General features: G+C 44.3%; 13 protein-coding genes and 1 long non-coding RNA gene across 18 annotated transcripts; 5 read left to right on the forward strand and 9 right to left on the reverse strand.

Moving 5' to 3' along the window:
• Window positions 8,711-13,041, forward strand: LOC8081895 (FRIGIDA-like protein 1). 2 transcript variants are annotated; one of them, XM_002465663.2, is made up of 3 exons: window positions 8,711-9,455; window positions 11,804-11,976; window positions 12,072-13,041. In XM_002465663.2, the coding sequence occupies exons 1-3, from the start codon at window positions 8,792-8,794 to the stop codon at window positions 12,774-12,776; spliced, it is 1,542 nt and encodes a 513-aa protein (XP_002465708.1). In that variant the 5' UTR covers window positions 8,711-8,791; the 3' UTR covers window positions 12,777-13,041. The 2 variants fall into 2 exon arrangements, with proteins under 2 accessions (XP_002465708.1, XP_021306973.1); XM_021451298.1 differs by having other exon boundaries at window positions 11,930-11,976.
• On the reverse strand, window positions 15,053-17,738 carry LOC8081896. Its single transcript, XM_002468302.2, has 5 exons — window positions 16,738-17,738; window positions 16,423-16,579; window positions 16,126-16,289; window positions 15,747-16,017; window positions 15,053-15,602 (listed from the first exon to the last, which is right to left on the reverse strand). The coding sequence occupies exons 1-5, from the start codon at window positions 17,736-17,738 to the stop codon at window positions 15,462-15,464; spliced, it is 1,734 nt and encodes a 577-aa protein (XP_002468347.1). The 3' UTR covers window positions 15,053-15,461.
• LOC110431905 lies at window positions 18,651-20,885 on the reverse strand. The gene is made up of 5 exons (XM_021451696.1): window positions 20,397-20,885; window positions 19,957-20,122; window positions 19,650-19,828; window positions 19,243-19,531; window positions 18,651-19,143 (listed from the first exon to the last, which is right to left on the reverse strand). The coding sequence occupies exons 1-5, from the start codon at window positions 20,849-20,851 to the stop codon at window positions 19,027-19,029; spliced, it is 1,206 nt and encodes a 401-aa protein (XP_021307371.1). The 5' UTR covers window positions 20,852-20,885; the 3' UTR covers window positions 18,651-19,026.
• Window positions 27,406-29,245, reverse strand: LOC8054262. Its single transcript, XM_002468303.2, has 5 exons — window positions 29,070-29,245; window positions 28,591-28,756; window positions 28,330-28,499; window positions 27,926-28,211; window positions 27,406-27,812 (listed from the first exon to the last, which is right to left on the reverse strand). Exons 1-5 carry the CDS (start codon window positions 29,228-29,230, stop codon window positions 27,675-27,677), a joined length of 921 nt encoding a protein of 306 aa, XP_002468348.2. The 5' UTR covers window positions 29,231-29,245; the 3' UTR covers window positions 27,406-27,674.
• LOC8054263 (putative yippee-like protein Os10g0369500) lies at window positions 31,391-34,632 on the reverse strand. The gene is made up of 3 exons (XM_002468304.2): window positions 33,840-34,632; window positions 32,555-32,663; window positions 31,391-31,708 (listed from the first exon to the last, which is right to left on the reverse strand). Exons 1-3 carry the CDS (start codon window positions 33,980-33,982, stop codon window positions 31,628-31,630), a joined length of 333 nt encoding a protein of 110 aa, XP_002468349.1. The 5' UTR covers window positions 33,983-34,632; the 3' UTR covers window positions 31,391-31,627.
• LOC8054264 (scarecrow-like protein 21) lies at window positions 34,794-43,094 on the reverse strand. Of its 2 annotated transcripts, XM_021451107.1 has the most exons (4): window positions 42,806-42,940; window positions 38,987-39,119; window positions 35,832-37,574; window positions 34,794-35,265 (listed from the first exon to the last, which is right to left on the reverse strand). In XM_021451107.1, exon 3 carries the CDS (start codon window positions 37,473-37,475, stop codon window positions 35,865-35,867), a length of 1,611 nt encoding a protein of 536 aa, XP_021306782.1. In that variant the 5' UTR covers window positions 37,476-37,574; window positions 38,987-39,119; window positions 42,806-42,940; the 3' UTR covers window positions 34,794-35,265; window positions 35,832-35,864. The 2 variants fall into 2 exon arrangements, with proteins under 2 accessions (XP_021306782.1, XP_002468350.1); XM_002468305.2 differs by lacking the exon at window positions 38,987-39,119 and having other exon boundaries at window positions 42,806-43,094.
• Window positions 46,092-50,164, reverse strand: LOC110436977. Of its 3 annotated transcripts, XR_002455008.1 has the most exons (4): window positions 49,871-50,078; window positions 47,035-47,083; window positions 46,770-46,948; window positions 46,092-46,405 (listed from the first exon to the last, which is right to left on the reverse strand). XR_002455008.1 is itself a non-coding variant. In XM_021464921.1 (3 exons), the coding sequence occupies exons 1-3, from the start codon at window positions 50,116-50,118 to the stop codon at window positions 46,883-46,885; spliced, it is 363 nt and encodes a 120-aa protein (XP_021320596.1). In that variant the 5' UTR covers window positions 50,119-50,133; the 3' UTR covers window positions 46,651-46,882. The 3 variants fall into 3 exon arrangements, 2 of the variants coding, with proteins under 2 accessions (XP_021320596.1, XP_021320559.1); XM_021464921.1 differs by lacking the exon at window positions 46,092-46,405 and having other exon boundaries at window positions 46,651-46,948; window positions 49,871-50,133; XM_021464884.1 differs by lacking the exons at window positions 46,092-46,405; window positions 46,770-46,948; window positions 47,035-47,083 and adding an exon at window positions 47,283-47,633 and having other exon boundaries at window positions 49,871-50,164.
• LOC110433341 lies at window positions 51,852-52,330 on the forward strand. Its single transcript, XR_002450735.1, has 2 exons — window positions 51,852-52,074; window positions 52,150-52,330. It is a non-coding gene; the product is annotated as an uncharacterized LOC110433341 (long non-coding RNA).
• On the forward strand, window positions 58,210-62,414 carry LOC110432775 (inositol-3-phosphate synthase). Its single transcript, XM_021453593.1, has 10 exons — window positions 58,210-58,770; window positions 59,324-59,392; window positions 59,542-59,677; window positions 60,107-60,354; window positions 60,804-61,030; window positions 61,114-61,229; window positions 61,331-61,507; window positions 61,603-61,791; window positions 61,879-61,941; window positions 62,027-62,414. The coding sequence occupies exons 1-10, from the start codon at window positions 58,583-58,585 to the stop codon at window positions 62,144-62,146; spliced, it is 1,533 nt and encodes a 510-aa protein (XP_021309268.1). The 5' UTR covers window positions 58,210-58,582; the 3' UTR covers window positions 62,147-62,414.
• On the reverse strand, window positions 68,606-74,350 carry LOC8054265 (probable pre-mRNA-splicing factor ATP-dependent RNA helicase DEAH5). Its single transcript, XM_002468306.2, has 2 exons — window positions 70,921-74,350; window positions 68,606-69,247 (listed from the first exon to the last, which is right to left on the reverse strand). Exons 1-2 carry the CDS (start codon window positions 74,253-74,255, stop codon window positions 68,854-68,856), a joined length of 3,729 nt encoding a protein of 1,242 aa, XP_002468351.1. The 5' UTR covers window positions 74,256-74,350; the 3' UTR covers window positions 68,606-68,853.
• On the forward strand, window positions 82,851-84,342 carry LOC8081897 (non-specific lipid-transfer protein-like protein At2g13820). The gene is made up of 3 exons (XM_002465665.2): window positions 82,851-83,646; window positions 83,735-83,767; window positions 83,921-84,342. Exons 1-3 carry the CDS (start codon window positions 83,268-83,270, stop codon window positions 84,145-84,147), a joined length of 639 nt encoding a protein of 212 aa, XP_002465710.1. The 5' UTR covers window positions 82,851-83,267; the 3' UTR covers window positions 84,148-84,342.
• On the reverse strand, window positions 84,311-89,938 carry LOC110436857 (probable protein phosphatase 2C BIPP2C1). The gene is made up of 9 exons (XM_021464456.1): window positions 89,480-89,938; window positions 88,377-89,224; window positions 87,560-87,621; window positions 87,275-87,344; window positions 86,974-87,061; window positions 85,409-85,578; window positions 85,141-85,284; window positions 84,924-85,052; window positions 84,311-84,790 (listed from the first exon to the last, which is right to left on the reverse strand). Exons 1-9 carry the CDS (start codon window positions 89,586-89,588, stop codon window positions 84,623-84,625), a joined length of 1,788 nt encoding a protein of 595 aa, XP_021320131.1. The 5' UTR covers window positions 89,589-89,938; the 3' UTR covers window positions 84,311-84,622.
• Window positions 95,031-99,108, forward strand: LOC8081898 (NADH dehydrogenase [ubiquinone] 1 alpha subcomplex subunit 13-B). The gene is made up of 3 exons (XM_002465666.2): window positions 95,031-95,439; window positions 98,475-98,546; window positions 98,636-99,108. Exons 1-3 carry the CDS (start codon window positions 95,225-95,227, stop codon window positions 98,778-98,780), a joined length of 432 nt encoding a protein of 143 aa, XP_002465711.1. The 5' UTR covers window positions 95,031-95,224; the 3' UTR covers window positions 98,781-99,108.
• On the reverse strand, window positions 99,893-100,425 carry LOC8081899 (L10-interacting MYB domain-containing protein). The gene is made up of 2 exons (XM_021453359.1): window positions 100,126-100,425; window positions 99,893-100,030 (listed from the first exon to the last, which is right to left on the reverse strand). The coding sequence occupies exons 1-2, from the start codon at window positions 100,423-100,425 to the stop codon at window positions 99,893-99,895; spliced, it is 438 nt and encodes a 145-aa protein (XP_021309034.1).

Raw genomic sequence — 110,042 nt, forward strand, 5'->3', positions numbered from 1 at the left:
AACAAACCCATGGTGCACACCAAATCGCAACATTCAAACTTTAGTCCCCTTTTAACACAAAGTATTTTTAAGATTAGATTTTAATATCTTAGAAACACAATTTTGCAAAATACTTTGATTTGAAAAGGTTGTTGGGTATTTAGATTAAAAAGTGTAGTGTCTAAAATTGTTGTTATCATAAAAATTGTAACCATTTTAAAGTTTTATAACCTCAACTCACGACCTATATTTTTTTTTCTAAACCATGGCTTTTATGTATTTTTGGTTTGTAAAATCACATATTTCTAAAAGCATATTATGGAAAAAGATCATTAAATGAGCAGGATGGTTTTAGTTCACCACATATTAGTGCCTTAGTGGTCGTGGTTCTCAAACACGACAAGACGGTGGAGATCAGTTCAGTATACGACAAGTACTAGTTGTTCATTTCACTAAAATAGCCAGTATTGCTTATTTATTTATTGCGAGAGAAAAACTCTATACCATGCTGATAAGTTCAAGTGGGTTACTATCAGATGTACATATATATATATGCTTTGTTAGGTTTTTCAATAAAGCACACTATTTGCACAAGAGCATCGGTTGTATAGGTGACATGTCGATAATGAGACATGCACTTTGTGGCTTTAATCTTAAAGATATGTTGACCAAATTGGCTATATGTGCATGAGTTCCTATATGTATCGACTTGGGTGATTGATCAGATTGACAAGAGGCACATAGCTTTCCTCTAGGGCGGCTCAAACTCCACGAGTAGTCCAAAGTGTACGGACGCCTACCCATTGCTTGCTCTCTGAAAGAGCTTGGTGAACTAGGGATTCTAGACCTTAAGATCATGGGCTTTGCGCTACGACTGTGCTGGGAGTGGCTACAGGGAACCGATGCCAATGCCATGTGGGTTGTGCTACCTTCCAATGGCGAACCTATGGTCCAAACCATGTTTCATGCTTCTATCATCATTCGGATTGGTGATGGATCCACGACTGTTTTTCTGGACTAACCCATGGCTTCCTCAGGGACCTATCAGATCCTTTCCCTTGTACTTGTTCCAAGCTATTTGGCGATGGCGGTGTCAGGTGATAGTGACAGACACCATGGTTAATTGGTGATGGGTTAGGGACATCATCGATGCCCCTAGAGTCATGGTACTCTATGACTATGTCCACCTTTAGGAGATCCTGAAAACATTTAGCTCAATCCCATTGAGTCGAATCAATTCATTTGGCTGGTCTATAGACAGACGCTACTTGGCACCATCGGCCTACCGCTCCTTCTTTATTGGGAGGACCCTAGTGCGAGGGGGGCAAACAGGTGTGGAGGGCATTCGTCCCTCCCAAAGTGAGTTTCTTGTTTTGGCTTGCACTCCATGGCTGGATCTAGGCAGCTAAATGACGTCGGCATCATAGCCTTCAAAGCGATGCCTCCTGCGTGCTCTGTGACCAGGAGGATGAAACCAACAACCACTTACTTGTCGGTTGCATCTTCAGCCACGATATCTGGTACTGTGTGCTTCTTTTGGACGGCCTACAATAGCTAACTCCGATTCTAGACACAACCCTAGTGGATTGATGGCTCCATCTGCAGATTCTGCAGACCTCTCGCCGTGAATTCAACTCAATTGTTCTTCTTGTCAGTTGGGAACTGTGGAAGGAACGTAATCACTACACCTTCCACGCGGTATCCATGAATCCACCGACGCTAGGGCCAACACATGGATGGGAGCGAACTTTGGATCAATGTCAATCTTCTTGGCGCTAGGGAACTAGTTGGCCTCTACTCCCTCCATACCCATAAGGAAAGTCATTTTGAACAAGATTTGGGTCAAACATTGAGAATATAAATCACGAATAACTTTTAAGTTGTTGATTTTGGAAATGTGAAAATCATATGGATAGATTTGTCTTCAAAAATACTTTCATAAAAATATATATACCACTTTTCGATAAATATTTTTATAAAAAACATGGAGTCAAAGTTAGATTTTGGAGACCGTGTCGTTGTCCTAAATAACTTTCTTTATGGGTATAGAGGGAGTACTTCACATGTCGCTAAATTTTGCTTAGTATAATGGCCTATTGTGTTGTCGGTTCGAGACTTGCAGTGTGGCATCTCGCCATGGGGTACCAGCCGCCTTATATTTTCTAAACCTCTATTTAATGAAATACATGCAAAGCATGTTCTCGAAAAAAGTTCCTACATGTATATATATCGGGCCCTATTTAGAATATTAGATTTTTTATCCATGTTTTTCTATAAAATTCCACTACAAATTCTTGAAAATTTTGTGTTCTATAAAAAGACCCTTAGTGTTTGTATTTGTATTGTGTAGCAAAACAGTAACTAGCGAGTACTATACGTTCCATGGCATCATGCTAAAGGAGGAGGTTAACGCACCACGGGTCGCCTCATCTATCTCGCGCCCAACGTTCTCCCCCACCCCTTATCCCTCCTTGTGCCCCTCCTCCTCTCCTCCTCCCTCGCCATCGTCCTTGACCCCTCCCTCCTCCTTGTCCTTGCCCTCGCTGTCGGCCACCATCCTGCTACAGGCCACCGCCTCACTGTGGGCGCTTTCTTCCCTTCTCCCCTCTCGCCAAAGCTCAGCCATGGCCATGGCGCCCTACCCCCAACTTGGCCCGGCTGCCACAATCACCGTCGATGCCCTAAACCACCTAGGCCTCCTTCCCACCGACTTGCCGACCTGCATCCCCTCAACTGGTCCTTCTATAACCCGTCTGATTTGGGGAAGAAGGGATGGGGTGTGGCTGGCTAAACCCTAGCGTCGTTGTATTCTTTGTCTCTAGCACTGACAAATCTAGGAGGAGAAGGCCTACCTCATCAGAGCCGAAGAGGCAGCTCGTCGGAACCTGCCTAGCTATGTCGGATCGGAGAGAGGGAGGAGCTCAACGGTGCGGGTGGGTCGCAGGGAGGAGCTCGATGAGGGAGGAGGATGAGCTCGGGTGTCCTCGCGAGCATGAGTGCGGGCACGTAGGAGAGGGAAAGGGAGAATGTGAGGGTGAGGGTCGCGCCATCACGGAGAGTGCAAGGGGCTGCGTAGCAAAGATTCCGCATGCTAAACCACAATAGAAATCGTTACCTTAATGTTAACGAGCAATCAGGCATGGAGTCGTTGCATACTAAACTTTACTCACTCAATTCCTTTCAAATTATGGTCTATAATATAGCTTTTTCTAAATTAAATTTCTGTAATCAATATCTATAATTTCAACTTAGCCCTCTTAGATTTTTCATAAAATGTGTTTTGACAGTGTATGTATTTAACTTAAATATATATTTTTTCTAAAAAATTAATCACACTTAGAGAAATTTAATTAAGATTAAAGTGAATTATAGGGACTACCACCTACTCTTTTGCATCATATTTAATATTCGTCGATAGTCAATTAATTCCCTTTTCCCAGCTTGATCTCATATCTCGGTCGGGAAGGATAATTACGGGGCACACGCGTTGCATGATTTTTGGCCCTCTGTACGTCATAAATTATGACTCATAATATCTTTGACAATGTAGTATAAACCTACTTTGATACGCTTGTCTGCAATGATTCCATTAACACTAACTATCTGTGGACATGGTTAGCGGAGCTGCGGGTGAAGTGTGCGGCGCCACGTCGTCGCGTTCCATATCCTACTCCTACTCCTATATGGCTGGGACCGGGATCGGGACCGGTTGGTACAGTATGCATCGTGCATGCTGTCGTGTTTCACGGCCCCGGCGCTGTCAACTTTAACGCACTGTCGATGAAATGCCGCCGTCCCCTACTGTATGTACATTTGTTGGGCCAGCGGAGCCTACACTGGGCAATGTGTAAAGTGTGATGCTTCGCACGGTCATTGTCGCAGAATTGTTTTCCTGGTTGTTGGGGGGTAGCTGGGGCACACGGTGCATGCAAAATTGCAAATAACATGATCTCGTCTGAAAAAAAAAGAGAGCGAGAGAGAGAGGTTCCAGACGACTCAAATAAACACGTGTCAAATTGAAACGTGTAATATCTCATCCACCATACCCATCCTAAGATAAACCAAATTTCTAGGATAAGACTTCTGCCCCCTAAAAAATCCATTTCTAGTCTAGACCAAGGCGATCCTTACTGTCCTCAAAATTAATGATGCGAAGCATTTAGCTCCTTGCGCTGCTCCCTAGCTCTGATCAGTATCAAAATAAATCAACTTAGGCCTTGTTTAGTTGTGAAAATTTTTTGGATTTTACTACCGTAGCACTTTTGTTTTTATATGACAAACATTGTTCAATCATGGAGTAACTAGGCTTAAAAGATTTGTCTCGTGATTTACAGGTAAACTATGCAATTAGTTTTTGTTTTCATCTATATTTAATGCTCCATGCATGTACTTAAGATTTGATGTGACAGAGAATCTTGAAAAATTTTTAGTTTTTGGTGGAAACTAAACAAGACCTTAATTCTAGAGTTTTCCCTAGTAAAAATATTTTTAATTCTAACAAACGTGTATAGGATATAGTACTTAACATCCATGAAACTGACTAAATACATTATGAAATTACCATATTGCACTAATGATATATTATATATTTTGTTATCATGAATATTGGTGTTTTCTTCTAAGAATTGCATGATTTTAAATAGCAGGCCATAGCGGCTTAGCTGATACAGAGAGGCCCACTAAGCTATTGTCATTTTTGTCGCTATGTCAGCTATGACGCGATAATGCGCTTTAGCAGCGTTAAATTGCCGAGTTGTAGCTTTGAACTAGTGCTTTTTAATTTTAGCTATAATAATGACAATCTATAAGAGCAACTTCAAGATACTATCTATATCCTACTTAATTATTGGAAATATGGATATTGATGGAAAAATTCCATCCAACTTCTTTAAGTGGCTATCCAAATATAATCATCTTCTATTCTGGATTTCTCGCTAGTCAAAGATAGATAGCTAAAATGGTTACGTAAATGTCTATAAGATATAGAATAGTTCTTGGAGAGTGAAAAGATATATAAAGCGATTTTTATATGATGGCTCTCCAATTGATGATTTGTAGAGTGAGGTTTAGAAAGACTTTTGGAGGTGCTCTTATATTTTATTTCAAAGTTGGTCTTTTGGAAACTTGAACAATTGAGTTCTATGAATCATGTTGTAATACCATATTTAATTAAGTTTCCTACACTCCTAGAACCTTGGAAACATATTTATGCTTGATTAATTTCATGATTGTCACTCATACTTTTCATGGTTTTCTTGTAACGCACTATCTGTCATAGCTTCATTATAGCTTTATAGCTCCTGGGAAAAGATAATGTTGTTTGCTATAACCCGCAGTTTTTAACAATAAATTCGGCTAAATTTTAATGATACCTCAGACAATTCTATAAGTTGATTTATTTGAGCTAGGTAATATTTATGTTGGGTAGGATTGGGTGGCCAGCTACTAGTTGCAAGCATCGGTTTGGGGGGGGGGGGGGGGCAACAATTAACAGCACCTTTGGGCACTAAACGGTGTGAATTTGGAAAGAGTGTATGATATATGGAGGCCAATGCCATTTTTTAGTCAATATATGCTAGTGTCTGAAATTAAACTTCCTATAAACTAACTTATTTTTGGACGGAGGGGAATGATTTTGTGAGAAGGTGAACGTCACATGAGTGATCTTTATATATTGAAATGGTGTTACAAACCTATAGGGTCTGTCTTAAGATTTTGATGACTTGGGACTCCGGAGAAAACTAAGAACATATAGACCCTCAATATAAACACCAAGAGCAACCCATCAATATATATTAATAATCATCCATATTGATGTCAACGTTATTGTCGTATACAGTGTCCTAGTCTACTAGTTTGTTCCTTTACATCAACAGTTGTTTAGTCACTTGGATTACTATTAGAAAAGTTTGTCAGATTATGTAACACATCTATTGTGACTAACTGACTACATACCTTTGTTATATATTCAAGCATAATGTTTATGTAGGTGTGTAACAAAAACTATGCAACTAATTAAAAGCCCCAACGACTTAAACAATTTGGAACACAGTGAGTACTTGTTTTCTCTTTTTGCTTTTCACTACCTGTTGCATACTTTCTAGAAGATATGTGCTGAAAACACAAGGGAAAAGGAGAAGTTATAACTGGAAATTAGCTCAAAACTGTAAATGAAGCTACCTGATCAACTCCATAAAATCTTAACGACCATCATCTGGAAAATTTAATGATATCTACCTAGACAGTGTGCGATCAATTGGTAGTCACAACTGCAATCAGCAATATAGCTAAATCCGAGGTGAATATAAGGATCTATTTGTCACAGCTCACAACAACTTCATAAACTGTTGTAAGTTTTTTTTATCAAACATTCTTTTCTAAAACAACTTTATAGGTGAAGTTATTTCTTTTTCTCTCACAAAGACATGAGTAATGATGAAGCTGAAAAAAGTAGTTTATCCTAGCTCTCTCTTTCATTTCTTTCTTTTATTTATGCATGAAGTTGTTGGTAAAGTTGTTTTGCTAAGCTACTTTTTAAAAATAGCTCAGTTTTACTTACAAAGTTGCTCATAAAAAAAATTCACTAGTGAAGGTCAGCTGTACCAAATAGAACCTAAATGTGTACAGATATAAGTATACACTAGCATTCATATAATCTGATTTCTCACAGTTGGATGTATTCTAGTCCAGACCTCAAATGGTAGCAACGTAAATTATAAGTCATTTCAAGAATCCTGTAGAGCCAAACTATTCTAAATTGACCAAATTTATATGATAAAACAATAATTATTACGATACCAATTAAATCTTATTAGATTCTTTTTTAATTATATTTTGATAGTATACTCACTTTAGGTTACAAATCGTAGTATTTTTCTATAATTTTGGTCAAATAAAAATATTTTGACTCTTCAAAATCCTTAGAATAACTTATAATTTGGAATGGATGGAGTACCGCCTATATATATATAGCGCCACTGCTGCCACGAGAAAAAATTAACAGCAGTGACAAATTATATTGCTACAGGACTTTTCTTATAAAAAATAAATAAAGGCTACGGGACAAGTGGGGCTTACAGGGCGCCAGCGGATTGGCATGCTGCACGTCTGTCGGCCACGAACACCTGGTGAAGTCCCTGTGAAGGAACATACTACACGGCCGTGCGTGGCGCTTGTTGGCGAGACGCGAGGCTGGTGAGGAATCGACGTCGACGAATCTTTGGCGTCCAGTCCAGTTCAGGAGGTGAAATCGCCGGTTCGCCGCAGACAGGGGCGGCAAGCGTACGTGTGGCCGGCTGGCCGCTCGCAGTCTCGCACTCTAGCGTCGCGCGGGCGCACATGCTTTGCCCCCGGCGCTCCTTCACACTTTGGACCTTGTTTATTTTCTAAAATTTTACAAAAATTTTCAAGATTTTTTATCACATTGAATATTACGCATATGCATAAAATATTAAATATAGATAAAAATAATAATTAATTATTACTTGTAATTTGTGAGACGAATTTTTTGAGTTTAATTAGTCTATGATTGGACAATATTTGTCGAATACAAACAAAAATATTATGATGTTTATTTTACATTTTTTTTATAACTAAACAAAACCTTGGACCAAGAGAAGGTACAGGAGGCTGAAGCCAAACAGTCTATTGCTGGGTCCAATAATAATAGTGGGTCAATTTGCTTGTAGGCACAGAACGGGCCTCTTCCATTTATCAGTCCGGCTCTACGCACATGTCTAGAGTAATGCTAGGTAGAGACACGTGGCATTATCGCGAAGCTTATACCGAGATGAAGTAGAATTGTGAAGAATATGTAGCTATCAAATACACAGATCTTAAGTTAGAATCATTTTATTCCTAAGTTAAATGGTTCAACCAAAATATTTAAGGATGTATTGAGGATGTGTAATAACTCTATAAATAAGATAGAGGTTATCACCAACCAGCTATCTCTTCGGTTTTCATTTCTAGTATCACTCTCTAGTTTAGCCCCAACCATTGGATCATGTGACGTACGTAACGTGACACTGGTCTCCTGCATTGAAAAATTGGTTGTGGGAAACTAGAGCAAATTGAAGTGTGTTAGTGTTTTTCAATGGTTTTGGTATATGAGCTTAGTTCCTATGTAATATCATGTTGTAATTATATTCTAAAATATTCTAAGAATGTTCATACTCTAGATATTTTAATACTATGAACTGTGCACCCTGAAATGCTCTACTGAGCATCTCCAAAGGCTTTGGCAAATTGACTTGACATTTGTTGTTGTTTACAAACTCCTATAACAAAATGCAAAGAATAAAAATAGGTCATCTCCAAAGAAATTGGTATTTGGACTTGGCAAAAGATCAAAATAGGAGGTCTCCAGGCGTGCGCGCTTTCCTCGCGCGTGACTTTGCTCACGCGATCGAGTTTGCAAAGCCATCCACAGCTTGACATTTTTGCCAAGTTTGCTCCCTCATTTGCCAAGTTGCCCAAATTGCAAACTCCAAATATAAAACCGTTGGATACATCTTTTGAAGTTTTTTAGCAAATTACTCAAATGTAAACCTCAATGCAAAACCCTTGGAGATGCTTTTATGTTGTTACTAATAATGAAATGCTTGGATTGGATAGAAAGTGGCCTGCCTAAATGGGCCTCCACAATTGTTGGTTGAAAGAAATTGGCCCGAGATTGAACGAGCTGGAACGTTACTCATCAATTTCGGGCCTTTCCTGCCTGCCTCCTCCACTTTTTTTAGGAGGAAGGGGAAAAGGAACTGAACCGGTGGATCACGCACCACGGACAGGTAGGGTTTCGGCCACCGCAGCCATGGCCGACGCCACGCCGTCCATCCCGAGCGCCATCGCCTCCCTCCAGGCCTACTCCACGGCCCTCTCCGCCTTCACCGCCGCATGGCGTGCCGTCGAGACCCACGCCTCCAGCCTCGACTCCACCCTCGCCGCCCGCCTAGCCGGCTACACCGAGCTCGAGCTGATCTGCTCGGCGATGGACGGCGCCGGCCTCCTCGCGTACCTCACCGAGCACAGGGACGAGCTCAAGGAGCCAGCGCGCGCCCTCGACGCCGCCCTCCAGGTGGCGCCCGACCCGGGGCTTCTGGTCCTCTCTGCGGCCGCGACTTTCTGCCGCACGCCGCCGGAGAAGGCCAAGAACGACGGTAGCGTCAAGGCGTCCTGCCGCCTGCTCATGGCCTTGCTCGACCGGCTGCGCGCGATTGGGTTCAAGCCGTCGCCTGAGGCACGCGACGAGGCCAGAGCTGTCGCGGCGGACTGGAAGCGAGGCAAGCGGATCGGGACGGAGGTGATGTTTAAGCAGGAGACGTTCGCCTTCTTGCATCTCGTGGGAGTGTTTGGGCTCGTGGAGGATGTGGGCGGTGCCGGCGAGGTGCTTGATCTAGTCGTGTCGATCTCTGGTCGTGAGCGCGCTGTTGAGGCCTTCCTCGTCCTTGGCCTGGACCTCGACCAGCATATGCCAAGTAAGCCACATTTCACTCAGTTTACAACAATCCTAGAATTGAGAAACTTGTTAAGCATATGGACGCTGCATTTTCGTTTGGCTGACTGTTGGCTGATTTATTGCGAAAGAAAAACATTTGCTGAATGGCTGGCAGATTCGGCTGATAAGCCAATTTCTGTTTTTTACAGGAAATATAATATTCTAGAATTGAGTCAAATCAAAACGTGGCACTGTAAAAGATTGCATCTAAATCAAACAAATTGACATCATTGGGTTCAGAAGTTCAATTAAGTAGCGGTGTAATAATGTCTAGCATAGCATTGTTCAAAGGATAGATGTATGCTTTCATGCAAATCATATAGAATTGTTGTATGGATAAGTGAGTACTGACAGAAGGTCACCAAATCTCCTAACCATTGGGTGGACCTTTATACATATTGACCAATAGGCTGAACAGGCTAATCATGCCCGAACAGGTTAATCGTGGAGTACATTCAAAATTGAACTAGGTGGAACAAGGAGGGGAAAGGAAGGGTTGAGCAGGGATGAGTGGCAGGACCTCATGGTACTAGCTGGCCATAGCAACAGCAGGAAAAGGAAGTTCTATCTGTGTGATGGTTCATGTAAGATTCTAATTCCTTGGTCCAATAGGATGACTAGTCACAAGAAGAAGATTGTCTAAACCACGCTTCCCAGATCCCTTTACCAACTCTTACAGCAGACCAGCACGCTATTGCATGAAACTCTCTCTGCCTCCTGCTGCCACCCAAGGCCTTTCCTTATATCTCCCTCCCTCATCGTGTACTGCTTACCTCTCCCTCCCTGAAGACACTGGTGAACCGGACCTTTAGGTTCTTGTACAAGGACGGTGTGTGGAAATTTGCAAAAATGGGCTCAATTGCTACCTTGTGTGCAGTATCCTGTATAAATGATCTTTAATAGACTGGAATCATGGCTCTTGGTAGTCAATGTAGACAATAATTGGACAAATGAATTTAGTACATGCAAAACTTCTCCCTTTCTTGTACAAAGAGGATGGCGGCAAATGTCTTGTTTAGCCAGACGGGTGTTTCTCAGGATGCATATGACATATGAGTGATAGGTTAAGGGATGAATTCTGTGTGTTGACCTTGTGAGGGTTCTATTGCTTAAAAATGGTCAATTCATTTGTCAGGATGGGTAGTGTCCTTTAGTTAACACTCAATTATCCATTGAATAATTCTGTATGATTCCTAATTTAGCACTCATTCATGCTGCAATCAATTCAATATCAGACTTCATTTCACTTGTTTATTATTCTGAGTTATTATTCCTATATGCATATTTGCCTCATTCAGGTGCAGATGTACTTTCCTGTTCTATCACACTCAACTCGACTTGGCCTTGAGATATCTTTTTTTGAGCGAAAACCGTGGGGCAAAGCCCCCCGGCAATGGCCTTGAGATATTTGTTAAATGAAATCAGATATTGGCATACAAATAAAGGGAAAATAAAAAATTGTTACAATCACGGTATCAGGATCTATTTGCTTGGATTCCTTTCTTTCATGGTTTGGGAGCTAAGTTGCCAGACATGCCGTTAGGCCTGCTTCCTAGCTCTGACGTTGTTATCTTATAAATATGTTCTACAATTGTGTGACTTCTGTTTTTTTTTTTCTTTCGGGCTGAGCCCTGTGTGCTCAGTGTGGATGACAAGGGATGGGTTTCGTTGTCTAAATTTTGAAGTACTTGAAACTCTTGTAATTTTTGTTGCTTATCAGTAATGAAATTTGGTTCGACTGTAGTGGAAAAAATTTGTGTAAATTCTGTAGTTCTATTATCAAATAACGTATTGTGGAAGGAAGAGAATAGTTGTACAGAACCCCTCAGGAAAAAAATAAGGTGAGGGGCACAAAATGTGCACTTTATTTGCCTAATCAGTTAATCATAGCTTCCTCAACGTGTTCTGTAACCTGTCTTGCCCAGTTCTTTTTTGAATCCTTCTGGGGCATGGCTGTCTTAACATCGTGTGCTTCTTTTAGCTCTCTCTGTTGTTTCTTACATCAATTTTCCTCTTTCAGAAATTGAATATTTTTATTTGTAGTTTAGGCTGGTTTTGGGTGTTTTTTAGGAGGCAGTGAATATCTTCTACTGCCCTGCTTTACATCAAAATGTGCAGGAGTGTTTTTATAGAATGCCACATTAGCTTCATTATAATGTTGTGTTTGTTACATTTCTCATGTCACGCATTTATTCCCAATATCTAGTCTATTCTTCAGCCGACCAGGGTCACCTCTGCATCTGCTGTTTCATAAATTCATGGCAATTTTTAATGTTCTTATAATTGATAAACAACTGACATTTATATGAAATAATTTCTTTGCACCAGTCCTCATTCAGAAAATGGTAAACAAAAGCAAACAGCTAGAGGCAGTCAAATTCATTCAAGCTCTTAATATAGTGCACAAATACCCTTTGTTGCCTATTATGAGGTCGTACATTGATCATGCTGCAGTTGCTGGTAAGATGATCCGCATCAGGGGAGATGATCTTGCTACTCAGGTGCATCTCTGCTGCAGTATTGTTTACTATAAACATTATACAATCAAAGGTTATAGGCAGTTTTTGATTCCTAAATTCTCTTAACACTTTGGCAGAATGCAGCTGATGCAAAAGAGCGCACACTTCTTGGAACATTGCAGAAGTTCATTAAGGAACAGAAGCTAGAAGAACTGCCTATTTTTGAAGAAGCTAACAAGCGAATGGCACATTTGGATCAGCAAAGTGCTGAGAGAAAAAGAACTGCTGCAGCAGCGGCTGCGGCTGCCCAAAAGGTTAGTAAGAACATTGAGGAGCAGCAGAAAAAGATACAGGAGCTGATGCAGCCTGCTAAGAGACCAAGGCCCGAGAATGTGGTGCAAGGTTCATTAGGCCAGAATGTTAACCCAGCTAGAACCTCTACTCAACAATTTAAGCCACAGCATAGCATTCATAAAGCTGGAGTGTCAAATCAGTATCAAGCTGCTTTAACTCAGAATGTACTGCCAGCAATCAATCAGATTTCGCAGCTAGTTGCTGGGAGCCATCGTCCAGTTGGCATCCAAAATCAGGCCATTGCTGTTCCGCCTCAATATGGTAGTGGTAGCTTGGCAAGTTATTATGGAGTGACGTCCACCACGCCATACAGGTCCAGCACTCTAGCTCCTGGACCTGGTGCTTTGAATGGTCCAAGTGCGCAGGCATCATCAAGATCAAAGCTCTATTCTGGAGATCCCCTCGCGGCTGTCTCCCGATCATCAGATAAGAAGGGATCATCTTACAAATATTCTTTGTCTAGTATGTCAACTTATGATCATAAATGAAGATTTGTTTTGTCTGCCTCTGGACGAACCTGACAAACCTTGAAAGTTTGGGTTTCAGACCGAGCTCTGGTCCCCTTTGTAAATGCCAAGTCATTGTAGCTAACAAAGGTCCTTTTACAATATAAAGGATGTGGGTTTTTATCTAGAAGAGATTCTCCTATGGAGTCCGATAAATATTGTAGGAATTCTAACATATCTTCCGTCCATATGGGCACATTCTCTTTTATTCAATCTGAATCTGATTCATATGCCTTTTCTTGTGGTATACGGGAATGGTTGTTTCAGTCTCTGCAGTTTACGTTTTGAGGTTCTTCCCCTGCACTTGTATGCAGAAGGTCATATAATTTTTTTCCTGGTTATTCCCAAGAAAGTCAAGAGTGTTGGTCCTTCGATTTGCGGAGACACCCTGCAAGCATCTGATTGCGTTTGATTTTGTTAACAGAATATGTATATATATATAGCCCTTTGTTACTCTGCTGCTACGTTCTACATCTCAAATTCTGTGTACCTCTTTCCATTGCCATGGCATTTTAAGCTTAAGGGCGAGTTCAATCATTATTATTTCTGTAGTTCTTTCTTTGTTAACAAAGTATAATGTTGGTACTGCAGCACCTATGAATTTCTCTTTATAAAAAAATAAATTGTTTGTTTCAATTTTAGTTGTGCTGTTTATGTGTCAACTCAGGAGGATTATATCGAATTTCTCACCGTAGGATTCATTTAGAGATTTGTGCCACCTCCTACGAGCTCTCCTTGTCAACTGAACTGACAGCCAAATTCAGTACACTCGGTTTGGTTCAGGGGGTTGGGGAGATACCAGGATGGCAAGGCAACGGGGGCGCGGCGGTGGTTTTCTTTAGCGTGTTAGAGCAAGTATTAATACAGCCAACTGCTGGGCTGTAAGATTTTTTTTAGTTTTTTTTAGCCCGTTCATATAATGGTTAGCTCATCACTATTAATACATAGCCCACTTGTCTGTCTCACAGATTTTTTTTGATTTTTGTGTCTAAGCCGACTGTAAACTTATAGCCCGCTTTTACTCTCTTTCCTCTTCTTTTTCCTCCACCTCAGCATTTAGCTGGTTTACAGCCTGCTATAATACTTGCTCTTAGCGAGGGAACGGTCATTGGTAGATTTCGAGGATAAAATCTGTCATAAGATAGGTAGGATTTGCGTTTGGTTTTTCAAAGTATAACTGAATACTAATCCCGAATGCACAAACAACTTACAACCAAATCTGAACTGCCTAGAAAAATACTGTTAAAGACTAGATGCTAGGCGTCAGAGGCAGCTCAATTTCCACGTGTACTGCCCTCAGCTCCGCATGACCTTAACCGTCTGCTTAGTGTGCCCCTGATGACCTTTATCATATGTCGTGTGTGCCTCCATCGCTGTTAGGATTTTTTTTCAAATGAAATTAAAAAATCTAAAAACTAAAAATATGTTTCAGCCCCTGCCGACTTGTTAAACTTTGCTTAGATATAAAATATTTGTAAATGTTTTTAAAATGTTTCCCAAATATTCGATGGCAAAAAAATAGATGTTAAAATCACAAGGTGGGAAAACTGCACTTTTTTTTACATGAATGAACTACTGACTCCTCTAAATAGAATAGGGGTAAATTTGCATGTTTTAAAGTTAAGGTAAAAAATCACAAAATTAAATAAATAAGAACAAAATCATAATTAAGCTTTGAGACAACGGTAGGAGGACGAGCCCCTAAAAAAGTATTAGGCGGAAACTAGTGTGATGCTCAAACAGTTCATAACAATATAAGGTCCTCTTTTGATGATGTGATCTCATGATTTAAAGTTTAGCCACTAGACTTTAGACTATTTTAACTCTTGATGAAGCTCCAAATATGAGCTCTAAAGTGTTGTCTATAGCTTAGCCATTCTCATAATACTTTAGACCAATGGTGAAGCTAGAGCAAATTAGAGGAAGGTGCACCTAGTTTGTGGGTGCATAGACATCTTCCGTGAGAGTTATATGGTAAAATTTTAGACCCAATCATTGCTTCTATAATTTTTAGAGGGCGCATTTGCACCCCCTAATGACAATGTAGCTTCTCCCATGCTTTAGACTATATAAGTAACGAGCTAAAATAATCTGAAGTTTTAGTTCTTAATTTAGTTAACTAACTTTAGACCTCAGGCCCAAACTTTGTAGCTCACCACCTTTTCATTTAAAGCTTTGGTGCAGAAATGACACATACACAATAGTATCAATTTACTTCGACACCAACATAGCTTAACAGTGATGAAAAGTACGACAGAGACGCTAAACATTTTACCTTACAAATCAATCCGAACAAAAGTTGTTACCACATACTACTAGCTTTTGTATGGGAAACACAGAACCATAAAAAGTGCAACAGAGACGCTAAAACATTGGGTCTTACAAATCAATCCGAACAAAAGTAGTTACCACCACATTACCACATACTTCTAGTTTAAATTGGACGGGGAAAACAGAACCCATGGTAGCTAAGCTAGCATGATAGTACGTACACACAACCCTACAGACAGTGCAGACGAGCATGTACACACACAGCAATGACAGACAAAGGCCGTCCGCTTTGCGGCACGGCCTGGGAGGCTGGGACACCCTTCCCCTTGGCCAATTCATGTTGGACTACATGACAATGACATGCTTCTAAGACAACTACAGAACATCATCTCTCGGCTAGTAAAGCCTGGTTGCCTCTGGCCTGTGAATCAGCTTCCTGACGACCGCCATCACCCCTCGCGCGTGCATCTCGCGGTGGACCGCCGTCGGAAGCTTCTCGATCCGCCGCGCCAGCTCCCTCGCCTGCGCCGCCATGTGCTGCATTTGCACGCATGTAGACCACCAAATTAACAGCAATCCAGTCGTTGTCAGATAATAATCATCCAACTCCAAGTTTATGTATCAATCAAAAGTTCAGAACCAAAGCAATTAATGGGACAGCAACGACGACGATCGACTTACGTCCTTGGCCACGAGGAGCAGCTTGCTGACGACGTAGTTGGAGAAGCCGCCCCGCACGAGCCCGGCGAGGTCGTCGTCGCCCAGGGCGAGGAACGCGGTGAGCACGAGCTGCAGCGGCGCCAGCGAGCGCATATGGAGGAAGCACGACTCCACCACGTAGCTCCCGAACTGGTCCGACGACAGGCTCACCACGTCCGCCGCGACGCGCTCGGCGATGGCCACCTGGAGACGCTCGCCGCCGCACTCGATGACTCGCTGCAAGAAATAGTTGCTGCATGCGCGCCCCAGCGCATACACATGTTGTTTTTTTGTTATTAGTTGCATTCGATCGTGGGAAAGAACGAAGGTTCATTAATAGATTGATCACCGGACGTAATACCCGTATTGGCCGGTGGCGAGCACGGCGGTGTAGTCCAGGATGATCCTCTCGAGAGGCTCAACCTCCTTGTCTCTCGCATACACGAAGCATTGCGACAGGCATCTCGACCCAGAGGACGAGGAGAGCAGCTCGGCATAGTGCACGATGGCGAACCGGATCAGAATCTGACAGAAATCAAGTTAATCGGATAAAAAACAAACAAACTCGGTCAATTTTAACGCAAATAACAAGTACTCCGTACAGATTATGGCATAATATGCGCACTCCATATTCCATAACTATTGGTGTGAGCCGTACCTTGCTATATTCGTAAGGCATCGTGATGAAGCAGTGCTCAAGCAGCTCCGGGCATTTATAGAACTGGGGTTCACGGAGGAGCCAATCCACGATCGGCCTGATGAGCAGCTGGGGATGAGACACCACTGCCCTGATCAGCTCCTTCAGAGCTGCCAACCTGAGGCACCAATTAAGATTAGTTTGTGTTTGGATTCAGAATTTATTAGTTTCTATTTAGATCTACTACTACTACTATGCAGGCGAATCGAACAAACAAACTGGTGAATTGATCTTTAATTTCTCTTTCGAATATGATGATGATTGTATGCAACGTACCCGCGATTGTGTTGAACGACGCCCGAAAGAAAGCCATTGGTGTGGTACACGGCGATGACAATGTCCAGGAGCTCGTCGTCCCGCCACATGCAGGCGCGAACCAGCGCGAGGAGGACGGCCTGCCTCTGGGCGCTGCTCTCCATGAAGCAGCGCACGTCGCGCTTGAACGTGGCGAGAACGCTCCGGCGCACTTGCTCGTCGCCGTCGTCGAGCAGGCGGGCCACGTGGGCCGAGGCCACCGGGGACTCCAGAAGTCCAGTCTCCATCGGGCGGCGGAGCAGGCGCGAGCGGACCTGCGCCAGCGTCGGGGACGGGTACCAGTGAGGCGCCGCCGCGGGGACCCACGACCCGTAGCCCGCCGGGTTAGCGAACAGCGTGCTCTGGAAGGCGGAGGCGTACGGGTTGAAGACGGAGTCGTGATCGTCCCAGTATGCGGCGAGATTGGGGTCCGCCATGGGGATAGAAGGCTCGAAGAGGTCGGCGCTGGCGCTCAGCGTCGACGAAGATCGCGGGCGCGGCGCAGATGGGTTGGGCCGCGGGGCGATGGGGTTAGGGTTGGGGTTCAACTGCCTAGCATTGGTGCCTGGTAGCTTCGGCGTGGTGGGCGCGGCGGGGGCGGCGTTGTGGCGCGGGCTGTGCTTGCCGAAGTGCGAGCCGTAGATGCTGCTGGAGGCATAAGGAGGGACGTACCCGACGAAAGTGGAGCTCTCGCCCATGCCATAGTTCTGCACGGCGCCGGCGAACGTGAAGCTCTCGCCCATGCCATAGCTCTGCGGCCGCGTCTGTGGATGATGGTACTGCTCTGCCGGCGCCGCCGGAGGTACCAGTTTCCTCAACAAGTCGGCCCCCGTGATCGGCTGGAGCGGGGGTTGGGCCTGGGGCTGCGGCTGCGGCGAGGAGGGGTCGCCGACGAGCCGCATCTTGCGGAACCTGGCGTTGAGGTCGGCGGCGGCGGCGGCGGCGGCGGGATCGGTCGAGGCGGGGTGCTTGGTGGTGTCCATCGCGAATATTGTTAGAAGTTGGATTATTTGTCGTATCTGCCGTTGAAGATTTTGCGGGCGCCTAGAGTATGGTATATATACAGGGACTGGGATCTCGCGATCCTGTGCTGGGCAACGCACGAGTCGGACTCGAAAGCGGGCCGTGGCCGTGGGGCTGGCGGACCCTGCTAAACGCCTGCTGGGCTCTCTACAACGCGGACGCGGCGCCCGGGTCGGACTCGATCACCGACTCAAAGAAGAATATGCGGCCGATCCAGGCAACAGGCATCCCAGCTTGTCAAGAGTCAAGACTAGGCCTTGTTTAGTTCCAAAAAATTTGGCAAAACAGGCACTGTAGTACTTTAGTTTGTATTTGACAAATATTGTCCAATCATAGACTAACTAGGCTCAAAAGATTCGTCTCGTCAATTCCGACCAAATTATGCAATTAGTTTTTATTTTCGTCTATATTTAATACTTCATGCATACGTCTAAAGATTCGATGTGACGGAGAATCTGAAAAATTTTGCAAAATTTTTTGGGAACTAAACAAGGCCTATCTTTATTCTGTAAGGAAATACCTAATTCTTAGATACTACTCAATCTATCCTAAATTATAAGACGTTTGATTTTTTACACCAAATTTGACCCTTCGTCTTATTCAAAAATTTGTATAAAATTTTACCTTTTTTTTATCATGGCTTGGTTTATAATAAAAGTTCTACAAGAATGACTTAAAATTGGCTCGGCTTGCACAATTTTCTGAATAAGACGAGTGATCAAATTTAAGATCAAAAAATCAAACGTCTTATAATTTAGAATGGAGAGGTTATTAAAGTTTCTTTTCGAGCCGAGGTCATTTCCCATTTTCAATAAAAATAAAGGATTGTTTATACTTAGCTAAAAAGCTAGAAAGTATTATTTGCTGATTTATTTTAAGAGAAAAATACTATTGAATTATTGATAGATTTGACTGGTAATCTCAAGCAAAAAGAGACCTAGAAAACGCTAAACTAGTCAGTATAACCGCCAAAGCACCACAGAACATTACACGGGGTTATCATAGACCCTCCACCCCCCACCTTTCATGAAATCTCTAGTTTCTCTGGTAATCTCAAGCATAGACTGTACGAAATCTCTAGTTTCCTTTCATGAAATCAATCAAGCTGACAGCAACGGCGTAGCATTGTACAGAGAAACCAGAGACATTTGACAGTGTACGTCAGCAAGCAATGCCAATCAAACACACAATTCTCAGTGCAGCTTTAGCAGAACGGCCTGGCACAAAGCATCGTGGGCGCGCTCTGACTCAGCGGCGCAAAATAGCTATGGCTTGCGCTCGTGGATCACCTCGAGTCCACCAGCCCTGGCCAACTCCCAAGATCTGCTCTGCCAGCCGCATCGCCTCCGCCGCCGCCGCATTTTGCTGCAGTACACGTTCCGCGCAGGTCAAACACCAGTCGTCTCAGGTAACGATCGAGCGCCCGGAGCGGGCAATGGCGTGACAGGATAGACGAATACTTACGGTCATGCTGGTCTGGAGCAGCCGGTGGAGGACGTGGCGGGCGTTGTTGTTCTGCACCAACTGCGCGAGCTGCACGCCGTGCAGGCGCGAGAACGCTTGGAGCCCGCACTGCAGCAGAATCGCCGAAAACAAAGGCGGCCTATTGCTGGGGATGAAGCACGCCAGAACCACGTTGTTCCCGTATTGGTGCATGGACAACTCCATGAGATTGGCCATGACGCGCTGCCTGATGCGTTCCTTGAGATGATTGTTGCGGCCTGTCTCGAAGATGGTCCGCAAGAGTAGGAAGCTGCGGGCGGCACGCAGGAAGGAGGTTTCCCGTTAGTTCCACACAGATTGTAGTAAAAAACTGACGACAAAAGAACCACGCGGTGTATGAATGTAGTAATGGCATGCTCAGCTCTCACCCGTATATGTTCCTGGCGATCGCGACGGAGTGGTACACGAAGGTGACGTGGAGATCAGTACCTTGGTCAGTGTAGTATCCCGTATTGTCGAGGCACACCATCATGCTCATACGCGCATGCAAGGACCTGGACATGACCATTTCCCAGAAGCGGGGGATGGCGAGCTCGTCGATGAAAATCTACGCAAGTCCATCAGAAAAACGCGAGCAATTTATGTTCCAAGAAAAAAAAAACGAGCAATAGCAATACGTATGTCCTCCACTATCCATTGCGGCCAATTAACCGATGGGCTGTGGGTAGTGCATACCGAGCAATGGACGTAATCAAGCGTGGTGAAGAAATGCTGAAGCATTTCCGGTCCGGTTCTCTGTTCCATTATCCATCCATCGATTAGGCACCTGAATAGCCGCTGCAATGCTCCGGAGGCCCTGTGCCGCAGCGTGGCCCTGACGAGCTCCACCAGAGCTGTCTCCCTGCAACCGTGCAAAACAACAGCAAGGCAAAACACAGGAGGGCAACACCCAGATCATCCACAGTTTTTTAAGTTCACATGTACAGCAGAATCAAATGAATCGCAGGAAATGCTCTGACATTTCAACGGAAGTAGCAGTTAAGTTTGAATCGATTGACAGCCAAACGAAACACATGTGATCAAAAACCGTGAGAAATTCGATTCAAACTTCAAACCCCCAACCAGCTTTCGCAAATCGAAGGAGCCATGGAAGAGGAATTGATCCCAGAACGTACCCGTCCCTAGTTTCGGCGAGTTCCATCAGGGGGACCCGGACCCCGTTGTCTTGGTCCCATATCACCCCATTGATGATGCCTTCGACGAAGTCGGGCGTGCGAGCACGCTGGACGGCGCGCAGCAGTTCGTTCGCCCGGGAATTCAGAAGCGCCGGACGGGATCGGTTTGGAACGCCAGCCACTGGGGCGCGACTCGCACCCTGGTTAGCGTAAGCGGGCGCCACGACCATACCGGCGGAGGTGTACGGGTTGTTGTTGGCGGTGCCGGCCTGAGCGTAGAGCGGTGCCCCGGGCTGATTGACGAAGGCGTGCGGGTTGCTGTTGTGCCCGGGCGCGTTGAAGACGGTGGAGGAGCTGGGCTGCTGAGCGTAGACCGCCGCCTCGGGCGCGGGGAAGACGGCGGCGGAGTCAGGATGAGGCTGGTACTGGTTCTGGCTGCCGGTGGCGTTCGGCATCGATGGCCCGGGCGCCACCTCCGAGTAGTGGTAGCCGGCGGGGACGGGCATGGGGGCGGCCAAGGGAGCGAAATCGTTGCCGCCGGTAGGGATGTCGACGTTGAAGGACCTCGGGTAGGAACCCTTCGGCTGAAAGTCGGGATACGAGGTCAACAGTCGCAGCGGCAGCCACCGCGTCGACGACGACGAAGGGTCGTAGTCGTCGGGGTCGCCGCCCTGCTGCCATGGATTCATGGCGGTGTGGACGGGTGGAGGCGCCGCCGAGGTTGGTAGCGCTCGCTTGGATTTCGTTGCGGCGTCTGAAACACGAGGACCGTTGCGGGGAATGCGGGCGTGGTGGCTGCGGTGGTGGCGCTAGCTTATATAGAGGCAGCGGCGCTCGGTACGCTTGGACCACACGACGACGGCAAGGCAAAGTGGGTGCCCGCTGCCCTGCCCGGCTCAAGAGGGGTGGGGACGCTCGGCTGGATTTGCCAACTGCCTGTACGGAACGTAAAGATGTGCAACGGGCCGGCACGGCCCGACACGGCACGGGCCCGCATGGCCCGCGTGCCGCCGTGCCGTGCCGACACAGGACACCGTGCCTAGCTAACGGCCCAGGCACGGTACGTGGGCCGTTTTACGTGCCGTGCCAGCCCGTTTGGCACGCGGCCCAGCAGGCCTTCGGGTCAGCCCGCAGCCCACACCACTAATTTGACAAAGCAGCTTGAATGTCAAATTTTAAAATACCAGATTTGATCACAGTCACAAATAGAGCAAATAAACAAGATGTATCCAAAATAATCTCCATGAGCTGTCTGCAATGCCGCATCATTAAAAACCTTTCTAGGTAAAACTCACACCTCGTGAGATAAAACCCTAGAAAGGAAAAGAGTACGGCCAGCTCATGGAAATATTCAATCATCAAGTATCAAAGTTATTACAAGCCAACATTCAAATGTTTTTAATGTCTCTCATCTCACTGCCTAAATCATCTTAAGTCTTTGAAGCCTCTGTTACTTCGGCATCTTCATCAAGGAACTGGTTCTTCATGTAGTCTTCTAACTCTTTGTCCACCACAGTGTGCTGTCCATGCTTCTCGCCAAGCTCCCAGTCCTTGGTGCAGATCAGCATCTCCACAGTGTCGGCGCCCAATCGCCGTCGTCGCTCCTCAATCACCCTGCCAGAGAGACTAAAAGTAGACTCCGAAGAAGTAGTTGATACAGGAACAGTCATAATGTCTTTAGCCAATAGACAGAGAACTGGAAAGGTCAGTTTATGCTCATGCCACCAGTTGAGAACATCAAAATCATCATCATAGGCAACAACATTGTCACTGTCAAGGTAAGCAGTGAGCTCAGATATGCCAGCAGATGAAATAGATGAAAATGATGAACCATTTGGAATAGATGTTCCAGAAGAAACTGATCCTCCAAAAATCCTGCCCCATGCCTGTTTCCTCTTCCCTGTCAGGCCAGATGGATGTGTAGTCCTAGCTGGCCTAGCTGCACCAAATCTAGATTCATACTTGTCATACAGTGCATGCAACTCAAATTTAACCTCCGCAAGATAAGCAATGTAACTGATATTATTACACTGAGAAAGCAAGTCAAGCACATTTTGCAAACCTCTGATCTTAGCCCTTGGATCCAGAACAAATGCAAAAGAATATAACAAGGGTATTTTTTTTCCAGTACTTAAGAAATTTAGTTTTCATTGGCACAACAACATCACCAAGCTGGTTGTCATTTTCATAATTTCCCAGGTGGGTAGCAATCTCAAGAATGTGATGCAGTACTAGTGGACTAGTGGGGTAGTACACACCAGAAAGTGCAACAGTTGAATCATAGAATAATTCAAGAAACTCCAATACCTTTTCAGCAATGTACCAGTGTTGTTCATTCAAGAGTGCATATCCAGATTGAGAGTTGATGAAAGCAGAAAAGACAAATCTATATGGCATCAGATGTTTAAGCATAAGATAGGTGGAGTTCCATCTAACATCCATGTCCAAACAAAATTTACGAGGCCTGATATCCTTAGCAAGACAGTAGTTCTTGAATTGAGCAACACGATGATTAGATGAATTTAGAAAATTAATTGCAGTTCTAAAAACTTCTATGTAAATTTTAAGTCTTTTCAAGCCAGATTTGACAATCAAATTAATTATGTGGCAAGCACAGCGCTGATGCACAACATGATATATTTTTTTAGCAGGATCCCTAGGATCAACATCATAGCCCAAGTAACCATCAAGCATAGGTGTCAAACCACTCATAGCAGTTGTATTAGCAGAAGCATTATCAAGGCTAACAGCAAACACTTTGTCAATTAGGCCCCAATCTCTAAGCACAGAAGAGATAACTTCAGCAATGTTAATACCACTATGAATCACTTCAATCAATTTAAAGCCAATGACAGATTTTTTAAGTTCCCAATCATTAGTTATATAGTGTGCAACAACAGTTATGTAATCTTCCTTAGAATTTCTAGACCAGATATCAGATGTCAGACAAACAGAGCTCACATTAGGAAATACTTCATTTTTAAGGTGCATCATTTTCTCATTAAAAATCTTAGACAGGTCTCTAGAAGTGGTATATCTTGACACTCTCTTATATCTAGGATTGTGAGCACGCTGGATATACTCATCCCAAGCATTATTATCAGCAACAGAAATAGGCAGATCTAGTCTAGCTATCAAACGACAAAGCTCAATCCTAGCAACTTCAGGTGAATACTCCCAATTTCTATAAGAACCATCAGGGTTTAAAGCAAGCCTAGTTTGAATCATACTAGCATGATCAGATTTCTTTTGGCATGATGTATGATGGCGTTTTAAGTGACCAGTGCCATTAGCAGAAGTAGCAGACAAACGAGACTTACAGAGTTTGCAAACAGCAAAACAACGATCCTCACCATCAACAGTATCATGAACTTCATCGTAGTGTTCCCAGACAGGAGATCTACGCTTACTGTTGCTGGCCGATGATGCAAGAGAAGCAGCGTCGCTAAGAGAAGGGGCATTAGAAGCAGGAGCACTAGGCGCTGCCACTGCAGGAGCGCCGGGCGCTGCACCTGCAGGAGCGCCGGGCGCTGCCACTGCAGGAGCACCACGGCCTCGGCCAGCAGCACCAGCACCAGCCGCATTGCCACGGCCACGGCCACGGCCACGGCCGCGGCCACGTCCAGCACCAGTCGCAGCAGAAGCACGACCCGCACTAGAGGTAGCCGATGGCACTGCACCGAATAAAAGGTCAGCGACATCGGACATGTCGTCCTCGTTTTCTCCGGGCATCCCACAATCCCTGAGCTCATCGGCCAAGGTTGGCAAGTACGAGTAGCCGTCCTCACCATCGTTGTTCGCCATGGCCACCACTCGGCACCGTTCCTCAACGCCTCCGGCGGCACCAGCTTCAGGCCGACGACCTGCGAACAAAGAAAAGAAGTAGGGTTAGCTGGATGGATCTAGGGTTTAGTCGAAGAAGGGTAAGAAGAAGGCGAGCGGTCGTGCTTACCTGCTCGGAGACGGAGCCCGGCACCGAAGAAATGGAGAAGAAGAGCGGCGGATAGACGGGGAAGAGTTGAGACAGAGCCCGGCGACGAAGAAATGGAGCAGACGAGCGGCAGAGACAGAGAAGAGTGCAAGACGAACGAGGATCTTGTAGATCCGGCGGTGGAGAACTCGCCGGAGTGCAGGAAGACGACCGGTGGCCGGTGGGGAGCGGCGGCGTAGGCGGAGATTAGGGTTTGGAGCAGGGGGCGGAGAAGCGGCGCGGGTGAGGAGGGGGAGCGGCGCCGAATGAAATTAGGGTTAGGGCGTCCCCTCCCCCGGCTCGGCGCTCGGCTTATATACGGCACGGGCCACTAACGGGCCGGCCGTTGTTTTACGGGCCGTGCCGTGCCGAGGCATCGGCCCAGGCACGGCCTGCTACGTGCCGCGGGCCGGCACGCGCCCGTTTCCAACCGTGCCGGACCGTGCTCGGACCAGGCCGAATTGCCGTGCCACGGGCCGTGCCTCGGGCCCACGGGCTGCATGCACATCTTTAACGGAACGGCCTGCGGGGCATGCAGCGGGTGGGACCAGGGTCAGACGATCAGAGACCGAATGCGTGACTGCGCCTCTGTGCACAATTGTTTCTATTTGATTGATGTTCAGAATTTTGCAACTAATAAAAAACAAATTACATAGCTCATGTGGAAACTAAAAGACAAATCTATTAAGCATAATTAATCTGTTATTAGCATGTGTGGGTTACTGTAGCACTTAAGGCTAATCATGGACTAACTAGGCTTAAAAGATTCGTCTCGCAATTTTCAACCAAACTGTGTAATTAGTTTATTATTTTATCTATATTTAATGTTTTATGTATGTGTCTAAAGATTCGACAGGATAGATGAGAATTTTTTGGGTGGGAAACTAAACAAGGCCTCAAGCAAACTCTCCAAGCGGTTCAGCCTGAATCTGAATTCATGAGCTGTAGATTATATATGCAGGGACTACCAATGCAATGCTGATGTCGTAACTGAGCGGCAAGTAGTAGTATTTATCGGCTGATTAGTAAATGAGGAATTTGTATTCTGGACATCAGATAACATCATTGGCAACAACAGAAACATGGGTAAACGTGACCACCAAGTTTCAGTGTTTGTCAGTTCATTACACAATTCAAAGGTCTGATTCCGCTTGCGGTAGCTCAGATTTCAACTATTCCACCGACTTTTGCTCCTACTGTGTTTTCAACTGATCCAATAATTGATCCTAAAAAAATGACCCAACAATTAATCTCGAGTTACAGCAATAGCGGCCGTGCGACGTTCGCCGCTTTCGGCACTTGCACTCGAGGCATCTGCGGCGGCGTCCTCATGTCGGGCGCTGGGCTCGGCACGAGCACGTGCTGCGGGCTCAGCGGCGGCGAGGAGGAGGGATCGCCGAGCCGCATGGCGTCGAGGTCGGCGGTGGGGTTGGACAAGACGGCGCCACCCTGCTTGTTCGGCTCCATGGCGATCGAACCGTGCTGGATCGCGTTGCTGATTGAGCAGTGTGCGGGTGCGTTGTCCCCCCCCCCCCCCCCCCCCCCCCCCCTTTTCCCTCCAATAAAATTCCGGCATAACTTTTTCCGCCTTTCCAAAAAATGTGCGGGTGCACGCTGATATAATGAAGCGGGTTCTTGAGATGCACGTGGCTCTTAGTTATTATAATGGCATATACGTTCATTTTAACCAACACAATGACAGATGTTGAATTTTCTTTTTTTAAAAAAATATTCATGGTTATTTTGTTTTATGTAAAAATAGATTGTGAAAGATTAAACTACCACTATTGAAAGGTCATATTATTTATTCAAAATGTATACAATTTACTAAATTGGAAAATTACAAAAATTATTTCATAAAGTTTAATTAAATTTAAATGAATTTGTCAATGTCATTAGTACGTGTTTTGTTAAGGAAATATTTTATTTAGACTTGATAGATATGGTGACACCTAGTATTTTATGTTTACTTTGAATTTTATAGAGGTAGAACTTGGTTTGTGATTGTGCTTGTGCACATGTGTTTCTAAGGTGCTTGTGAGCCTAGGCCTTGTTTAGTTCACCCTGAAAACCAAAAAGTTTTCAAGATTCCCCATCACATCGAATCTTGTGGCACATGCATGAAACATTAAATATAGACAAAAAGAAAAACTAATTACACAGTTTAGCTGTAAATCACGAGACGAATCTTTTGATCCTAGTTAGTCCATGATTGGATAATATTTGTCACAAACAAACGAAAGTGCTATAGTACCGAAAACTTTTCACTTTTCGGAACTAAATAAGGCCAGATTAATTTCGGTGAACCATCCGTGAGATCAGACGGACCGTCAGTTTGGACGTATCTACATTGACCTAGAACTTGTGCTGGTGGATCGTCATAGGAGTGCCGCGCACCATCCATCACAGAACAGCCATAAAAGTTCTAGCTAAGGCTAACTAATTTTACAAGAACGAACTTTAGAAGATGATTACGCAAATATGATACTTATATGATTATTAAGATGCCATGTTGGGTCATGACAATACGTATCGGTATCCTGATAATCTTGCTTAGGCCCTGTTTAGTTTGCCACCAAAATTTTTTCATCCATCTCATCGAATCTTTGGACACATGCATGGAACATTAAATGTACATAAAAAATAAACTAATTACACAGTTTGGTTGAAAATCGCGAGACGAATCTTTTAAGCCTAGTTACTCCATGATTAGCCTTAAGTGCTACAGTAACCCACATGTGCTAATGACAGACTAATTACCACATGTGCTAATGACAGATTAATTATGCTTAATAGATTTGTCTTGCAGATTCTTAAGAAGTTATGTAATTTGTTTTTTTATTAGTTTCTAAAAACCTCTCACATTCGATGTGACACCCAAATTTTTTTTCATCAGCTATCTAAACAAACAGGGCCTTACGTGCCATCTGTGCGGTGTCAGAGCGCGAGCGGTGAACCTTTACGGTACCAGTACAGACATAACATTGGCAACATGGATACAAACAGAAATGGTGCCTACCGATTACTACTGCACAAGCATAGACTGTACGAAATCTTTAGTTTTCTTTCTTGAAATCAATCGAGCGGTACAGCAACGGCGTAGCATTGTACAGAGAAACCACCAGAGACATTTGACAGTGTACCTCAGCAAGCAATGCCAGTCAAACACACAATTCGTAGGAGTACAGCTTTAGCAGAACGGCCTGGCACATGCATCGACAGGCAGACAGGCAGAAACGGCCTGTCGCAATTCGCAGTAACAGTCTAGGCATCGTGGCGCGCTCTGACTCAGCGGAGCAAATCATCGACTAGTGCAAAATAGCTACGGCTTGCCCTCGTGGATCACCCGCCGGACGAGGGAGTTCAGCATCAGTCTCGTCTCCGGCAGCCCCAACTCCCAGGATCCGCTCTGCCAGCTGCATCGCTTCCTCCTCCGCCATATTGCGCTGCAATGACACGTTCCGGGCAGATCAAACACCAGTCTCAGGTAACGATCGAGCGCCCGGCCGGCGCGGGCATTGCCATTGAAACTTGAAAGGAAGGATAGACGAATACTTACCTCTACGCTGGTTTGGAGTAGCCGGCGGAGGACGTAGCCGGCCCAGTGGTTCTGCACCAACTCCCGGAGCTGCTCGTCGGGCAGGCGCAAGAACGCGTCGAGCCCGCGCTGCAGCAGAGGCACCGAAGGCACCTTTTCTTTACTAGGGACGAAGCACTCTTGTACCACATCGTTCCCGTATCGGCCCATGGACAACTCCACGAGATTGCCCACGACGCGCTCCCTGATGCGTTCCTCGAGCTGAGCGTTGCGGCCTCTCTCGATGACGGCCCGCAAGAAGAAGGAGCTGCGGCACGCAGGAAGGAGGTTTCCCGTCAGTTTCACTCAGTTTCAAGCTTGACAAGGTTAAAACTGACGACAAGCGGTTGTATGAATGTAGTAGTAGTGGCATGCTCAGCACTCACCCGAATTTCTCGTTGGCCATCTGGACGGTGTGGGTCACGATGGTGTTCTGGAGAGTAGCACCTTGCTCAGTGTATCCCGCATTCTCCAGGCACACGATCATGCTCATATACCCGATCCTGGACGTGACCATGTCCCAGAAGCGAGGGACGGCGAGCTCGTCGATGAAAATCTAAAAACAAGTTCATCAGAAAAACGCGAGCAATAGCATAGCAATACGTATGTGCTCCATTGCGGGCAACCAGTGGGCTGTGGGTCCATACCGAGCAATGGTCGAAATGCAACGTGGTGAAGAAATGCTGAAGCAGTTCCATGCCATTGCTCTGTTCCATTTTCCATCCATTGATTAGGCACCTGAATAGCCGCTGCAATACAGAGGGGCGAAAGTGCAGCGCCGCCAACCTGACGAACTCCTTCAGAACTATCTCCCTGCAACCGTGCAAAACAACAGCAAGGCAAACACAGCAGTCAGCAGGGCAACACCCAGATCATCCACAGTTTTTAAGTTCACGGCAGAATCAAATCTCAGGAACTGCTCTGACATTTGAACGAAAGCAGCAGTTAGGATTTTAGTTTAGGCCTCGATTTTATACTAATCGATTGACAGGCAAGCGAAACAAATGTGGACGTTGAATCACTTGTGATCGAACCGTGAGAAAGATGGGAAGGTTCGATTCAAACTTCAAATTCCGAGCCAGCTTTCGCAAAAGTCGATGGAGGAGGAATTGATCCCAGAACGTACCCGGAACTAACGTTGACGACTTCCATCAGGGAGGCCCCGTTGTATCGGTACGATACCGCACCATTGATGATGGCTTCGATGGCGATGATCATGTTCGCACGCTCGACGGCGCCCAGCAGGGCGAGGAGCACGGCATGGCCCGTGTGGCTGCCCATCACCATACGCACGTCTTCCAGGACCCATCGTGTCACCAAAACTCTGACCTCGTGATTGTCCTGTTCGAGCATGAAGATCAACTCACCCGAGGTCTCCGGGTTCGTCGCAAGGTCCCCCACGTTCGCCTGGACATTCTTCTGCGCCAGAGGGTCTGGAACGCCAGCCACTGGGCCGCCACTCGCAGTCGCACCCTGGTTAGAGTTAGCGGGCGGTGCGATCAAACCGGCGGAGGTGTTGGCGTTGCCGTCCCGCGCGGAGAAGTCGGTGGCGGCACCGGGCTGAGCGTAGAGCGGTGCCCCGAGCAGATTGACGGAGGCGTGCGGGATGAGGTTGTTGTTGTGCCCCGGCGCGGAGAAGGCGGTGGCGAAGCCGGGCTGCTGAGCGTAGACCGCCGCCCAGGGAGGATAGATGGGGGCGTGCGGGATGCTGCTGCTGTCGTAGTTGTACCCGGGCGCGAAGAAGAAGGTGGAGGAGCTGGGCTGCTGCGCGTAGACCGCCGGCACGGGCAGATAGACGGGGTTGTACCTGGGCGCGGGGAAGACGGCGGCGGAGCTAGGATGAGGCTGGTTTGCCCAAGGCTGGTACTGGTTCTGGCGGGCGATGGCGTTCGGCAGCGGTGGCCAGGGTGCCCCCGACTCCGAGTAGAGGTAGCCGGGTACGGGGACGGGGGCGACCAAGCGCCTCAAATCGCTGCCCGACATGTTGCCGACGCTAGGGATGCCGACGCCCGAGGAGCTCTGGTTCACGACGTAGTAGCCATAGCCACCCTGCGGCTGGAACTGGGGCGACGAGGTCAACAGCTGCAGCGGCGTGGCCTCCGGCAGCGGCAATCGCCGCGAGGACGACGAGGGGTGGTCATGACGCTGCGCTGGGTCGTCGTTGTCGGGGTCGCCGCCGCCCTGCCCTGGATTCATGGCGGTGGACGGGTGGAGGCGCCGAGGTTGGTAGCGCTCGCTTGGATTTCGTTGCGGCGTCTGAAACACGAGGGCCGTTGCGGGCGTGGCGTGGCCGCGGTGGTGGCGCTTATATAGAGGCAGCGGCGCTCGGTACGCCTGGACCACGCGACGACGGCAAGGCAAGTGGGTGCCCGCTGCCTGCCCGCCTCAAGAGGAAGAGGGGTGGGGACGCTCGGCGGGATTTGCCAACTGCCTGTACTGTACGGAACGGCCTGCGGGGCATGCAGCGGGTGGGACCAGGGTCAGACGATCAGAGACCGAATGCGTGACTGCGCCTCTGTGGGCAATTGTTTCTATTTGATTGATGTTCAGGTAAGGTAATTTTTGCACTTTGTGTGCTCGTATGGTGACAGATATTAGTAGATCATATTGATGGGATAGAAAGAGTAACTTTGATAATGTGGAAGCACAGCTCGCAGTAAATCTGCAGTTTTAATTTATGGATTCATCTGTGGTGCAAAGATATCAGTAAGATGGTACAGTAAAATGTGCCTTTCGTTTCTTACCCATCTGGAGGGGCCGGGCCCCTTAGGCTCTTGCTAAATTTTAGCTAGCTAAAGTTCCAAACACATTGACTAAAAAGAGCTAAAATAGTTTAGTTCCATTAGTCACTCAAGAGTAGCTAAAATAATTTTAGCTAGCTAAAATTTAGCAACGGGAACCAAACATACCCTAATTCATTAAGACTCCTACCGTGCTTTCAACTGATCCAACGATTGATCCTAAAATTTGATCCCACAATTAATCTTGAGTTACAGCAATAGCGGCCGTGCGACGTTTGCCGCTGTCGGCACGAGCACTCGAGGCGGGGACTGGGGCATCTGCGGCGGCGTCCTCATGACGGGCGCCGCGCTCGGCACGAGCACGAGCTGCGGGCTCAGCGGCGGCGACGAGGAGGGATCGCCGAGCCGCATGGCGTCGAGGCGAGCTCCGAGGTCGGCGGTGGGGTTGGACAAGGCGGCGTCACCCTGCTTGTTCGGCTCCAGCTCCATGGCGATCGAACCGCGCTGGATTGCGTTGCGGATTTCGAATTGAGCCGTGTGCGGATCCGCAGTGCGCTTATATAATGGAGCGGGCTCTCGAGACGCATGCGGCCCACGATTAGAAGCCCGTGTCCAGTTGTCCACCAGGATCAGGAAGGGGGCTCGCACTGGCCAACCTGCGCGAACCAGACAAGTCCACAAAGGGCGAAAGCCTGAATAACAATGGTTACTAGAGATAAATCAGCTTCGTTTCAATTCATCGGGTCATCAATATTTCACCAAATATTACCACTGCTAACAAGCTATGAGCATTTAGAGTCAGTAATATTCTACAAATCAAAGAATCTGCAACCAGTGACATTCCTAATTGGAATGCGAATTAGGCGTCAAATGTTCTGAGGCATGCGAATTGAGGGATTCTTCTGCTTCCAGGATGTTAGTAGTAAGAACATCCGAATGATCGTCACCCATCTTTCACCATTCTGGCTCTCTCGAGGATGTACTTCCCTTCTTTGTATTTCTCGCTTTGCTCGTAGGCTTTCTCCTGCAGCAAACCACCCAGGAATTAGGATTCATCATATGCAGAAATGTCTAGGAATTAGGATTCATCATATGAATATGATGTAGCGATTGAGGAACAGAATGGCAACATGTCTAGGAAATGTGAGATGTTTTTGACATTAGGAGCTACTGGTGGACAGAAAAATAACAAAGGTGTTACTCTTTGACATTGTAAACAATTCAATTTTACAATAATGCTAGTAGCTGTAGTTAATTGTTGCATTTCTGGATATAACAGCAGAAATCAAGACACGATGCTGGGTTGAAAAGACATAGTTACACCGTTCATCCATCATTTTAGCACAAATGACAAAAGGCGAATTGGAAAAAAAAAGAAAAACAGATTCATGGGCAGACTATGTTGCTTCCAGTTTGTTGTTAAAAATACACCTCTGATTTCTGCATCAACAGCACAAAATTCGGAGCTTAACTTTCAAGAACAAGGAAAACAACCACATATGAACAGCAAAATGGTGTTCATATCTCCAGATGAATAGATTTTAAATCATTGTGCAATCCAATGATTAAGCCCAGAAAGTGAAGCAGAATTGACTTCAGTGTTATCTAAATGGTTCGAGGAAAGCGTTTATATGCGAGTAGCGGTTGAGAAATGAATAAAGCATACATAGCCGCTCACTTGATGTTCAGCGCTTTTTAAAGAAATGATAAGTATGTTTCTTCAGATTTGTCCCATTTCAACAAATTGTTGCAGAATATTTTGTTGTCTTGTTTTATAAAGTAACTTTGCTACTATGTCTTCTGCCAAGCATGAATCAATGAAAATAATATAATCATTATCACAAGATAAGCCAATTATGTTTGTACTCACATATCTCCAGCCAAGAATCTGTTGGCAGCAGCTGCAGTAGATGTCATTCACAGTATGGAGTCCGGTTACAAGATATCGATCCTCATTAGGGCCTAGGCATATGTTCACACTGAAATATTGCCAAAGGTAAGTTTCAGTAACCATAATAGAACAGGTATGCATATGCATGGATCAAAAACGGATAGCTGCTTGGTTACACTTTATTTTCAATCAGGCAGTGACTTTATCAGAACGCCAGTATAAAGCTTCCTTGGGATGGATAGTAGCTACGAGTACACAACATTGTGGCAAGTACAATGACAGTGACAAAACAGAAGAATTATGTCAAGTTCATGATAAGAGTTTATATCTTTTATTAAAGCAGACACCGTATTGAAGTTATAACCATCAGATCGTCATCAAGCAACATGGATGAGTCCTGCTGCTGCTTGGTCACAAGTTATTCACAATCTGGCAGTGACTTAATCAGAATGACTGTATGATAAATTGATAATGGTTACAATCATACAAAATTGTCGGTTGTCGCAAACAGAAGAACTATGTTTATGTTCATGATAATTGTTTTCCTTTTAAGGCTTCTATCTACTCTAACCTGTAGAGTGCAGTTATAACCATCAGCCCATAAACAAGCAATACGGTGTTAGCCTTTGTGCTCATTGAAATACACCTATGAGTCTTGTTTGTTAAATACAGTATCGATGTGATCCCACAGCACTACGAATAAGATCCCATAGCACAATACGCTGTGTGCTGATTTGCCAAGCAAGCTACTACATGACTACAATCTGATGGCCGGACAAGCACCCAGATCCGTCAGGGCCTCAGGATTGCAGAGATGATTGTAACAACGTAGGAACTAAGGTTCCAGAATCGTAATCCAACTATGAATGCATTTACAAGCATGTCTCGAACATGCTATGGTTCTACTTCTACAAGGAAACCAGAAACATATAGTATGCACAGCAGCATTGCTAGTACTGGGCCATCTATCTATTGCGATTTGCGAATGACCTGAACCTGAACAGAGTTCCCTAACCTTGCCTCAATTCAATTCAAGCGGGGATCAACCTGAAACACGCATATCCTCAATCCTCTTTGCAGCAGAGGTACGCCGGCAGCCTAGTTTTGGTCACGTTGGACCGACGACCTCTCTCGATGAGGAGTTGAGGTCCGAATTGGACTTCTACGCGAACAAAACGGAGTAGTCTGTTTCCCCTCCCCATGGGAACCACCGCTGTGAGAATTTAGAATTTAGCAAAGAGAACGAGGGGTGCGGAGAACATACACGTGGTCGAAGAGGTAGGCGCGGCCGGAGCGGCCGTAGAAGTCCCTGGAGATGATGGCGTCCTTGGAGGCGGCGTCAACTCGGCAGCGCCGGCACCTGAACACGCCCTCCCCCTCCAGCCGCTCCAAGAAGAGCAGCCCCATCCAGAAATGCACCACCGCCACTACCGCCCGATCGATCGACGGATCAATTGGAAGCTGCAAGACAAGGTGGGGAAAGGGAAAGCACCGGTCCCGGTTCTCGGCTCCCAAGGAAAGAAGAAAAGATAAGGAACCTTTCCTTGAAGAGATGGCTACCGAGAAGAGATGGTGCGGAAAAGCGACATGGGAATGGAGTGTGGGTGGCAGCAACCCCAACCCTGCAACAGCTTTTAGCAGAGGTAGAGTCGCGCCAGCGCGTGGAAAGCATGTATTTATGGCGACGAAGGTCTGAGCCGGGACGAACAATGGCGCCACGATCGTCCTTCTCGAGCTCTAAACTCCGTGGTTAGTTGATGCCACAATAACAAATACTACTGCGTAATCAACAGAGCTGGCAGCAAGTGATTTTGTTGCAGAAGAAGATGAGGCGCTCCACTGATTGTTGACGGGATTCTGCCGTGCTGCGAAGCAAATCCCGATCAACTGATTTGCCTCAAAGCAAATCAATCACAGCGCAATCATGCAGAGGTTTGAGGCAATACAGGAAGGCAACAGTCAACAGATGGCTAGGAGCTCTGAATCCATGCAGAGGCAGCGTCAGCATTCAGCAGAGATCCCAGTGGGCAGTGGCGTGCTTCTTGCCTTCTTTCTGTGCACGCTGCACAAAGTGGTTCAGTCATGCATCAGGCGTGCTGCCATCTACTGAGGTCAACATCGCAGAAGGAACATCACACTTCACTCGTTGCCCCTGCCTACCAATGCAGAGCAAAACTTAACCACCAAACAAGAGTTTAACGCGAGAACAGTGCAGTACTGTGATAACAAAACCAGTCATAGTACCAAAGTAAATCACCCAGACTGTATAAGTACGTACAATACACCAACTGAAGCAGGTTGTACATACACAATCTAATGGCACTCCTTGTGCCTACTATCAAATCCTGGCTAAATGGAACATACATGATTCAGCAGTCCAGATTCGGAAGCTGATACCAGATTCTAGCAACATATAAGGATGGAACTGAGTCATATGGTAAGTATTAAGACCAGTACAAGAGGGTGATGAAACTACTGTTTGCACCTATATAAGGATGGAACTGAGTCATATGGTAAGTACATCAGAGATGAACCAGCTAGTCCGAGATGATGGTGAGCATGGGAGAGTTGCAAAGCTGGGCAACAAACAGTAAGGAAGCAACCAGCTTGTTTATGATTGTTTAGTCATCATATTTAAGTTTAGGTTCCACCTTTGGATTCATGTGCTGAACACAAAGCCGCGAAAGCACCTGCAGGGAACAAAATAGAAAGAAACTAAGCAACAATGTTCTTTAAAGGAATATGCGTATGAATGGCATGAATAGGTCAAGCTATAAACAAACTTTTCTCGATAGACATTATGTCATCATGCAGCAATACAGCATAAAATGCATCAAGCAACAGCCCACCGAATAAGCATAACAGTCCATTGTTCTGTAAGATTATGAGATTTGGCAAAACCAATGCGGCAATTCTATACAGGGACTTCAGGTAGAAGACATTCACATTGGGCTATAATCCCAGTCAAATTTTAATGGAAAGGTACAATGTGAGTATGGAACCTATCATTGATTTGTTTCCTCCCCTAAGTACAGAACTATATTGCCACCAAAAAGACTGGCAATTCCAAGCTTGGAAAGTAGCAATCACTGAGACAGATATTATTATTAATTGGTTTCCTTGCCAAAATGGAAGATATACCAAGTCACCTACAAGACCTGAAGTGGTCCCAAGCTTGGAAACTTTAAGTTGTCACAGACATGCCTACGTTTGGAATAATAAGCAGTTCAAGATCTGTGAGATGCCAGCAATATACCTTAACAAAGCTTCTTCAAAAAAAATGGAAATATCAGCACCAGGCAGAAGATACGACCAGCTTTCTGTTCTTCCAGCCAAGATAAAGGATGCCATCTCTCTCCTCAAGCCTGTAATAGCTGTGGTAACTGTCGAGCAGTGTTTTGATGGTTCTGTTCACCACTGGACTTAACGGGTATGGTCTAAACCCAGCCATTGCAAGCCTTGCCCTCCATTTTCCAAAAGGCTCATGCCTCTCTATTCTTTCTGTACCTTCACAAGCAATTAAATTGACGATATCCCTTGCAACACAGTGCTGCTCTGTGCTAATGCGCTTCTTATCATCCCTGGGGCAAGCAACATCTATTGCCTCAAACATTGCTGTGTAATAATCAAGAGTCTCCATGTATCTAAGAAAGAAAGGTGCCGTGTTTGTGTTTGCCTCCTGCTCTACAAGAGTTACCACCCTAGGAGAGAGGCTCTTGACCATTCTCAAGATTCTATCACGATGGTTTTCTGTGCCCACACTCTCATCAGGAGTATGATGCAGCTGATAAGCAAAATTGACAACGATGGCCTCACCAGGTCTTACACAAAGATCTTCAAACACAACCTCATGACTAGCTGCTGGCACAGCATTGAACTCGAAGGGCAGACCACACGACTGGGCCACTGTGTGCAACCTCTGTCCAACCATATCCAGTCCACCACCTCGGGCATGAGCAGAATTCGAGTCATCTATGCCAGTTATTCTTAGGTATGGTCGCCTCCCAGGCCTTGAAGCAAGGGCATGTATCATAGTCATCCACTGACTACCCTGAGCGATTTGGAAATCGATGATGTGAATAATGTCTTCACCCTTAACAGCATCAGCTATGGCACCATTGGCAGACATGTAACCGAACTTGAAGAATGGACAGATCTCATAAAGAAGATGCATATAGGACATGAGCTCAGAACTTGTAGCCACAGGCTCTTTGCACTTCAGAGATTTATACAGGGCATGTCCAGTGAAAGAAAGCCTCGCAATGAGACCTTCCAACATGTAAGCTCCCAGACGTTGCATCGGTTCACCAGAGACAGAAACCATCGGCCTTAACTCAGACATCAGTGCATCCATATAGAAAGCATTCTCGTCAACAGCCTTACCACATGCTATAATTAACTGCCTCAAATCCCCAGTTTGAATTCCCAAAAGTTCTCTCCAGTTATTTTCATGCAAGGCAGTGCCAGGCAGAAAGGAACTGTCAGGGCTACATATGTCAGAATCGGGTCCAAGCATCACATTTTCTAGATCCTTAAGTGTCCAGGTGGGAACCTGAGTAATGCACGATGCACTTGGAGAGGAACCATATGCATGATCAGAGTGGCTCTCTTGCTGAGACAGAGGGCTTCCACTTATGCTCTGAGAAGAGGTAGAGCTATGTGCAGGATAAACACAATTGGCCGAAGACGAGTCTAGGGTGCAAAACTGTGCTTGAAAACCTTGAGCTCTAGAATTACTGCTCTGTGATCCATCATCAGAGGAAATGTAGTTAACATCATCATGATTTTGTTGCACATAGTAATTACCATTGCCCCCAACATGCATTGGATTGCCATTGTGGTACAGTAGTTGGGTATTGTCTGGATATCTGTATGACCGGTTAGAGGCCTGTGTCGACATATTTTCTAGTGCAAATTTTGTGGGCAGGAGTTGTATGCTGGAACCCAAAGAGAAGATCTTGTCGTCTCTACCACAAAATGCTCAGCATGATGACATCAACTAGATATGACAAACAGACAGAGATAAGATAAACTGAAGTTATACATAAACAAGATAATGGTAGATATTAAAGAAACGACAAATCAGTAGTGTGAACTTGCAAGGAAGAAAGAAGACACATTGATTTTCCATTCAACACATGAAATCAAATGACCATTACTACTTAAAATAAACTGCCCAGTGGAACCACATTTGGTTCTTACTGTTTGAGGTGTGGATGATCCCTGGGGTGAAAAGTGGAAACACTAGTTCATAGGGAAAAAAAAATTATCCCGTTACAAACTAGTGTTCAAGAGATACTTTGAGAGCTCTGAGAGATTGCGTTTCGAGAAATAAAAAATGCTTGAGGACTCTCAAGCATATAAAAGAATCACCAGTTCAACTACACAGAACTGTTGGCTGGTAAGGTGCTACTCAGATTTGCATCTTTTGTATATGAATGTATCTTGGATACGATTACAATTTCATTACTAGAGAAGGAATAATATCAACTACAATGTGGAAAGAAAACAATAGGGAACTTTTTACTAAAATAAATGGCTACTGACTACAACATGCGTGCAAGAACAGACCATAATATATCTGGGGGAATTCATTAGTGACCAGGGGTTCTGGGTCCCCATTAGTGAATATACAATGATACAACATGTGACAATGTTCCTAAAATGTCATTGAAAACCACGTACGTAGTACAGAAAGCTAATTAAACATGCAAAAATAAAATTATTCAAATTTATATTTGTTATCAAGGTTCCAGATTGATTGTTTATCTTATTTCTTGACGTCTAGGATGAATCTGATGCTGGATTTTTATGACTTAGTTAACTAAATGTGCACTAAATACACGATGTTTTATTGCAACATACTAAATTCCCTAATGAAGACACCAGAACCCGTATATACAAAATTGGAACTCTATGTATCCGAAACGCCTATTCTTTTGCCAACCAAAGACATCAGGAAAGGTTTAACCCCTTATAAAAGGTTTTCCCCTGAACCCCCTTTCCAAAAAAGTATGGATCAGTGAACCTATCTATTTCGGATTTAATTCAGTGGTTAGGTTCACTACTATTAGAGAAATTGCCCAATTCCTTTAAGGGATAAACACAGCTAACAACCTCTTCCCTTAACGGAAAAGACAAGCTAATCTATACCTAAAAGCTCAGCCTACACTCCGTTCTCTACGCCGAACACTCCTCCAAGGTAGTTGAGGAGTGTTCTTCGTTCACTCCATTGCTTTTTCAGATTTCCATACCTTCCCGGGAGGTGAAGTAGAGGATGGGCACCCCTCAGAGGGGGTGGGTATACATACAATTCTATGATAGCTAAATAAATCTATAGAGTTTATTTGATAGACCGTATAAATATACGTATAGATCCCTATCTATACGAATATTTATTAACTATCTCACCTCCTGGAGGGATATCTTCCCTTCCCTTGAGTCCGATCTCAGGAAGGCACTTAGGCAGGGGCCCCATTCCCATATAGTAGTGGACGGCCTTTCCTCTATCATTGGAATTCTTCCCAAGGTCGGAAACTAGAATCTATTATTTAGATTTAGTCAACCTTTAGGTTAAAAAAATAATTAAAAATGTCTGTAAATAAGCATAAAGTAATGCCCAGAATTGCAGAATGTAAAACAAAATTTAATAAGATAAATGCTACTATGAGAAGCTGGATTCAACCACAGGCAACATTTCTCTCCGTGATTGAGAATTAACAAACAGCAGAGAAAAGATGCATATACAGTCATTTAATGGGTTAATTAATATTAGTTGGTCTCGAAGAGCCTACAACAATTCAAACTCCAATCCAAATTATTTGCAGTCATGCAAACAACTGTAGTTCAAATGGCAAGTAAAGGGTGCAGAGATAATTCTGGTAAGACTTAAGGGTACACAGCGCAAACCATGTTAGGTGTAACTCCCAATCTAAACATGTCAGCCATATCCAACAAAATTATAGTGCACCCCCATGTGGTGTGCTTAGCAACAAAATGCCATAAACAACTTGTTTGTCATAGCTAACTTATGTACCCCTTACAAATAGGACATAAGGTCATAAGCTAACAGCAAAATGTTATAGGAAACTGCGACCACCTATGTCATCAGCTTGTGAAATCAATAGCTATAATCAATACATAACAAATTGGTACTATGAGAAGTTAGATAATTGTATGTTTGCATGCTTGATGCTTTTTACCCTTGAAGGTCCACGGCCCCACACCATTGTAGTGGCAACTTTAGTGAAATGTCCGATTCCGTATCCATACTGTGTTGTATAGCATTTAATGCTGCGTGTTGTGTCAATGCTCGTATTATAGCACCCGCTGGCAGGAGCGAAGCTATGTTGAGTTGTCGGGGTCGGCCGACCCCGACAACCTGACACTAGCCCATGTAGCCTGCGAATTTTCACCAGCACAGACCCTGGTCAAAAATAAGCATGACCCCGGCCCGGTTGCTAATAAGCCCATCTAGTGACAAAGCTAATGATCTATTCACTAATCACTACTGCATGCTAGCAGCCCAAAACGCCACAAATCTTATCGATTTGTTTTGCTCCAAAAAAAACTGTGATTCCCCATCAATGAAAATCGAATATAATCACATTTCTAGATAAATCACTCTGAGACTCTCCGTTCATAGACACCCTTGCCATATGTTACTATATAGATGATAGAACTAGATTGAGATTGTTTACGTGTGGATTAGTTCTTTTTCCAACAAATTTCTGAGTTAACTTTGCACATGCAGTATCTATTATTCTAGAAAATATCATCCAAGTAAACTAGTGAATTTATTATTATAAATCATATGTAACTATGAATGGCTACTTTCACATTGATAGTTTGTTTTTTTTACTTCATCACGTCTGTGAGTTCATGTTTCCTCATTCACGTCCATGGCGATTAGAACTACATATTTATATGGGTCCTCGAAACTTCGTATTACTATAGCAGCAGATGGATAATAAGAAAAGTTAATTTATAGTATATTTACTTCTGAATATTTCTGTGCTTCACAAGGGGAGACAAAAAAACAATCAAGGTTGTATTTCATTTCGATACAGGCTTAATAGGGCACTGTTATATTATTGCCAACATTAACTTATATTACGGATGTCATGATCGTCATAAAATAAATTATCGATTTTAAATTTTATAGAAATGATAAAAAATAAATAGATATGTATCATTGTCATCGTCGTTCCCATGCACATTTGATTTTTTTTTCTCCCATTACAGCGCACGGACACGTTTGCTAGTTATTACAATCACGAAGTGAGTGGTACTGTGTGTCAGACCGTCCCCGGTACTATTTTATCCTAGCTTCGCCCCTGCGGCCCTGCCTGCAGGAGTACCACATGTGATATTCTGTGAACCATGATATCATAGGACATAGGGACATAAGGAATTGTGTCCACTGGTATGTAAGGAACAAAGTCTAGCTTCATTGGTCAGAGCTTTGGGTGAAAGGCGCCACCACTAGGGTTTGAACCCTTTACCCTTGTCAGCTGTGATTCTGGTATCTTTCTTAGATGCCTATTTTTTTTTTCTTTTGTGGGAGAAAGGATACCTATGTGTTCCTAGGTACTCTCTTTTCTTTACTATATACAAGTGGAATATTGCATTTCGCCTGCAGTGCTCGATATTAAATTGCTCTTGAGTTCAACATAAAAGGGAAGAACAAAAGTAAGCAAAATACTTGCAGATAAGATATAAAACACGATGCCTATGATTATATGTGTGCTGTAACTGGACACGAAACACATAAATAGATACAACCATAGTCGCCAAGACAATTGCAGATATGACGAGTCAAGGAATTGAGCTTGGAGGCTCAAGCACATCAAGGCAGGGTTTGTGGACATCATAAATATGCTGTAAAGTTTGTTTTGTTGACAACTTGACATACACATCAAGGCAGGGTTTGTGGACATCATAAATATGCTGTAAAGTTTGTTTTGTTGACAACTTGACATACCACAGATATATGTCATTGAAGTGTGGCATGGGAAAGGACACGTGCATCCATTAAATCTGCAGTTGAATCCCAGTAGTTTCACAAGCAAATCCTGATATATTCCTATATACTTAGACAAAAAAAAAAGTAATTCCTAAACATATGAATGTCTCAAAGCTGAAACAAATTATTAAACTCCAACTTATTAGCCTATCATGATGTGCTAGTAGACCGGCTCCCTAACAGTAACGAGTATCCAAAGTCCCCCTCAACCTTGCTGAGTAGACTCGGATTAGGATGGAATGGAAGCCACCTGCTTAGAGCAGCAGAACAAGAGCAAACGCAAAAGGACAGCAGAGAAAAACAAAGAAAACAAGAGAGATGTCATTTTCTGATCCAGAGGAGTTAATAGCACCATTTAACTGGGGTGCCCGAAAATCCAATCGGATCTGGTGTGGCAGCAACGTTTTGAGAGCAACTAAGGCCTTGTTTAGTTCGCAAAAATTTTCAAGATTCCCCGTCACATCGAATCTTTGGTCGCATGCATGGAGCATTAAATAAAGATAAAAATAAAAACTAATTACACAGTTTAACTGAAATTTGTGAGATGAATCTTTTGAGCCTAGTTACTCCGTGATTGGACAATGTTTGTCAAATAAAAACGAAAGTGCTACAGTAGCCAAAAAAACCAAAATTTCGCGAACTAAACAAGGCCTAAGGCCACCATAATAAACCATAAATCGTGGTCCATACACGAAATAGGCAGTCTTGCCAACTGGGTGACGCATGATCGCACCCCAGCAAACATGGCATCCGACGACCACGTTCACCCACCAAACAGGCAGTCAAAAAAGCTGAGATGATGAACTAACGGTGCCTGATGTCATGCAGTTCACGTTCTCCAGAACTTTGTTCCCAGCTATCACCTATCTCATGCAAAAATTTCCCTATACCTAGCGACCGATATGAACACGGAGTCATCAGAGAAAAAGAGCTGAACATGAGGAGCGGGGGTTTTTTTTTTTCCCTTTTCCAGAACCACCAAAATTTCTGGAAAACAAACTACTACTGGTGCTCCGGACAACAAACACACAAATCTACAAGAAGCCGGATGGGCTGGGGCTTCCGAATTTTATCCCGGCCAGCAGGATTCGGATTCGATAATTCCATTGCTCGAGAGCAAACAAGAGATGCTGATTCCTGCAGAACAGAACTCCACAGCTTTGAACAATACAATAATCCATCCTAGCAACCCAATGTTTCCTTACCAGCGAAAGGTAGAAAGTCCGGACGGATCCCCACTCCACGGCACCGCCCACGGCAAGCAGTAGTAGAGAGGCGGAGGAGGAGGACTACCACGGGTAGAAGATGATTCTGGGTCGAGTAGAGTAGCTTCGCTCGAGTGGAACGCGGGGCGCGGCCGCGTGGTCGGCTGTGTGGTGGGGACGACGAGGCAACCAGGTTCGCGGAAACGGAGAAGGCGAAACGAGGGTTCGGGAATCGGGACTGGGGGGGGGGGAGGCGTCCGCTGCCTCACCGACTCGCCGTTGCGAGGAGAATGACGAGGGCGCAGAAAGAGGAGGAAGAAAGAGGGTTGATTAGTTGAGACTTTGGGGGCGGCGGGGGTATTTTCGTGATTTCGCAGATAACAGCAAAGGTGGGGCCGTGGAGGGAGACTCTTGGGAAGCCAAATGTAGGGAGGATTCGTGATTTGCCTGTGATAATCGCTGATGAGATTACTCTATCAAAAAAATTCGTAAATTAATCCCTGATGATTAATGAAATAGGTAGGCATTAAACATGATCCTCCAGACGACCCCCACCATGCACAGAATAATGACCAGGGAGGCCCTGGCACAGCCGCACAGCACAGGCCGCCAAATAATACTAATAAATAGTGAATCAATGCTTATGGGTAATAATGGCTAATGCCTTGCTTGCACTTAATTAATCTCTGCCCTTTTCTTTTCTTTTCTCCTCACGCCCACGCTACTTTCCGGTTACAGTACAGTACACCGGCGTACTACTTGCTTCCTTGAAGGAACGGCAGCGTCGACGCGCTTGGCTTTCGGCTCGTCCGTCGTGGCTTGGCTCCTGCGCCCAGACCATGGCCATGGCCCGTCGCTGTTGCCGCCGGAGGACTGCTTGTTATTATTAGCTGCGCAGTCCATCCATGCTAGCAGGCTAAGGTTTCGGGAAACACTGATTCCACCAGCATAATAATTTAGGAGACCTGGTAGATTCGTGTGTGCAAGTAGTAGCAAAAGGCTCCTCCCCTTGAGGTGAGATATTTTCGGACACGGACGTACTACTATTTCTCATCACGGTATCTGTACAACTGTTTAGCGCCTAATAAATTGTCGGCCGTCACGAAATCGTCATGGTCTCGTCTCGTGACGTGATTGTGCTAGTACACAAGGCATACAGTACGTGTATGAACCATACACTTGTACCACTCCATAACCTTAATAAAATTTTTGTGTTGTGAACTCGGGACTGTGTATAATGTAAGCCTGATCTTTCGTGCTGTGTGTTTTTTTCCTACCACTGCAATGGCACTAGAAATTACTGCAATAAAGGTTATACTTTCACGCTGATTCAATCCGGTCTCTCCTCAAACTCTCGAGGTTTCGAGGCAGTAACATAACAGCTGCCGTTCTAGCGTTCTGCAAAACATAACCTGTCTCTTTTCAGCTTTGATTAGATTATAAGTTCGCTTGTCGAGGCCCAGGTCTAGTATACCTGCTCACTATAGGGTCCGACCTGTGCGCAACTGTCATCGTCGCATCTTGTTTGCTAACTGCGTCAGCATGTGCAAAGAACAGCGGAACCACAATGTGCCATTGTAACGCACGCATTGGCGGTGCAGGCGGGCGGAGGCACGCAGCAACAGCAGCAGGCCGCCGGCGCCCGCGCCCTGCTCCGCCCGGCAGCCGCCCGTCCGCCCTGCTTCTGGGAACGTGGTTCGTAAGAGGAAGAAGATGATGATAATTATCAAAACGCCACTGACAATATTTTAGGAGTTATTTTTTTTAAGAACTACTAGAGATGACCTTCAAAAAAACTAGAAATTAGAAAACACTGTTGTTTTAGAAAAATAATATTAAAAACTTTTGAAGATGCTCTTATACCTAGGATCAAAAGAGAACAATATTGTATTTAAGTTCAACGCACATCTTAGGTCTTGTTTAATTCATCTAAAAACCAAAAAAGTTCAATATTCCCCGTCACATCGAATCTTGCGGCACATACATGGAACATTAAATATAGATAAAAATAAAAACTAATTACACAACTGTAAATCATAAAACAAATCTTTTAAGCCTAGTTACTTTATGATTGAAAAATATTTATCAAATAAAAATGAAATTATTATGATGTTAAAATCAAAAAAAATTTTGGATCTAAACAATACGAGTAGATGTTAAGCTGAAGCAACGCAAGGGAGAGCTTCAGTATTTGGGTGTGCCCCCACGACGCTACTACCTCACGGGAGTAGCCTACTGATGCCATCGAAGGGCATTTCAGTCTGCCTAGATCACGATTAGCCGTAGCCACATGGTCAAACCGAGTGACGGGAGAAGGAACGCGGGGTGACGGCAGCGACACGGCACGCAGACGTAAGCTGCGTCGCCACGCCAACAAAGCCCGGGGCGGGGCCGCAGCTGTTTCACGGAAACCGCCTGGTGCTGTGGCCTGTGGGTTGTGGCTGTGGGCTGTGGGTCGGGGCGTCGGGCGAGGCGGCCACGTTGACTGTCTCTGTCTGGCTGAACCGGTCCAAGAAGCCGCGTGCCCTGATGGACCAGGACCACGACTCGTGCTAGCGTGTGTGCTGGTGCCGCTACAACGCAATTTTGCTACTGTTAGGACTGGATCGGCCGCCGCGTCAGTCATGCCGCTATGCACGGAATGTTGCGTTGTGCCCAGTCATCTTCTTCAGTACTGGTTTACTGTTGGTTGATTTATTGTAAAAAAAATACTATTGTCTGATAAAAAAAATACGGCTAAAAAGTAACAAGCTGTATTAGATGGAGGGATTGGCACCAGAAATTCCAGCTCTAGTCCACTTGCGACCCCTTTTTCAAAGTCTAAATGCTACATGCATGATGATTGACGAGTGAGGTCAGTCAAGCGAAGTCAATGTATTTAATCATGTAATAGACTGTGCTGTCACGATGCCAGAGTGCCAGTCCCACAAAATAGGATAAGGGCGTGGCCGTTAGTTATGCATCCAAGTTCAAGCTTATGCAAGTTTAAAATTACGATAGTTTTTTAAGCAAAAATACAATAGTTGATTTCGCAACATTATTTTTTCCTTAATCCCGCACGTCAACGTCTGAAACACTTTGTCCGCTTCTCATTAACTAACCAATTCTGGTAACTAATGATATAACTGCTTCAAATGACGATTAATTTTCTGAATGAAGAAAAAATGTATAGAATCGTTTTTGCGCAGGCGAAGAGATCCTGCATGGCTGCATTTGACTTCGGGACTCGCTTCTATGAGCACCGAGAGGTGAGCAAACCAGAGTGACCAAAAACAGGACACAGAAGGGACATCAGAAGGCATTGCACACCCTTATGCATTATGGCCGAGGTGAGCAAAACTGGGTGGCCATAAAAAGCATGAAAAACAGCACAGCCCCGCTGCCAGAGATATCCAGTAATACCTAAGTCGTAATTACATTAGGGAAGAATGGAAGGCTGAATTACAGGAGGAGCCTTCTTCTGTTTCCCTCACTCAAGCGAGGATACATCTGACATCCTTAAGTGTGACAGCATCGAGAGAAGGATAGACCAAAAAAAAAAAAACACCCGGGCTCCTAGAACCGACATGATTCAGTATACCCTCAGAAGCAATCAGGTATCTGCATCACCGGAGTAAAACAAAACCAGGTCACAAGATGAAGTTAGGGTATTGAAATGGACTAAAAAGGTAGCATAGTGTGGAAAATGTTACACACTTCCAGCCTTGTTTCGTGCATGTAAAGACAGCAAGAGTATACCTAAAACATCAATAGATTTTGAAATAGTACTGGATTTCGTAAGGGTAGGATTACTGAAATTTTGAAATAGTAGGTAACTTAAGATGCTTTGGTGAATGTGCTGTATATGCATGCGAGCAATGCCCAAAAGGTTCTTAAAACAGGCAGCAATCAACATGAATTTAGTAATTTCTATTGAGAAAATTATGATATGTAACCAAAAAAAGAACAAGGCAATCAGTATCACCTTCTAGAGACCTTAACTAGCTTACATCAACCGGTATGCAGCCATATATCTGACGAAAGAAACTCATTCACTAAATGATATACCCTAACAAAGCTGTGGTGAAACACTTGATGTCAAAAGAGTCCCTCTAAAGCCTTCCTCGACCTGCAGTATTTCGCCCTTCTGTTCTGAAATCTCATCTGAAACACATAAACGAAAAACACTTAGAACCATCAACAACATCATTTGTCGTTCAGAAATGATCTGGCACATCATATGAAGTCACCTTCAATCTCAATATTGACTTTGTGAAGCTTCTGGTTCTCCTTAACGATCTAAATGTAGCAAGAGTGCAAGACCACAGGTAAACTATTTGAGTGAAGTAGTCCATAGCAGGCAAGCATAATAAAGATAATAAAAAGATAATATCTTCCATAGCAAGACAGATAAGCAAAAATGCCAGTAGATCCTTTTTTAAAAAATGGAGAATGAAACAAATATCTGAGCTAGCTTGTACATTCAGCATCCATAGCATACCCCAAAAGATTCCCGTATCATGAGTTTCAACTGATAGACAGATGTGGAACCAGAGACTTTCAAACTGATTGAATTCCTAGAGCTTGTCCTCCTGGAACGCTTTGAAATCCAATGATCTGATACAGGACCATCTTTAGATGCTTCTTTGATAGACTTTGGCGCAGTCCTTGAGGTTCTTGGCCCCTAATCCTTGTCGATCTCGATCTGATCTCTTGCAAGTCTACCTTGCCATCATCCTTGAGTACCTTGACGCTGTCCTTGAGGTTCCTGGCCCCATCCTTCTCGATTTCGAATGTGTGCTGCTTTTGTTCTTTATATACATTTATAGCATTCTTCAGGATAACAAAGCTGATAGAATACATGGTTCTTCATAGATCAGATTCCTGCTAATGCATAACTGTTCCATTTTTTTATTTCAAGAATCCTATGTTTACCAATGCCCTTGTGGTTCATATATATGTTATTTTGCTTAACATTTTTTACTCAAATAGAAAGGATACAGTTTTTATAGTTAAGGCAAAGTGAAACCTCTTGACTAATTTTAAACATTTTTTTTACTTTCAATAAGTTTCAGAGTTTTCAATGAAAAATACTTAACCAGAATTCCGGTAGCTGTTAACCGCTTGGTCAATGTTAATCTTTTAACTGCAATCATGAGGTAATACTAGCTTCCCTGCTCATCAGATGCTTATGGTCCCATAAACACCTTAGTAGGATATCAAGGACAAAGAGCACCCTCGTGATATATGTGAAGGGTTATCCCGAGGCTGCTAGGTGTGGATTAAGTGCATTGGCAGTGAGGATCCCTCAGCAATATGGTAAGTTGGCTTTGGTGTCCATACTTTGTTCTGTGTGCTCTATTGCTCTTTAAATTCTTATAAGCAAAAATCTTGTCTACTGCAGGTGTCCCAATCATTACCTTTGATATTCTGTCAGATCTCGACCTCAAGTATTCTGTTAAAGCATAACCACTAATGAGGTAAGTAACTTCTTTCTAATATGTTGTGTGTTGTTAGACGTTCTGCATTTAAAATCACATTGAGATATCTAAATTTACTTCTCAAATTGCTGGTAGCTCTAGGTCATATGAGATATACTGATTTAGCTGTACCTCATGTTTGGCCCATTTGATCAGTAAGGTCACTTTTTCCTGGTAACTGGGTTCTGTTCAGCAGCATGGGCATTTTCTTTTTATAGCAAACATTACTGAAATCAGAGAAAATAAGTACCTTTTGACTCATGGTGACCACATGGCTATTTTTTGGCGAAAACTTGGTTTTGCCATATGAAGCCCATTATGAGGCCAACAGAGAAAATAAGGTGTCTCTGCTCCCCGTGTTATTGTTGTCATAGGATCGTCAACAGTTCTGTGGTGAGATTATACTTGTGCTCAACTGCAGGTATCTCCACTGGCTACTAGCTGCTAACAAGAATGACTCAATGCTTCCTCAATAAACATTTTGTATTTTTTTTAGAAATATGTTGCTGGCTTCTAAACACCAATTCAGGATATTTTTGCTGATTTGCCACAGCAGTAATATCTTACAGTAAATATGATCAAGGTAATGCAGCCACATATGATCATTTTTTCTTACTATTTAGCTTCACAATATCTTATCAAACTGTGTTATGTTAATAATGTGTTAAGCATCCCCTATTATGTCACAGTTTCTTTCATCCTTCTAGATTTTATGACCAATATTATCTTCTCACATTTTCCCTTTGTAGATTTTATTTTTCTTGATGGGCCTTCAATCAGTTGGCCAACCTACATTGTTTTCTCATATTTTCTCTCTGTCTATGTTTGTAGATACAAGACTATGAAATTGATTTTGATTAGGGAAGGTCTTGTGCACCAAAAAAAAAAGGTGCCCCTGTTGTATCTTAAACTTTGCTTTCTACAGTTTCTACATTTCTACATGTGCATCATTCCCAATTGTTACAATGTTTAATATTTATTTAGCCTACACAATGCATATATCTGACCTCTCCATCTTTATTTTGTGGTCCATAAGTCAGCATGTCAGCTGATACAAGCATAATGCATTGAACTACTGGAGCTTAAAGAAAGAGGTGCTTTTACTTCAACAAGAAAGAACATTCCCTACCTTACTTGATACAGCTAAATGTAATGATTCCCTGAAATGTTATGACAGTAGACATTTCAAAGAAATGTTTCTTCTGTTATATTCATGTAAATATGACTGAACCATTTGTCACCCAAAAAAAAAAATTGTAAATATCAACCACGTAGGATTTTCCCTCTTGCTTCATGAACCTCTACTGATCTCAGGACCATAGTTACATCGATATTGAATACAGTGCCATTTTTAGTTCAAGTGTTCTTAACTCCAAACGTAATACACCTGCTATGCATGGTTTATTCAACGCAAAAGTTAAATTACAGTTTACCCTGCTGTTCAATGCAAAAACTAAACTGCAATTCAGACTGCCCGCGGCGAAGCGCCGGGAGCCCCCTAGTAGTAATACTACATGTGTATACTACACTTATCATTACACCGGATCCAAATACAGTTAGCCAGATAGCTTCAGTTAGGGTTTGGGTGGAGAAGGGGTAGCCATACCTGTTGGGTGCTCGTCTCCAGCAAGCAGCGGCCGTCGGCAGTCGCCCAGTCGTCGCCACAAGATGACGAGAGAAGCACGCAAGAGAAAACAGGGATGATCCGGCGAACGGCGGTCCGGTCCGACCGGTCGCCACGGTGCCGTCCGCCGACCAGAGCAGCGAGCGCAGCGACGGGCCGCGAGTTGGTGCGGTCGACTGTGGGCTGTAGGCCACGGGACGAAAGCGCAGTGGGCCGCGAGTTGGTGCCATCGAGTGTGGGCCGTAGGCCACGTGATGACAGGAGCGCTTTGCCCTCGCTACTCCTTACAGGTTCGTTTCTTTTTTCTCAGGAAAAGAAAAGGTTCGTTTCTCCTCCTCCTTTTTTTTTCCTTCCTTATATTCCACGTTCTCGACATGTCCTCGCTCCCTATGTCTTTCCTTCTTCCACGACGGTACGACCTCGACTTCAGCCGTCATAAGTCAACAATGGCCACCAAATTTGCCGCCGAGTCACCTCATCCTAATCAATGCCACGGATCTCATTCTCATGTTGCTAGGAGTTGTGATCATGGACAAATAGTTCACATGTGGCTATATTAAAAATAGAAAGAATTAAAGGATGGAAATGAGGATCTTGCTAGAGTTGAAATCACTTTTGATGTATCGGGAAATAAGTACATCCCCCATTTGACCTTTGGCTAATATATTGATGAACCGTATAGCTTTAGTTGAGGTTTCGAGATGTTCGAATAGATGTGTTCACGCATTATAAAATAAAAATAAAAATAAAAAATTAGGTCGTCAAGATTTTTTCTAAAAACATAAAAAATTTATGCATCTTTATATTAAGATTGAGAAATAGCTTTGTACAAATATACTCTGCAAGCGAGTACGCCAAGGGGCCTTACAATGTTACAATGAGCTCATGCCTCCCTAGCTAAGAATTTATTAGACTATCTCCAACAAATAGAACCTAAAATAGAGACTCATTCTATGGTGTAGGTCTCATATAGTAAAAGCGTCACATATTCAAATCTTTCGTTCTTCAACAGCGACCGCAAAAACAGAGAACCCAAACCTGTCGCGCAGCTCTGGCTGCTCGCTGTGAGCTCCGATGACGACGGCCATCGGGACTGGGACCACCACCTAGTCTCGACGAGGAAGTCCTCGGGCAGCACGTCCACGCCGCGGTCACAAACCACGAGGCCGGTTGCTAGCAGCTCCAGCCACAACATGATCGGGAGCCGAAGCTGACGTAAAGGATAGAACTGCCCCCCTAGGCGTCCAGCCATGACATGCACTTGAAGTCCTCCTCCCACACGCGGGGTTGAGCTGTGGGAGGAGGCCTAGCCAATCAAATACTACATAGACATTGTTTAGTTCACTATAAAAATCAAAAACTTTTCAAAAATTTTCGTTACATCGAATCTTATGCGTGGAGTATTAAATATAGATAAAAATTATTTACACAATTTACCTGTAATTTACAAGATGAATATTTTAAACCTAGTAAATCTATGGTTGGATAATAATTACCAAATATAAATAAAAGTGCTATAGTGTTAAAATTCAAAAACTTTTTAGATCTAAACAAGTCCATAGTTATGTCGGACTAATTCTTCTAGGCAAAAAAAAAGAAAGAGTTATTTGTTAATAGTTTTGGTGGCATTCTGTGAACTTATTTCCTGAAATTGTTTTCGCGAAGACTCTTTAATTGCACATATAGCCGAGAGACACATGACTTTGATTAATATCCTTTTTGCAAAACATAATATATAGAGAGAGAGAGAGAAAAGGAAAAGAAAAAGTCATCTACCCGGAGAGATGAGTTACAATCTGCATGAACCATACAACCAAATAAGATTGAAAATTCCTGCACTTCGTGTCACATACAACCAAATAAGATTGAAAATTCCTGCACTTTGGCTAGCCACCAGTTCGTGACTCCGGCGAAAGCACATGAATGCGAAACCCCAAGAAAACAAACAAGCGGGAGAGGGGGGGAAAAACAGGCAAAAGTGGGCGAGACAGAGAGAGGCCACCAGTAGCCGGTTAATTTGCGGCCAGGCGGCACCTGCTGCGGTGCTGCCTGCCTACGATTGGCCGAAGGGCGAAGAAGGCTGAAGATGCAGAGGCAGAACTGCATGGAACGGTGCGGTTTGATCGCATTTGCCCACGAATGTGTGAGAATTTTGCCAGTCGCTATCCGCAGTCCATCAATGTTAGGTGAGAGACCTTTTCCACTTTTTTTTTTAATCTTGCGGTCTGATCGCGTTTGTCCATCTATTTTTACTGGCTCAGACGATCGGAGCTCGGTGATAGAAGATCGGCAAGGTCTAGAGTTCAACAGGCCGTCAGAAGCTACTACTCCAAATCGAAGTGTACATTTGGTTCCTACTAGGATCGAATTCCCCAATTTTGCGTATTAATTTTACTTATTTCGACGTCATAGTATGAATTAATGAACTCAAGTACTCACCTCGACTCCTCACGTTCCATCGTTTGCTGTCACGCACACTCACTCGAATAAAATTACTCTTGTAACACATTGGATGGATCGGATATTTCAAAAAAAAAAGATTTGACAGTCAACACATATATCTTGGTTATCGATATGATGGATATATTGTTTGCTATAAAAAAAAGTACCAATGTTCCTTCTTCAAATTAGTCCAAAAAAAATATGAGCATGCGTACGTACAACTTAAACCTATGTGCATGGAAGAGACAAAGGCAACCGAAAACAATGCGGTCAACTCCATTAAAACAACGAGATCATGCTTATTTATAAACAAATAATTTGTCAAGAAATAAACTATTTCGCTGGGATTTGTGTATATTTGGCAGATCTTAGTGTTTGCCTGGCAAACTCAAGCTCTAGAAAATCCATAGATATTTGTGGTTCTAGAAATTCGTATATTTAGATTCTCGTCGATGATTTGTTTGTTTACGATTTTGTTGTAAATATATGAATCACTTTAATTTAGACCATAAAAACTACATACTGAACGATTCTCGAAAGCTAGAGTTGTGCTTAACACATTCCCTCTGCTACCAACAATGGCGAAGTTGAAAATGGACAGAGTATACTTGTCTTATTCCTGCATAAATTAAACTTTTGCTATAGAGAGTACTCCTACATGTACGATAGAACTATAGTTAAAATCACTATTTTTTTTAATGTTTGAGGGTGTATTTGTACCCCCTCGCTATAATTAGCCTTTGGCTACAAGATCGTTATCAGCTGAGCTATGTTTAGCTTCATGGCTTGCGTTCCTCTTTAGTCTCTTGGTCCGCAAGTGCGATAAAAATCAAGATTTTACATACATACTCTTATAGTATATCGAAATGGTACGGTTAACCAATCAACATCCAGATTTTCAGATTCATCCTTATGTACAGTGCTAAGGTAGTTCCAAGCCTATAAACTAGAATGATTTCTATAACAATTAATTAAGGTACCAACTAAATAAAATAATACGTGGTACTAAAATTAAGAAATATAAAAGAAAAATGTTTCTTATACAAGGAATTATGCCTATATGATAATAACCAAAAAGAAAAAAATATGATAGGTGAGTGGTAGAAGAGAGAAGATAGGTCATTGGACAAGAATAAATGCTTTTAAGAAACCATCATCGAGAATATAACTTTTTTTATATAATGTCTATATGACTTGTTAAATGTGAGACCTATTCAGATGTCATCGTTGCTGGCTGCTGCTGAAAGCTATGACTACAACGTTTCTCTGTAGCAACAGTGCAGCGGCGTAAAAAACAATTGTAGCAAACACTTCATAAAAACCATCTAACTTTAAATTGGAACTGCTATTAATGAAATAATTTATTGGCTATTAAATAATCGCAACCAAGTTGACCCAACCATAATGAATTACTCTATTTTTCTGATAAAAGAGTGTAATTCTTCAATTCTTCAGAAGTCAAATAAATCAATTTAAGTAAATTTATATAAAAAAATATGTTTACGATACTAAATAAATATCATTATTTCCTCCATCCCCGAAAGAATACAACTTTAGAACAACATCATGTTTCGTATACCAAATTTGACCAATTATAGATAAAAAAATAATAAATACTTATAATATCAAATAAACACCATTAGATTAATTCTAAAAATATTTTTAATAATATTATTTATAAATTTAGTGAAATTTAAGAGAGTTCGAGGTGTTGTAAAACCTGCATTATTTTTTGACAGTGAAAGCGTAGAAAATACCGCGCCGCTACGTACTACGATTCGCAATCAGGGATCAGTGTCGTGCTGTTCCAGAATTTGCACGTAAGGACAAGAACCTTTACATGCAAGGACAAAACCCTTACATGCAAGGACAAATAACTCCCGCGGGGCCCGCCGTGCTGAGGCAAGCCACATGGCACGCTGCCCATCACGAGCCCAGCCAGGGACGGCGTTGCGCGCTGCGCGCCTGACACCGCAGCACATGCCCGCCGCCCGTGGGCAGCGCCCAGGCGACTCGTGGTGCCAGGCTGCTCTCCGCTCTCTCGGCGGCTTTGGAGTCAGTGCCACAGCCGCGGCGGGGTCCATGGACCGCTCCTAGGGGCCAGGACGAAGCTGCACCGCACGCACACCCGTGACGGCGTGAGGCGGGCGTTCCAGGAGCTTCCGCCACGCTCGAGAGCGCGCGGGACCCACGCCCACCACGTGACGGCCGCGGGGGACCTCCACGCAGCCAAAAGCCCCCCCCAAAAAGGCCCGCTTGCTGGGTGGGCTCGACGAGCTAGCGATTCTCAGCCACGGGCACGCAGGCGCTCTTGCGCTCTGCCCCTCGCGCTTCCATGAAATTCTGGACCTTTACGTCCATCTCACCAACCGATGTAGCTACAGCCTACACGTACTACAGTGCCGACTGATGATCGTCGTCGTCTTTTCCTCTCCCTTTTTCCACCCATCCTATTCCTACCACACACACAACATCTATCCCAGGTCTCGGCAGCATCTAGTCCTCTCGGCTCTCGCACTCTACCAGAGAGATGTTCTTTTATTTTAATTTAACTTTATTAGACAAGTCGTCAAACAAATTAAAATCAATAGGTCTGTTTAAGGTCTTGTTTAGATACACCCCAAAACCTAAAACTTTACAAGATTCTCCGTCACATCGAATCTTACGACACATACATGAAGTATTAAATATAGATAAAAAGAATAACTAATTGCACAGTTTATCTGTAAATCACGAGACAAATCTTTTAAGCCTAGTTACTCCATAATTAGACAATGTTTATCAAATAAAAACGAAAATGCTACAGTGTCAAAATCCAAAAACTTTTTGCATCTAAACAAGGCCTAAATAGATTAACAGCTAGCTGACGAGTAAAGTTTTGCTATATTAGCTTCCTTTTAGCTAGTGCAAAGGCATAAATGCGAGCGAATAACTAAACTGTATGTTTTTTATAAACTCACATTGTCCACTTTCTAAATTGACAAATAAATAAATAAAGCTTAGAGAAAAAAAAAGAAAAAAAAAGAAAAATACTAAACTTATTTATTTCATTTAGTGTTCCATTTCACAACTTAAAATAGAATTTTTGGGGTGCAACTTGCAGTTTGAAGATTTATTTAACGATCACATCACGAGTTTCAATATTATATATGGGACTCAAACTCCATATATACTGTGCCTACACGTATTGGGGAGGGTAGAAAATTTATCGATGATCATATCATTCTAATTTGTTTTCGGACTAGACCATGTAATATATTACCTGGAGACTTAACTCATACAGACACGGAAGAGATTGGGAGATCATGTATATATACATTTCAATTTATTATATCATAGAACTAGATTTCGCGTCGACGGTTGTGAGCAATGAAGCATCAAGAAATCTTTCACTCTTTAAAACTAGAGACATATTAGTTTCCTTACACAACCATTATTACTAATATGACGTGGTTTTAAATAAGAAATATCTACATGTAGATTTTAACCTTTAGCTTCTTCTAATATATTGCGAGATGCTACCAAACTACTGATGTATTGTATCAGATCTTTAAAATATGAACGTGTTAATATATAAGACTTTTATTTAATATAAGGAATTGAATATTGAAATTAACTAACTATTTACTATTTTCATCCTAGAAATAATGCAATTGTATTGGCTAACACAAACTCTAGAAAATGATATCAACTTTGACTCTAAATATGCATCGTACCATTTTATAAATTTGATCAAACTTCAGATAATAACTTGACCTCAAACAGGAGAATTGAAATTTGTCCTCGAAATATAACATTCTCCATACCGCAGCGCATACAACTTCTGTTATTTCTCCTTTTCATTTACTTGGCTGCGCACGTCTCCCCTCCTTCTATTTTAATCGTTGGCACTTGTTTTAGATTTTTTTTATTTCTAACCTTTTTTTAAAACAATTTTCAAATTTAACAACTCAATTTTTTTATTATTAAATCTAACCCTTTTGGTCGCGCCACCATGTACGGTGCAACTCTTGTACTGTGTCACGCCATACATGGTGGCGCGGCAGAATGTGGCGCGTGATCGGATGGTTGACGTGGCAGAGTCTATCGCGCCACAGGCCATGGCACGGCACTGCCGCGTCACAGATCTTGGCGCGGCAGAGGCGCCATCGGCTGGCTCTGTACGCTGCTGTGTGCTTTTGATGAGTGTGTTGGGTGTCCCAAAATAATTGTCATTTATGTTTTTCGAGAAATAAATTAGATTAAAATATATATTATAATATATTAATATTTATAATATATAATTAGTATTATTAGAAAAATCTTTAAATATACTTTTCTAACAAATTTATTTGAATATACAAATATTGTACGTATTTTATATAAATCAATTTAAACTTTTGGTGCAGAAAAAATAACAGTTAACTTATGATGGAGCCGTATTTCAAACATGTTGGAGGCAGCCTGTGGTAGTCGCGCGTGCGCGCGCTCTCTCTCTCTCTGATTTGTGTGTAAATAACTTTGACTTAATTTATAAAAATTATATGTAATACTTTTAATTCTAAATAAACTAATTTGAAAACTAGATTTAAAGATATTTCTAATAATACTAATTTTATATTATAAATATTAATATTGTCTAATATATATTCAATCAAATTATTTGTAAAACAAAAAACGAAAAAGACGTTTAAAGACGAAGTGAGAAGCAGACTAGTACCGCGTGGCGCGTAGTATGCGGTATGCCTGTGCAGGTACTGTGCGTGCAGCAGTCAGCCTGTGCCTGCCTGCTCAGTAGCCGCAGTGTGCATCAGCTATAGCCTATGCTGTGCCGCTTCTGAATATTTGTCATTTTCGATTCTTAAAAAGTAATTTCGATTAAATATATATCAAAATTTTAATATTTATAAAACAAATTAGTATTGTTGATAGATATTTAAATTTAGTTTTTATAAGGTTATTTAAAGTTAAAAATATTATATTTTGATTTGATTTATAAAAATATGTATAATATTTGTAATTTTTAATAAATTAGATTTAAAAATGTATTTAACAATACTAATTTTGTATTATGAATATTAAAAGATTTTAATATATATTTAGTCATTATCTTTCTAGAAGCAAAAATGATACTGTAAACATTTAGGGATGAAAGAGCACAGCATAGGGTGTGGGGCACAGTAATGTGCCCATGTAGAGTGGGGGGTGCAGCACTGTAACGCGTGCTGCTGCTGCCGTCGGCGCCTGTTTGTGTTTCGTCCATAAATATTTATCGTTTTTTGTTTCTTAAAAAATAATTTTGATTAAATATATATATAAATATTAATATTTATAATACAAAATTAGTATTGTTAGATAGATATTTAAATTTAGTTTTTTAATAAATTTATTAGAGTTAGAAATATTATATATATTTTTGATAAATCAAGTTAAAGTTATTTGCACATAAAATATGGCGACCAACGTTTAGGGAGCGGCACGAGGGCCAATGCAGCACTGCTACTTCCTTGGAAGTTTTTTTTCCTAGTACAAGTTTAACTAGATTTATAAAAAATATGTATAAATATTTTTCAAGATTTTTTAAAATTATTTATCACATCGAATCTTTAGACATATGCATTAAGTATTAAATATAGACGAAAATAAAAATTAATTATACAATTTGGTAGAAATTTATGAGACGAATCTTTTAAACCTAGTTAGTCTATGGTTGGACAATAATTACCACAAATAAACGAAAGCCCTTGAAAAGCTAAACATGGCCTAAAACAGGAAAAGAGGAAGGATGAATGTGCAAACTCACGCATTACAGAGGAGGATTTTCCATCGGTTCCTCCGTCTTCCTCCCGAACCCAAAACCTCCATCCGACGGCTCGCCATCTTCTTCCTATCGCTCATTTCCACAGCCCACAGGCCGCCGCCGGCCGACGCCATCCCATTTCGCTTCCTTCCTCTGCCTGCGGCGCAGCAAAAGTTCCGGGCCTTCCGGCAATCCCCCGTCGTCCGGCGGCTCAAATCGTATCGTATCTGACGCGGCTACGACGTCGCTCCTCCTCCGATCCGGTGGGGTCCGTTTCTCTTTCAAGTGGGGCCGTGAAAAGCCAGCTAGTCGCGGGCCGCCTCGTGGCAGTGACCGTCGAACCCTCTATAAATCCCCCTCCCCGGACACCTTCTCCGATCACACAACCCAGCAGCAGCAGCAGCAGCAGCAGCCCTCCTTCAACCTCTTCTCTCGCTCGCTTGGCATTCCATTCGAGGGGGAGGAAAGGCAAGATGTTCATCGAGAGCTTCCGCGTCGAGAGCCCCCACGTGCGGTACGGCCCGACGGAGATCGAGTCGGAGTACCGGTACGACACGACGGAGCTGGTGCACGAGGGCAAGGACGGCGCCTCCCGCTGGGTCGTCCGCCCCAAGTCCGTCAAGTACAACTTCCGGACCAGCACCGCCGTCCCCAAACTCGGGTGCGTACGGACGGCAGTCCCCTCCTCCCTCCCTGCCTCTCTCTCCTCCGTCCTCCGTCCTCCGTCGTCGAGATCAACCTGTCGCCGTTCCTTTCTCTACTAGTAAATCCTAATGGAATCTTACTGCTTTAGCTGAAGACGACCCGTCATAATCGTTGACAGTTACGCACACAGTACTTTGCCTATCCGGACGCGTCGAATCGGCTCGATTTGAGATTGGATCCGATGGTGCCCTGCACGTTCCGGTTTCCATTTTCGTTCATCCCTCGCTTACTGTTCAACCATTACACAAAATCGTCCTTTTCCTGAACTTCGTCTTTTGCTAGTCCTGCGAGATCCAATCCGAGTCCAGCAGGGACGATGAGGACCAGACAAAAACTCATCACCTAGTATTTACTCCGTACTAGAATTACTAGCAAGTGTGCATGCGAAGCCATCTTCCATCCTGTACCCCCTTTTGTTTCGTTCCTGTTGCTAAGCATGTTGCCTACGGTGTCTACCACTATTTTGTCTGACGGATGATGATGCTGACTTTTCGGCTCTGGTGGTGCAGGGTGATGCTTGTGGGGTGGGGAGGCAACAACGGGTCCACGCTGACAGCTGGGGTCATTGCCAACAGGGAGTAAGTGCTTAATTTGTCCCATATTGCTTCCCGTTCCTGTGGAGTGTGGAGTATTGTCGTCCATATTTTTTCATTCTGTGGCCTAAGAGTGACCAGAAGACTGTCAAAAAAAAAAAAGAGTGACCTGAATCTGTTGGTGGTTGTTTCAGGGGGATCTCATGGGCGACCAAGGACAAGGTGCAGCAAGCCAACTACTTCGGCTCCCTCACCCAGGCCTCCACCATCAGAGTTGGCAGCTACAACGGGGAGGAGATCTATGCGCCATTCAAGAGCCTCCTGCCCATGGTAATCTATTATAGACTTAGCTTCTACTTTTCTTTTACCGAAACCAAACATACATACATGCAGAACAAGGCATATTCCGTAAGGTGCTAGTTGATGTTATAAAATGAACCTGTCTTTCAGGCCAGTGGTCTCAAGTAAACGGAATGTTAATCATTGCTTTGAAAAAAAAATAAAGGTTCTAATTTTCTGAAATGAATGTTACACTTAGCATAACGAAAAAGGCAAAGTATACTGTCAGAAAGGTGCTGAAACAGTAGACTCGGTCTGCCATGTTGTGATCCTACTTGCAAGCCAAAAGGTTCGCTGAAAGGTTCCAGCATCTTTGGATTACACCCGTGCAGTACTGACGGCGGTGCTAACTGGTTGCAGGTTCGCAAACTTTGTGGTCTTCTTTTCATGACCAAGTTGAAATGTTGAACTGATTTTCAGGTGAACCCAGACGACCTTGTGTTCGGAGGCTGGGACATCAGCAACATGAACCTGGCTGATTCCATGACCAGGGCCAAGGTGCTGGACATTGACCTGCAGAAGCAGCTCAGGCCCTACATGGAGTCCATGGTGCCACTTCCCGGCATCTATGACCCAGACTTCATCGCCGCTAACCAGGGCTCTCGCGCCAACAATGTCATCAAGGGTACCAAGAAAGAACAGGTGGAGCAGATCATCAAGGATATCAGGTATATTGATATGGATGCTAACATGCCTTGGTGCAATCAAAGAAGTGCACTCAGTGCAACCTAAACAAAGAAATACAAATACTACTGTGCATTAACTACATATGCATACATATCATAACATATTGTTTCACTGGTGCATTTAGAAGTCTATACTATTTTTTGACGGTCAAGTCTATACTATTTAGACAATTTGACATTGTGTATACAGCAACCACTCAAACTTCCATGAGCACTCCACAAAGAACTGAAACTACTGACTCGACAAAGAACTGAAACTACTGACTCCACAAAGAACTGAAACTACTGAAAGCTTACGCAACTATTCATAGTTAATGATGTATTTTGGTGTGCATGGTTTGAGGATCTAGATTAACATAGTTGAAGAAACATGGTTCACTAGTATAAGTAATCCATTGTAGAAGCTATGGCTTATGTAGCTAATGAAACAGGGAATTTAAGGAGAAGAACAAAGTGGACAAGATAGTTGTGCTGTGGACTGCAAACACTGAAAGGTACAGCAATGTATGCACTGGTCTCAACGACACAATGGAGAATCTGCTGGCGTCTGTGGACAAGAACGAGGCAGAGATCTCGCCATCAACACTATATGCCATTGCCTGTGTCATGGAGGGGGTGCCGTTCATTAATGGGAGCCCTCAGAACACCTTTGTGCCAGGTGGGTGGTTTGGGGTGTGTGCAAAGTTTTATAGTGTCGCATTTCTGTTCCAAGGCTTATTAACAATTGTTGCATGTTTGTAGGGCTGATTGATCTTGCTATTAAGAACAACTGCTTGATTGGTGGTGACGACTTCAAGAGTGGACAGACCAAGATGAAATCTGTCTTGGTTGATTTCCTTGTTGGTGCTGGAATAAAGGTACAAATTATCAACCAACGAAACTTAATATCTCTTCTATTAAGATGAAGTGTATTTGGCAAACCTCGTACTTACAATAATTCTTCTATATGTCCATGCAGCCCACCTCAATTGTGAGCTACAACCACCTTGGAAACAACGATGGCATGAACCTGTCTGCCCCTCAAACATTCAGATCCAAGGAGATCTCCAAGAGCAATGTGGTGGATGACATGGTCTCAAGTAATGCTATCCTCTATGAGCCTGGCGAGCATCCTGATCATGTTGTTGTCATCAAGGTCTGTCAGCTAATCTTTCACCTTGTTAAAAGTTGACACATGCAACAATTAAAAGGTAGATTTATATTGAAACTTGCCACTCTTTTTTGTTGCAGTATGTGCCGTATGTGGGAGACAGTAAGAGGGCTATGGACGAGTACACCTCCGAGATCTTCATGGGTGGCAAGAACACCATCGTGCTGCACAACACCTGTGAGGACTCACTCCTCGCCGCACCTATCATCCTTGATCTGGTGCTCCTGGCTGAGCTCAGCACCAGGATCCAGCTAAAAGCTGAGGGAGAGGTAAGAGCCCCACCATATGAATAACCCAAAGCACGCTAGGTGATTCAGCACTTTAGCACCATCTAATGTCTCTCTTATAATATGCAGGACAAGTTCCACTCCTTCCACCCGGTGGCCACCATCCTGAGCTACCTCACCAAGGCACCCCTGGTAATCCTTTGCTCCTGCATTCCGGCATTTGCACAGCATTTTGCTCCAATCCAGCCACTAATCTCTTTCAAAACCTGAACAACAGGTTCCCCCTGGCACACCGGTGGTGAACGCTTTGGCAAAGCAGAGGGCGATGCTGGAGAACATCATGAGGGCCTGCGTTGGCCTGGCCCCAGAGAACAACATGATCCTGGAGTACAAGTGAGCGAAGTGGCGTGGCCTATATGCAGGAGGCTGCTGGAAGGGAACTAGAATGGCGAGATTAGCTGTGGGATTGTATTGGCTTCTCGTGTTTTCTTTTGCGTTCTTTCCTGGTCATTGCTGTTACGCTTGTGTATTTGTCGGACCCGTAACTATCAGGGCTCTGCTATTAGCGGCACGAAGCCTGTAATAGTATCAGGTATCGTATGATAATTTGATGGAGGGTGCTAGTTTCCCTCGGCATTCCTAGTGTTCATTGCAAGTTTCCTCGACGCCTGTTCGGATTTTAAATGTTATATCACTACTAAAATGGTGGAGTTCTCCTAGTGTTTTTAGTTAGTAATAAAACACTACCACTAGTCAAAACACTAAGAATTTCTCATTAGAAGGCATTTATTAGGGAAAGTTCATACTAAATTTTGAATACTAAAACACTAGAAGAACCCCACATCACTAGAAGAAATTATAAAATCTGGTTGTGTATGCTGTGCAACCCTTAGAGCCAGTGGCGGAGCGTGGAGGGAAACAAGCAGGGCTAAAAAAAACTTTTCAATGCAATCATAATCGGTAGCAGCAATATGATGAAGTACTTTTCATGAGCTGAGGTTTGTCTCTACGAGGATCCACCAGTGCTTGGAGCATCTCTGAGAATTTTGAAAACTCACAGAGAAGCAATGCTGTCCAAAAACTGCTCTCCAACAACTTCAACACACCGTCGAAGTGATGCCAAAAACATTTCATTTCTCCAAGGGCCACCTTCCGCATTCCCATATTTGCCGCTGCCTTCAGGTCCGGCCAAGCATCCAAGCAATTCCGCATGCAATGCATTTTGTTCTGCAAAGGTATTTCCATGCTATGAACTTTGGTGGCTTATTTATTTGTACCAGCTTTGACTCACTGGTAGTTTTGTATACAATTATATTCCTGAAATGTGGCAATTTCCTTTTTTTTTTTGGCATTTTTTGTATTCCTCGCCTGCCGTCTAAGCCGCGCCCGTTGCGATGATGATTGTTGGGATCATTTTTTCGTGTTTGTTCAATCAATAATCTTATGAAGAGCTTTGCTTGCACTAGTATCATTTTTTTTAATAAAGGATAAAACAATATCCGGCCTCTACATCTAAGGATGTATACAGCCAATTATTACAATGTTTGGGATTAGAAAGGAGTAAAAGCAAACCATGGTCTGAGACATTGACCAGGACTCTAAAGTAAACAATAAATATGTTTCCATCCTTTATTAGAAATCTCTAAAACAATAGTCTTTAATCTTTTGTTTATCGAAGATAGAATGTCCTTGGTTTGCTCATCACGCTGCAGTGGGACCCAAAAGCGAAGCCAATACGCTCTTCTGAAAATAACCCGTATAAAAGAGATAGTTTTGAGATTGTTAAAAATAACATCATTCCGGCAGCGCTAGATGGCCTAGCACATGGCAACAACCCCCACCCAGATCACATCTCTAAGTTTCTTATTCTGATTACGAAGCCAAGTACCAAACATATGGTTAATAGATCTAGGTAGAGAAAATTACACAAAGGCACCGTACATGCTATTTATGGTTGCACAATTATCGTTGTCAAGCCAGATTATACAGAGAAGCATTAAACCAATGAGCATATTACCACACGAAAAGACTTCAGAAGAAAACGTATAATGCTAAATACTGTGTTGCGTAGGTGTTTAAGGCATTATCTTTGGAAACACGTATGGAACTGCATATCTATATGTCAGTATGTCACTCTGTAAAATTTGCTTGATGTTTTTTTTTTTTTTTGAAAAATACAGATGTTGATGACAAGGTAAAACGATGGTGATTCAGAGCTCATGTCTTCCCAGAACTTCAGGATCTGCTTAGCATGCTAAACTGAGCATGTAAAACACATGGTGTGGCACAAGCTTTTACTGTAATCATATTGAGCAAGGCACAGGGGCAGATCAGCATGTTGTTACCACTTCGGAGAATTGCTTCGGAGCTCAAAATTTCTAGGTTTCTTAAACAGAAAAAAAAAAATCTGCATAGTAGAAGCAGAAAGACTAAGGTATTTAAAAATGACATTTCCTTGGGTTACTAAAGACCTTGGAGTAATCTTTGGTTGCCGTTGGCATCACCGAAGGGATTATCATTTCTTATAGACTAATACTGTCATACTATATCTAGCAAGAACTTGATTCCAGTCTTTTTGGTGTATTAATCCATAATATCTTCATATGATCAGGGCATCATGTCTTCACTCTTCACCACATGTTCGGCTTACACCAGATTAAATTCGAAAAATACTTCTAAGAGTATTGTGTTAAATAATTTCTATGCTCTAAGATATTTATTACATTTTTTTATTATAGCTTTGTTCATTTGAAATTAGCTATCAATATATCCCTTAGCTATGTGATTAGATCAAAGGCCCCACCCAGCTTTATTAGAAAGCGTAAGAAGACCCCGATCCTCACTGGGGTTACCAGTTTTACCGATATAGCTTAGAAGAGAAAAAAAGGCTCTACTAATCCATCACACACACCTCTAAGAACTATGTCACAGATTTCATAAAAAAAAAAGAACTATGTCACAGAGAGATACCAGATTTAAGCTTGCAGCAAAAGCTCTTCAACTTTAAACCGCAGAAAGGGAAACAACTTCTACTTAAGAACACAAAACTCCTAAAAGAAAGATCAGGCCATGATTCAGTTTGTCGATGATTTGTTCCGCCACAACCTTGGATTTGGGCTTCAACAGCGGCTTCCAAGCTTTTACCAGCATCAGCGTCTTAAGAATGATTGTTGTCGGAGGCTGCCAACACTACCCTCCCATTGAACACGACATCATTCCTTGTCTTCCAAAGAGTCCATAGCGCTCCTGCACAGACAAAGAAAGTTACACTCCTCTGCACACCCTTCAGGCTTCCAAGCACATCTACAAGCAAAGTCACAAAACTGCTTGGGGACTGAGGCCACCCAAGCACGCAGTGAAGGTTCATACGTAGGATGCAATGGGGCACTGAAAGAGGATGTGATATAAGGTTTAAGCTCCCACAGCTCTTGCAATTGGGTGAGCCTGACCACTTTTTCTTAGACAACTGGACTCCATATTGTATATGGTACGTCATGATAAGCCATCCACATGAATATCTGAACTTTTAACAGCGCTCTACAATTACAAAGTTCCTTGAGATGAACACTCTGAACCCCTCTAAACATCAACAGTCTATACAGAGAGCGAGCTGTAAATTTTCCAGAGTTCTCCAATTCCCAAAACACCTCATCTCTACCTGGTATTAACTGAATCTCCTCTAACAGACTCTGCAGTCCTGACTCTGCAGTCTTGACCATCTAAGGATCTTCTAAGATTTAAAAGCCAATGTTCTCTTGTCCACACTTCAGCAACAGATATGTCAAGCTTTGTGCAGATTTAGAAAAGCTGCCAGAACTCAATCTGTAAAGAGGTGCCCCTAAAGAGGTGCCCCTATTCAGTGATCTAACCAGAATCTTGACTGACGGCCACTCTTCACTCTAATGCCCCTGCCCATCTGGTACTTATCTCTAAGGTCAAGCAAACTTCTCCATTAGCTGTCATTAGTTTTTGTATTCATATCATTATAGTATTTAGTAAATATTTTATGAACAAAACTATAATAGTTAACACCTAAATTAAGAGGGAGACACTTGGCAAAATATTGCATCAACCTTGGATAGGCCATCAAGGATATATCATGAAAATCCTGACATGTATTTGGGCAAGTACATGTAAAAAGGCAAAAATAACATAACGTCACTATTTCTATGCAGATTATGTACCAAAGTAATACTTATAAGTCATCAGTTTATTTGAAAGGAACTAACCAATTATAGTTGCAAAACTAAAAGGTAGATATCCGGTCTTTAAAACAAATGGAATAGGTATCAATGTCGTCACACTATCTTCGGCCTTGTTTTTGGTTTTCGGAACTGTAGCAATTTCGTTTTTATTTGACAAACATTGTCCAATCATAGAGTAACTAGGCTTAAAAGATTCATCTCGTGATTTACAGGTAAATTGTGCAATTAGTTTTTATTTTCATCTATATTTAGTGCCTCATGCATATGTCGTAAGATTTGATGTGACAGATAATCTTGAAAAATTTTTGGTTTTTAGAGGAAACTAAACAAGGTCTTCTATGGAGATACAAAGCTGAACCTGTGACATGCTTCCCGAGAGAGAGAGAGAGTAGTATTCTAGTATGAGCAGAGGCAGAGCTAGCCATTTCGATTAAGGGGAGCCGGACAAATATAATGACATATCTAGATATGATAGATATATATACCTAAATAAATTTTTCAACATTTTTTATGCTTTTACATATGTAGTTAGTATTTATAAAGAAAAATCATAAAATTATTATTAAAAATAGCTAATTTGATGTATTGTTATATTATAAAATGAATATTTATAGGTGTATGCAAAAAATGTGCTGTGGGGGGGGGGGGATATGAGTTCTAACAAGTGAAGATGATTTGAATCTATATCAATGGGAAATTAAAAAGGCCCGAACAAGCACATATATAGGTGAGAGTGAGATTTATCTGTTACCTCTCTCATGAGATATTTGTTGCAGTCTACACCTCTTTTTTTTTAAAATTTATTCCACGTCAAATTGCAATCAAGGCTAGGCATTTCAGATTCTTTTAATTTCCAATGTGACTACAGAATTTCATCTCCTTTTTTTTCATTGGAGAACACATACAATGACATTTGATACAACGGGTCACCGCATTTATTTTTTTTTTGAGACCACGCCGAGGCGCGTTCATCGCATGTTTATCACAATTATGTTTGTACTATTGCCATGTTTACCTCACAAGGGCAATGCTTGAAGCCTTAGCGTGAGAGGACCCTAGCGGCTGACTGGTCTCAGCAAAAAGTGATCCTCGCATCAGATTGCAGCTCCGAGTTCGAGGTTGAGCTACTAGCTACGCGGTGCTAAAGTTCATTGTAGATGAGACGGTGCAGGAAGGTAGGCGGCTACCGGAGTGGAAAGTTATCCACAAGAAGGGAGTGTGTAATAGAGCAGCTCACGAACTCACACAGCTAGCGAAGAGAACAAAGCATTCAGCTGTTTGGTGCTTTAGTTCTCCGGTCTGTGTGGAGCATATTATTGCTCAGGATTGTAACTTTGTTGCTGAGTAATAATAAAAGTCTATTTTCTTCGCAAAAAAAATACCTCTCATGATTTTTGTCCTATTTGTGTGGCAACTGGTAAGACATTGTTCTCTAGCAAAACCTATTGAGTCACTGACCGAATCCACATTCGGCTTTAGCTACCAGCAGATAGGATTGGCTACCTCGTGGTTAACAATCAACCAAATAACAAATTTAACAGCCAACTGCTATAGATTTGTCAATTTGGCATCTTAGAATACTCAGTATCTATGTCACTTATTTCTCGTGTTCCTGGTAGGAATAGGAACAGAAAGGATGTAACTATCGTTGTTTAGGCTTATAGTCAGTACCTCGTTCGTCCTTATCAGCTTTGATCATGTGAGCAGAGCATTGGGTCATCGCTCTTGATATTTTCACCAAGAATGGATGAAGATCTAATCATCTAATAATAGACTTTGCTCATGATTATTTCCTTTTGTTTGTGCCCCCTTTTTCCTTTTTGTGATCAGTAGTAGAGCTGAAATTATGGATGAACTTGGCTGTGTGTGGTGGCAGATGACAGAACTTTTCTTTTTTTTTTTCTGAAAAAAAAACAGCTTTGATCATGCCACCAAACACAAAAATGAACTTCCCGCGCTTGAATTTTGAACATTTCATCCATGTTCCAGTGTTTGCAACCAAGCAAGTCTACTGCAGCGCATTGTCCTGAACTTATTGCGTGATGTTTGAGTTTCCCAAATCTTAAATTCTAATTTTCAAGCAAATACTCTGCGTACTATTAGGAGCGATTCCAAAAGGTCTTATACTTGCAACACGCAAATAGGCTATATCAATGTATCATACTCGGACATGGAATATATTTGCGTGATTGTAAGGCATCTGAGAATGGTAGCGAATGCCAGCCAAGTTACTCAGATGCCACTTCTGTTAGTTCAACATAGTAGTTCCCTAAGTGTGGTCCCAGCTCTCAAGAAACTAGGAAAGTGAGTATAAAATTGGTCCCTTGCTAGGATATACATAGAAAAAGGATAGGTCAGTTATTGACTAGAAGTGATCCAGAACATCTATCAAAACAGATCCTCCCAAAAAAAATGAATATTACAGAACAAGTGAACTGGATAAGTTCGCCGCGCTCATGGAAGACCTGCACGGCTGCACCACGCCTTCATGGTCTTTGACGCCGACGATAACAGACTCACTATGCCCAACGAGCTCGCACGCGTCCTGTGCAGCCTCGGGGCCAAGAGTCCGTAACCGTCGCGCAGTGGAGTTCAACGTTCATGATCAAGCACATCCATACTTCATACACCCAAACACCGAACCCAGGAGAGAAAAGATACCACTTGTATCCAAGGGGTTTTGTACTTTTGTTGCGCGCACAAGAATTTACACTTGTAATTAATTACAGGTCCACAATATTACCAACATGCCAAACAGGGCCTTAGAGATGCTTAAATGTGTCAATTCACAAATATTTACAGTTTCGACAAAATTGTTAGTTGGAACTTGAAGTTGGAACATGGAAATAGATCAACCAGCACTGAAGAACATACAGTACACAGTTTCAGTGAGTTACAATCAAGCTCGGCGCTTGCTAAGACGCCAAGAGTTGGGCTCGTGGTATCTATCATACAGAGGCTCGATCCTCTCCTGCCTTTTCCTCTTGCTCATCTTGGTGGGGTCAGCACCCTTATAAAACCTTGGCGCCAGCTCAACAAGCCATTTTGGATCGATCACGGTCACCTCCCTCATGTACTCCTTTGTTGTCATCACAAGCTCATGATAGATGACCCAGTCTGGCTGGCGCTGGAACAATGCGCTGCTAGGGTGGATGTACACTGGCTGATTTTCGACCAAGGTTCTGTATCCTTCCTGGGGATCCTTCCTGGCGGCGTGGAAAAAGAAGCCTGCAGTGATCGCTTTCCTTATCTTTGTGAAGTTTTTCCCAGCGGATACAACATCAAGTTTATATCTGCACAGGCAATAGTGACATGGGTTAGGAAATAGATATACCTCAAATAAAGGGTTGTCTAGTCAATGAAGCATAGATCTAACACTGAAAATAGCCATGGGAACAATAATAACAAGCTGAATTTAGAAGAAAAAGTGACATGATGTACAGGCATAGCCAGGGTCCAAACACGAAGGACACATAATTGTCCAAAACAGTCTCAATGCTAAACCAGGTAGGTAGACCTCAAAGAAAAGGTTGTCTAATCAATGAAGCATAGATCTCACTGAAAATAGCCATGAGAACAATAATGACAAGCTGATTGTAGAAGAGAAAACAACAGAAGGTACAGACACAAAGGACACATGATAGTGCACAACCATCTCAATGCTAAACCAGGTAGTAATTTTCAGTTACTTAGACTATTACAAGGGTGTTTGGTTTGACTGGAAGGTTGGTGATGAAGATAGAAGAAAACTGATCCCATTACAAAACATCAAGGAGAAAATCCTTCAAACACAAAATGAGACGGAATAAACAAGAAACAAAGAAGACACGGGGAGCCTCTCAAGCAAAAGCTGGGAACAAAACAGAAGGAGGTATGCCATATAAAAAATTTTACATGCAATTCGGTAAATTTCATTTAGCAATTCAATAAATAATTATAAAATATGCTCCATAATTACTAAATAACATAATATGTCCTAAAATTCAACAATTAAGTTCCATTTTTTCATAAATTACAATACAAAATAGTACAAACACTAATTCAATAGTTCAAAATATGCATAAACAAATCTTACTGAACTACTTTGTCTGGCTTATGCCTACAACACTATTCAGCAGGCACATCGCACTCTACTGGACTAGTTGGTTGTCAGAATCCCGATCCGTATCCTAAATTCTTATGATACTATGAAGTATATTATCTATAGTTAATTTCTAGAGGTGTTAGGGGTTTGGACCAAATTACGTTATCCACAAACCTCAGAATTTACTGGATGATACCATAAGATAAACGATGAAGATAGTATCTATAGTTATTAACTTTTAGAGGAGAGAAATAACTGGAAAGTGAAAACTGAAACACAGGTGAGGAAATCTCACGGGAGACAACAAAGAGGGGGGAAAGGTTGGAAAATAAGGTGAGATCTCACAGGACACAACAAAGAGGGGATGAAAAATTGGAAAATAAAAAAAATAAACTCATAGCTAAGGAGGAATTAAACTACAGCCCCTCTTAGTTAGGAATGAAGGAGCATACCAATAGGCCAACGTAACATTTATTAACTGTTGTTTGTAAATTCATATTTTCAAGTGTGATTGGCAAGTGTCATATAAGACCTGAGCTGGTCCACAGGGTCTGCTGTGGTCCCTAGGTGCTATCATCCATTGCTACAATGGTTCCACCTTATTTGATGAAAATTACTAAAAGCAGGAAAATTTCCATGTGAACCAATAAAGAAGAAAAATGCTACATAACATTTTAACAGGGAAATTTTTTAAATGATATTGTCGTATGTAAACATCCAGTGGAGCTGTGGATGTATGCAGGAAAACAGGGTGCCCAAGAGCATCATAAAGGTATTGAATATATATGCAAGAGCACAAGGGAACATAAGAGGAGCGAAAAGTTGCATAACTAATGCAAAATGCTGCATGTTTCTAGTTCAAACAGCTAAAAAAACAGTTACCTGTCCATGATTGTGAGAAGTTGTTTCCTCACATCCTGGGCTCTCCTCAATGATCTTGATTGAACAAAGTTCTCAAAACACCAGGGCCCTGAAAAGTTCTTTGCCTTCCAGGCCTCATATACAGCAAGTAGAGTAAGATGGTCTCCCTCTGGCTGAAAAAATTTGGCCCTCTTTTGATCAGCTTGAGCCTGTTTCTCTCGTGGCCTGTAGAATATATTCCCTGTTTGAATCATAGCTATGATGGTCAGTATCTCATCACTGCATCCAAGGTCAACACTGGCTAGTAGCATCTTGGAAAGTGGTGGATCCAATGGAAATTCTGCCATTTTTCTCCCCAATTTGGTTAGAAGGCCCTCTTCATCAAGAGCGCCAAGGCTGTACAACTGTTCCATGGCAGAAATCAATGCTTGAGGTGCTGGGGGGTCCATAAAATCAAAGGATAACAGGTCATTTATTCCCATCGCCTTCATATTAAGAACTGTAGATCCCAAGTTGATCCTCTGTATTTCTGGAATCGTTGTGGGGGACATCTCATTCCGGTAGGCACTTTCAGTGTATAGACGATAACACTTGCCAGGTCCAGTACGCCCTGCGCGCCCTGCTCTTTGTTTCGCGGACGCTTGCGATATTGGAGTGATGACCAATGAATCAAGCCCTTGTTTTGAATTATACACATTGATTTTAGCAAAACCAGGATCCACAACATAGTATATACCGTCAATTGTCAAAGAAGCTTCAGCAATATTGGTCGCCACCACAACTTTCCTCTTACCAGGTGGAGCTGGGTCAAAGATCTTTGATTGCATCTCACTAGGAAGGGCACTATACACAGGCAAGATTATCAGTTCAGGAACATCCTTGCCTAGCCCCTTCATCCTCTCATAAAGACATTGGCAGGCATGATCAATTTCCTCCTGCCCTGTCAGGAAAAGAAGGATGTCTCCTTCTGGCTCTGTCAAGTGAATCTGCAGCACAGTAATCAATGCTGCATCCAAGTAATCGCTTTCAGGTTGTTTAGTGTACAGTATCTCTACTGGGAAAGTTCTTCCAGGAATTGTGAAGATGTTACAGTTGAAGAAATATCCTGAGAACTTCTCAGCATCAAGGGTGGCAGAAGTAACAATAAGCCTCATATCAGATCTGCGCTTAATAAGTTGTTTCAGCAAACCAAAGAGCACATCAGTGTGGATGGTCCTTTCATGGGCTTCATCAAGCATGATAACAGAATACTGGGAAAGGTTCTCATCAACAAGAATTTCACGCAGAAGCATACCATCAGTCATGTATTTAATCACCGTGTCTGGACCAGTACAGTCCTCAAAACGGATAGCATAACCAACTTCCTCTCCCAACCGACAACCAAACTCTTCGGCTACTCTCTTTGCAACAGACATTGCAGCAACCCTACGAGGCTGAGTACACCCGATTTTACCCCGTGTGGTATAACCTGCCTCAGCCAGATATTGTGTCACCTGTGTCGTCTTCCCAGAACCAGTCTCTCCAATAACAACCAAAACTTGATTATCATGTACAGCTTGTATAAGCTCTTTCTTCAACTTGTAAATAGGAAGAGACTGCCTCTGCTCTTGTAATGAAAGCTTTGACCTTTGTCCAAAAGTTAAAGCTTTTCCATAAGCCTCTTTCTTCCATTCAGGCATGTCATAAGCTGAAAGGCCAACACCTCGCAGCTCCTGTGCAAGGTGCCGCTCACCTGTATCAGGCATTGGGTCTTCCCACGGTCGATTCAGATCCTTGGGGATTGAATCTAACATGGCTCTCTGCTCCTGTTCTCGAACCTCACGACGCTCCTTGATGAGAGCACTCTGTAGGGCTGCTGCTCGACTCAGGGAGCCCTCAGGATTCTTAAAGATCTTTACAGGTGACATGTCAATTGAAAACCTGCTCTGCCCCTGCAAGAATGCTGGTTCATCCTCATTTAGCTCAATTTCAAGCTCTTCCTCTGCACCTTCCTCCTGGTACATCATACCATCCCCATCCTCGTCAAACATTGGATAATCCCTCACATCCAGCACACCTGAGGCAATAAGCTGTTTTGCTTCCCACCTCTCTGGTGAGCTCATTCGCTTGAGTGGTCGTCTTGACGTTGGGGCTGCCTCATCCTCCTCTGTGATCACAATACCTGACAAACCCAGCCTCTTGCCGGACCCCATGCCACTGCCATTGCCACCTGATGGGTTCACCCTTGGTGCATCATCCCCACCACGCTGCATCGGCAGGAGGTCTTTCCCAGTATCCTGATCAACATCCCGCATCGACAAACTCAACTTCTGCCCCTTCACCGAAACTACCTTCACATACACCTCCTGGTCACGCTTCACCACCTCCTTTGCATTGGCCACACGCCTGCTCGCCATCTGTGATACATGAACAAGTCCCTCGTGGCCACCGCGGACATCCTCAAGCCTGACAAAGCATCCAGTGTCCATCACCCGGGTAACCCTCCCTCGGTACACCTCGTACAGTTCGGGCTCCCCACTGGGATTTGAAGCAGCAACCTCCCTTCCCCTTCGTCCAGCACCCCTCTCCTCTTCCTCGTCATCTGCATACCTCCTGCTCCTCTCCCAGTCTCTATCTCTGTCCCTTCCTCTGTCTCTATCCTGGTGCCGGTCCCCATCACGATCTCGGCCACGGTCCCGATCCCTATCACGGCCATACTCACGGTCGCGCCCTCTATCCCTGTTGCGGTCGCCGCGGTCATGGTCGGGGTCGAGGCCGCCGCGGTCACGGTCGGGGTCACGGCCGCCGCGGTCTCGGTCGTGGTCACGGCCGCCGCGGTCTCGGTCGTGGTCACGGCCGCCGCGGTCTCGGTCGTGGTCACGGCCGCCGCGGCCGTAGTCCCGGTCGCCCCGGTCTCGTCCTCTCCCATCCCAGCGGCGGTCGCGGTCGTCCCTCGGCGGAGCAGGAGCGGCCGCATCGGCATCCCGCTCGAGCTCGAGGCGGAGGTTGCGAGCGTGGTCGGGGTCGTCGGGGCGCGCGAGCCCGGGGAACTTGGCCGCCTCCGCGCCAGCGGGGCCCGCGGCGACGGCAGCAGAGCTAGGGTTGGAGGAGGTCGGCGGGAGGATGGCATGGATGATGGTGAGGAGCGTACGGACGAAGTAGTCGGGGAAGTCGGCGCCCTTCTCCTTGAGCCGGGCGTCGAACTCGGAGACGGTTGTGGAGTCGCGGCCGAGCTCGGTGATGAACTCGGCCAGCACCTTGTCGCCGACGCCGATGTGGGTCTCGAGCTCAGAGCAAACCTTAGAGACCAGGGAAAGGTACTCCAGCTTCCTAAGCCCGTCATCGCCGGGACCAGCCTCCGCCGGCGCCGGCGCCATGGCTGAGGGTGGTGCTGGTGTCCGAGCTAGGGTTTGTCCGCGTTTCGAATTGATTCGGGTTGGGTTGGCCGCCGGTTTGGGTGGTAACTGGGAATCAGATCAGATCCTCTAAAAGTCGACCAAAACGACTTCCCTCTCCAGTCGAATATCTCAACCATCCAATACGCATCCAACCGTGAGACCAGCAAACAACAAAGAGTTCAAAAAAAAAAAACACTGCGAACGAAGCAGGCCTGCCTATAAGGCTGTAACCGGCCCATATGAGCCCAATGGCCAGCGAGTTCGTGGTCGACTCTACCGCCGCCGCCGCCGATGGCCGGGTCGGCGTTCCTCTCCCCAGACGTCCGCACCGCGACGCTCCGAGCTCCCTACCTCGCCGACGCTCCCTTCCCCTCTCCTCTCTGATCCGGAGGCGTGGCACGTAAGCAGGCTCCTACCTCGCTAGCGCTCCCTTCGCCTCCCCGTCCCCCGCCATCGCGGTCAAGACGGCGTCGTCGCCGCAGACGCTGCCGGCTCGTGGCTGGTTATGGCGGCAGCGTACCTCGCCTTGCCGGCGCTCACTTATGTACCACCGCGACGCTCCGGATTCGCGGCTGCAGGCCCTTGTCGCCTCATGGTCGTCGGTGGACTGTAAAAGACTCGTCATGGAAGGAGACTTCAATTGCTATCAGTTCTGTAAATTGTTCAAGTGCTGCCGGTTCGAGTCATTGTGCTAGCAGTTCTAAGTTGTAAAGTGTTGTAAATTGATCAGGAATGATATTGTGAATGAAATCCACAAAAGATGTTGCTGATTACTGCAACTTCATATGGCTGCAAAAATGATGCATACTGCAACTTACAAGTTTCATATGGCTGATTACACTGAACTAGAAAACCGAGGCTGTTGAGACATACTCCTGATTGCAGATGGAATATAATCTGTACTACCTAGAATTCACCAATAACTTCATCTGTCATTGCTCCCTGAGAAATAGGAAAAGAATAATTCAATATAATGGCCAAAGTATGATTCAGAGAAGAAGTGTATTACTTTGAAATATTAGCTATTGATGACCGTATAGGATTCAGAGCTTCCACATCAATCTTCCTTCAATCGATCAATTCAAGCACAATCCAATAAGGGAGGACAAAAAGAAAACAATCAAATTAGAACAAGCAGTTTGGCAGTTTGCCGATGGAGAGCAATAGATGACACGAGTGTAGAGATTTTGGCACCAGTTTGCTGATGGAGAGCACAAGAGCCCCGCGCACGACCCTCATCCATCGCTCGCTGCCACACGACCTTCACCGCTCGCGCCAAAAACGTGAGGCCGGCGCCAAAGCAGCGAGGATTCACGCTAGAAAATTTACAGCAGCCGCAGCTATACGTGCATCGTGATGTTGGGCCGGCCCAGAAAGCCGAGTGCAGCAGCCTGCAAGGCATATTTCTGTTGCTCAAAAAAAGCAGGGCATATCCGTGCGTTGCAACGGGAGAAAAATATTAAATGACCATAGAAAGTGATGACATAATGTTACATATCTATTTATATTTATCTTTTTTATAAAATTTAAAGTCCACTATTTTATTGATAACCATGACATCTATGGTATTAGATAGTTAATATTTACAATAATACGTAGCTTGAAGACATATTTATTTAATAATAAAAAATAGAAATTAGTTAAACTTTATCTTACTCTAATATTACCTCTTAATATAGCTTAGTATTATATTAAAACATAAGAAGTTTGTTGCTAACTTTTTTTATTTAGATTATATTCCTATGAAATATGATCTATCAGTTAGTATGTAGATTATGAATACATGCGCTTATGAAGTGTTCATATGACATAACAACACATCGTGCAAAGGTAGTGTAAGCATCCTCAAGCATAAATTTAGATAAATTAGTAAATTAGTGGGATATGCAGAAATGGTGCTAAAACTTTTATCATAAATCAAGCATCACATTAAATAGACTACCATAAAATTTTCATAATAATTGGAGCAAAATAACTATAATTTCAGTTTTACACTAAAAACATAGGCAAGCATCTTTAACAAAAAAAATATACTAAAATTTGTGATATTTTTTGTTTACTGCATGGATCTACATATGTGAAGCTGAACAAAATTTGTTTTGTAATTTTTAGATTTAATTTGTGATATTTTTTGTTTACTGCATGGAGCTATATATGTGGAGCTGAATAAAATTTGTTTTGTAATTTTTAGATTTTTCTATGAATTACTACGCATTTATCAATTTCAGCAGATCAATTTTACACTAATAGACCGTGAATGACCCAACATTTGTCCTGATGAAAAAGGCGCCAAGGCCTTCCACAAAGGCAACCGTTGAGATGTCGCCGGAATTAGCAGGGAGCACTGTCTCGAGCTCAATGGCTCCACTTGGTGCCCACCCCAAAACTCCATTGGGACCGGCCTCCCTCGACCAAAGGCGAATTCTTAAATTGTCCACTCTAGCAATTCCCAATCCACCATATCCCGTAGTTGTAAGCAGAATTCGATGACCTTGGCAGCGGCAATCCGGTGGTAGGTCGACCCAGCTGATTTCTTGCGTACCCAAGTCATACCTGAGGATTCCAGTGGTCATCCTCCTGTGAACACTGAAGTATAGTGCATTCCCAGCCATTGCGACGTCCCGACGATGAAGAAGACGAATAGGATCATTGAAGTCCAGGGCAGTCGAGGTTGGATGGCTCCAAGCGCCGGCCTTCGACGAGTAGATGTAGACATACACCTCGTGAGAGGAGGCATCAATGAACAATACCAGGAAGTGGCCACGGCGGCAGTCGAGGTGGTCGCAGGCAGTGGAGGCGCAGAGCACGGCGGCTCTCGAGTTGGAGCCGAACAGGTAGGGGGCGTATGCAAATGTACGTTGGGCCTTTGCGAGCCCTAGGTACTTTGTTTTCCTTTTAATCTATACAGAAGTATTGTATACGGACATGCATGTTCTATTATATAGAGATATTATATATATATCTATATGGACATGTCGGACGGAACGGATAGAACGTCCGGCAGACTGAAATTTTCATCTTTAAATATTAGAGTGGATAGATTAAAAAAAGCCAAAAGCATAGTATATGGTAACGAAACAATGTTATTCTCTCCTCCGTCGCAAAAAAAAAAAAGTTATTCTCTCCTCTCAACGGAAATTGCGACGAGCATACAAATCCGTAGCTCCGGGGGCCCCTATATATCTGCCTATCTGGACTAGATACTTGCCTCTAGGATTGATCTCAACGTCGCCACAAGCCCACAAGACCAAAGGTTAACGCGCAGGAGCGACGAGATTTTACCATCCAATCTTAACCTAGACCCGCGGTCGCCGCCATGGCTAGGCCGCAGCAGAAGGTCGTCACCGTTCTGCTATTGCTCCTCTGTGCCGCCTCCGCCATAGTAGAATCAAGTAAGTAGCACGCGCCACGCCTCACGAGTTCAAATTGGATCTCTTGTAAATAAGAAAAAATACACACACACAAGTCGGTCATCATTTGGTTTGTTCATCATCAGTTGCATGCGTATGTTATCGCATTACATTACTTAGGAGACTCCAGTGATCATGCATGTGTGTTTCAGATTTTTATCCCTGGTGATGAGAAGAACCTTTTTTTCAAGATTGCACATGAATCTGAAGACTTCAACTTCGTTAATTAACCTACCTAATAATGCATGTGTTGTGTGATTCTGCCCCCCGTTGCTGCAGATGGTTTCACGTTCACGGTGGATTTCCCCGAAAGGGTGTTCCGCGAGCTGTCGCGCCAGCGCCACGCCGCGGCCGCTCAGCCCGCTGCTGGCCCGTCGATCTCGCCCGCGCACCCGCCTTCTGGCTCGGCGCCCGCTCCGGCTCCGGCTCCCGCTCCGCTTGGCCCCGTCGTCGCCCCGGCACCCGGGCCGATGAATCCGGCGCTTTCCCCCGTGACGGCGGCCCACGCGCCTGCCCCGACCCCGACCCCGACGGCACCTGCACCGTCGCCCGCAGTTCCAGCCCTTCATCCGCCAACGCCGACGCCGACGCCCGGTACGTGCGCCACACTGTCACGATACGAATACGATGCTGCAACACTTCTTTTTTCCCGTGCGCGGCGCGGTGCACCACGTACGATAGATTCTGTCGATTGGGCTCATGTGTTGCTACAGTTTTGGCCCAAGATGACCCATCTAGTTCATTCACTTTCGTCTTTGCAATTTTCTAAGGCCTTGTTTAGTTTCCGAAAAATTTTGCAAAATTTTTCAGATTCCCCGTCACATCAAATCTTTAGACGCATGTATAGAATATTAAATATAGACGAAAATAAAAACTAATTGCACAGTTTGGTCAGAGTTGACGAGACGAATCTTTTGAGCCCAGTTAGTTCAAGATTGGATAATATTTGCCAAATACAAACAAAAGTGCTACTATTCTTATTTCTAACCCTTCCTTCCACTGCTGGATCTACTATCTGCAGCTCCAATGGCTGACCCACCCGTGACACCATCTCCTGAGCCGCCAGGTACGCCGTGTTTTTTTGATGAAAACCCCTGTTTGCATCTCTCAAAACTAGCATGGCAACCAGCAGCAGCGATCTAGACTAACGCGCTGCACCATCGTGTCTTGCGGTTGCAGTTCCAGCTCCGGTGCTCCCGCTAACGACTGGCCCAGCTCCGGCGCCGGCAACCACGCTGCCATCCGGGCAGGGCTCTGCGACGCCCACAAACACGATTGCTTCCGGTGCCGCCGGTCTCGCTGCTTCGACGGGAGTCCTGCTGTTATCCGCCGTAGCCGCCATCGCTCTATGATCCATTTGGATGCAATATCAACGTCCGAAATTAGCTGGGGTTTATTTTCTCGTCTCGATTCGTCGTCATTAGTTGTTGCTACAATGGATGTACAATTGCACCGCTTTGTCCTGCAGCTGGTAGATTATTCATTTGAACGCTACGGAACACGCTAGATTGTGAACACCTTTCAGTTTTTTCTTCCTCGCCGTGACATTCGAATTGCTTCAATCACAATAGTAACTAGGTGAATTCTCCGCGCGTTGCTGCGGGATTTTCTTAAAAATAATTCATTATATACATAACATTACTATATGGTATTTAGTCTATTATGTATGTACACATATGAATTTAACTTGCATGTATTTTATTATATTAAATCTAGTAAAAAATTGCTAACCTAATAAAACAAAAACTAATATTTGGTTACATTATAGAGGAAATAATTGGTGATGAAACAAATAGTGTATGTACATGACTTGTATGTGAATATATTAAAGATTTAAAGTATTTCACATGATATAGATGACATGATTATTTTTTATAATTAATATGGAATGACATGGACTTAGTGGAGAATGATGTGGACATTTTGCATGAAGAGATAAAAGATTTAGTGTGTCACTTAGTGGGGAATGATGTGGACACCTTCCATGAAGAGAGAATTTATTTAGTGGGGTTTAGCTTTATAAGAGTTATAGATGATCTCCGTCCAATCCCTTGCCAGAAGGGCAGCGGCGTTGACACGTTTTCTGCTTCATCAATATTTCATTACCTATTTTTTTGTGCTGATTTGACGCTCCTAATAGAAACATTTCATTTTTTTTCCTGACGTGGCACTTTCTAAAAACAATCTCATAAAACTCTCTACTTATAGCATCTCTAAGGTCCTCTCCAAATCAGTTTTGCATTTGATAATTTGCAAAAAAAAAAAACACAAAAAGAGGGCTCCAATGGTTTTACAAATGAGTTTTGCATTTATGCAAACTTTGTAAATCTTCCTCCCAACTTGGCATTTATGCAGAGGACTATGGGTTTAGCAAAATCCCCTCCCGCGCTACCGGTGCTCCCCTCGCATGCGCGGAATATCTCGCGGACTCGCGCCCGACTCCGTGGCCGCCGACCCCTGGCCTCTATCTTTAGCAGTAACTTTCTAGAAGCAACTAAGACCCTTTTTACCTACCGCATCCCTTTTTTGCACAAAATAATGATCATGTATTCATGTTACAGCTCTCATGATGCGTAGGAAAAGGGGGCTTCCTCATTCTGAATCTGAAAACAACAAATAATAGTTCAACACCTCGACATAAAAAAATCGAATAATATGAAATTATCTAATGTGAAAGAAGAACAACCTCCGACGGAATAAATCTGGACCATAGGTAGGATTATCCGCCAAATAATCCTGATACATCCTCTGGTGGCCGCCTTCTCTATCGCGATGAATGACAGCATGCCCAGGGACCGAACCAGCATGTCTTTGTTTTTTATTAGAAAATTTGTGCAAAATCCGAGCAGCTGCGCACATAAAAAATCATCGTCTTTTGAAGACTCGTTATCCAATTGTCTTGGGAGAGCCCTCTTCCGCCGCAGCTGAGAACAATTACGCGCCTCACAACATTGAACAAAATAGAAAAAAATTAATGGACGGACACAAGAATTCACGCAGAACAAACCTTGGCGAGCCGCAGTGCAAGCCTGTTTGATGGAGTTGGCGGCGGCATCGTGACCAGCAGCAACTTCGATCTGGAAGCGGTCCAAGGCAGCAACGACCTGGGACGATCTGATGAACTTCTCGACGGCGACCACGGGAGACGGGACGGCGACAACCGACAACGGAGGTTCACGCGCCACATTTTTTTTCCGCGGCAACGGGACACGACGGCGGCAACAACGGGACACGAGCGCGGCGTTTTTTTTCCGCGGCAACGAGACACGACGGCGGCAACGGAGGTTCACGCGCCAAACGCAAAGCAGCGCGCCAAAGAAAAAAAAAGCGCCGCCGGGTCCAAAAAGAGTATGTCAAGTCAGTTTTGCAAAGGCCCTTGGAATATGCATCTTTTAGGCTTTGCATTTTGTTTTGAGACTTTGCAAATAACCTTAAATGCAAAACTGATTTGGAGAGGCCCTTGGAGATGCTCTTAGGTTTTGTTTAGTTTCCAAAACTTTTTAGTTTTGAGTACTCTAGCACTTTCGGTTTTTATTTGGTAATTATTGTTCAATCATGGACTAACTAAGCTCAAAAGATTCATTTTGTGAATTACAGACAAACCGTGTAATTAGTTTTTGTTTTTGACTATATTTAATGCTCCATGCATGTGCTGCAATATTCGATGTGACGGGAAATCTTGAAAAGTTTTTGTTTTTGGGTTGAACTAAACAAGGCCTTAACAACGTACCATCTGGTGATTAGTTGTTCTACTGTAGCTGTTCAACTGTACTATGAATATTTATAATACAGGAGTAATAATTAGTATCATTAGAATTCCCTCTATTTCTAAATATTTAAGTTTCTTGATAAATAATTTTTACTAAATATATATTAAAAAATATTAATATTATGATTTGATACATAATTAATATCATTAGAAAGATCTTTTAAAAAAAGAACAAGAGGGGTTTTGACCCCTACTGGAGATAAATTAAAACATAAAAAGAAAAAAGTTTATAGATAATTAGGAGAAAGATCTTTGAATCTAGGTTTTTAATAAACTTATTTAATCTAGTTTTTTTGATAATTTTATTTAAAAATTTATTTTCTACAAATCGAGTCAAACATGTGGCACACATACCACTGACAATGGTTATTTAGAGACGAAGGGAGTACTTTTTGCTTAGACCCAACTGGACGAGCTTATCTGTTTGTCTGAAAAATTATAATTAAATCTTGTTTACTGATTTATGCTGAGAGAAAAATAATAAACGAACCGGCTTTATAAGTGACATCGAATCAGTTTTGTCTTGTTGAGTGTACTTGACTTGGTGACGCGTTGTTTTTGCTTGATCGTGGATGGTGACGTGAGCAACTCGACGCGGCGGCGTAAGCAGTCATCTGGTCGGTCGCTGGGTTCAGACCCGCGCTCACTCGAAAAAGCGAGAAGGGAAGTTTCTCATGGCCGCCGTGCGCCACCATGTGTGGACCTTTTGTTTTTGGTTTGGCGTGGCCGTGCTTTTTGGTCCCAGAGCCACCGAGCCACCACGGTCCATGGTTCCTGTCGTGGTGGATGCCAATGCCATTGCCCGTGCCGTCGTGCGCCCTCTCTTTTCTTCTCCCGTTTCATGCCACCCACCACTAATTCTTCCCAAAAAGCTACCCATCTTTGTTCGTTCTTTTTTTTACACTACTTCAACAATATTTTTTAACGAACAAACAATGTTTTTCTCCTACACAAATTAGCATCAGCATCACATCAACAGCGGTCAAATTTTGGCGAAACGAATAGGTCCTGTCTAGTTCTATTTTCCTATCTTTTCTCCAGACGATGGATCGCGCTTGTTTCAGTAAGCATATGTTCTTCTGACGAAAGTCGTGGCCGGTACTAGCTAGTCTACTGCTGCATGGTGATTACGAGTTCACGACGCCCCTTGCAGCCACACACAGGCAGAATCGGAGAATGGGTGGCCGGGTGGGTGTAGACCTGTAGGGACAAGACAAGAGATAGAGCTATCGCCATAATCGCGTGCGAATCATGTTCCTTTTTGAAAGCGGGAAATTTTCTCAATCCTCTCCGTTAGCTAGCCCAAAGCCACAGCCCCGGCCCGCAACGCACCTCATCATTCCACCCGCGCACCGCCGCTAGCCGCAGCCGCCCCTTCACTTTGTGTAAATGGCCAGCTCCATCTCCATCATCTTCTTCTTCTTCTATCTGTAATGTAGCAGTGCCTGCTGCTATCGATCACAGCCACTAGATTGATCCTGCGACCAGAACGCCGTGTGCAAAGCGACTAGCGAGCGCCAAGTGGTGTGCCGCCATCTATTTTTATCTGTCAGCGATGACACCAACCGAGCGCCCCACTAGCCACTACCACTAGTGACCAGTGTCGCGTGCTGACACTGCCGAGTGGCGGTGGCTGTGGCAGTCCATCTCCATCTCCACATAAACGCGCGCTAGCTCCCGTCGATCGATCCCTTCATCATTCTCACGCATTGCCAAACCCCGCTACTGCCAGTGCATATTATACAAGTAGCAGCACGTACAAGGGCACCAGTAATCGCGCCTGCCGCTGCCACTGAACCCACAGCAGCTGGAATGGCGACGACGGCCATGGCAAAACGGTCGTCGTGGCTGCTGGTCCTCGCGCTCGCAGCGCTACTACTAGCCGCCGCCGCCGTGCGCGTCGACGGCGGCGCCACGGCCGCGGCGCCGGCGCCGGCGCCGGCCGCGGACTGCGGGGACGCGCTTCTGGGCCTGGCGGGGTGCCTGAGCTACGTGTCGGAAGGGAGCACGGTGGCGACACCCGACCCGACCTGCTGCTCGGGGCTCAAGGACGTGGTGCACAAGGAGGTGGCCTGCCTCTGCCAGGTCTTCCAGAGCGGTCAGAAACTCGGCATCTCGCTCAACATGACCAAGGCCCTGCAGCTGCCCGCCGCCTGCAAGGTCAAGACGCCGCCCTTCAGCAAGTGCCACGGTGCGTACGTTCGGTTCCGTCTATTGCATTTGTGATCGTGGAGAGACCATTTGACTGATGGGTGATCTCGTTCTTGTTGCCAATGCAGTTTCTGTTCCTGGTGTGCCCACCGCGTCTCCTGGTACGTTTGTTTTTAAAACCTATCGAAAATCCCAGTGTCTCTTCTGTATCTGAAGAGATCTTTTTGATGGCCAACTAAATAGTAGGAGTAGAAAATTTCCCAAGAGCTCTGCCGTTGTTTTTCAACGAGTGACAAGCTTTCACGTTGTTTCAGTGCCTGCTCCATCTACCGGGGCCCCATTCTTCGGCCAGTCGCCGTCGCCGTCGTCGTCAATTCCTTCGGGGTCACCGGCAGCGGCAGCAACCGGGAGCCAGAGCCAGACCAGCACCCCAGCACCCTCCCCAGCGCGTTCTGGCGCTGCCGGCCTCTCGGCACCACCGCGGACGTTCCTCGCGGCAGCTACTGCTGCCGCGACTCTGTTCGTGTGCCGACTCTTGTGAGCTGGGCTACGTCACCTGTCATGTTCCAAGTTCAAGCGCTCCACCTTACCTTACCTTACCCCAGTCTGACCACAGATAAAAGGAGCATGTAACAACCCTGTACCGAGATGTATCTTGTGAGCATTTCAGTGTCGTTTTGCACTGCTTTTGAACCAGCATGTACTGTTCATGAATTTCATTGCTTCGCACAAGAAATCAATAATGCTACAAGTCACGAATTGGTTACCGCTGCCGCTGAGTACATCACGAAGTTCATTGAAAGGCTCGCAAGTTGCAACTTACTGCGGCCGTGCTCAAAGAGATACTCATGCAACCTTATAGTATGTATATGTATTAGTGTACACACGTTTGGCTGAGCGTAGCCCAGGATTGTGCTGTGTGCTCATGACGCACAATATGTTCATAGGCATTTGCCAGCGAGTGCAGCTGTAGCAAAAACTTGAGCTGCGCTCAACTTTGTGAGTTTGTTTATAGTTTAAACCTCAGATTTCCGAACAATAGATACAACAACAGTTACATCATCCAGCTTGCCCCCGGAGTAACCCAGGTACCCAGCCGCCAGAGCAGAGTCTGAAAACGGGCTTCTTCCAAACCCACACCGCCCCACTTCCTTTGCTCTTGCAACCAATAAATCAGCAATTTCCTGCAATTTTAACGTAAAGTGGGTATGGTTAAGAGATAAATCTTTTCTCATTGGTATTTGTGGATTGTGGGAGTAGTTTATTAGGTTCATTTCTGTAACACGATGAGAAATTCATTTGGTATTGCATACGGACCGTGGGCCTGAGATCAGCTTCTAATGATTTGGAGACAATGCCTGCTACTTCTTCTTCATAGACGTTGTCAAAAAGACCATCTGATGCTGTTACAATGACATCACCTTCTTGTAGATCGATGGCGTAGTTCTGCAAGTTAAGAAGAATAGAGTAAGTAAAAAAAAACTCTATAAAGCTTGCAAGAGGAAATCAAAAGCAGCACATTGTGTTATGGCACCTGTACGATTTTAAAAGGGTCATCGCCCTTTTCAATTTGCAACGGGAAATTGAAACCATAGGTCATCGGTTTTGATTTTTTATGGACCTCTCCGTTCCTTATCACAAGGAATCCGGAATCTCCAATATTTGATGCATGAAGGACCTGCAATAGCAATGAGCTCATAAGCATAAATATATCCAAGTTTGGGAGGATAATCTATATAGAATCAACTATCAGTACGTACATGTGAAAAAAAAGGAGGCCAAGCCATAACCAACGAACATACCTGGCCATCAAAGTGAGCAACTAAAACAGTGGAAGAACCAGGGCACCGTGCTTCATCTGCAGCCTTGGCAAGAACATCCTCAGTTCTCATCCCTGGAGCTCCTTGGGTCTCTGTTACAATCTTTTTGCAACCATCCATCAATTCTCTTGCATAAAGCCCGGCATTGATCCCTGAGATAACAAACATATTTTTTAATTAATGCTATGCCAAATTGCATTCAAGGTTAGGCATCTCAAGTTCTCTTAGTTTCCAATGTGACTACAGAATTTCATTTCCTTTTTCCTTGGAGAACAGGTATAGTGCTTACTCCAGGAAATTAAATTGAACTAATTGAAGTACAGAACTGGTTAAAGATTACATTACAAAGTGCTTTGAATTTGAATAAGACCACTCTCCATTTTCATAAAAAAGGGTGGTTTGGTTGAAGATCAAATCAAGAATTTCATTATATCCCTTTCTTCTACCTTCAATTTTATATCATATTAACATAAGGATAAACAATAGGGATACAATGACATTTGATACAACAGGTTCATGGCATGTTTATCACAATTATGTTGGTTCTATTGCCATGTTTACTTCTCATGATTTTTATCATGTTTGTGTGGCAACTGGTAAGACATTGTTCTCTAGCAAAATCTATTGAGTCACTGACCTAATCCACATTCAGCTTTACCTACTGGCAGATAGGATGGCAACTTTGTGCATAACTATCAACCAAATAACAAATTCAACAGCCAACTCCTATAGATTTGTTAATTTGGCATCTTAGAATACTACAGTAGCCATGTCACTTATTTCTGGCGTTCCTGATAGGAACAGAAGGAATGTAGCTATTGTTGTTTAGGCTTATAGTCAGTACCTCGTCCTTATCAGCTTTGATCATGTGAGCAGAGCTTTGGGGTCATCGCTCTCGATATTTTCACCAAGAATGGATGGAGATCTAATCATCTAATAATAGACTTTGCTCATGATTATTTCCTTTTGTTTGTGGTCTCTTTTTCCTTTTTGTGATCAAGTCGTTGAGCTGAAACTTTTGTATGAATTTGGCTGCGTGTGGTAGAAGAGGACAGAACTTTTCATTTTCTAAAAAAAACAAACAACTTTGATCATGCCATCCCACACTAAAATGGACTTCCAACACTTAAATTTTGAATTCATCCATGCTCCAGTGATTGCAACCAAGCAAAGTCTATTGAAGGCTGCAGCACATTGACCTGAACTTATTGCGTGATGTTTGAGTTTCCCAAATCTTAAGTTCTAATTTTCATGCAAATACTCTGTGTCCTATTAAGAGCAATTCCAAAAGGCCTTATAGAGTTATAGTTGTAAGTTGTAACATGCGAATAGGCTATATCAATGTATCATACTCGGACATGGAATATATTTGTGTGATTGTAAGGCATCTGACAATGTTAGTGCAGCAAAAAAAGCATTTCTCAAAAGCAAGTACAATAAAACTTAAGAAACAGGGTATGGAGTGTGTGCTATGGATGGACTGTTAGCTGCAGTTCACAGCATCCACAATGTTAGAACAGAGCTACATTTGAGAAGATATTGTTTACCTTCAAATGACCACTGACCAACTCCATCTGCTACACCAAACCAGCCGTCACAAGCAATAAAATATGCATCTTCACCACCTGTGAGTACCTGGAAGAATTAACAGGTACGGTTATAAAAAAATCAAGACAAATATTCAAGTAGCAATAAATGAGCAAGAAGCGAGAGAAAGCCATGTATAGTTTCCCGTTAATGTTAAGAAACAATGACTGCAATATCAGAATGGCAACCTTGTATCTTTTGTTGGCATATGTAAATTGAATCAAAAAATCATCCCAATTAATTTAGCCCTCGATACAGTACCTTCGAAGGATGTGGTAACATCGATGCACCTGAAGCCAGCACAAGTGTTGATTCGATCACTGAAGTCATCCTGTGTTGAATTGAACATTAAAATGGTATATTTAGATCTTAAAAATTTACCAGGAAAAGTTACAAAATGACAAGCCCATAGAAATCTTTACAGAAAGTACAATACACATAGGCCATAATCGAAATATGTCACTAGCAATGTCTACAAACAGACCAAAGTTGTAAGCTAACAGCTTGTGTTGTTAGAGTACGTAAAGAAATAAAGCAAAGTAATACCTATCAGAGCTCTTCACTCCTGCCATGTTGTTTTCTTTGGGCACCTTGCAGACTGCTTGATCCTACAAGGGGAAAGAACAGAGTATATTAAAGTAACAGCACAGGCCATGTTTAAAGAAGCACCCAAAGTTTTTCAGAAAGGTGGACCTAATTTGAAACAAGCACATGCCACCAAAATTTGTACATATATAAGATGAGTGTGCAATGGTGCATCCAAGTTACTCGGATGCCACTTCTGTTAGTTGAACAGTTCCCTTCACTAAGTGTGGTCCCAGCTCTCAAGAAACTAAGAAAGTGAGTACAAAAGTGGTCCCTTGCTAGGATATATACAGCCATATAAAAAAGAGGATAAGCCAGTTATTGACTATAAGTGTCCAGAACATCTATGACGAGCAGTGTTCTGGATCAAAACGGATCCTCACAAAAAAAATGCATATTACAGCATTAGTGAACTGCATAGGGAAGAGGATGCCCCCTAAATGCCCTGTAAGTCTGCAACTCATTGCGCCTCATCACAAAAAAAATATATTATAGGATGCTAATCCATAAACAAATTAAAAATGCATTAAGGAAAAAAGAATATATGACAATAAGTTCCGTTTTAAGGCCTCAAATATCTTGAGAGAATAATTTTTACCCGTGGCTGCAGCTAGTTTCTACGGATTGCAGGAACTTGGGAAAGGGAAACTTCCAATGAATACTTCAGATGAACTAATAACAGAACTACACAAAGGGAAAGCACCACAAAGTGATACGAGATATAGCAACGCTGATAAGCAGTACCTAGTTCCTACAGGAGTTGGCACAAAACACATACCGGTTGAGGGATGTGGGCTCTGTATCCTGCTTCTTGTTCCTCTATACTAGAAACACTTGACTCTGTCTCGACGTCGGTATCAGAATCCTGTGTGGTTGAGCCATCGGAAGCCTCAGAGTCATCCAAACTCGTCTCCATCCTGTCCACTCCTTCCTCAGAAGGCACGGTGGAACCATTCGAGGCCTCATGTTGTCCTGAATTCGTCTCCATCCCCTCCACTCTTTCGCCACACAAGATTCCAGCTATCTCTGTGATGTCTTCGGCATCATCGCCATCAGTAGACAGTTCCAATTCCCCTCCGGCAAGGCCGTTTCTGCCATCCACATCATCATTCAGCTCAATTCCAAATCCAGAGCCTCCATCCTCACTCGGGAACCCCACAGTAGCAGGGGACCCTGTTGGTACTTCATGGACCTCAGGTTCACATCTTTGGGCACCACAACTCGCCTCTGGCAGAGACCCCTCCACGAGGGAGTAGCCACCAGTCGATCCAGTGGCATCTAAGCTTGAAGTGGAACCTGACTGGGACACCTCAACCAGTGAAATCCCATTGGTCTCACCAGCTTCATCAGAGCCCAATCCCGTACTATCCAACGTCCGGTCATGGCGCTCCTCCACTGGAGCTCCTAATCTCACGTCCAAAACACCTGGTTCCACCAATTCAAGCTCCGCAGCATTCTCTAAGCACAAAACCTCAACGCCCCCAGCGTCACCGCCAGCAAGGCCTCCCGATGTATCGCAATCCACAGCCTGGATATCGGGACCGGCCGAATTTGACCCCGTCAACTCCGCCGAAACGGCGGCTGTGTTCCCGAAACCTGGACCTCCCGTCGCCTCGTCTGCACCGCCTGCATCCAGAGCAGAGCAAGCCAAATCGAATCAAAAACCAGAGGAAAGGGAAACAAAAATTAGCAGCGACAGTCAGCGAGCGGACAAACAACCGAGCAACCATCAACCGCCGCGGCAGGGGGTGCCGGGTTGGGTGTTCCATTTACCGACCACCAGTGGTTTGACCGCTTGGGGGTCGGTGTTCCGTTCACCAACCACGCCAAGCCAGAACGGCGTCAAGCGGGACCCCGTTGCGGCGTAAGAGGAGGCCTTACCGGTGTCGGGGGAGCACTCCGCGGCACGGCGCGCGACGGCGGAGACGCGTGGTGGAGACGAGCCGGGTCGGAAGTCGAGGACGGCGGCGGTGGCAGGGACCTCATCCATGGCTAGCTGCGCCAAGCGAGGCAACCACGACGGCGCGGAAGGCTGGCTCGAGAGCCCGGGCGGGCGAATCGAAGGCTTGGGTTTGGGGAAGCAGCAGCAGCAGCAGGCTAGGGGAAATGGCGGCGAGACTGATGGGGAAGGGGAAGCGCAAGAGGGGGAGGATTAATGGGGAGGGAAAGAAGCAGCTTGTGTCTGAGGTTTTGAGGCGGCGGGCGGGCTGCGTTGTGCGCTGCGGTGCGGCCGCTCGGCCGGCGTCGTATTCTATGGAGCGGAGCGAGGTGGGGTGGGGTTTTCCGGCCATTTCCTCAGGATTTTCATTTCCTCCTGTCGCTTTTTACTCTTTATTTAGGACAAGGGGCCCTCCAAGAAGTTTGTATTTTGGCGCGGCTCTGCCGGCCGGAATAATAACCGAGTCATCTGTGTGCTGTGGCCCCATGGGTTGCTTTGCTTACAGATGGTTTTGCTTGTTGTCTATAGTTTAATATTTGCTGAAATGTTAAAGCAGGTGAGATGGTTTATTTTGAGTTTGGTAGACTCGTTCACAACGGTTATGTACATCTTATACGATTGGTGTGTGGGTATGTGTTTATACTTATAATAGAACAACATGATTTTTGCTTGTTCGATAAAAAAAAGAAATTTTTAACATAACATAGAACCATTCTGAATAAATAACATGTTTAGACGTAGACCATTAATATTTTCTTCTAGAGTTTCATATCTGACACTTCGTAGCTGTCATAAAAACGCATTCAATACAACATTTTGGTATGAAGCATCGTCAGAAGTGACGAATACTCCAAGCCATAAATGAACAGTCAAAACGAAGATAAGTAGAATCACTACGAAAACAAAAGTAAACACGTCTCGGTCAAAAAGGTCAACCTTTCATTGAGGCTAATTATTCAAGCTACTTTCTTTAACCCGTGCTTCTAGTTGGTGTTCGCATCGTGGAAGTAATAATTGCTTCTAGATGAGTTTCACGTTATCACGGCAGATATCTCTGGCCGATATGTTGCATGAGCCGTTTAACGATCACCTAAGCATGATCACCTATTCACCTATCCAAGTGCCAAAACCTTCAAAATGCCCCAGAGGAGCACCAGTCATATGACCATGCGTATGCGTACTGCGTATACCGTTGACTGTCCCCATTTGCCTTCGTGTGGATAATTTTGTGGATATTCTACGAGGAAGGCAGCACGGCAGGGTCGGAGCGCCACGTGGGACCACGCTCAGCTTCGCGCGGTCAATCCATCGTGCACGCCGATGTGTTGCCACCGCCTTCCTTACGTGTCGCCGGCAGGCAGCAATCCAGCACAGCGCATAGTGGTATACACACCCCGGCGGGCCCAGCTGACAGGATCGCCGATCGCACCGCGTGGCTTGCTGAGGGCAGCCCGCGACCCACCCGGCCGGACCCAACAGGCCAACACCAGCCAGACGCCGACGCGGAGCGCCGGTCGCCTCGCCTCCGATGCGTGCGGGTGAGATTAGCAACGGATAAGGCCTAATTATTGGGCCAGAGAGGCAAAAGATTTCGCATTGATTAATGCGACGCGCCAATCGATTGGGGTTCCAAATAACTTGTGGAGTCCGAATTTTGTTTTGTTTTGGATATTATAATATTTTATTTTTATTTGGTAAATATTGTCCAATTATAGGCTAACTAGACTCAAAAAATCATCTTACGGTTTACAGACAAACTGTACAATTAATTTTTATTTTCATTTATATCTATTCGCTTGAGCTTATCAGTCAAATCTATCAGTCATTCAGCAGTGTTTTTTCTATCATAATAAATCAGCAAATAATACCTTTTGTCAAGCCAAACGAACAACGCATGGATAAGTTGCTCCAAGCAATCATTCATCCGGATTCTTTTATAATATTCAACGCTTGGCGATTTTTGCCAGCTGGATCATCACCCCTTGGCTGATGCTCAATTTGATCATATACTCCTAGTGTTTTCGTGAGATGGGGTCACTACCTCTGAAGTTTAAGCGTGCCTTTGTTTAAAATTTGGTTTTAATCACAAGGAAGAGGAGAAACATCGATTCGGTTATGTGTCGGTGGTACTGGTTACCACTGATCTGATACAGCTGAAGTGATCAACACATATCCCCGGTAGGTCGCATGTACATTTCGTTTGGGCAAGCGCGAGGATTAGGATTTATGTTGGAAATTCGTTTTTTCTGGAGGGTAGGGTGCGTGTCAATTCGAGGCCTCATCCTGTCAAGACCAGCAAGAGGGATTACAAGATGGAACTGCCTAGCTAGGCGTCGGTGCCGCGGTGACCGGTGAGGTAAGAAAAAAACGTCCTTCCAAGAAAAAACCCTACCGTGCTGCCTGCGTGTCTACCGTGCAAACCCTCGTGTTTTCGCAGCTGTGAGCCATACGGTGCTACCGGGGAACAGATTCGTTTTCGCACTATACAGATACAGAACGGCTGGACACAATGCAGAGCCTGATGAATGCGGAATGCCTGGTGCTGTGCAGCCGAGCAGTACGCATCGCGATCAATGCTCATGAATCATGATAGGATCAGTATGCAGGTACAGGGCTACAATCAGTGGCCTGAGGAATCAACTTGTTGGACCTGATTAGGCCGGCGCTAGATGGATAACGCGAAAGATTCGGTGGCAGGGCAGCGTGTGGTACAGGAATGCGGCTGTCCCGGATAGGATGCCCGGACCTGTTTCAGCTGTTCTCGACGCTGACGAGACCAGCTCCAGCCTCCATCCCCGCCGCATTTTGCTTCGGCGGGCCAGTAGCATATCCTGGGGCGCGCGAAGCATATGCATGCTTGCCAGATGCCGCCGGCCCGCCGCTGATTTTTCTTCCACCCACGACCAGGTGCAAAGTGGCGACACCTCAGGCCTTGTTTGCATACTGTCGAATTCACTTTAATACATGTGTGTTGGTATGAATTGGGCTGGAATTTAGTTCAAATTCTACTCCAATCCACATCAACATATGTTGATTGATGTGAATCCGATCCAAACAAGACCTCAAGTGGTGATGGCCGTTGGCCAGTAGGGAAGGATTGCAGATTGCTTGCTCGTTGCAACTTGCAGGAATTTGCTCTCATGGGAGATCAGATCGAGAGATCCCCATGTGGATGTGGTGTGGTGGTGGTGGTGGCATCGTTGTCCAGCCAAGAGTTTTTATTGTTTCTTTGCTTGACGGACTCGGATCCGGGGCTGGAGTTTGTCTATGCGCCGCTGCTTTTTAATTAATTAATTCTCTTCTTCTCGTGTCTGAGTGCCTTCTTTTGTGGAAATTCTTGGCGCAGGAACGTGCGCAACCGCTGCTTTCTCCGTGGTCGCCACTTGCAGGAACATCTGACTGAGGTGCTAGATGACAACATGGGATGTGAATTTTCTTATCACATGGTTATCCGATAAGGTTCACGGCCTGTTTGATGTCAAGACTAAAGTTTTTGTAAAGAGAAGCCAAATGGACTAAACTTCATTAGTGTATATATCCAAACATCACAGACTAAACTTTAACCACCCAACTTTTAGTCATCTAACAATTAATTTTATACAACAACTACTGGACTGCAGTCCTGAAGTAGGAGTGTTTGGTGATCCGTGTACAGCAGACAGACAAGTTACTGAAGAGTTGAGAAAAAAAAATATCTCTTAACTGAAGTCGGTGAGACAATTTATCTCTGTTTGACTGTTTCCACCCGATTGAAGTGACATCGCGCTAGTATACTGGATTGTCAAGACTGGGCGAACACACAGGATTCCAGCTGCCCTGCCTTCAGAAATCGGGACACTGTCTTGTGTTACTCTCTGTTGTCCGATTCTCACTTCTTTACTCCATGCTTGAGTGTGAGTTTTGTCCCTTTTCCATTTTTTTAATTCCTAAGCACCAAGGACAGTCATCAAACTCAGAATGCAGTGCAAGCATCGAGTCAGAATGCAGTGCAAGTATCTAATCTAAATAATCTATGGCTAGCACACCAAAAAGTAGGGGCAGGGTGCTGCTCCTCATGAAGCCGTGCCGTGGGCACCGGCAAAATTCATGTGTATGTGGCACATGCTGTCGGTGTTACTCTCCGCTCAAGATCCGAGTTCATTGCGGTCGGTGTTTCTCCATCGTGCAGGGATTTCAAAAAGATTATCTACTGTTTACCTTTCAGAGATTCGATGCTAATGTTCCTCCTGCTTGTTCGATCTCGGTCCGTGCTCACATGCCCATCTGCTCAAAGAATCTGACGGCTGACGCTTGCCCTCTGTACACGATTTGCAAGTACATGAAAACTGCACCTGCACCGCCCATCGCTTCGCTCGCTTGTGCGCTCATCTTGGCAGGTTTGCTTGCTGTGGGTTGTGGCCCTCCATCTCGCTTCGGTTGCATCTGCCGCCGACTGCTGTCTCCACGAGACCACGACCACGCGTGAAGAACTGCCGAGTAGACCAGGGGGCACATGGCCGGCGTGTGGGTTCTTGGTTGCACTTGCACGCTTGCAGTGCAGCGAGGAGCTGGTGCCCCGCCCCGGCACGCGAGCGTCAGCACCGCCGAGATCGCGGCAGTGTGCCGCGCGTCACCTGTCCGTGGCACCGCAGATTTACCTACCGCGAGCGGCGACCCGGGCGGGGGATCGCCGGGTCGGTGTTCCAGGCCAGTGAGAAGTGGCAGACCACCCCGGCGGGTCGCGCGAGCGCAAAGGGCGGGCGCCTCCGTCTCGGCACGTACGCCCACGCGCGCTCAGGTCACGCGACATGGTACGGTTCGCGGTGCTTGCAAGCAGAGTGCACGCTCCCGGTTTCAAGACGGGTAAAAGGCGAAGCGTAGCGTAGCGCTAGCACATGGCGCCGGCGCGGTCCGGCCCTCACCGACAGCCGTCGCGGCTGCCCCAGGTGCATCTCACGGTCGCACGTCACCAAAGATCTGGTAGCACGGTCGTTGTATTCAGTCGTCGTCTGGTCCAGCCGCGTCCAGCATTTTGTGAAATCGTCATACAAGCACCGCGTCCTAGTCGACGAGCCATCGACGACGACGACGCGACGGTCATGCTCAGTTTGTTTGGGAACGAAGCTCGCGCCGCGACACCCGACCTAGCACAAACAGGCAACGTGCCAACTCAATGGCCGGCCCAATGAGAGATGCACGAAAATGAACGACGAGCTGTTGCAGATTTAGTGATTGTACTAATCTAAATTTTTTTGGAAGCAAATTTTTATTATACACATATACTTGACTTTCCGACTCAAATTTTAATAGGGATGAGAAAAAGAAAAAAAATAGTGGAAAAGAAAGAAAGAAATGAGAGAGGACGCCGATGATTGGATCTTAGAGTACACTAAGAACATGAGAGCCCATTCACGATCGGCCTTATCCTTATACTAGGCCTAAAAATTAGGCCCAACTCGACTCCTCCTTGTTGCACCTAAAAAAGCTTCACACTTGCAAAATAGACCCTGCAGACCTCTGAATTGACGAGTCACTCTCTCACCGAGGTTGAGGATTCTTGATTTCTCTAACCAAGTGACCCCAAATCACAACGCAATCGTCGTCTCCCACCCTCCAGTAACCCTAGCGACAGCCTCGGCTCGTTTGATCCCCGCGGGGAGCTGTAGATCTGCAAGCGGGCGGTCCGGCGTCCGGATCGGGCAGCGAAGATGACGGAATCCCTGGTGCGGAACAAGCCGGGGATGGCCAGCATCAAGGAGATGCCGGTGGTGCAGGACGGGCCGCCGCCCGGCGGTTTCGCGCCCGTGCGCTACGCCCGCCGGATCCCCACCTCCGGGCCCAGCGCCACCGCCATCTTCCTCACCACCTTCGGTGCCTTCGCGTATGGCATGTACCAGGTCGGCCAGGGGAACAAGGTCCGCCGGTAAGTGCGCACCCGGCCAGCTCATTCAGTTGCCTGCCTATTACATTGCGCATCTCATTTTTTGGCAGAGGCAGCTTGCTTGAAATTGGTGGTAGTATGTTATAAGCTCGGGAATGGGTTAACTATGATTCGTAGGCAAATGCACGTATCACGTTCCAATTGATATGTTTTTGAGCGAGTCTGTAACTGATGTAACATTAAGTCATTAACCCATACAAAGTACTAATAGTTGCCTAATTTCATTATAATCAGATCCTTGTGATTTAACTAGTCTACTGTGGTAAGAGATGGTAATCTCAGTCAAATCAATGTTTGTTCATGTGGATACTATGCCTTCTGAAAAATGTGTTTTAGTTTAGTGAACTGCATCCTGTTATTGCTACAATGCAGCTTCTTAGTTGCACATCCTATGCATAATCAACAGAAAGAAAAATGATTGTCGAATGCTGCCAATCTTAGGTGATGAATCAGAGAGCAAGAGAGATGCAATTGCAATGGACTTTTATATAGACAACTAAGTTTTAAGTTGGTTACTAAACTGTATTGGGACTGTCTTGAATACCATCTACTCGTGTGCTAAAATCATTTAGTTATGGGAGTAGAGATGAATTGCAGAATTAGAACGATAGTTTCATTATTGATCATTGGAATATCGTAAGCCCTATTCAATCTTTGAAACTCTGGCATCATTTTTGGCAGAGGCAGATTTCTTAAAATTGGTGGTAGTATGTTATAAGCTCTGAAATGGGTTAAGATGATTTGTACACAAATGCATATATTATGTTCCGACTGATGTAACATTAACGTATGCAAAGTACTGATAGTTTCCTAATTTCAGAGGAACCAGATCCTTGTAATTTAACTGTCTGTCTAGCAGCTAAGAGACGGGCAATCTCAGTCCAACCAGCGTTTGTTCATATGGATACTATGGTGTCTGAAAAATGTGGTCTAGTGAACAATGCATCGTCTTAATGTTACAATGCAGCTTCTTGGTTGCACATCTTATGCATAATTAACAGAAGAAAAATGGTTCGCGATGCTGCCTATCTTAGGTGATGAGTCAGAGAGTCAGAGATATGCAATGGACTTTTATATATGCAACGTTTTAGTTGGTTACTCAATTGTATCGAGATTGTCTTGGGCATCATGTACTCGTGTGCTAAAATCATTTAGCTATGGCAGTAGAGTTGAATTGAGGAATTCGAATGATGGTTTCAATATTGATCATTGAAATATTGTTAAGCCCTATTGGATTTGCGAAACTCTGGTATCAGTTTGATTCTTAAAATTGAACTGTGACACCTTCTAAGTTTGATTCTTGGTCTAAAACCTATTCTCACCCTAAGACATAGTGGTTTATGGCCTGTACCATTGCTATCAGTGTTCAGTTAATAAAAAGAACAAAACTATCCTAATTTGTATATTTGAGATTCCAAAGTTCAGGGTTGAAGAAACTGAGAGATGCTACAGTCTAAGGCTGAAATGGGGAGCTCTCCTTATGCATATTTAAAAACTTAAAAAGGTTTCATAGTTGCCACCAGTGTTCACACAAACATTTGTTACATCGGCACCACTCAGCATTACCAATTCTAGCCAAAAATCTCCAAATCAGAGTTGCCATTGCCCACAAACCCTGCTGCCCACAAGCCTGATTTGCTGCCATCTGCACCCAATCTCATATGTGGTATCCCAATCTCACTGCACAGAGCCTCTTCTGGCAAGCCTTGCCGTGCAGCCATCATTAGTGCTTGGCAGTAGCAGTGCCTCCACCTCCGTTGCATCCCCCGCCATCACACCTCGCTTTTATCTGCCATTGTGTTCTAGTAACAAGAGGACGACTGGGGGAGGGGGCTACCACCAGGGGCATAGAGCCAGCGGCCTTCGCGGCAACAAAGGCTGATGCCCTGTGACCCCAACATCACAGTGTCACACTCACACCTAGCAGCAGTGGAGATAAAGAGTTGGATGCTCCGCAAGCTCACCACACACAGGAGAGTTTCACACCTAGAGGCAGTGGAGACAAAGTGTTGGATGCTCCTCGAGCTCACCTCACACCGCTCTCCTCCCTGTCCCGAATCTTTTCGTCCCCCAATAAGATAAGAGTATATCAGGAAAGCATCTGTTATGTCCCTCCTCTTCATTCATCCATTACCAGTTTTCTCCACCCAGAAACACTTAAACACAAGAGCACAACCATTCTTCTGTGGGTGGAAAATTAATCTAATGAGAAGGTGCATGATGAGCCGTGCAGAAAACTGCAAGCTGACTGGTATGTGTGTGATGCATCTAGTGATAAGGTCATAAATTTGAAAACAGAGGAATATGGATTGTAATTATGTCGCAATATATCTCTATTTGAAGAGGGGAGAGATACTGAGCTGAGCCAACGAACCAATGCTATGCTGGATCACTTTAGCTAAGCTGAGAAAAAAAACACTGATATGAGCAGAGGGGCTTATGAATTATCATGACTCGGTTTGAAGATGTGAGAGATTGGAATTGAACCCATAGAAGAGTTGAAGTACCAAACTTGGACTTTATCCTTTGTTTATAATGGATAGACTTATGGTGCTAGCAGCCTACCGCCTCTTTCTTCCTTTTGTTATGTTTTTTTGGTGACCTAAGGAATGAGCAGACTTGTCGCAAAAAAGGTGAATGGGCAGACTTAAGCAATGGACTTATGTGTTTTTTTCCCTTTTCTATGTCTTATATTAACTGTTGACCAAGCAAACTATTCTTTCACAGAGACTTATAAATGCTATGGCATGACACTAATTGTGCTGCTAAGTTTTGCCTGGAATACTCATCTTCATGTCATGCCTTATTGCTTTGCAGTGTTTACTAGTACTTGTGCGATTTTTCCATCTGTTATGTGTTTGTGTTTTAGCGTCACCAGCCTTAAGTGCTAATTACCACGACTCTTCAAAAAAAAAGTGCTAATTACCACCTATTAGTTGATATAATTTCTACGTCCATGCTGTATAGACCTTTATCTCATCAGTCTTAGCTTCATGGGTGTGAAATTATGCTTGCAGGGCACTCAAAGAAGAGAAAATTGCTGCTCGTAGTGCTATACTGCCAATGCTCCAAGCTGAAGAGGATGAAAGGTACTATCCAATTCTGTCTGTCATTATCGTTGGTGTTATATTTTCTCTGGCATTCACATAACAATTAAAGGTCGATGGTGCTCATGTAGATTTGTCAAAGAGTGGAAGAAGTATCTTGAAGAGGAGGCGAGGATCATGAAAGATGTTCCAGGGTGGAAGGTTGGCGAGAGCGTGTACAATTCCGGGAAATGGATGCCCCCGGCTACTGGTGAGCTCCGCCCTGAGGTTTGGTAAGGGCCTGTTGTAGACATTGAGAATGCCATCATCATGTCGTGAGGGCATGAATAAGGCTTTCAAACCTGGGCATCCTTCAATTTTCACTAAGGAACAGTTGCTTAAACACATGTATTTGTTGTGCTCTTATGAAATTTGGCTGGTTAATAATTGGACATATGAAGCCGACGTTTTCTCTCACCTATGCTCGTACCTTGATGTAACATGTCCTTGTCTGATATTGCTTCCCAGCCTCTTGTGTTTCTTCCTGTAGTCATTCCGAACGTGAATCCTTGTTATTGAAGAAGGTATTTGAATATAAAGAAGAAAAAACTGCCTGCTTCTTACATATCCGTGGTGTATTTTGTGCAAATTTCCACTGGCGATGACGTGCTTGCCGTTTTGGCACATCATGGTTGCCATTTCGATTCTCAGGGCATTTCAATCTCAGGGCCTGTTTGAAACGCGGGGGGAAAAAATTCTCTTCCTGTGTTTTTACTTGTGAACCTTGTTTAGTTCCCAAAAATTTTGCAAAAGATGAATAGTACAACTTTCGTTTGTATTTGACAAATATTATCCAATCACGTACTAACTAGAATTAAAAGATTCGTCTCGTCAATTTCGACCAAACTGTGCAATTAATTTTTATTTTCGTCTATGTTTAATACTTTGGGCCTGTTTGGCATGGCTCCAACACCACGCAGAGCAGCTCCACTCCAGAAATCCAGCTGGAGCTGACTCTGAGTGAAGTTAGAGCTGTCTGATAGAGGTGTTTGGCTAGAATAGTACTCTGAGCTCCAGAGTTTTGTTTTATCACTGTTTTGCCTATTTTACCCTTGCCTTCAATCACATATGCACCTGTGACTGTTTGGTTGTTTGCTTTGAAATTGAACTATGCATATACGGTACATTCTTGAAAGTGAGGACGTGGAAAGGTAATTATGGGTAAAAAATATTTGATGCATATAAAATAAAATTCAATAACGGATAAGATAATCCAAAATAATAATTCTTACATAATTCGAATAATTCATGAAATCAAATAATCCGACATACAAGTCCAACCAAATAATCCGAAGATACAAAGCTTGCTTCATTAGGAACACGATTACATTAATTCAAACATGATTATATTAATTCCAAGCTAATGCGATGGATGTAGCCAAACTATCACGAAATGTGTCCATGGTCACAATGCCTTGAAAACAAATTGCTAACTCATCTTCATTTTGAAGCGGCTGCTTCCTAAACTTCCCACATTCCGGAAAATCCTGGAAATATGCAAGATAAGAACACATATTAGGACATATCAAACAGCAGTTAATTTAAAAAGAAGGTGATATTCATAAAACAGCAGACAACTTACAGCTCTAGCTTTCTTCCACCATTCATCGTCCATATTAATAGTGCCATTATTCCAACCGATTCCTGTTTGCATCGTCGTTAGCTTTCTCCATGCCTTGAAATCTTCCTTCAATTTGTCCCACTTGTTCTTGATTTGGTTCTTGGTCAGTACAATACCCGTACGATCTTTGAATTCTTTCTCAACCTCAGCATAACCCACTGAATTCAAGAATGTATTTGGGCGATTTCCTTTCTCAACTTGCTCAGCCATCAAACCACAAAGGATCCGAGTGTTCTCTATGTTCCAATCAATTTCTGGCATCTATACCAACTCAACACAACAATTCACAACATGGCCTATAGAGCTACAAATTCATCTCAACGTTCTACTAGCACAGGAAAATTCTACACAACATGTTCTCTAAAACCATGACCTCACTGTTCTAAAAAAACACACAACATAGAGATGGGGATGGGGATACCTTGCAAGGTTGAGGGAGCGTCGGTCGCTGGTGGGGATGGAGATACCTCGACCCCTTCTCCTTCGCGCGGCCGCCGGTGGATGGAGAGGTGCTCTTCTTCCCCTTCTCTAGGGTTAGGGTTGAGGATGATCTTCTCCTTGTCTTCTCCTTCGTCGGCCGCCGGTGGGGGATGGAGGGAGGGGGCGGGGAAGAGAGGCGGAAGGAGCCGGCGGGGAAGAGAGGCGGAGAGGGGGGTGGCGCCGCCCGGCCTGCTCGCCCCTAGAAGCTGGCGACGGCGACGGGAGCCCTGTTCGCGAGTCTGGGAAGGGGACCGGAGTCTCGCGAGTCTGGGAGGGGATGGGAGTCGCGGGGGCTGAGAGAATAGAAAAAAAAAACGATTCGCTTGTGTAACTAGTGGCAATTGCGGTTAATTTCACCCCAACTCCATGTCTTGGTCTGTTTTGGTCAGTTTCGGAGTAGGAGAAGAGGTACTCCGAAAATTTGTACTAGAGCTCCAAAAACTCCATAGAGTTGGGCTGCTCCAATATTTTCTGGAGTTGGGGTGTTTGGCTAGCTCTACTTGACTCTAGGGTGGAGTTCGGAAACAGGCCCTTTATATATGCGTCTAAAGATTTGATGTGACGGAAAATCTGAAAAATTTTGTAAAATTTTTTTTAACTAAGGCCTTGTTTAGTTGGCAAAAATTTTTGTTTTTGACTACTGTAGCATTTCGTTTTTATTTGATAAACATTGTTCAATCACGGAGTAACTAGGCTCAAAAGATCCATCTCACAAATTACAGATAAACTGTGCAGTTAGTTTTTATTTTCGTCTATATTTAATGCTCTATGCATGTGACCAAAGATTCGATGTGACGGGGAATCTTGAAAATTTTTGCGAACTAAACAAGCCATAAACAAGGCCCCGATTCATGTGAAATTTCTGAATGAATCCCTGCGTTCCAAGCACATGTACTCACCGCTGGACGCCAGCTCTTCCGAGTATGGATCGTCGGTTCACTCCCTTCGGGGTTGAATGCATCTTGGTACTGGCAAGCTTGGCAGCGACATAACAAAGCCTACTGTGCAAGAATTGATGGCTTGACGTGCCTCTGCCTCTGCCTACGAACTCCGGCACAGCGTTGACCCGCTCAAGGCCGGAGCATCGGCTCGGGCGCTCGGCACATCGCAGGTCGCAGCAGCGGGTCAGCACTCCGCTCACTAATCGTCCGCAGCTCTGTAATCTCCGTGACTCGTTGAGCATGCGATGTCGAACCAGGACATGGCGTTACAGCAACGTTGCGCGCTGCGCGCCCAACATTTACTGCAGCGTGCATGGCACTGTTCCGCTGTCGAAGTTGCAGGGACGGAGAGGCAGGCGCACGGATCCAGAGGCAGATGAGTGGTCGACAAGGCCTTTTGTCCCAAGACCAGGTCTCCGTCCATGGGCCATGGCCATTGTCCCTGTGCCAAAGGGAGAGACGTTCCCCTTGTGGCTGCCTATGCCTGGCAGGAGCTGTGGCGCTGTGCGCTGTGCCCGTGCATATATACAGCAGCCATTGCTGCAACTCCTTTATTACCGATCTGGCTTCTCGTGTCCCAGCAAGCCATGCATCTGGGCGGCCATTGCTGCCGTCCTGGTCTGGTTCCTTCTTCTGGGCAGTGTAGCCTCTTTTCTGAACCGTTTCGGCGTTTCCACAGACGATGCATGTTCGAGACATAGGACCGCCGTGCAAGTAGGAGTACAGTGGTAGAATTGTAGCAACCTTTTGACCTTTCCCTTGGTAGGGTCTTGTTCCTTCCGTCGCAATTGATTCGTTTGTTTCACTGGATTAGCGATGCCTATTATTGCCTCCTGACTAGGCTCGTCCAAAGGCTTGATTCCAAAAGACGTTACGGCGTCGAAGGAGCTATGCTATCCCCATCTCTCGACCTTTCCGATGCTACTACCTAGTACAAATCAATGCTCCTACTCGGCAGCGGCGCACCTGTTCCTGGAGGCTTATCATTTGCTGCTTGCCGCCATCTACTTCTTAAATCCTGAGAATCTTCAGTTTAGCCGAATCAAACAACAATTCAGCCCATCTCAAGACACTCTAATGATGCCATTCGCAACACCTTCTACTCCTAAACAGGCTAGGATTAGGCCTTGTTCGGCTGGTCGTAGAAGCAGCTAATGCTCATACTGATTTATTGTGAGAAAAAAAATATTATTAGATGGGTGTAAAATTCTGGTTAATAAGTCACCAATTGATTTCTCAATGACAGCAAAGGTACTGTACTATTACCTTTTACCTAGTATAATGGCAACGTTAAATTATGGCGGTTGTACTGGCTGTTGCCCACCCTGTCCTCAGTCCTCTGTAGTACACTACTGCTGTTCTGATCAGCGACTAGCTAGAGCCGCACTGTAGAGCTGCGGTCAGCGCCCAGGTTAGGCAAAGGCAAATAGGATCCTCTTGCCCGCCATTTCCTTCTTTGTGGACAGTAGCTATATGGGGTTAACATTATTGGTGCACATCACATGCATCGGGCATGATTTCCTTCCCCTTTTGCATGCCCCTGTCGTGGCATTTTTCTTCTGATGATGTCTACGTTGCTGCGCATGCAGTCGCTTTTTTTTTTTGTTTCACAGAATGTTGATAGGAGCCAAAGAACGATGAAAGAACACGAAGGAATGGCTCAGTGAACCTAAGATACCAAGGCTACTACCATCAATGAAAAAGTATACTATGGTCCTTGTATAGGTTTAGCTACTCTAGTCTTTTATGTTTACACGCAACAAACGCTACTACATAAAGGGGCTGTTTGGTTTACTGCCACCGTTCGCCATGCCTCACCTGCGGCAGCCACAACACCGAGGCTGTTGTTTGGTTTTCTGGCCATGTGCGCCATGCCATAAAGTGTGGCTGCCATCATCCTGTGGCTGCTGTTTGCTTTTGGTTAATTTTGTGGCTGCCGTAGCTGTTTCCAGTAAAAAAACTCGCCACCAGTGTGGCGGCCAAATTCACCGCCACACACGCCACAAGTTTGTAGCATGACAGCCATGCAAAAGCTGGCAGGGCCATGTGTGGCGTGGCAAGTTTCGGTAGTGAACCAAATAGCCCAACTCCATATTTCAGCTCCGACGAAAGGAAACACCGAAACAGAACCTCAATGCTGCAGAGCAGAATCCTCTGAGTGAGAATTTATTGCTGATAATTAAATTGTGGTTTTTCAACAGAACGGGTATGTAATGCCCTGCAATGTGAGGTAACTTTCGTATATTGTCTCTGTCAGATCTTTTCAATTCTTTTTTCCAATAGGATGCCTGGATGGCTCTTCATCAGACTCTGCCCTGCATGAACATTTTCAAATAGTCTGGCGAAGAAAATAAAATAGCCATTGCTCCTACATAGACACACAAGGTAAGTTTCTTTATTGCATATGGCGAAAACTGACAAAATAAATGAAGCTATTGACGTGCCATTCATTCCTCATTGCCGAAGGGCAAAGAAATACTCTGTTTGGTTTGCACTGTTTCTAAGCTTGCAGCGTTTGCATGCATGGAACTACTATTTAGTCTTGAAGAGCCACTGGATCATTGATAAATAATGGTCAGTGGGGAACATCCATCGTCGTGAACCATTCGATTTGGGTCGCAGTTTCTTTATCCAATTTTCAGCTCTTATCACATCATATAGCAGAAAAGGTCATCTTCATCTCCAACTTTACTTAGAAGTTGATTCTCCTTCCTCAATCCTCAGGCCTTGTTTAGTTTCTTCCAAAAACCAAAAAAATTTCTAAGATTTTTTGTCACATCGAATCTTTGGACGCATGCATACATAACTAAATATAAACAAAATAAAAACTCATTGCATAGTTTGTCTGTAATTTGCGAGACGAATCTTTTAAGCCTAATGATTGAACAATATTTGTCAAATAAAAACAAAAATGCTACAATAGCTAAAACCAAATTCTTTCGCGAACTAAGGCCTTGTTTAGTTCACCCAAAAACTCAAAAAGTTTTTAAGATTTCACGTCACATCGAATCTTGCGGCACATGCATGGAATATTAAATATAGATAAAAATAATAACTAATTACACAGGTTGTCTGTAATTTGTGAGACCAATCTTTTGATCCTAGTTAGTTTATAATTGAACAATGTTTGCCACAAATAAACGAAAATGCTACCGTGTCCAAAAAGTTTTCATTTTGCCAACTCAACAAGGCCTAAACAAGGCCTCGGTCATAAAACCGAATTTTCGATACTCCCTAACTTAATATTCCGAAATTGCACTTCAACGGTTTTATAGTAGCGGGTTTATCCGATATGGTGTCAAATTAGACAATTTTTGACATTCCCTAACTTAACACTCCTAAATTGCTCTTGGACAGTTTTAGTAGTGGTTTTTATCCGACAAGGTGTCACGTTAGACACGTTAATATATGACACTATATCAGTCACGAGGGAGATAACCGAACTACGTTGATAATTTAATTTATGGATTGAATAAACTTTATACAAAAAATTATAGGAATATTTTCCAAAACGATAACAAAAAACTTTTCAAGAAAACTACGCAATTAAAAATCCTAAAATTTTGGTGTAATGTTAAAAAATTGTTTCATGTATGAAAAATACGAAACCAGTTTTATTTTTTTAAATGATGCCCTATTCTTTGTGCATTGCCTGAAATTACTTAAATTTAGTAAGGTCTTCTTTTGGTGCTTTGTTACTAGATACTCTCATTATCCATTTTAAATAGGCTATGGTGATCCAGACTACGTAGAAGATTGTGGCTTCGGCGACAACAAAAACGATGCTGGATAGGACATGCTCCATCAGCTAGATGCTACCGTATCACAAACTAATTATATCCAAACCAACACTACTTTCTGTCATAGCTTATTACTTTCAAAAATATTTTATAAAATTTTTCACATTATCTATCACATCGAATCTTACGACAAATGCATTGAACATTAAATATAGACAAAAAAATAACTAATTACATAGTTACCTGTAATTTATGAGATGAATATTTTGATCTTAGTTAGTTTATTATTGGATAATATTTGTCAAATATAAATAAAAGTGCTATTATCTCTATTTTGTAAATTTTTTTGAGTAAACAAGGCCCAAATGAATGCGTATGATCTCATTTATCTTCCTTGCGGTTGACGTGACACGAGGTGGTATGTGACGCAACGTCCGAAATCGTTGAACGAGCAAGTTCGTCGGGGTTTGAAAAGTTGGAAACGTCAAAGGCGATAACTGTCGTCTAAAAAAAGGCAATTTAACTAGAGGAGATTTGTTGAAGTTCAAGAAAGGCCTTATTTAGTTCCAAAATATTTTGGGAAATAAATACTGTAGCACTTTCGTTTGCATATGATAAATATTGTCTAATCATAAACTAAAAAAATTCAAAAGATTCGTCTCGCAAATCACAGACAAATTGTATAATTAATTATTTTTTATCTATATTTAATGTTGCATATATGTGAAAAGTTTTTAAAGTTTTGTAAAGTTTTCTTGGGCCTTGTTTAGTTCCAAAATTTTTGGAATTAAATGAGCACTGTAGCAATTTCGTTTCTACGTGATAAATATTATCCAATCATGGATTTATTAGACTTAAAAGATTTATCTCGCAAATTACAGAAAAATTGTGTAATTAGTTATTTTTTATCTATATTTAATGCTCCATGCATGTGTTATTGTTGGAAAAATGCTCACTGCACTCCCCAGCAACACGTGAAACGAGAACCTTTTCACTCGGTGCCGTGAGAGGCTGAACAGTAACAAACAGTGGGCTTAACAGTAGGTGAAAACAATGAACGCTCTCCCTTATTAATGACGGCGTCATGCCCCTTATATAGGGCTCAGAAACCGACCTAATGACATTTACAAAAATGCCCCGTGACGGTGGGGGAATATCCCAGCATATTCTCCTATTACAGTCTACTGACTCCAAGTCACTCGTGTAATTTCACCCTGCAAACCCCACGCGTCCCCTGTCTGGGGCTTCAGCTGGTCGGAGGTTCGGACCCTCCACCCAGTCGCAGATCCTTCGACACTTGAAACGTCGGAGGTTCCTTAGTTTGGGCGCGTCGGAGGTTCCTTGGCTTAGATGCCATGGAGGTTCCTCAGCCCGCTTGGATGCCGATCCTTCGACGCTTCTACGTCGGAGGTCCCTCAGCCTGGACGCGTCGGAGGTTCCTTACCTCCGCCGCGTCCTCAGCCATCCCCGGACTTGGGAGGGTCGGAGGTTCCGCCTTTCTCTGCTTGTGAGCCTCCGACGATGTTAGTTCCTGCGCACACTTAGCATGATAAAATGAGTCATCAACGTCAGTTCTTTCTTCAGGGTCCTCCGCACGTATTCCTACGGAGGCTCCCTGGGTGAAGGATATCCTCCGACGTCTCGGAGTGAAGGATATCCTCCGACGTTTCGGGGTGAAGGATATCCTCCGACGTTTCGGAAGTCGGAGGTTCCTCGGGTAAAGGGCATCCTTAGACGCTACTAGGGGGAAGGATGCGACCATCCTCCAACAGTTCCCCCCTTTTTGGGCTAATGGCACTCCTGCGGTCCATGTGCTCAAAAACATGTCACGTTGCGGAGGCTACGAGCATGGTTGTTGCCTTCCCCCCTGGTGCGCAGGATGTGTTTGTTAGCATTGTCGGAAAAATTTTCCTTTTACTTAGCCATAAATTTTCTTGGTATGTTCGTTTTGCCAGGATCCTCCGAACATTGTTGCTCTGATGACCTGATATCCTTCACGCGTTAGATTGCGGAGGATGTTATATCCGTTGGAGTTGGGGAATCGCAACGGTCCGTCCGATTCCTCCGCTTTTAGCCGTTGGGCGCGGGGAATCGCAACGGTCACGTTGCCGCAGGCCCCCCCTATAAAAGGGGGAGGAGGGGGGCTCTTGGCTCTCACCCCTGTTGCCTGTTGTTTGCATTCCTTCCTTCGCCACATCTCGCTCTTTGAGCTGCTCGCGTTTGTTTTAGTTGCGTATAGCTCTTAAGTGTTTGCGGAGGATATAAGGTGGCTCATTTTCCTTCGCCTCGTCCTTCAAGGTCAGATTTTTCTGGTCCTTTGCGTAATTTCCATAGTGTGAGATCTGGTGGTTGGTTGCGGAGGTTTGAAGATTGGATGCTTGAGGTGGCTGCGGCTCAAGATCTGGAGGAGACGTTATCTGACGTCGAAACTTCTGTTGGTGATTTAATCAGTGCAAAGGAGTTTGAGGAAATGGCTGCAATTACTTTTGAGTTTGGTGAGTCGACTGTGAGGGCGGAGGACATTGCCGATATGGTTGAGGCAAGGTTTTTCAAGGATGGACGAGCGAAGGCTCCTCCTGCAGGTCAGACGGTGCCTGCACTAGAAGAAGGATATGCCGTGGTTTTCAGGGATTTTTTTACCTGCAGTCTCCGGATACCTCCGTATCATTTCCTTCGCGAAGTGATGGAGAGTTTCAATGTGGAGTTGCAGCATTTCAGTCCCAATGGTATTCTGACCCTTAGCAAGTTTGCGTGGGCATGCGAATCCTACGGCGCGATGCCCCACATCGATACTTTCTGCTCCTATTTCGAGCTCCAGCGCCAGCCTAAGAAAGTGAAGGATGCCGAAGGAGTGGACTGTATTGCACAATTTGGAAGCTGCGCGTTTATGCCGTGCCGCACAATGCCAGGGGCAAGGTGTGAGATCTCCTACTGCCAAAAGGGCAAGTGGGAGAAGGATTGGATGAGGGCCTGGTTTTATGTGAGGACCCCTGCTGCGTCGAAGACTCTGGAAGACGGCAACGTTGATAAAGTGTATCCGTATGCGTCGAGGATGAAGGAGTTGAAGCCTTTTTCGAAGGTTGATCCTTCGCAGCCAATGTCGGAGGAAAGACTGGCTTGCGACAAGGCCTTCGCGCTGGCCTGCCGACACTCCGGAGGCCGGGATTTGGTTGAGGAGATGGTCGCTGCTGACTACTGGCCCCTTGGCCGCCGGGCTGATGAGTTCACCATTGAGATGGTGCAAGTCCCTGTGTTTGGTCCTCCGGAGGGGTTGCCGTTTCCCCGGTTTGGCGCAGGTCTTCCGGAGGGGGAGACGAAGGAGTCCTTCCTTGAGCGCGTGGAGGTTTCTGCCCGGAGGATCGTTGGAAAGATCTCGGAGAAGGAATATCTCCAGCGGAAGTCTGCACTTGGGACTATGCCGCGTTTCAATCGCGTTTTTGAGGAGTTGGGCGTTGAGTATGACGACTATGTCGTTCCTCCGGATGTTCTGCTTGGCTTGTAGAAGAAGAAGGATTCCTCCAAGGCCGTTGCTGCGGCTGAGGCCAAGAAAAGGAAGGGTGGTTGTGCTGTCAAGCAGCTTGCGAAGAAGCGCGAGGCGGAGGTTGTGCTAGAGACTCCTGTGGAGTCTTCCTCCGCTCGCTCTTCTGCTGCCGAGTCAAACTCAGTGGCTTCTGCTCCTGCGGAGGCCGTTGCAGTTGGCGGAGGTCCTGAGGTTCAAGCCTCCCTTGCGGTCTCGTCTGTGAGGGTGCCTTTTGCGTCGCTTCTTGGGGAGGAGTCTTCCGACGCGGAGGCCCCTGGGGATGGCCCTGCGCGTGAGGCGATTCCTGCGCTGGCGAAGAGTCCTGCGCGGGAGGCTTCTCCTGGCGGAGGATCTCCGCCAAAGGATATGCAGGAGGAGTCCAGTGATGAAGCAGAGTCCGCCTCTGTTCGGAGGATAAAGAGGGCGGAGGCTCCCCCGTGCCCGGCTGGAGATGGTATAAACTCGCTGTACATAGGTTCGTTTCTTTGCTGTTGTTTTTTATTTTTCTGCTTGCTTCTATTATCGCGGTCTTATATCATTTTTATGTTTTTTAGAGGATGTGATCGCAGGGTTGGCCACTGCGGAGGAACTGGCTAAGGGTGCTAGCATAGCTCAGGAAGGTCTTGCAGTTCCTCCGCCCCGGGATCCTGCGCCTTCTGCGCTGGCTAGTAGGCCTTCGCCTGCTAATGTTATGGGTCCTGGTAAGTTGTTGACGCTTTTTGGTTTTTTGCTGTTTTAATGACTATGTTTCTTTTGCTTTGTGTTGATTTTAAATTTCTTTTTGCGCAGGTGCTTCTGATCCTTCGATCACAGGTTGGACCGACGCACTGCGCGAGGTTCATTCTTTGGTCGGAGGTTTGTTTCTGGCCTCCGTTGTTGATGATATTTTTTAATTTTCTTATGTTTTTTCTTGCCTCTTTCGCTCTCCAGATCGTCTCCGCCAGAAGCTTCGTCATTTGGACTTTGATGCCTTCCTTCGCGTGCAGTTTGAGCACCATAGCCTTGTAAGATTTCAAGTTGTTTATTTTTCCTTCGTGCTTTGTGATCGGAGGTTTGATTGTTTTTTGCTTTTTGCAGAGTCACCACATGGCTGCAGCCATGGAGGAGCGATGCTCCCGAGAGGTTATCTGTCGTGATGAGGCTATTGGTGCTCTCAAGAAGGAGAATGAGATATTGGAGGCAGAGAAGGTCCGTCTG

Source organism: Sorghum bicolor, chromosome 1, assembly GCF_000003195.3.
Source record: "Sorghum bicolor cultivar BTx623 chromosome 1, Sorghum_bicolor_NCBIv3, whole genome shotgun sequence".
In the NCBI taxonomy this organism is placed as follows: domain Eukaryota; kingdom Viridiplantae; phylum Streptophyta; class Magnoliopsida; order Poales; family Poaceae; genus Sorghum; species Sorghum bicolor.

What these genes read in the sequence shown, in the direction of transcription:
- LOC110436977 (XM_021464884.1), bottom strand. Translation starts at nt 50,118, where the DNA reads ATGGCACCAACTCGCGGCCCACTGCGCTTTCGTCCCGTGGCCTACAGC. An exon ending in TGGAGACGAGCACCCAACAG is followed by an intron (nt 47,634 to 49,870) that starts GTATGGCTACCC and finishes GTATTCTATCAG; the next exon opens with CTTTGTTATCCTGAAGAATG.
- LOC8081898 (XM_002465666.2), top strand. Translation starts at nt 95,225, where the DNA reads ATGACGGAATCCCTGGTGCGGAACAAGCCGGGGATGGCCAGCATCAAG. An exon ending in CAGGGGAACAAGGTCCGCCG is followed by an intron (nt 95,440 to 98,474) that starts GTAAGTGCGCAC and finishes TTATGCTTGCAG; the next exon opens with GGCACTCAAAGAAGAGAAAA. An exon ending in CAAGCTGAAGAGGATGAAAG is followed by an intron (nt 98,547 to 98,635) that starts GTACTATCCAAT and finishes GTGCTCATGTAG; the next exon opens with ATTTGTCAAAGAGTGGAAGA.
- LOC8054263 (XM_002468304.2), bottom strand. Translation starts at nt 33,982, where the DNA reads ATGGGGCTGCTCTTCTTGGAGCGGCTGGAGGGGGAGGGCGTGTTCAGG. An exon ending in GCCTACCTCTTCGACCACGT is followed by an intron (nt 32,664 to 33,839) that starts GTATGTTCTCCG and finishes GCAATATTTCAG; the next exon opens with TGTGAACATATGCCTAGGCC. An exon ending in AGATTCTTGGCTGGAGATAT is followed by an intron (nt 31,709 to 32,554) that starts GTGAGTACAAAC and finishes GGTTTGCTGCAG; the next exon opens with GAGAAAGCCTACGAGCAAAG.
- LOC8054264 (XM_002468305.2), bottom strand. Translation starts at nt 37,475, where the DNA reads ATGTCGACACAGGCCTCTAACCGGTCATACAGATATCCAGACAATACC.
- LOC110436857 (XM_021464456.1), bottom strand. Translation starts at nt 89,588, where the DNA reads ATGGATGAGGTCCCTGCCACCGCCGCCGTCCTCGACTTCCGACCCGGC. An exon ending in GAGCCCACATCCCTCAACCG is followed by an intron (nt 87,622 to 88,376) that starts GTATGTGTTTTG and finishes TTCCCCTTGTAG; the next exon opens with GATCAAGCAGTCTGCAAGGT. An exon ending in TGTTACCACATCCTTCGAAG is followed by an intron (nt 87,062 to 87,274) that starts GTACTGTATCGA and finishes TAATTCTTCCAG; the next exon opens with GTACTCACAGGTGGTGAAGA.
- LOC8081899 (XM_021453359.1), bottom strand. Translation starts at nt 100,425, where the DNA reads ATGCCAGAAATTGATTGGAACATAGAGAACACTCGGATCCTTTGTGGT. An exon ending in GGTGGAAGAAAGCTAGAGCT is followed by an intron (nt 100,031 to 100,125) that starts GTAAGTTGTCTG and finishes GCATATTTCCAG; the next exon opens with GATTTTCCGGAATGTGGGAA.
- LOC8081897 (XM_002465665.2), top strand. Translation starts at nt 83,268, where the DNA reads ATGGCGACGACGGCCATGGCAAAACGGTCGTCGTGGCTGCTGGTCCTC. An exon ending in GCCCTTCAGCAAGTGCCACG is followed by an intron (nt 83,647 to 83,734) that starts GTGCGTACGTTC and finishes TTGCCAATGCAG; the next exon opens with TTTCTGTTCCTGGTGTGCCC. An exon ending in TGTGCCCACCGCGTCTCCTG is followed by an intron (nt 83,768 to 83,920) that starts GTACGTTTGTTT and finishes ACGTTGTTTCAG; the next exon opens with TGCCTGCTCCATCTACCGGG.
- LOC110432775 (XM_021453593.1), top strand. Translation starts at nt 58,583, where the DNA reads ATGTTCATCGAGAGCTTCCGCGTCGAGAGCCCCCACGTGCGGTACGGC. An exon ending in GGGGTCATTGCCAACAGGGA is followed by an intron (nt 59,393 to 59,541) that starts GTAAGTGCTTAA and finishes TGGTTGTTTCAG; the next exon opens with GGGGATCTCATGGGCGACCA. An exon ending in ATCATGTTGTTGTCATCAAG is followed by an intron (nt 61,508 to 61,602) that starts GTCTGTCAGCTA and finishes TTTTTGTTGCAG; the next exon opens with TATGTGCCGTATGTGGGAGA.
- LOC110431905 (XM_021451696.1), bottom strand. Translation starts at nt 20,851, where the DNA reads ATGCCGAACGCCACCGGCAGCCAGAACCAGTACCAGCCTCATCCTGAC. An exon ending in CTCGCCGAAACTAGGGACGG is followed by an intron (nt 20,123 to 20,396) that starts GTACGTTCTGGG and finishes GCACGGTTGCAG; the next exon opens with GGAGACAGCTCTGGTGGAGC. An exon ending in TGCTCCAGACCAGCATGACC is followed by an intron (nt 19,144 to 19,242) that starts GTAAGTATTCGT and finishes CGTGTACTGCAG; the next exon opens with CAAAATGCGGCGGCGGCGGA.
- LOC8081895 (XM_002465663.2), top strand. Translation starts at nt 8,792, where the DNA reads ATGGCCGACGCCACGCCGTCCATCCCGAGCGCCATCGCCTCCCTCCAG. An exon ending in CCTCGACCAGCATATGCCAA is followed by an intron (nt 9,456 to 11,803) that starts GTAAGCCACATT and finishes TCTTTGCACCAG; the next exon opens with TCCTCATTCAGAAAATGGTA. An exon ending in GAGATGATCTTGCTACTCAG is followed by an intron (nt 11,977 to 12,071) that starts GTGCATCTCTGC and finishes ACACTTTGGCAG; the next exon opens with AATGCAGCTGATGCAAAAGA.
- LOC8054265 (XM_002468306.2), bottom strand. Translation starts at nt 74,255, where the DNA reads ATGGCGCCGGCGCCGGCGGAGGCTGGTCCCGGCGATGACGGGCTTAGG. An exon ending in CTTCTCACAATCATGGACAG is followed by an intron (nt 69,248 to 70,920) that starts GTAACTGTTTTT and finishes TTGCCTGTGCAG; the next exon opens with ATATAAACTTGATGTTGTAT.
- LOC8081896 (XM_002468302.2), bottom strand. Translation starts at nt 17,738, where the DNA reads ATGGACACCACCAAGCACCCCGCCTCGACCGATCCCGCCGCCGCCGCC. An exon ending in GTCGTTCAACACAATCGCGG is followed by an intron (nt 16,580 to 16,737) that starts GTACGTTGCATA and finishes TTGGTGCCTCAG; the next exon opens with GTTGGCAGCTCTGAAGGAGC. An exon ending in TGCTCCTCGTGGCCAAGGAC is followed by an intron (nt 15,603 to 15,746) that starts GTAAGTCGATCG and finishes GTGCAAATGCAG; the next exon opens with CACATGGCGGCGCAGGCGAG.
- LOC8054262 (XM_002468303.2), bottom strand. Translation starts at nt 29,230, where the DNA reads ATGGTGATGGGCAGCCACACGGGCCATGCCGTGCTCCTCGCCCTGCTG. An exon ending in TGCATTTCGACCATTGCTCG is followed by an intron (nt 28,500 to 28,590) that starts GTATGGACCCAC and finishes ACTTGTTTTTAG; the next exon opens with ATTTTCATCGACGAGCTCGC. An exon ending in ATGGCCAACGAGAAATTCGG is followed by an intron (nt 28,212 to 28,329) that starts GTGAGTGCTGAG and finishes TGCGTGCCGCAG; the next exon opens with CTCCTTCTTCTTGCGGGCCG.